The 143,070-nt window shown below is 47.8% G+C and overlaps 2 protein-coding genes across 3 annotated transcripts; one reads left to right on the forward strand and one right to left on the reverse strand.

Annotated features, from left to right (window-relative positions):
* Positions 1-26,135: 26,135 nt before the first annotated feature.
* On the reverse strand, positions 26,136-76,123 carry IQGAP3 (IQ motif containing GTPase activating protein 3). Of its 2 annotated transcripts, XM_063947100.1 has the most exons (38): positions 75,973-76,099; positions 72,857-72,944; positions 72,593-72,749; positions 72,242-72,319; positions 66,309-66,385; positions 65,184-65,251; positions 64,541-64,654; positions 63,621-63,799; positions 63,030-63,117; positions 61,228-61,391; positions 61,049-61,136; positions 59,988-60,151; positions 59,333-59,493; positions 59,054-59,175; positions 58,705-58,868; positions 51,602-51,692; positions 50,068-50,235; positions 49,311-49,453; positions 48,882-49,052; positions 46,830-46,913; positions 44,067-44,138; positions 43,707-43,776; positions 43,244-43,452; positions 42,963-43,115; positions 42,248-42,411; positions 41,944-42,168; positions 41,245-41,385; positions 38,449-38,533; positions 37,347-37,573; positions 37,119-37,251; positions 36,898-37,000; positions 36,024-36,171; positions 32,824-32,911; positions 31,822-32,034; positions 31,485-31,651; positions 31,254-31,355; positions 30,748-30,856; positions 26,136-26,728 (listed from the first exon to the last, which is right to left on the reverse strand). In XM_063947100.1, the coding sequence occupies exons 1-38, from the start codon at positions 76,010-76,012 to the stop codon at positions 26,615-26,617; spliced, it is 4,932 nt and encodes a 1,643-aa protein (XP_063803170.1). In that variant the 5' UTR covers positions 76,013-76,099; the 3' UTR covers positions 26,136-26,614. The 2 variants fall into 2 exon arrangements, with proteins under 2 accessions (XP_063803170.1, XP_063803169.1); XM_063947099.1 differs by lacking the exon at positions 72,857-72,944 and having other exon boundaries at positions 75,973-76,123.
* Positions 76,124-81,527: 5,404 nt separating this feature from the next.
* TTC24 (tetratricopeptide repeat domain 24) lies at positions 81,528-114,892 on the forward strand. Its single transcript, XM_063947101.1, has 11 exons — positions 81,528-82,304; positions 83,714-83,929; positions 86,439-86,567; positions 89,666-89,787; positions 91,034-91,159; positions 92,121-92,215; positions 92,583-92,707; positions 95,172-95,292; positions 108,838-108,908; positions 109,473-109,521; positions 113,495-114,892. Exons 1-11 carry the CDS (start codon positions 81,542-81,544, stop codon positions 113,595-113,597), a joined length of 1,920 nt encoding a protein of 639 aa, XP_063803171.1. The 5' UTR covers positions 81,528-81,541; the 3' UTR covers positions 113,598-114,892.
* Positions 114,893-143,070: the final 28,178 nt, after the last annotated feature.

The raw sequence follows: 143,070 nt of genomic DNA on the forward strand, positions 1-143,070 counted from the left end.
CCCGGGAAACGGGCAATCCTAGCCTGTTCCGGGGAAGTCAAGCTGGGTGTGGTTTCTCAATCTTCTCCAGAAGTGGACTGTTTACTCTCAGTATCTTTGTCTACTAAAACAAAAGTCAAGACCGTTATGGCTCTTTTGGATTCAGGTGCTGCGGGGAATTTTATTTCTCTTTCCTGCGCCCAGAGTTTGGGTTTGAAATTACAGTTGGTCGAACGACCTATTACTATTACAGCCATTAACGGGGTTCAAATTCCTAACGCCTTGATTACGAGTCAGTCTGAGTCAATTCAGCTACAAGTGGGAGCTTTACATCATGAACAACTGAAGTTTCTAGTTATTCAGGAAATGTCTCATGATCTCGTTTTGGGTTTTCCCTGGCTCAGGCTACACAACCCTCATGTCGACTGGGGGTCGACACAAATAATTTCTTGGAGTCCTTTCTGCCGATTGAATTGTCTTACTCCTGTCGTTCCACTCCGTGCGTCGGCCAAGTTGGACGTGGAGTTAGTTCCTGAGGCTTATCGAGAGTTTTTGGATGTCTTCTCGGAACAGGCGGCTGATAAATTACCTCCGCATAGGGCTTGGGACTGTCCCATTGAGCTCATTCCTGGGAAAATACCGCCTCGAGGTCGCACTTATCCTTTGTCGGTTCCAGAGACACAAGCTATGTCTGAGTACATTAAGTCGAATTTGCAGAAGGGCTTCATCCGTCCCTCCACTTCTCCAGCGGGAGCTGGCTTCTTCTTTGTAAAGAAAAAAGATGGAGGGCTGAGACCATGCATCGACTATCGTGGTTTAAATGAAGTCACCATTAAAAACAAGTATCCTCTGCCGCTCATCACAGAGCTTTTCGATAGAGTGCGTGGAGCTCGAGTATTTACTAAGCTTGACTTAAGAGGAGCATACAACTTGATACGTATTCGTCAAGGAGATGAGTGGAAGACGGCTTTCAATACGAGAGATGGGCATTATGAGTACCTGGTAATGCCATTTGGCCTCAGCAACGCCCCCGCTGTCTTTCAAGGATTCATTAATGAAGTCTTTCGGGATATGTTGTATCTGAATGTAGTAGTCTATTTGGATGACATTTTGATTTTTTCTAAGAATCTTTCTGAGCACCGACTACAAGTTAAGGAAGTACTCCTTCGGTTGCGCAAGAATCATCTTTATGGCAAGATCTTCAAGTGCACCTTTGAGGTTCCTTCTATTTCATTTTTGGGCTACATTATTTCTGGAACTGAATTGCGTATGGATCCGGAGAAACTTTCGGCCATCCGGGATTGGACTCAACCTCTTTCCTTAAAAGCAGTGCAACGATTTCTAGGATTCGCAAATTATTATCGGAAATTTATAAGAGGTTTCTCTACCATCGTGGCACCTATTACGGCTCTGACTAAAAAAGGGGCTGACCCAAGCAATTGGCCTTCTGAAGCAATAGCAGCGTTCAAACAGTTGAAGACCGCCTTTATATCTGCTCCCGTACTTCAGCAGCCAGATTTCCTAAAACCATTCTTTTTGGAGGTTGATGCTTCCACGGTAGGCATAGGTGCTGTACTCTCGCAATACGCCTCAGATGGGAAGTTGCATCCGTGTGGGTTTCATTCTCGCAAGTTCTCCCCTGCTGAACTAAATTACACCATCGGAGACAAAGAGCTACTAGCAATTAAATCTGCGTTGGAAGAATGGAGGTATCTTCTGGAGGGTGCTAAACACTTAATTACAATTTTTACGGACCACAAGAATTTACTGTATCTAAAGACGGCCCAATGTTTGAACCCCCGTCAGGCGAGATGGGCGCTCTTCTTTACCAGATTTTCCTTTATCATCAAGTATCGGGCTGGAATTCTAAATACCAAGGCGGATGCCCTATCCCGTTCAGTGATGGCTTCCGATGAGGAGAATACTATGGGGAAGGCATTAATCCTCAGTCCCATCTCTATTTCTGCAGCTCCCACTAGGTTGGGCCCTCCTCCGGGAAGAATGTTGGTACCAGTTAAATTTCGACTGAGACTGTTGCAGTGGGCACACACTTCTAAGTTTTCTGGTCATCCGGGAATTCAGAAAATGTGGGAATTTCTGCGAAGATCATACTGGTGGGACACTATGAAAAAAGATGTTCAAGAGTATGTCAATTCGTGTCCTCAATGTGCTCAGCACAAAACTCCACGTCTGCCGCCTACGGGTTTGTTGCATCCTTTGTCCATTCCTAAAAGGCCTTGGACTCATATCTCGATGGACTTTGTTACTGAATTACCGCTCTCTAAGGGTCATAACACCATTTGGGTGATCATTGACCGATTCTCTAAGATGGCACATTTTATTCCGTTGACCGGATTACCCTCCGCTTCCAAGTTGGCCCTGTTATTTATCCAAGAGCATTTCCGCCTGCACAGGTTACCTCTGGAAATAGTCTCAGATCGGGGAGTACAGTTTACAGCGAGATTCTGGAGAGCCCTCTGTTCAACTCTACAAATTAAGCTCAAATTCTCTTCTGCTTACCATCCACAGACTAATGGGCAAACTGAACGCGTCAATCAGGATCTAGAGACTTTTCTCCGTATTTACCTTTCCCCTTCTCAAGATAACTGGGTGGAGTTGTTGCCGTGGGCTGAGTTTGCCCACAACCATTTTTATCATTCTTCCACTGGTGAGTCTCCATTCTTTATTAATTATGGATTTCATCCCCAAGTTCCGGAGTTGCCCATTTGTCCTCCAGAAGAAGTTCCTGCTGCAGCCTCAACTCTTCGACATTTCATTCAAATTTGGAGCCGAGTTCATGCCAATCTTAAGAGGGTTTCCGGTCGCTATAAATTCTTTGCGGATAGGAAACGACGAGCAGCTCCTCAATATAAGGTTGGTGACAAGGTATGGCTCTCTACCCACAATCTTCGTTTGAAAGTACCCACCATGAAATTTGCCCCAAGGTTCATTGGTCCTTTCTCAGTGCGGCAAGTCTTGAACCCGGTCGTTTGCAAATTGGAGTTGCCTTCCCACCTTCGAATTCCAAACTCCTTCCACGTCTCTCTCCTCCGCCCCCTCATTCTAAATCGGTTCCACTCAGCATCTCCTAGGCCAACTACTACCGTGTCTGAAGCTGGGACAGAATTTGAAATCAAAGCTATTCTTGACTCTCGTTATTTTCATAAGAAATTACAGTACTTGGTAGAATGGAAAGGTTATGGTCCTGAAGAGAGAAGTTGGATCAATGCTACTGAGGTAATGGCTCCCCGACTGGTTCGAATCTTCCATTCCAGACATCCAACTAAACCCGGAAAGTGTCCAGGGGCCACTCCTGGAGGAGGGGGTACTGTCACACCCCGCGGGCAGCGGCGGCCGCGCTTACCGCTGCGGGTGTCCTGGATGGCCTGGCGTCTCTCCCCTCCGGCGGCCTCGGGGGTCCGGCGTCGGGTCGGCGGGTCTCTCCGGCGGCTCCCGGAGCGAGGGCGCCGCCATGCTGCTTTAGATTAGGTAGGCGGAGCGGGGCTGACGTCATCTGCCCGCTCCGCCAATCAGACCAAGGCGGGAGGTTCAAAGCCAGACGCCGAGCAGGGAGCCGGCGCCTGTGTATCATCGTTCTGCTTGTCGGAAGCAGTGATTTCCAGAGCTCCCTTGTTCCTATTTTCCGCAGTGTCTCCAGTGTCTCCAGTGTTTCCAGTGTCTCCAGTGTCCCAGTGTCTCCAGTGTCTCCACGCACTTCCGTGCCTCCAAGCGCCCGAGCGCCATCACGCACCTCCGTGCCTCCAAGCGCCCGAGCGCCATCACGCACCTCCGTGCCTCCAAGCGCCCGAGCGCCATCACGCACCTCCGTGCCTCCAAGCGCCATCACGCACCTCCGTGCCTCCAAGCGCCCGAGCGCCATCACGCACTTCCGTGCCTCCAAGCGCCCGAGCGCCATCACGCACCTCCGTGCCTCCAAGCGCCCGAGCGCCATCACGCACCTCCGTGCCACCAAGGCGCCTGAGCGCCATCAGCACCTCATTACCTCGGCACCTTAGTGCCTCTGTTCCTCAGCACTCCGGTGCCTCAGCACCATAGAACCTCAGCACCTCGGAGCCTCTGCACCTTAGTATCACAGAACTCCAACACCTCAGTACCTCGGTGTCTCAGCACCTCAGTGCCTTCAGCACCTCAATAATACCAGCATCTCTGTACCTCAGCACTTTCACTAGTCTTGTTTTTCAGGAGACCTTCATCATTCCTCCGTGCTTCCTGCTTACCGTCTTCATCCTGTATGAAGAAGACCTACATCCGGCCATCTCTATTGCGACCCAGTAGCGGTTCCTCTTCCCTGTCACCGGAAGAAGCCCCGAGTCCACAACACCCTTCGACCAGGTCAGTGATAGTTTCTTATATAGCGCAGCATATTCCGTTGTGCTTTACAATTGGAAGAATAGTAATAGAACAAAACTGGGTAAAAACAGACATAGAAGTACAAGGTATTAATTAGACAGGAAAGTTCTGCGTGGAGATAATGGGATTCCGGGGAAGAGAAAGCAAATAATGGAACTGTACTAAAAAGTGAGCCATTCAAGCAGACATACTTACATCATCACAGTACCTAAGTAGAGTCCTGCAGCAAGAATATTTTTATGCATTTTTTCCTCCATATTTATATCAGGAATAAAAAATGAGAATATAAAAGCGATAAGGTCTGACCCTCTAATTACAGCAGCGTAACGGAGTACGTGGTACGGATGCAACGCCACCAATGTAGGGGTATGTTTATCCGAATACTCTTTCTACCAAGCTGTAATCATCATGCAGAAAAATATCACCCACGGCTCTCCGTACCACTAATGTGCAGGTACCACCGGCAGGAGAACGAGGTTAGTACTGTTATTTAAGGAAAAAAATAAAAGCATGTTTCTAAAACTGTCCACAATGTTTTCCTAAGATACCGAGCCAAGGAAAGCATGGGCTGAGGGAATACCACACAAACGGCCTGTAAAGCCTTCACGTTCACGTAAAAACATGTAAGCTTCATCGGGCAGGACAACCTAAAATGCTCTTTGTGTGGCACAGTACACAGAAATATATTATTATTATTAAGTGACACAGACTATTTCACAGTTTTATATGCACAAATCTCTCAGTGATGCCAGTCTATGCCTGTGGTTCTCATATTAAGTCCTCAAGACCCCACACAGGTCATGTTTTCCAGGTCACCCGGCAGGCGCACTGTGTATAACCAACTGACACATTTTCAAAATCCACGGTTAGCCTGGAAAACATGACCTGTATGGGGTCCGGAGGAGAGAGTATGAGAACCTGTGGTCTGTGCCATCAACACGATCCCTACTCTCGCTCTCTGTATACTGTACGCTCGCCCATACTTTATGTACAGGCCCACTGAGTGCAGAACGGTCTACCCTCCCTGGGACTTACCATTTCATGCCCAGCAAGATACTGAGTGCCCTGGGTCCTCTTCCCTACGAGTCTGTCATTTGATTGCTGTGTATATACTATATATATATAGGCTTACCCACTGGCGTATCTATAATGGGTGCAGTGTGTCCACCCCTCCGGAGTACCGCGCCAACATCACCGGCGCTGTTAAAACCCTGTTAAAATGGCGCAGCGGGCATGTGCAGAGTCCTGTGCATGTGCAGTAGAGAAATCACTGGGAAAATGGCCGCCGTACCATTTTCCCAGAGATCTGCACATGCGTAGTAGAGTCTTAGCCCTCTAGTGCTCAGACTCTACAGCGCTCCCGGCAGAGAGGAGGGGGCCCGAACGGAGGCGGCTGCACACAGGCCTCCTCCTCCCTTAAAGCGCCCCTGGGCTTACCATACTATCCCTTAAAACCAGGACACTCATGAATTACACAGGTTCTGTGGCTGGCTGACTGTAAGCCTGCAAGTCACCTGATTTTAATCAGCCACAGAACCTGTGTAATGTATGAGCGTCCTGGTTTAAAGGAATAGTATGGTAAGCTTACATTTAGTACAAACGCGGCCCTCGAGGCACCCTAGCAGTCCAGGATTTAAGTATATCCATGCTTGGCCACAGGTGACTTAGGGGGACATGTACCAAGCAGTGATAAAAGTGGAGAAGTGAGCCAGTGGAGAAGTAGCCCATGGCAACCAATCAGCATTGACGTAACATTTATAATTTGTATTCTTTAAAAGTGTACAGAGCAGCCGATTGGTTGCCATGGGCAACTTCTCCACTGGTTCACTTCTCCACTTTTATCACTGCTTAGTACATATCCCCCTTAATTAGTACCTCAGTTAATTTGATTTAACCATCTCTGCCGAGACATGGCTATACTTAAAACCTGGACCGTTAGGGTGTCTTGAGAACCGCATTTGGGTACATCTGATGTTGTGCTCCGACCATGTCACAGGATCTCCTTCACCTTCCCTAAGCTCAGACACTTTCTCCTCATTTTCCGGAGTGCTCTACCCCCATGCGGCGGTATAAGATCATGCAGGCTGCGACGTCATCCGCATGAAAGAAGAAAAAAAAAAATCCTAGTAGGAAGTAAGCCGGGTGCCTCGTCTAGACCTCGGCTATTTATAGCGCAGAGATATTTTTAGTCCATATATGCACAGTAGGAGTTTTTGGAATGGAAAAAGAAAAAAAAAAGAAAAAGTTTGTTTCGATCAGCGTCTCACAGAACAAAGTCCTTTCAGAGCAGTGTGTAAAGGAAATGTCTGTGTACACGGACGGGGTTATCAATAGGCCCACAGTCACTGCCCTGCTGGAACAATGCCGCTATTTTAGGATCATGAATAGGCAGAATGTGTGTGAGGCCTGTGCCAGGATACCAGTAACCAAACATGTCATTTCACACCACGCCAGCCCGCTGCGGCAAGGAGGGCGATGCGGAGAACTTAAACAGTCTCCTCACTGAACCTGGGCCAAGCTGACAAGGAGGCCTGTTCTGGCCAATCTCACAGAAAACACGGCCATTGTTTCACGGTTTCTCTGCCCCGGGCACCAAAATATTTGTAACGGTGACTCTATTAGGCTCAGTACTTTCAGTAGATTTATTTGCAAAGTGATTGAAAGCCAGGGGGCGTTTGTGGGAACGAGGAAGTGGTGACCCAAACATAGGCAGCTTGCGACCGCAATCCCGTACGCAGTTAAAACGTCTCAGGCGTCTTACTTCCGATGGCCATGCGGGAGGGCCTTAGGGTGCCACCAGGTGAGTTGAAACATAGCAACGTAGAATTTGATGGCAGATAAGAACCATATGGCCCATGCAGTCTGCCCGTTAGGACATTAGGGATTGGGTTATGGTATTCGGAACAGGGTGTTAGGGTTGTTTTAGCGGTTTAGGGTAGGGGTGACTTGGGCAGCGCTCGTTTTGTCTGTCTCTTTTACCCCATATTACTATTTCTGAAATGGTTTCTGTGGGTCCCTTTTCAGTTGTTGCTTCCCTTAAAGTATTTCTATACTCATAACTTTTGATCTTTGTCCTACCATGTGATAGGTCATGTATATGCTATGATGAATAAAGAAATGAAAATAAAAAGATACTACACTCTCTTTGGGATGTATGTACTAAGCCTTGGAGAGAGATAAAGTACCAGCTAATTAGCTCCTAACTGACGTGTTTGAAAATGACAGTTAGGAGCTGATTGGCTAGACCCTCCCATTCATTATTTCCCAGCATGGGGACACACAGCTTTCATATTGGAAATTAAGTCCCATTTGGGGGGTGTTCTAGGTAACCAGCCTTATAACCGATTGCCAGGACTGTGATCTTAGAACCAGTTACATAGACCGCACGGTGTGCTTCATATAATTGGGTCGGGTTCCTGTGACCAGCGGTTGGGAGACTGCCAGTCATCATACCGGCAGCGTGATCCTGGCTTTTAGATTGCCGTGAGGAGGGGTAGGGGGTGGGTGGGGGGGTTTGGACGACGCAATGAACACAGTAAAGGTTAAAAGACATTAAAAATGTTTCCTATTCTCTAGAAAGAAATTAATAAACAGCCTAAAAACTGCTTCTGTGGTTCATTTTACATTACTCAACTTAGATATATTCAAGTATGTGTTACTATTAGGATTTCCATACTGTCCCTTTAAACCGGGACACTCATGAATTACACACGTTCTGTGGCTAGCGGACTTCAAGCCTGCACTTCACCTGGCAGCTAGAGAACCTGTGTAATTCATGAGTGTCCTGGTTTAAAGGGATAGTATGGTAAGCCTCGCTATTGTCATGTAGCTAACAATATGCAATTATATGACCCACAGTGAGTGCTATTATTACATAGCGTTAGGGACGGCCAACTGCGGCAGCCTGGTGGCTTAACCAGTGGCGGAAGCACTGGAGACAACGAAGTCAGTAGCCGCCGGGCGCCAGTTCTGAAGGTACACCCGGCTAACTTCCTCCATTGTCTCTGGTGTGCTAGCCACTTATATGAAAAGTGCTGCACAGCGGCAGCGTGACTTGCCAAGCTTATGGCGGTCTAGTATGGAGTGCGGGCCCTGCGTGCCGGACTAGCCGCAGCCGCCAGTTCATTGAAACCAGCCACAGCCACGCTGTCAGTGAGGGGCAGCCGGCGGACACCAGCAGCAGCCAGCCACGTTGTTAGTGAGCGGCAGCCACCATCTATTTCGCCTCCGGGCACTTGGCATGATCATACGCCCCCTGGGCCTAACCATATATTTGCAAATAAAAGCAAGAGATCTCTGTGTTTCTATTATCCTGTAGTATTCAAATCTCATTGTTGACTTTCCAGTGTGCAGGGGGAAGATTATTTACTTTTTTTTTCTTGTCAAGTATAGGGTTACTTCGAAGGTCCATTACAGACCAATGCGTGACTGTACACCAGCGGTGGATCTCAAATGTGGGCGTCTCTATGCAAATCCCGGTGGCTGTGACAGTTGCATATTTTCCCACTGCATACTAAATTGACGCTGCAACAGTATTTATGTCCAGATCTCGATCAGGCGCACAGAACAAACACGATAAAAGTGCAGTGTTGGCGCTGATATTCTTCAACTAAATTGAATTTATCTTGGCAAAAAAAATCCGTACACCAGCCGTAGCTATGTAGAAATACACACTAATAATAGTTGCACTGTAAAAAGAAATATATTGATGCAAACAATAAATATGCACATAAGACAAAATAATAATAAAAAACCAATTATGAGGCATATGAAGGGTTAAGGGTAAAGAGCACTGCTGAAAAACGCTCACACCCATCAGAGAGCGCAGTCCCCCTGTCATACTTCTGAAAACTCTGGAACAATCATAGTCCCATATAAGGAAATAATATGGGATGGAATAATACTGTACATGCCAGTTGTAGATCCTGTGACTTTAAGCTGTAATCACAGCAATGGTAATAGCCAGAAATATAGGACAAAGGCAGCAGATCTCCAACGTACCGACACTTATAATATGGACGTTCAGAATGTTGACATCACAATGTCAGCAGTTATGTTATCAACATTGCTGAAATGTAAACTTTGAACAACATTTCAGCACCTGCAGAATGTCAACAGGTTCACCATATCAACATGTGAAATGTCGGCACTCTGCATTGTCCGCCAGCAAGTGTGGGCTAGGGTGTGGGAGGGGCAGGCACTGGAGGAGGGTTAGGGGTCAGACGTAGCCAGGGTTTCTGCCGGAAGCTCTGCAGGATCCACCAGAAGTCATCTTGATGTTGCCATCGTACCAGCTAAGTCACCACTAGACCACTAAGGATGTTTTGTCGACATTCTATTCATGTCGGCATTTGATCAGTGTGAACATGCCAGCAACCCTGTCACAATTCTCATGTTGACACAATATACCATACTGGTGAAATATATTCCAATAGGAGATGTGTGTATGACATCGGATACAACGGATGGTTATCTGTGAGGGGGAGACTCTGACATTGCTGTTCTTCATGTGCTGCCCCCTGAAGTTTGTTACTGGAGGTCTGTGCTGCATACGCACATTTGGCCTAATTCAGGTGCGGGGGGGAGGGGGGTGTCTTGCGGCTGCCGTTCCTCCCTATTGCCGCATGCTGTTGCGATTACATGCTAATGTGGGCAGAATCTAACCTGAGCATAGGGACGCCCACTGCTGTGGCATCATTTCTGTCCAACTGCTGATATGTGGGAACCATCGTCACAAATCGGGTCATGTGGCAGAGTCGGAGTGCCTCTGGAGACGCGCAGGCTGAGCTGCTCTCCCGGGACGCAGAAGGCTCTCTGGTAGCAAGATCGCAACTGCAACTTTTTGCACACCCAGAAAACGCCATCTGAACGGTCATGACAGGCCACAGTTTACCAGACCACTGCCCGTTACCACCCCCAAACGTTTGCCTGTCACTCACTTTGTGACCAGTTCCGCATTCGCAATTCAATTACTGCGTGCAGACAAATTCACAGTAAGAAAAACTTGACCGATTTGCGCAGAATAGCTTCTTTACAACTGCATGTGAGTTTGGCGCATTTATCCCATCACTTTCACCTTCTTGTTAGAAAGTGGAGGTATGTTGAAGGTTTTTTGGCATTTATTCCAGGTTCTACAGAACATTTTTGGTCACATATGGATCTGTATGTACATTGGTATGTTGCAAAGTCACTAAAATATGGAGCTCAAGATTCCATTTACTTGGGTTGTGATGTCTTGAAAAACTGCATCTTAAGTGCACGAAACGCGCCGACAGGAGAGCAGTCAGGTGTTCAAGTGAAAAGGTATAGGTAGGTTTCATGGGACATAACACTGAAGGACAACTTTTCAGTAACACATTTCTTTGATGCCAATTAAAGGTCTTGGTCCAAAGATTTGCAGTAAAATATTGATGTTGTAATTGGTCGCTACGTTTCGGAGTTGTGGGGCAAAACGTTCGCCTGCAATTTACAATGCATCACCATTGTGCTCTGGAAACTGTGACCAAGAGCGTAGCTACCATAGGTGCAGGCAGTGCCGCTGCTATGGGGAGCAGAGCTGAGAGGGGCCACCTTCCCTGTCACAGTTACATGTGTTATATACAGAGGTGTAGCTACCATAGGTGCAGGGAGTGCAGCTGCTATGGGGCCCAGAGCTGAGAGGGGCCACCTTCCCTGTCACAGTTACATGTGTAATATACAGTGTGCAGCTACCATTGGTGCAGGGAGTGCAGCTGCTATGGGCACAGAGCTGAGAGGGTCCACCTTCCCTGTCACAGTTACATGTGTTATATACAGGGTGTAGCTACCATATGTGCAGGGAGAGCAGCTGCTATGAGCCCAGAGCTGAGAGGGGCCACCTTCCCTGTCACAGTTACATGTGTTATGTACAGGGTGTAGCTACCATAGGTGCAGGGAGTGCAGCTGCTATGGGGCCCAGAGCTGAGGGGGGCCACCTTCCCTGTCACAGTTACATGTGTTATATACAGGGGTGTAGCTACCATAGGTGCAGGGAGTGCAGCTGCTATGGGGCCCAGAGCTGAGAGGGGCCACCTCCCCTGTCACAGTTACATGTGTTATATACAGGGTGTAGCTACCATAGGTGCAGGCAGTGCAGCTGCTATGGGGCCCAGAGCTGAGAGGGGCCACCTTCCCTGTCACAGTTACATGTGTTATATACAGGGTGTAGCTACCATAGGTGCAGGGAGTGCCGCTGCTATAGGGCCCAGAGCTGAGAGGGGCCACCTTCCCTGTCACAGTTACATGTGTTATATACAGGGTGTAGCTACCATAGGTGCAGGGAGTGCCGCTGCTATAGGGCCCAGAGCTGAGAGGGGCCACCTTCCCTGTCACAGTTACATGTGTTATATACAGGGTGTAGCTACCATAGGTGCAGGGAGTGCAGCTGCTATAGGGCCAGAGCTGAGAGGGGCCACCTTCCCTGTCACAGTTACATGTGTTATATATAGGGTGTAGCTACCATAGGTGCAGGGAGTGCAGCTGCTATGGGGCCAGAGCTGAGAGGGGCCACCTTCCCTGTCAGAGTTACATGTGTTATATACATTTTTCGCCATTGGTTGGTACATAGGGGTCCTTTCAAACTCTTTCCTTGGGGCCTGCAATATATCTAGGTATGCCCCTGGACCTGCTCATTGTAGTGTGGTATAAAATGGACTGGAGGGCATTTTAATGTTATATAATATGAACCGGGGCACTGTAATGAGGCACAATAGGGGAGCACTATATCAGGATTTTGGTACTTACCGATAAATCCCTTTCTCCGATTCCACAGGGGCCACTGGAGCGTAGTTACAATGGGGAAATAGTAGGCAGTAATTGGGAGCTGGCACTTTAAAATTCTCACACTGTGGCTAGCTCCTCCCCTACTATCTCCCCTCCAAGCCAGTCTACGTAAAACTGTGCCCGAGGAGAGCTGTAATAACCAAACCGTAAGGTAGAGGAGGTTAATGACGCCCTGTAACCCAGGATAACACAAACCCAACCTGGAACAGAACCTAACAACCGGCTAGCCCGAACTCAACAAGCAGTCATATGGTGATCTGCAAACCGTTAAGCAAAAAACAAGGAGGAACAGCGCTGGGCGGGCGTCCAGTGGCCCCTGTGGAATCGGAGAAAGGGATTTATCGGTAAGTACCAAAATCCTGATTTCTCCTTCATCCACTAGGGGCCACTGGAGCGTAGTTACAATGGGGACGTCCCAGAGCTCCCAGAACGGGTGGGAGAGCGCTGAGAGTTCTGTAAAACCACTCGGCCAAACTGAGATGCAGAGGCCGCAAAAGTGTCAAACTTGTAGAATTTGACAAACGTATGACGGCCGGACCAAGTAGCCGCCCGACCTAAAGTATTCATGGAGACCCCACGGGCAGGTGCCCACGAAGGTCCCACCACGCACGTAAAGTGCGCTGAAATGGAAAACGGAGGCTCCCGAGCAACCGCCAAGAAGACTGTCTGATGGTCAGATGTATCCAACAGCCCAGCATATGCTGGGACCCTGGCTATTTAGTACGGGAGCATCGTACAGAATAAAGAAGAAAAAACCCTTCGTCGAATAGCCTAAGACCTCTGTAGAGAAAGTCAGCGAGCCCTGACAACAGTCAAAGAGGACTGAAAAACACCAGTGTCAGATTTATATGAAAAACGGACATGCCCTTTGGGAGAAACGACCGCTGAGGCCGAAGCTCAGCCGGGGGAGTTGCTAATAGAGTACTCCCTGAAAGAGAGCCCGAACTTACGGGCGCCAGGCTAATTTCTTTTGGCAGAAAACCGAAAAAGGCAGGGACCGAAAATTCAGGTCAATGTGGTTTGAAGCGCAGCGGAGCAAAACCTCCCAGAGAAACCAAAGATTACGGCTGAATGGTAACTGAAAGAAGGGGAAAACCCCCTTTTATCCTTATTATGTCCCATACAGCTTTCCAAAAGTGGCAAAAGCGAGAAGAGGTAACAGACTTCTGAAATCGGGGCCTAGTAGGCCTAACCGAACTAGGGAACTCCTCCCTTCTGAGGGCTCGTGAACAGTCACACGGTTAAATGAAACCAGTGTAAGATTGAACAAAGAAAAGGACCCTGTTGAAGTAGACAATCCAGTCGAGGTAGGAGCCAAGGCTCCTCTACCGACAACAGTTGTAGCCGTATCTTCAAGTCATGGGTGGCCCAACCAGAGCCACCGAGAGGACTAGCACGCATATTCTCCTCCTGTGTTACCGAAAGTGAGGTAGAAATAGAAAAGGAGGCAGGATAGAATAACCAGAAACTCCCAGGAGCCCTGAGGGCATCCTCGGCTACTGCCACCAGAGCTCACGCCGGTGAGTAGTAAAGGGTTAAAGAGTCAGTCAGAACGCCCTCAGGTCGATTCGAAATCTCCGCCCACAGCAGACCAGCTGACAAAACTCCGGGGAATGTTCCCTCACCCAGGAGTCTGACCTGGTGGCCTGATCTGGAAAGAAGATTGTTGTCCCCCGCTCAGAGGGGAATGTAGGCGACCACTCATTGCGTCGCAGCTTGACTGAAGAAATAGAGTACCTGGTACCGAGGAAGGAAAAATCCTCCGACGGACCCTGTTGAGAAAACGTTTATGAGGAGCATAAATCGGATCTTCAGAAGCCACGTAATGTACAGAGTGGGATAGTAGCAGTAGATTGTCCCATTAGGGAACCAACGTCAACCCCTTGAAAGAGAGTTATTCTGTGATCTTCCTGAACCCTGTGGGAGCGGAAGAGAGACCGAAAGAAAAGGACTTACAGTGAAAATGAGAATCCTGTAATGCGACTGAGTAAAGCCCGATGAGGAAACCCAACGGAAATCAGTAAACAGGCATCCCTGAAGACAAGGGACGCGTAAAACTCCCTTTCTTGTTCAACTAGCAATCACAGACTGAAAGGATTCTAAGGCCAGAATAGGCCTGGCCGAGCCAACTGGCTTCGGAACGTGAAAAGAAAACAAAGGCCTGAGAACTGTCCCGATTCAAATGATATGTAAAAAACAGTGATCAACACCCTCTGCGGTTAGAAGCATATGGAGCGCCGCCTGCATTATGACTCTCTTGTCATCGTAAATCGGTCGACCCCTGCCGAGGGACTCCCGAGATGGTTGTACTCCCAAATCTAGTCTGTAACCGCCCAAGCCTTCTTCCACCGACCTGCGCCTACCCTGGGACCCTCCAGGTGGTAGGAAAGTCTGACCTTTAGTGTGTGTATAGGATGATGTAAAATCAGACTGGACCGAGGATGCTGAACCTCTGCTTCAGCGCTTTTTTTTTTTTTTTTCTTCTGAGATCCCCTGGCGACAGAGATATCGCCCGTGTGGAATCGGAAGCCTGAAAGGGCACGGTAAAAATCTAAAGGAAAGACCGGTAAAGGTCTGTCTTGGAGCTGGGGCAGAAGTAGGAGAAAGCAAAGTGGACTTACCTCCAATGGTTCAAGAAATCCTGCAGAAAGTTCCTTCCCCTGAACCATCTGCCCCGTAGGATTTCATGTTCACCTGTCACTGTCGCAGCCCCAGAGGTCGTCGGGTTAAGACAGCCCAAAGCGAAAATGCAGGTTCCGAGACTGCAGACATGGAGACCTCCAAAGAACATAAAGCAGAATCGTGATTCTGACCTGTACCAAAGTATCAATTGATCCGGATGCGAAACATCCTGTAACCTAGAGGACAATTGTTCCACAACCTACCTGCTCCGGACAAGGTAGAACCCTGCTGCCGTATATGTCTTCGATGGATCCCTGAGCAAGGTTGCCTCAGGAAAACGGCAGCTTGTTGGACCGGCGATACATCGAGGGGTATACCCTGGAGAGGTTCTGATACCCTTTCCTGCCGTCTGCGGGGAAAGGATAGGAAAACAAACATTGTTTGATACCTGAAATTGTGTATTCGGGTGTCTGCCGGCCGTCTACCGGAGCCTGCCCAGCTCATCCGAAACTGGACCAGTCGCTGTCATTTCGTCATCGGCGTCGAACCCTGATGGACTTGACGTGTCCGCCTCCTTTACCTGCAGTCTCAGACGAACTGCTGTATAATGCACCTGGATATTCTGAGACACAGGTTCAGACTCCACAGAAAACAGACATCATCAGTATTGTAACATGGAAGGTTAGCAAGGTTCCTTTAGAAACCTGGAGAGGTGAAATGACGTACAAGGTCTCTGGTTACCAGTGACATTACCTGTATAATCTGAGCTGTTCACTCCTGTCCTGCAGGTGCGTGGAGGGCTCTGCAGATGGCTCCACCGCATACTTCACACCTAAGAGGGAATTCTTTGACTATCCCAGGTGAGACAAACGAAAGGAGAAAAGGTGGGTTAAATAAACACAGCCCTATGTAAGGTCTGCACTATAATGTGTAGTGACCGACACGATTCAAATAAACTTTCTGGAGCAGCGGAGACCTGAACCAGTAACGCTGCACTGTGGGACAGGAGTCTTAGCCCTAGGCTATAGGACCTCTCCTTAAAGTTTTGTTTGGATTCAAACCCCTGTTCAGATACCCGCTACTAGCGTACTGAGCCACAGCGCTATTTGTCTGATGCTTTACACACATTCCCCAATTACAAATAGCATTAGTAACTAGTGACACCAAGGAATAATAAAGGGAAGGCAACACCCCGCCCTGTATGTAGTGTACCGCTAATTAAGGTGCACCCGATGTTTCTCGGAGGTTCCGCTGGCTTTTCAAAATGGTGACCAGCCTGTGAGAAAAGATGGGTGAAAATGTTATGTGGCAAGGTGGGGTATTCTGTTTCTAGAAAACATTGCGGAAGTGTTTGTTTTATCCCCTATATATGGTATTGTATGGATATATCTATATACATACCCACACACTTAAATATATATATACAAACATATCTATATATATCTATATACACACACCACAGTGAACCCATGCACCTAATAGGGCAGATAAATACTGTGCACCTAATAGGGTAGATAATTACTGTGCACCTAATAGGGTAGATAAATACTGTGTATTTGTAGGGTAAAGAAATACTGCACAGTAGATTTTTAATTATCAATGAGCTGAGTCCCAGCTCCTGTAATAGAGCAGATTCCCTGATCTAAATGTCTGAAATGGGGCAGAGGACTCCCCTGCAGGAGGAATGTAGCCAAAGCAAGATGTAACAATATTTCTGCAGCACACTGCACAGAAAAGCTACAAACTCCAGAGACAGGTGTGTTGCCTAGAGACAATGAGAGCTGGGAGCCTCCTCCGGGAAAATAAGCTTCACCCCCCTTCCCCCCTCATACCTTATACATGTAAAGAATCCTCCCTGCACAGCCAGGAGAGGAAAGGAGCTTTCAGTGGCCCGGGGAGCGGGGGACTGTGGAGCGGCGTCTCGTCATGCTGCAGCGGCTGGGGAGCGGAGAAAGCCCGCCGTACAGAGCGGGAGTTAGCTCCGCCCCCTCCACTTCGGCGCCAAATTCAAATCCGCTGTATAGTAAGCGGAAAGCGCCCATGCATCCCCCGGCCGCCTGTATGCTGCGGCCGGGGAGCGATGTGCGGCCGGGGAGCGGAAAGCCTGAGCCCGCCGAACGGAGCGGGAGTTAGCTCCGCCCCCCTGCTCCGGTCACTTTCAAATTAAAACCGCACTATCATCCGGCTGCCTGTAAGTGTGTATGCTGCGGCCGGGGAGAGTGTGTCATTTGCTGGAATCGAACCCTAGCTCGTGGGCATCGTAACTATAGGTGTTACCACTCTTGAGAGCTATGCTAATTATTACACAGATATAGGATATATGTAAATGTATCACCCGGCTGCCTGTATGCTGCAGCCGGGGAGTGAAGAGCGCTGAGCCCGCTTACAGAGCGGGCTGAAGCTCCGCCCCCCACATAATGGCGCCAATTTCAAATTAGTAAGCCTTTTATGCACTCCAGCCTGTCTGACTGGAGAGTATAGGGGAGCCTGTCCATCCATGTATTAAAACACTGAAACTGAAAAATGTAAAAACATACATCAGTCTGGAGGGGGAGGGGGGGAAGATTGTACTCACCGCTTCCTTCCGTCAGGCGTTTCGACCCAGCGGCCCCGACACGCGCCGCACGCAGCGGTGTCCGGCCATTTTTGATACTCACCGCTGCCATGCTGCCGGAATCTTCTGCTGGATGGAGTGGCCCCGACACGCGCCGCACGCAGCGGTGTCCGGCCAACTCAGGAGAGCTCAGTGTCTCCCTCAGCCGGGGCCCATCCCGAGCCGCACGCAGCTGCGATGGGACCCCGCCGGCAGCTCCCGCGGTGCAGACTGGCAGTGGCAGAGCTGCCAGTCTGTGCGTGTGTGAAAGAAAAATAAAATAATAAAGAAAAAAGAAATAATTCTTCAACTAAACCCAAGTGAACCAGCTACCTCGGGCACTAAACTAAGACTGGCTTGGAGGGGAGATAGTAGGGGAGGAGCTAGCCACAGGGTGAGAATTTTAAAGTGCCAGCTCCCAATTACTGCCTACTATTTCCCCATTGTAACTACGCTCCAGTGGCCCCTAGTGGATGAAGGAGAAATATTATTATGTGAATTGGGGGTACTGTGCGGCATAATGTGTGCTGGCAGCTCGGACATGTGACATAGTGTGACCTTAAGCACTACTGCGATTCATAAAAGAAACTAGGGCACTACTATGGGGCATAATATTAAATAGGGCTCTACTATGGTTCAGACAATGAACTAGGGCTCTATTATACAGCATAAAACTGCTGCATTGGGACGGGGCCCCCTTCAAAATGTTGCTATGGGGCCCACAAAGTGACAGTTGGTGAATTCTCCCTGTGTACCTGGAACATATGACTTGCTGGGTGGTCTGGAAACTGTGACAGTTATTTGCAACCACCCACTAAGGATGTGAAAAGGGGTAAAATGTTCCACCTGGGCACATCAGCAAAGTGCTCCTCAGTACTCCTTATACTGACTGTGACTATTCCAGTACTCCTTATACTGACTGTGACTATTCCAGAACTCCTTATACTGACTGTGACTATTCCAGTACTCCTTATACTGACTGTGACTATTCCAGTACTCCTTATACTGACTGTGACTATTCCAGTACTCCTTATACTGACTGTGACTATTCCAGTACTCCTTATACTGACTGTGACTATTCCAGTACTCCTTATACTGACTGTGACTATTCCAGTACTCCTTATACTGACTGTGACTATTCCAGTACTCCTTATACTGACTGTGACTATTCCAGTACTCCTTATACTGACTGTGACTATTCCAGAACTCCTTATACTGACTGTGACTATTCCAGTACTCCTTATACTGACTGTGACTATTCCAGTACTCCTTATACTGACTGTGACTATTCCAGTACTCCTTATACTGACTGTGACTATTCCAGTACTCCTTATACTGACTGTGACTATTCCAGTACTCCTTATACTGACTGTGACTATTCCAGTACTCCTTATACTGACTGTGACTATTCCAGTACTCCTTATACTGACTGTGACTATTCCAGTACTCCTTATACTGACTGTGACTATTCCAGTACTCCTTATACTGACTGTGACTATTCCAGTACTCCTTATACTGACTGTGACTATTCCAGTACTCCTTATACTGACTGTGACTATTCCAGTACTCCTTATACTGACTGTGACTATTCCAGTACTCCTTATACTGACTGTGACTATTCCAGTACTCCTTATACTGACTGTGACTATTCCAGTACTCCTTATACTGACTGTGACTATTCCAGTACTCCTTATACTGACTGTGACTATTCCAGAACTCCTTATACTGACTGTGACTATTCCAGTACTCCTTATACTGACTGTGACTATTCCAGTACTCCTTATACTGACTGTGACTATTCCAGTACTCCTTATACTGACTGTGACTATTCCAGTACTCCTTATACTGACTGTGACTATTCCAGTACTCCTTATACTGACTGTGACTATTCCAGTACTCCTTATACTGACTGTGACTATTCCAGTACTCCTTATACTGACTGTGACTATTCCAGTACTCCTTATACTGACTGTGACTATTCCAGTACTCCTTATACTGACTGTGACTATTCCAGTACTCCTTATACTGACTGTGACTATTCCAGTACTCCTTATACTGACTGTGACTATTCCAGTACTCCTTATACTGACTGTGACTATTCCAGTACTCCTTATACTGACTGTGACTATTCCAGTACTCCTTATACTGACTGTGACTATTCCAGTACTCCTTATACTGACTGTGACTATTCCAGAACTCCTTATACTGACTGTGACTATTCCAGTACTCCTTATACTGACTGTGACTATTCCAGTACTCCTTATACTGACTGTGACTATTCCAGTACTCCTTATACTGACTGTGACTATTCCAGTACTCCTTATACTGACTGTGACTATTCCAGTACTCCTTATACTGACTGTGACTATTCCAGTACTCCTTATACTGACTGTGACTATTCCAGTACTCCTTATACTGACTGTGACTATTCCAGTACTCCTTATACTGACTGTGACTATTCCAGAACTCCTTATACTGACTGTGACTATTCCAGTACTCCTTATACTGACTGTGACTATTCCAGTACTCCTTATACTGACTGTGACTATTCCAGTACTCCTTATACTGACTGACTATTCCAGTACTCCTTATACTGACTGTGACTATTCCAGTACTCCTTATACTGACTGTGACTATTCCAGTACTCCTTATACTGACTGTGACTATTCCAGTACTCCTTATACTGACTGTGACTATTCCAGTACTCATTAGACTGACTGTGACTATTCCAGTACTCCTTATACTGACTGTGACTATTCCAGTACTCCTTATACTGACTGACTATTCCAGAACTCCTTATACTGACTGTGACTATTCCAGTACTCCTTATACTGACTGTGACTATTCCAGTACTCCTTATACTGACTGTGACTATTCCAGTACTCCTTATACTGACTGTGACTATTCCAGTACTCCTTATACTGACTGACTATTCCAGAACTCCTTATACTGACTGTGACTATTCCAGTACTCCTTATACTGACTGTGACTATTCCAGTACTCATTAGACTGACTGTGACTATTCCAGAACTCCTTATACTGACTGTGACTATTCCAGTACTCCTTATACTGACTGTGACTATTCCAGTACTCCTTAGACTGACTGTGACTATTCCAGTACTCCTTATACTGACTGTGACTATTCCAGTACTCCTTATACTGACTGACTATTCCAGTACTCCTTAGACTGACTGTGACTATTCCAGTACTCCTTATACTGACTGTGACTATTCCAGTACTCCTTATACTGACTGTGACTATTCCAGTACTCCTTATACTGACTGTGACTATTCCAGTACTCCTTATACTGACTGTGACTATTCCAGTACTCCTTATACTGACTGACTATTCCAGAACTCCTTATACTGACTGTGACTATTCCAGGGCTTCTGTACAGTATTATATGTAACAACGGACGTTTGCTGCACTCACTGGATAAGATTCCTAGTTACTATTTGCGTTAGTACTATCACTGATTATGTGTGTTAATAACAAAACGGTTGATAACTTTATCCAAACACTATTATTGTATTATTTTTAAAGCATTGTCGAATTTGAAATTGTATTATTTAATAAATGGTATTTTTATTGGACCTTTCCGTTGTAATTTATTTGATATAGCAGAAGGGATTTTAGAACTAGCACATTAAAATCCTTGAAAATGTGTATTTTGTAAACGTAAGTAAGTGCCGTACATCACAGGGTGTGGTGTGAAGGAAGGGTCAACATCTACCATGTCTTCATGTATAATATGTCGCCCTGTCTTTGACGGCCCAGCGGTCACTTACAGTTCCTGGTCCGAGCAGCTGCGGCAGCTCCAGCGTCATACACCTCCTCCCCTAACCCTAAACTCCCCCACTCAGTCTCACCCTAACCCTCTCGCCCCCCACCCCCACCAGCAGCCTAACCCTACCACCCCCATGCAGTCTCACCCTAATCCCTGACGTAGCCTAACCCTCCCCCGCAGTCTCGCCATTACCATACAAATTCTAAGAACCCTTACAGTGCGCCTTCTTCAGCCAGAAGTTTCGATGCAATGAAATGTGCACGACTCCTCGGCCGTAGCTGCACACACGCAGTATGGAGCACGTGTAGCGTGAGAATATACACAATACGGTCCGCAGACAGGCGTATGTTCCACGCTGCATCAGTCACTCTATGGGGGAGATTTACACAGCCGCAGATATCGGCAGTTATGACTGACGGGTGTCACAGGGAACTGGTAATTAATGCTAAATCAGTGTAGTTGTGCATTAATTACTACATCGGGCAAAGACGCCGATCACTGGAGTCTTTGTAAACCCGACTGATAGTAAATCTACTATGTGTGCAGTGGTATATCTATAAGGGGGTGCTGGGTGTGTGGTGTACGTGGGTCCAGATGGACCCGTAATACCCCTCCTGCACCCATAAACTATACTTACCTACCTGAGGACACTGCAGAAATCACCCGGTAACTAGCACAGGTGCCATTTTCCCCCACTCATATGGGATGCGCAGCGGACTGCGATACAACTCAGCACATGAAAGAGGGTCCTGCAGAGACAGCGCTCTGGCTCCTGCCTCTCCCATAACTCCCGTGTATATTATTCTCAGGGCCGTCAAGAGCCCGGGTGCTGAGGGCGTGGCCAAATCAGGGGAGGTGTGGCCACTCCTACTCAAAAACTTTTTTTGTTTTTTTTAAGTTTGCCCAGTGTTGCTGAACAGATGTCCCCCTTAACAGCTAACCTAGGCCCCCACCAAACCCCAGCTTGGATAATTAGTACCCCCTGATTAGTTTATCTGCACTATTCACCCCTGATACGTCCTGCCAGCCGTTGTGTTACGTTACAGCAAATTCAGTTTATTCTTAAACCTATTTTTTTGTAGGGGAGGGGGGAGTTTTTAATCTCTTCCACCAGCTGCCTGGAAAATATTATTCCACATCAAATAACACACTAAGATACAGCACAAACCACAAACAGACACAACAAATGTCAGCACACAATAAATACACCTTATGTTAGTGAACACATCTCATGCAGTAACTAAACGTACGCAATACACAGTAAGTCACAACAGAAGTATAGTCCAGAAAGTAATTGCAGAACTGTAATATCCACACATTGGTCACCTGTGTGTACGTCTGAGTGAGATGTGAGGGGGGTAGCGGGGGGGGGGGGATTACCAGTGTCCGGAATATTCCCCAATAACCTCTCCTCACACTAGAAGCCAGGACTCAGGCGTGTGCACCATGAAGCATGCGGTTTCACCCCGACCATACTACCAGGGTGTCCCCAGCCTTCCGCTGGTATCTACCTGCCCTCTGTGTGGGAACAGAAGCTCCTACAGGCAAAGATACAGCATTATAATATACATGGGGATTATTAGGGACCAAGATTATAGCACTTTTAGGAAAGCGCCAACGCAATACAGGTACCAGGAGTATATACAAGGGTGGTCCAGTAAGTAAGGTAAACAACCCTCTCACGTGTGTAATGGTGTCTATATCATTCTAATTCCCTGCCAGGTCAGAGCAGGTAGACCACGGCTTACCCTCACGGCCATTACATAGTGCCTCATATCGGTCATCCAGTCAGGTGTAAGATGGCGAGGCTGGCGGACACATGGTCGCACATTGAGGTGCGTAGTGTGATCAGATATCTGGGTATAAAGGGCACATAAGCAGCTGACATGCATCGCCAACTTCCGACCGGGATCCAACAAAGCCTCGGCTTCTGCCTGCAAGCTGTATTAATGGTTCGTCTGCAGCTTACAAATGATCAGCGTGAGAGGCTGTGTGCAATACAGGACAACGCTATAAAACCATTTTCCTCTGGTGCAGACTTCAAGAACACTTTATCCACTATGCAATGTTAATCCATTAGAACCTATCCTCACAGAAGACCAGATGAGCTACAAAATGGCTGCCTCCTTTGTGTGCAGGTGACACGAAACACAACCAGACAGGAGAACCACCTCACAGAATGCACAAAGCGGTCTTTGTGACAATTCTGTAGCAACTTTCCCTCAAGCACAAGCCGTAAAAATGTAATCTACAATATTATTCTCCAGACAATGGCGTAATCTTCATTCCATACACAATAACCACAGCTGTACAAATTACTAGGAAATTGAGCTTTATTAAAATATATGACGCAAGACAGAAAAAGTGGACGATACTGTGAGGTACTAAACAGATTTCAAGCACAGCTGTTGTTCACAAAGTGGAGGCAGCCATTTTGTGAATACAGCCTACCGGTTACCCCACAGGTATACGACTTGGGATCCGGTCTGAAGATCGACAGTATCTAGGTCGACAATGTTTAGGTCGACAGTCACTAGGTCGACATGGATGGAAGGTCGACATGTGCTAGGTCGACAGGTCTAAAGGTCGACATGAGTTTTTCAAATTTTTTTTCTTTTTTTGATTTTTTTCATACTTAACGATCCACGTGGACTACGATTGGAAAATTAATCTGTGCCGAGCGAAGGCACCATGCCCGAAGCCGCGAGCCATGCGAGGGGACGCGGTGCACTAATTTGGGATCCCGGTCACTCTACGAAGAAAACGACACAAAAAATAAAATAAAAAAATAAATCCTCATGTCGACCTTTAGACCTGTCGACCTAGCACATGTCGACCTAGAAACCCTGTCGACCTTCCACCCATGTCGACCTAGTGACTGTCGACCTATAGTGGTCGACCTAAACATTGTCGACCTAGATACTGTCGATTTGATGAACCACACCCATACGACTTCAGGACATAAAATGGCAAAAACCACTGCGTTCAGGCAACTAACACATGCAGAATACATATTGCAGTGCCATCTATTTACAAGGTATAAATATATTTTTAATTGTAACAAACCACACATAAAAAGATACAATATACAGGTATTTCAGCATTTTCCCTTAATAAGACAATTTAGCAAAGACTGATTACAAAGCGATATCAACGATCCACCAATTTGGTTTCCATCCAAAATATCCACTGACAATGATCTCTTTAGCACAGTTGTCAGATCCTGCATTCAATGGTCCAGATGGAATCCATTTGCAAAAAGATGAGAAAAGGGGTGGGGCTGACAACTGTCTAGGTTGTCAAGGAACACTTTAGCTGAAAACGAACATTTTTCAGTGAATTGCTTTGAAGGCAACGTTCCAATGGCGATCATGTGTATTTTGAAGGTATATTATCCGTATATTTTGCTGTCTAGATGTTAATTTTCAGTCAGTGTATTGTATACATTTCATTTGACATCATTTTATGGAGGTCATGTAGATCACGTAACCACTAAATTACAAGATCTCTGGAACGACGCCTGCCGTCATGAAAGGGACAGGCACAAGTAGCTGAACTGAGAGCACACCTGCTGCTAATAAAACAATGCAGCCATATTGTGTACTTAACCAATACACACACAGCGCCTCCATGACATCACTAGTTTCTAGGTGAATCCACAGACTGCATTAATAAGCATGCTTAGTTGAGACCACAAGATGTCCGCCTCTTTGTATATCGGATGCCTGCATACCACACTGATACAGCAGATTAGATATTTACATACCTTGCAGCAGTTTCCATAGTAACCGAAAGACTTCCCAGTACTTGGGATTGCACCAGTCAATCAATAGAAAATTCCATTGACAAAACTGTATTACCATTATGGTTTAGACTATAGTGATCTAGGCTACGGAGCAGACCGGAGGCTATTGCGTAACATTTCTTACCAGTACTCTCCATTTTATGCACAGGAATAGAAAACTATGGTATAGAATTGTTCATACAATAAACTACTTTACAGAGAAGTATTTCCGACTGCAAGAAACCGTATTTTAAGTTCTACACGTTTAACTTGAAACAATAAACCACCAATGAACTGTTCTAGGTGACGTAACAATACACATACAGAACATATAGTCAGCTATCTCAATTACAACCAGTAGGTGGCAGAGCTGGATGCATTTTAGTATTGATTCTAGTGTTATAAGACTCAAAGGGGCAGATGTATGAAGCCTGGAGTAGTGATAAAGCAGTGATAAGTGAAAGGTGATAACGCAGCAGCCAATCAGCTTATTACTGTCAATTTACATATTGGAGCCGATTGGCTGGTTCGTTATCACCTCGCACTTATCACTGCTTTATCCCTTCTCCAGGCTTAATACATCTGCCCCTAAGTTACTGAACAACAAGATTGTACAAGTTGATTTGAGTTATATACTGCAGTCTTTGGAAACCAAGCAGAGGCATGAGATGGTTTTGGGACGATGAGGCTGGAAATACAGTACATTAATATGGTATAATTTGATCCAAGTGCTGAACGAAGATTAAAAACACGATCATTCTTTGGCTAAGAAAAAAACAAAAGGAAGACCTGACTTCCAGCTCACAAGTGAAGACATTAAGGCAGATAGACAATACAGCAGCCGGAAGTCAATAAAAAGTGTTACACAAATAATTTAAATATACAAATACTGATGAACTGAAATAGTTATACTGGAAGCATCATCTGAAACCTTCTCCTTCATCAGAGATCTCTTCTTCTGTGGAATTCATTTCCAACAGTGCAGGCACGGTAACATAAAGTCATTGACTTTAAGCAATACACAGTCACAAACTAAACAAACAATAATATATATATAAAATATTGAAATATGACTCCTATTACTTTGATTATAGCCCTAAAGGTAATCTTTCTAGACCATCAATAAAAAAATACATAGGATGACCAGTCTTATGCACCGATTATAGGGGCATATGTATAAAATCTTGCAGAGAGATAAAGTGGAGACAGATAAAGAACCAGCCAATCAGCTCCTAAATTCCCTGTTACAGGCTGTGTTTGAAAAAAAAAAAAAAAAATGACAGGAGCGGATTGGTTGGACGCTCTCCAAGCTTTGATATATATGCCCAATAGACTCCAGCAAAATTCCATTTTGATAGACATTTAACTAGAGGTTTCAAGAGAACACACCAGCTATCAACAGACCATGATTACGTAAAAGGCAATAAAGTGTCTACGGGAATAAAGCAGCACATCTCTCGTTAGATTAATATTAATAATCTGCAGCATTTACATTAATTCTGGGATTAAAAACTGTGGTTCAAGCAGATACAGTACATTAGCTGCAGTTGATCTCTTCTCCACTAGAGGGCTGTCCTCACACATCTAGGCAAGCCATGCAAGTGTGCGGTAGGTAGGGCCCTAGGGCTCAAGTGATGCAGAAAGCAGAGCCGATCTCTCAGTGAGGTGTTTCATGGGTTTAACTCCGGAAGAACTTCTTGTTTAGGAGGAAGATGAGAAGGTTCACGTTGATCTTTGCTTTATCGAACATCTTCATAACAGCCACTCCCTCGTACTGCAGCTGGAGGAGATCCTGGGGCGACAGTCATAAAGGAAATACATTACTGCGAGATATCAAAGCAGCATTACGGACCGCTAAATAATATACGGAGGCCAGTTTATTCTATAAATAATATACGGAGGCCAGTTTATTCTATAGGAAGTTTCATTCTTAGAGTGGAGATATTGTCACCTTTGGAAATCTCTGCTTTCGCAGCTTATTCATAATCCTAATTACCAAACACACACACACAACCCCCTGCCCAGCTCCATTTCCCAGGTTTTAACACCACCTGTACAAAGCTCCCATGTCAGCTCCAGGCTGTAGGCCATACATAGCAAGCCTCATCAACTCCAGGCTGTGCGCCATATATGCAAGCTTCCCCGTCAGCTCCAAGCTGTGCGCCAAGTGCAGCATACACAGCGAGCTCCCCAGTCAGCTCCAGGCTGTGCACCATACACAGCGAGCTCCCCAGTCAGCTCCAGGCTGTGCACCATGCACAGCGATCTCCCCAGTCAGCTCCAGGCTGTGCACCATACACAGCGAGCTCCCCAGTCAGCTCCAGGCTGTGCACCATGCACAGCGATCTCCCCAGTCAGCTCCAGGCTGTGCACCATACACAGCGAGCTCCCCAGTCATCTCCAGGCTGTGCACCATACACAGCGATCTCCCCAGTCAGCACCAGGCTGTGCACCATACACAGCGATCTCCCCAGTCAGCTCCAGGTTGTGCAGCATACACAGCCATCTCCCCAGTCAGCTCCAGGCTGTGCACCATACACAGCGATCTCCCCAGTCAGCTCCAGGCTGTGCACCATACACAGCGATCTCCCCAGTCATCTCCAGGCTGTAGGCCATACATAGCAAGCCTCATCAACTCCAGGCTGTGCGCCATATATGCAAGCTTCCCCGTCAGCTCCAAGCTGTGCGCCAAGTGCAGCATACACAGCGAAATCCCCAGTCATCTCCAGGCTGTGCACCATACACAGCGATCTCCCCAGTCATCTCCAGGCTGTGCACCATACACAGCGATCTCCCCAGTCATCTCCAGGCTGTGCACCATACACAGTGATCTCCCCAGTCATCTCCAGGCTGTGCACCATACACAGCGATCTCCCCAGTCATCTCCAGGCTGTGCACCATACACAGCGATCTCCCCACTCAGCTCCAGGCTGTGCACCATACACAGCGATCTCCCCAGTCATCTCCAGGCTGTGCACCATACACAGCGATCTCCCCAGTCATCTGCAGGCTGTGCACCATACACAGCGATCTCCCCAGTCAGCTCCAGGCTGTGCACCATACACAGCGATCTCCCCAGTCAGCTCCAGGCTGTGCACCATGCACAGCGATCTCCCCAGTCAGCTCCAGGCTGTGCACCATACACAGCGATCTCCCCAGTCATCTCCAGGCTGTGCACCATACACAGCGATCTCCCCAGTCAGCTCCAGGCTGTGCACCATACACAGCGATCTCCCCAGTCAGCTCCAGGCTGTGCACCATACACAGCGATCTCCCCAGTCATCTCCAGGTTGTGCACCATACACAGCGATCTCCCCAGTCATCTCCAGGCTGCGCACCATACACAGCGATCTCCCCAGTCATCTCCAGGCTGTGCACCATACACAGCGATCTCCCCAGTCAGCTTCAGGCTGCGCACCATGTGCACCATACACAGCGATCTCCCCAGTCATCTCCAGGCTGTGCACCATACACAGCGATCTCCCCAGTCATCTCCAGGCTATGCACCATACACAGCGATCTCCCCAGTCATCTCCAGGCTGTGCACCATACACAGCGATCTCCCCAGTCATCTCCAGGCTGTGCACCATACACAGCGATCTCCCCAGTCAGCTCCAGGCTGTGCACCATACACAGCGATCTCCCCAGTCATCTCCAGGCTGTGCAGCATACACAGCGATCTCCCCAGTCAGCTCCAGGCTGTGCACCATACACAGCGATCTCCCCAGTCAGCTCCAGGCTGTGCACCATACACAGCAATCTCCCCAGTCATCTCCAGGCTGTGCACCATACACAGCGATCTCCCCAGTCATCTCCAGGCTGTGCACCATACACAGCGATCTCCCCAGTCATCTCCAGGCTGTGCACCATACACAGCGATCTCCCCAGTCATCTCCAGGCTGTGCACCATGCACAGCGATCTCCCCAGTCATCTCCAGGCTGTGCAGCATACACAGCGATCTCCCCAGTCATCTCCAGGCTGTGCACCATACACAGCGATCTCCCCAGTCATCTCCAGGCTGTGCACCATGCACAGCGATCTCCCCAGTCATCTCCAGGCTGTGCACCATACACAGCGATCTCCCCAGTCATCTCCAGGCTGTGCACCATACACAGCGATCTCCCCAGTCAGCTCCAGGCTGTGCACCATGCACAGCGATCTCCCCAGTCATCTCCAGGCTGTGCACCATACACAGCGATCTCCCCAGTCATCTCCAGGCTGTGCACCATGCACAGCGATCTCCCCAGTCATCTCCAGGCTGTGCACCATGCACAGCGATCTCCCCAGTCATCTCCAGGCTGTGCAGCATACACAGCGAGCTCCCCAGTCATCTCCAGGCTGTGCACCATACACAGCGATCTCCCCAGTCATCTCCAGGCTGTGCACCATACACAGCGATCTCCCCAGTCATCTCCAGGCTGTGCACCATACACAGCGATCTCCCCAGTCATCTCCAGGCTGTGCACCATGCACAGCGATCTCCCCAGTCAGCTCCAGGCTGTGCACCATACACAGCGATCTCCCCAGTCATCTCCAGGCTGTGCACCATACACAGCGATCTCCCCAGTCATCTCCAGGCTATGCACCATGCACAGCGATCTCCCCAGTCATCTCCAGGCTGTGCACCATACACAGCGATCTCCCCAGTCATCTCCAGGCTGTGCACCATACACAGCGATCTCCCCAGTCATCTCCAGGCTGTGCACCATACACAGCGATCTCCCCAGTCATCTCCAGGCTGTGCACCATACACAGCGATCTCCCCAGTCATCTCCAGGCTGTGCACCATACACAGCGATCTCCCCAGTCATCTCCAGGCTGTGCACCATGCACAGCGATCTCCCCAGTCATCTCCAGGCTGTGCACCATGCACAGCGATCTCCCCAGTCATCTCCAGGCTGTGCACCATACACAGCGATCTCCCCAGTCATCTCCAGGCTGTGCACCATACACAGCGATCTCCCCAGTCATCTCCAGGCTGTGCACCATGCACAGCGATCTCCCCAGTCATCTCCAGGCTGTGCACCATACACAGCGATCTCCCCAGTCATCTCCAGGCTGTGCACCATGCACAGCGATCTCCCCAGTCATCTCCAGGCTGTGCACCATACACAGCGATCTCCCCAGTCATCTCCAGGCTGTGCACCATGCACAGCGATCTCCCCAGTCATCTCCAGGCTGTGCACCATGCACAGCGATCTCCCCAGTCAGCTCCAGGCTGTGCACCATACACAGCGATCTCCCCAGTCAGCTCCAGGCTGTGCACCATGCACAGCGATCTCCCCAGTCATCTCCAGGCTATGCACCATACACAGCGATCTCCCCAGTCATCTCCAGGCTGTGCACCATACACAGCGATCTCCCCAGTCATCTCCAGGCTGTGCACCATGCACAGCGATCTCCCCAGTCAGCTCCAGGCTGTGCACCATACACAGCGATCTCCCCAGTCATCTCCAGGCTGTGCACCATACACAGCGATCTCCCCAGTCAGCTCCAGGCTGTGCACCATGCACAGCGATCTCCCCAGTCAGCTCCAGGCTGTGCACCATTCACGGTAAGCTTTGCCACTAGCTCCAGGCTGTGCGTTATACACAGCAAGCTCCCCCATCAGCTCCAGGCTTTGCACAGCAGGTTCCAATACATCAATACTATGATGAGAGCTGTACACAGCACACAGTCACAGACTTCACCACTCTCTGGTAACATCAGCAGCTGTGATAATAAGTGGGGAATACAAAAGAACCAGGCCTACGGGGGAAATAGCCGAGCCTTCTGACTCCAGCAGAGAAGACCCCATCTCCTCCACTCACCTGATAGTTCAACTGAAACTTTTCCATGTCAACTCCCAAGAACTTGGTCTTCACTTGGAACTTCCCAGCTTCCTCACTGGGGGTGATTTCAAAGATGACATTGCGGAACCTGGAAGGCAAAGCAGTTGCGGATACATAGGAGCCTAATTCAGACATGATCGCAGCAGCAAATTTGTTAAAAGATGGACAAAACAATGTGCAGTGCAGGTGGGGCAGACGTAACATGTGCAGAGAGATTTGGGTGGGGTGTGTTCAAACTGAAATCTAAATTGCAGTGTAAAAATAAAGCAGCCAGTATTAACACTGCACAGAAACAAAATAACCCACCCAAATCTAACTCTCTCTGCACATGTTATATCTGCCTCCCCTGCAGTGCACATGGTTTTGCCCAACTGCTAACAAATTTGCTGCTGCGATCAGGTCTGAATTACCCCCATAGTGAGGTTTTTGGTCAGTGGTATCGTTAGGAGAGAGGACTGTGATGGAGTAACATGGTGAATACTCACTGGCTGAAGGGTAGATCTTCTATCTCCAGTAAGACGCCTTTCTCGCGCAGCCTGGTGGCGGTGTAGTTCAGAGTGTTCTGCTTCTTACTCTTTCCCGTAGGCCTTTGGGAAGAAACAAACGGCAGACAGTTAGACTTGCAAATGAGATAAGTCACCTAGCAACAAGTAAATGAAATAGCACCACTCCATATTACAGAAAGCAGCCAGAATGCTGAAGGTATCTCCACGTACTTCTGGTTGGCCCTGAGGTTGTCCAGACAAGTCTTGATGTACTGACTGTAGAAATCGATCTGCTCCTCATGGAAGGCAGTCTTGCAGTGCAGCCTCTGCGTGGTCTGCTGGAGCTTCACCAGCTCAGCTTTCCTGTGCTGCCGATATCTCCTCTGATTCCGTATGTCCTGGATAGGGACAAAAAGTTTAAGGTGTAACTGGCCAGGGACTGAGAGTCATGTGCAGTCTTAAAAAGTCACCAACTTTTGTGAACATCGCCATAGTGACAGACTCGGAACGACCACCAATGAGCCATAAGAATCTATCCTAACATAATCGCTCTTAAAAGCACAAATACCTTAGCGATCATATTGATTATGTCCTGATACTGATTATCGAAGGACACCAGTCCCAGGCTCTCTAGTTTGCGTAAATTACGGATAATCTTGCGCTTCTTGTCCTCGATAGACAACTGACAGTTGCCCAGCAGCGATCGATGTCGTCTCATCTTCTCAGGCGTCTGGGCGTCCTGGAGGGCTCGCTGGTGCATTAAGTTGTAGTGTGAGGCTTCCTGACCAGACAAGAGACAAACACAGTGCAGTGAGAAGGCTGCTAGGTGGTCCACAGCACACCTGACATCTAAGCTTCAGATGCTGGGGAGCACCGGATTGCTCACACCTGGCATTGCTACATGACCAGGACAATGAGAAATACATGGCAAAATTACTATGAGACAAAAGCATCCTTAGAATATACATGCCACCATGTTAGGATTCTTAATTTCTAAGACTTATTGCTTAAGCAAATTCAAATTAATATCCTAAACAAGCAATCCAGTCTTATGGCACCCAGCACGCTACAAGGCGAGAGCAGCAGCAGAAACAGGCTATCCAGTCTTATGGCACCCAGCATGCTACAAGGTGAGTGCAGCAGCAGAAACAGGCTATCCAGTCTTATGGCACCCAGCACACTACAAGGCAAGAGCAGCAGCAGAAACAAGCTATCCAGTCTTATGGCACCCAGCACGCTACAAGGTGAGTGCAGCAGCAGAAACAGGCTATCCAGTCTTTTGGCACCCAGCACGCTACAAGGTGAGTGCAGCAGCAGAAACAGGCTATCCAGTCTTTTGGCACCCAGCACGCTACAAGGTGAGTGCAGCAGCAGAAACAGGCTATCCAGTCTTTTGGCACCCAGCAAGCTACAAGGTGAGTGCAGCAGCAGAAACAGGCTATCCAGTCTTTTGGCACCCAGCAAGCTACAAGGTGAGTGAGGCAGCAGAAACAGGCTATCCAGTCTTCTGGCACCCAGCATGCTACAAGGCGAGAACAGAAGCAAAGACAGGCAGAGATGCAAAACTCACCTGCTGTGTGGAGGCAGAGATGTTGAGGAGCTCTGCTAGGGAGTCCACAGGCTGGGACTGGAGGATGTCCAGCAGCATGTGCTTGGTGCTTCATAGAAAGAGCAGACAGCATTAGTGTTACACATGTGGCTTCATCAGGGCTATGCCCAGGGACACTGAAGACTGCACTTTTTTGCCCTATGTCCAGATAACACAACTTTAGACACAAAACCTGGGGACAAATTAACTAAAGTGCATGCATCACCCAGCTTTCATTTCTCTGGTACCTTCTAGAAAATGACAGCTAGAATTTGATTTGCTACTGCACTTTTGTAAATTTGCACTTTAGAAAATATACCCTTTGGTCTCCACAAAAAGGGAATTTAAAGTGTATCCATCACCTGCATATAGAAGAGGCAGCCATTTTGTGTCCTGTGACAAGACTCATGACAATCGGCTAACCAGGAGTCGTGACGTCATAGGACAGTGGCTTACAAGACACACTAACTGTCCAGGTTTTAAGGATATCCTTGCTTAAGCACAGGTGACTTACTTGGTAACCTCAGTCAGTTTGAATATCTGTGCGCAAGCATGAATATCCTTAAAACCTGGACTGTTAGAGTAACTTAAGGAGATTGGGAAACCCTGCTATAGAGACTTACAGTGGTGCTTAAAAGTTTGTGAACCTTTCACAATTTTCTATATTTCTGCTGAAATTTGGCCTAAAAATACCTAGGATTTTCACATAAGTTCTAAAAGTAGATAAAGAACTAAATCAAACAAATGACAAAAAATAAATAAATAAATAAATAGGAATTTGATACCTGCCGGTAACTCCTTTTCTTCTAGTCCGTAGTGGATACTGGGGTTTTGTACTTTAGTACCATGGGGTATAAATCGGGTCCACTGGAGCCTGGCACTTTAAAACTTTTAGTGTGTGTATGCTGGCTCCTCCCCTCTATGCCCCTCCTACCAGACTGTCTAGGAAAACTGTGCCCGAGGAGACGGACATACCATGAGAGAAGAACAATAAAACTGCGGTGAGGCAACAAGCCAACACACAACCATGAACCTAAGGAGGGCGCTAACCAGAACAGAGAATAGCACACCAACCTAACGAGGATAGCACGGCTATCCCAACAACAAAACGGGACCACAACGCCGGTCCAACCAAACACTTACACAGGTGAGCAGGAACGAAGCACTGAGGTGGGCGCCCAGTATCTACTACAGACTAGGTGAAAAGGAATTACCGGTAGGTATCAAATTCCTATTTTCTCTTACATCCTAGTGGATACTGGGGTCTTGTACCATGGGGAAGTCCTAAAGCTCCCAAACGGGTGGGAGAGTGCTGAGACACCTGTAAAACAGCCTGACCAAACTGAAGGTCATACTTGGCCAAGGTATCGAACCAACAGAATTTAACAAACGTGTTTGAACCAGACCAAGTCGCAGCTCAGCACCACTGTAGGGCCGATACACCCCGGGCAGCCGCCCAGGAAGAGCCCACCGACCTCGTCGAGTGGGCCTGAATAGACGTCGGCAAAGGCAGAGACGCCGAAACATAGGCCTGTTGAATGGTCAACCGGAGCCAACGAGCAATAGATTGCTTAGAAGCTGACCGACTAATCTTGGAGGCATCATAAAGGACAAACAGCGAGTCAGATTTCCAATGACGGGCCGTCCTTTTGACATAAATCTTCAGAGCCCTGATCACATCCAAGGATTCGGGACCAACGGAGGCATCAGACAACACTGGAACCACAATAGGCTGATTCACATGAAAAGCTGACACCACTTTCGGCAAAAACTGAGAACGGGTCCTAAGTTCCGCTCTGTCTGCATGAAAAATCAAATAAGGGCTCTTACAGGATAAGGCCCCTAATTCAGAGACAGGTCTGGCAGACGCCAAAGCCAATAACATCACAGTCTTCCAGGTGAGAAATTTTAACTCCACCCTATGTAAGGGTTCAAACCAATCCGATTGGAGAAAGGACAGAACCACATTGAGGTCCCACGGTGCCGTGGGAGGTACAAAGGGTTGCATATGCAGAACACCCTTCAGGAAAGTCTGTACTTCAGGCAAAATGGCAAGTTGTTTCTGGAAGAGAGCACTGAAATCTGGACTTTGATGGAGCCTAAACGTAGGCCCATATCCACTCCCGCTTGCAGGAAAAGCAGAAAACGACCAATTCTAAATTCCACAGGAGAAACCTGTCTACTTTCACACCAGGAAACATACTTTTTCCAGATACAATGATAATGTTTCGACGTAACCATCTTCCTGGCCTAGACCATGGTGGAAATAACCCGGGAGGGAAGACCCTTTCTAGCTAGAATGTCCCTCTCAACTTCCAAGCCGTCAAACGTAGCTGCTGTAAGTCTGGATAGCCATAACCTATTCCAACATCAACAACTCTTCTTCTGAGGTCCTCAGAAATCTCCTTTGTTCATGGCATCATACCCTTCCACGAACATGTGTTGTGAACATCAGACTTTGATAGATCCATGTTCTTTTAAAAAGACAGGTTGTCCACGAACACTTGATTGTCATCCCATAGATTGAAAATACCTGACTAACTTCACCTTCAAAATTTCTTCTAAGCCTAAAGGTTCTCTTCATCTACTTTTAGGACTTATGTGAAATTCTGAGTTAGTTTTAGGTCAAATCTTAGCAGAAATATAGAATATTCTGAAGGGTTCACAAACCTTCAAGCACCACTGTAGAACTTACACCTTTTTTTGACACGGTCTTATCATAATCTTTGTTGTGTGTAATGTTCCAACTGTATCTGATGTATCGCCTTCTTCCACTTTGTCATCTACAGCAAGGTGTCAAACACTTGAGGCTGTTTTTGACATCGGGGAACTTAATAAATAAGTCAAACGGTCTGTTCTGGTTACTACCAGTGTCCTTCCTAGCAGCAATCCCAACCTTACGTCTGTTTCACCTGGAGAACTATATGTAACTTGTGAGGAATAAGGAGTTTGCTTTAATGCACAGGAGGATTGAATTGTAGCCTCTTCATGTAAGTACCAGAACATTGATCAACTCAATGTCCATTCAGTTGCTACACTCTGCTCAATGTATGAAGGCCCATTCTACCAGTCAATGACCTGGATCCATGAACAAATGATCCCTTTGGCCACAACATGCATTGATCTAGGTATTGAGGCCCTGGCAAATAAATATGGGAAATATTAGCACCCAAATGAGTCACCTGAGTAGCAGGCCGTGGGTACTCATCTCTTCTGCGTTGGTCTCCATCATATCAAACTTGTTTGTGAGTGTAAGAGACATCTCCAGTTTCCGGAGCTGGGCCAAAGCGTGTTCGGAGGCAGCGTCATGCAGGTTAGTGGTGCTTTCGCCTACAATGCAGAGAATAGTCACTGACAGGTCCGTATTACAGGCCTTGACTTCTCCTACGGACCGACCAGGTACATTCAAATGTTTATGGTTCCTACCTAGCCAACTGTGGGGCAGATGTATTAACCTGGAGATGGCATAAGGAAGTGATAAACCAGTGATAAGTGCAAGGTGATAAACTCACCAGCCAATCAGCTCCAATATGTAAATTACCAGTTAGGAGCTGAGTGGCTGGTGCGTTTATCACCTTGCACTTGGCATATGGAATTGATAAACCAGTGAAGTCTCCCGGTTAATACGTCTGCCCCTTTATTCCTAATGGAAATAATGGAGGTGGCAGAGTCGGAGGATAGCTATGCCGGTCTCGACGTTCCATGCAGATTAGTGTGTGTACTCACTTTCATTAGAGAACAAATAATCATAAGTTAAAAAGATTTTTAAGCAGTTTTTTATTTTTTTTTTATTTTTTTTAAGTGTCACTGTTGTGACGATAGATACAGAGCACTTAGACAGCGACTAAAATTTCCTGCACACTAATGAACACCTGCCGTCTTTCGGACATTACTACTTAATATAATGCAGCTGAGGAGCCTCATGACAAAATATACAGAAAATGATGAAATTTAGCTTACATTTTATATTATACAGCATGTTGGGGAGACATTGTAATTGAAATTCTGCTGTTATAAAGGGTGATGTTGAACTAGTATACTATAGAGCTAACGTACCAATTAGAGAATGTACCGTGGGCAGCTCTCCTAGATCTTCCAGAAGCTCATGTATTGGATCTTTGTGGTCAGGGGCAATGGCATCTTGGTGTTCCAGTAACAACTAGAAATGCAGATAAAACTTGACTTGACAGTTTTTTTAAAAAGTCACATTGTCTGCTATATGATGTCTATATAACAGCGGCAGTGAAATGGGCAATGTTTTACAGTGGTCCTCTCACCTTGTGTGTATCGATCAATTCCCCAACAGTAATGTAGATGACAGGTTTGATGGTATTGACCATCTCCGAATACTCATCTATATTAAAGCGGTCTTCTGGTTCTGGGACATTGCAAGCAGTGCGGATAAATTTCCTATATTCAGGAAAAAGGACGAACACATTGGTTCATCGGCTAAGGATTTCAAGGATAGGAACCAGGAGCAACATCTGAAGGCGATGAAGACTCACCTGAACTTCCAGTGAGTCACCTCTAAATACTGGTTGACGAGGCCAAGATGAGAATCATCGAACATCTTGTTAGCCGCGGCATGCTGGAGGACCTTGGCAATGGAGCCCAGCGTTCGTCTTTGGTCTGGATGGATAGTTCCACCCGCTGATATATCCACGATGTCAAAGGCGTCAGGTGCCACCACAGCCGGGTTCATGAAGCGATAATAGAGCAAATTCCCCACAATCTGCCAATCAGATTTGAATAAGAATAATGACCAACAGCAATAGACACTGATAAAAACATATCACGCCCTATCTGCCATTTCCAGCCACTTTGTCACATCAGCCACTTTGAAACTGGATGTATTTATACAACACCTTCCCCTACATGCCGCCCCCTGAGAACCCAGACGTCGGCATGCTGACCAAGAGGGACTATTCCCACGACACTCAGAGTGGGAATAGAACCTCTGTCGCCACCGAGCCCGCCAGAGGAGTGTTGTGCCAACCCCCTCCCCGCCAGCATTCCGCTGCCGGATTCCCGAGGGAGGTATGCTGACCGCCGGTTCACACATACCCAACTCCTTGAGACCATTGGGACAGAAGCCCAGTAAAAGGGGCAGGTCTCATAATGAAAGTAACCAGTGTTTTTAAGGGATCCGGTCTCTAGTTCAACAGTAACTAGGTCAACACTATCTAGGTCGACCATTAATGGTCGACAGTAACTAGGTCGACAGGGTCTCTAGGTCGACAGGTCAAAAGGTCGGCATGAGTTTTTTACGTTTACTTTCTTTTTTTTTACTTTTTCATACTTAACGGTGCACGTGGACTACAATTGGGAACGGTAGCGAGCCATACGAGGGGACATGGTGCACTAATTGGGGTTCCCGGTCACTCTACGAAGAAAACGACAAAAAAAAAAAAAAAAAAAAAAAAAAAAAAGGAGAGAGTCATGTTGACCTTTTGACCTGTCGACCTAGACCACGTCGACAAAAATAACCTGTCGACCTAGCTACTGTCGACCAATAGTGGTCGACCTAGACACTGCCAACCTAGTTACTACCTACCTTCCATACCACACCCGTTTTTAAAGGGGCTGCTTTATCCAAGAACTTCCTACCTTGTGTATATCCTCCTCTCTGGCCTTCGGGAACTTCTGACTTAGAGAATCTTTCAGAACTTTACCAATATAGCGCATTCCATAGCTGAGTGAGAGAAAAAACAACATTACACAGCTGGAACTTCGGGGTAAATTTACTAACATTCGTGTTCTGGTAGAGATTAAGGGGGTCATTCCGAGTTGTTCGCTCGGTAAAAATCTTCGCATCGCAGCGATTTTCCGCTTAATGCGCATGCGCAATGTCCGCACTGCGACTGCGCCAAGTAAATTTGCTATGCAGTTAGGATTTTTACTCACGGCTTTTTCATCGTTCTGGCGATCGTAATGTGATTGACAGGAAATGGGTGTTACTGGGCGGAAACAGGCCGTTTTATGGGCGTGTGGGAAAAAACGCTACCGTTTCCGGAAAAAACGCAGGAGTGGCCGGAGAAACGGGGGAGTGTCTGGGCGAACGCTGGGTGTGTTTGTGACGTCAAACCAGGAACGACAAGCACTGAACTGATCGCAGATGCCGAGTAAGTCTGAAGCTACTCAGAAACTGCTACGAGGTGTGTAATCGCAATATTGCGAATACATCGTTCGCAATTTTAAAATGCTAAGATTCACTCCCAGTAGGCGGCGGCTTAGCATGAGCAAATCTGCTAAAATCCGCTTGCGAGCGAACAACTCGGAATGACCCCCTAAATTCAGCTAGTTACGAATGTACACGGGTGTATGGTTTTGTTTTTTTAAATCCCGGTAATTTTAGTAAGCTCCCATGTTTTCTGGATTTGTGTTTTTCCCATCAAAGTGTACGGGCTCCACTTGAGTGACAGCTCAGGAGCGCTCATCACTAGTGGTGCTCCCTATATGGCTGGCGGATACCCAAGTGACATAGGTCACGTGGAGGCCCGCCATTGGGGAAAGGGGATTCACTGCCCTATTCCTCCCTCACCTTTGCCTTCAAACTACTTCAGCAACTTGTGTCCAATCGTCTGTTTCACTTTCCTTCCCTACATTGGACTATTTGCCCGAAACATACAGTACTATGGAGACTGCACTCACAAGGTTGACAATTAATTTTACAGCAACTTCCCCATACTCCTCATTGTGGACCTTGCTGTTATCACACTCTTCTCGTGTCACAGTTCTTTCCAATTTAATTTCCTACCTGTCAAACCGCTCCTTTAGTCTCTCCCTAGAACACATCATCCACTGTTGAGTTCCTACGTGGATGTGTTCCATTCCCTCTGCACATTTCTCCTGGGGAACACCCAAATCTCCATCTCCTCAGCTGACCCCCCTCTCTCTGTGTTAACTCCACATGGACATCCCAATGCTACTTAAGACTCAGCATGTCCAAAACAAACCTGACCATCTTCCCAACTCCCAGAGTCACCACCTTCCCTCCCAAGCTCTTGGTGTCATACTTGATTTCTCAGTTTATGCCTCACAATATGGGTTTCCTAGTTCTGGTGTCTCCACCTTCACAATATAGTCAACGGGTTGGGTATGGGTGACCGACGGTCACATAACCGCATCCCTTGTCAACATGCGTCATTATCTTATCCAAGATGCTACCATATTGCTCATCTGCTCGCTCATCTCCCACCTTGATTACTGTAACTGCCGCCACTCCAACATTCTCTTCCCATTAGGATCTCATTAGCAAAGTCCCCCCTACCATACGTTTGTCCCTCACTGTACAGAGATGCAGATCAATGATAATAATATGACGGCACACTGTACTATTAAATAAGACCCATAGTTATATGCAGAGTATTTTATCTGGTGATTATAATCATTTTTGCTATGAAAGACATTTGTCACAAAACCTGTTGAGGAATATCAGTATTTGACCTTATAGGACATTCATCTATGTTGGTGTGACAAGTACTCATCACAGCATAATGGGATTTAGTCATTCAATATGTTGACACCACAATGTTGACAATGGGTGAACATTGTCAGAACATTGACAATATGGTTCGGCTGCGGGCTGGAGGGTTAGGCTGCAGGGGGAGGATAGGTTTTAGCGGTTACGGTCAGGCTTGCGGGGGCAGGAGGGCTACCGTCAGGCTTGCGGGGGCAGGAGGGCTACCGTCAGGCTTGCGGGGGCAGGAGGGCTACCGTCAGGCTTGCGGGGGCAGGAGGGCTACCGTCAGGCTTGCGGGGGCAGGAGGGCTACCGTCAGGCTTGCGGGGGCAGGAGGGCTACCGTCAGGCTTGCGGGGGCAGAAGGGCAACCGCCAGGCTTGCGGGGGCAGAAGGGCAACCGCCAGGCTTGCGGGGGCAGAAGGGCAACCGCCAGGCTTGCGGGGGCAGAAGGGCACAGGCTTGCGGGGGCAGGAGGGCCACCGTCAGGCTTGTGGGGAGAGATGTCAGGGTTAGGAACTTGAGGGAGGGTTAGGAGAAGAATACTTACCAGAACGCTGGAGGAAAGTCACAGTATCGGGACCCAGAGACCACTGCAGTCGTCAGGAGCAGAACTAAGTGACTGCTGGGCCACCAGGGATTAAATGCTACAATGTCAATATTTCATCAATGTCTACATGATGAATTTTGACAGCTGTTTATATATGTATTTTATCATTACAGCCATACATAATACGGATTATATATTAATAGGATAAGCGTTCACTTCTTAGTAATTAGTAAAATGTCAGTATATCGTCCCTGTATTCAGCTGCATAGCATTACTAGAGAGATCCCTACCACACAGGGAAGCCATACAATACTCTCATCCGCATGGGTCTTCCAGCGAGCGGACGCGTCACTATCACGCACCTATAGCAATGGCCGGTGCTCTCATACTCACGGTATCTGGTCCACATTGGCGCAGATAGTGGAGAAAAACTTGTCCGTCACCGAGAGGAGGTTACGTATGGAGATATCGAGCCGTCTCTGAACCTCGGGGTGGGTGAGCGCCTGCTCCGGAGTCACGTCATATGGCAGAGTACTGATGGATAACACAGACACCAAACGTACATTGTCATGTATTAAGCAAGGGGGTAAGAGTTCAGTCTTGCCGTGACTTCCTAGTGCAGCCGTTACACACAAACACAATCACCTCCTCCGTCCTTTATAGCAGACACAGCCTTTATGCATCTAAAGTGGACCTGATTCACAGCAAAAAGCTCCAGTGATAAAGCAAAGCATGTCAGTTAGGTTCTACACAGGTATTGAGGCACTGTAAGATTACACCAATACACAGTCTGTATATTACAGATTAGTTACCCAGGAAACTGCAGGTTTATGACAAACCGTTTTAATCTACCAGAATGATTGATCACTACCCTTGCAGGCTAGATCCATTTGTCATACTACATCTTGCCAGTAGACAGAACCGCCGCAATGAGTTTGTGGGCAGATCCAGGACCCCCCCAAATAAGAAAGTCAAAGACTTGTCGGACAACAACACACGTTAGTCTGCGTATAGTGCGAAAATAAACGAGGCCTATTATTAATAGCAGCTCTGCGCAATCAGGTCCAACATACATTATCACTCTTATTATACCTCTTATTGCCCGTCTGCGTTTCCACTTGGTTGACCCAGCTCTTGTAGGTCTCCACTGGGTTGATGCGAATGTTTATGGTTTTGTCCTGCAAAACCTCCTTCACCACGTTCCCCAGGATCTGGCGCAAGGCGTTCTGTCCTCTGGCACTGCGGTAAAAGCTCACCAGCAAACGTACGACTGTGGGGTTCCCGGTTATGATATCTTGTATTCTATCCACCTTGGAGCTGCAAGGACAGATATATGGACAATTACAGTCTAATCAGATGCAGACATTAAGCCTTGCATGTGTGTCGGAACACTTACTCTATCTCCTCTTGCAGAGCGGTGCGGAACAGCTTGAGCAGCAGGTAGGCTTCCCTGCGATCAGACGCATAGTTGTATAGTGTGAAGGTTACGGACTCCATGAATTTGGTGGACTTGTTCTGTGGCATCTGGAAGATCAGTCTGGCCATGTACTCTGGGTTAGTCTGCGAATAAGTCCAAGATTCTGGTCACTCCAAGCCAAAAGCCTATAGCTCTGCCATCTGATAATGCACAAGAGCTGAGGGCCATTAATGGGTCTGCCTACATACAGTGGTGGCAGCCATTTTGTGTGCTGAGGCAACGTCCATGGAAATGGAGCATAGCAGATTACTATGACCACAATGAGGTACTTTGGTGAACATGCCTCTATGAAGGGACATGGCATTTTCATAAAGATTTGCTGGTGCCATTGATTCTAAGTTAACTGACACAATGCATAAGGATATTGTGTCACCTCACAAAATGGTTGCCTTCACCGTGCCTGGCTCTAAGGGTAATACTACACCTGCATTGTTATGAGTATGGGCTCTGCAAACAATACTGAGAAAGTGTCAACCAGGCCCAAAAACGTGCCCATTGGCTAGACATTTTGTGGGAGACCCGTGGTTCCAGTGAATGGATAGGTTTAATATCACGGAACAAGCCGTATTATTCGGATGAGAAGATCCATAAACAGACAGAGGTATTACCTGGGTGTGAATGGCTGAGGACTCACCTGTAACAGGTAGAAGAGGTGCTGATAGGCCTCCAGCTTCTGACGCTTCTCCTTGCTCAGAGACTTCAACCCTTTCTGCTTATCGATGGCCATCAGGTCTGAGAGTTGCTCTTTGTTTTTCTTGGTGAGTTTCTTACAATGAGAAACCACTTCCTGCCCGATACAGCAAAACCACCGCCATCTTTACATCTCACATAACATACAATGATTCAAATCCATCTACTGGAAGAGCTGCGACCCAGTTTAAGGACCGGTTTTTTTTTGGAGACAGGGCCACCTACCTGTAGAGTGATCCGGTTCTTCACCAGTAGACCGATCTTTATGTCCATCAGGTTGAGGTCATTCTCCAGATGCTGATTAGAACGGATCTTCTTAACCACCTCCTCCCTCAGTTTCATGACCTCCCGCTCCTCCCAGAGGTCCCGCTCGCTCTGCTCCAGAAGGTGGGCAAACTTACGAAGAGTACTCAGAGGGGGGTTCTTGGCATGGACTGGGTAAGAAGGAACAAAACAAACCGCTTTTAGGTTCATCACCTGGAACCGTTTCGTAGGATCACACTGCAGACAGAATCCACCACGAGTGGACAATTCTGTATAACTTTCAAAACCAGCAGTATCTAAGACTCTTTACAGTACACAGTGACCTAGACAACCGGAGTCCACTGTGGGAATGCATCTCTTTCCTGCAGACTTCAAGCATAAGGTCAGATGATGGATCCATGCGGAGACACACAAGATCCCTTACCCAGCATCCTGTAGTCCCCTCTGACTTTGCTGGCCCGGAAAAAAGCCTGGATTTTTATTATACTGGCAATCTGCAATGACAAAGGCTCCGCAGTAAGACGATGTAGTTCCCTCTGTACCAGCTGTGTTATACTTAAGATATCCCACAAAGTTCTTATGTCCACAACCTCCAGTGGTTAGAAAGATAAAAGTGATAACATGGGATAACTCCACCCCTATATATGTAGCCCCTCCCATATCAAGACTCCTAGCATTAATCTGTTCATTGCACGTGTGGTCAGTGGTGCTATAGGTTCCTTTGTTCAGGGCATCTGTGCTAGAAGTCCTCTAACAAAAAAAAAAAAGTCATAAAATGACTTACGTTCCTTTTGAAAAACCGAAGTCTTGCTCGATGTTGTTTCCTGGCAAGCCACATTCTCACCCATGACTGGATCTAAACGAAAACATAAAAAATAAAATAACTACCAATATGTATAAAATAACTCACCTCGTTGCAGCGTGATAACACATGAGTATCGCCAGGAGAGTTCAGTCACCAGCTTATTACACCTACCTCCTGCTCTTCCCTTAGTTTGCTATTATGTAATATTGCCACCTGGCCTGTAGAGAACACAGGGGGTAATTCAGAGTTGATCGCAGCAGCAAATTTGTTAGCAGTTGGGCAAAACCATGTGCACTGCAGGTGGGGCAGATGTAACATGTGCAGAGAGAGTTAGATTTGGGTGGGTTATTTTGTTTCTGTGCAGGGTAAATACTGGCTGCTTTATTTTTACACTGCAATTTAGATTTCAGTTTGAACACACCCCACCCAAATATAAATCTCTCTGCACATGTTATATCTGCCCCACCTGCAGTGCACATGGTTTTGCCCAACTGCTAACAAATTTGCTGCTGCGATCAACTCTGAATTAGGCCCACAATCTCTCTTTTTGGCCAAAAACAGAGGCAGGATAAAAACAAGAGCAGGACTTGGGGGCAGCCTAATGCTGGTCTCACACACAATGCGCAATTACCGAATATGGTCAACTGTAGAGAGCATCTACCAGCCCGTGTGTACGCAGTCACTACCCGACCCTACTGGCCCGTGTGCACGCAGTCACTACCCGACCCTACTGGCCCGTGTGCACGCAGTCACTACCCGACCCTACTGGCCCGTGTGCACGCAGTCACTACCCGACCCGTGTGCACGCAGTCACTACCCGACCACACTAACAGGTCCTTGTGATGCCAGATGAGACCTCGCAGCTTGGCCCAGGCACTAAATGGTTGTAATGTGTCCACGTGGGAGGCACCAGCTGCTGGACACTTGATCAGGACTGGTGTGTGTGTGTGGACGGCGGATACGCAGAACGGTACACCGGCCTGCACAAGGCAGCACTGGTTACCTCTATCTATTGTATACGAGCAGGAAATCTGACTATGTACATTTAGCACACAAAAGAGAATAACTCTGCGCTTTAGAGACACCTTAAAATTATGTTACGTGTGGTCTGTCATGTCGGATAAATAACTCAGTGAGACTTTGTATATTGATATTTTTTATCTAAGATTGTCAACATGTAACATTTATTATACAAATCTGAGTAATTTAGTAGCTTTTATGTATAAAATCTAATTAGTAGTAGATAGGCAGTTAAAAAGACTTGAAATTCAGCACTAAAAATTACACTTTGTATAACAGTATAATTAGATGTTTATAAACACATGGTAACAAGGTGTGAACCGTTACTCTCCCAGAATAACGGTATAATTAAACATTTAATAACAAAGAATAAAACGTTACTCTCCTAGTAGCTATTAGTATATAGTATTACACTGGCGTCCCAGTGTGTTATAGGAATAAATGTCCCGCATATAGTTCACAGTAATTAGAGTCTTATTAAGACAGCAATGGCTTAGGTATAATTACCCCCGTGTTGGTTCCTGACGGTTCCGTTTGGTAATGTTACACGTGGTAAACTTATTGCTGGATAGTACTGTGCAAAACAGCCCCGCTGGGAGATAAATGTGTCCCCACTCTCCCGTCAATGCTGCCCGCTGTTACACTCTGCGGCTACTTGATTTTGAAAGGGTGTGTAGTCCTCACGGCGGAGGTCAGACCAGACTCACCCGATACACAGCAGCAGGTCCCCGTTATGGTTGATGCTTATGCTGTTTGATGGGGTCTTGTGCGATCACCCGTAGTGCTGCTCAGCAATCTAGACCTCCGTGGCAGAAGGCGTGGGATTCAGCCGAAGAGAGCCGGGTGCATTTACAGCGGTGTGCGGGAGCTGTTTGAGATGGCGGTGAATAGCAGTCGGAGAGTACTTTCAAAGAAGTGGGCGTCAACGCGTTTCGTCTCCTAGCAACTGGAGACTTCCTCAAGACGGAACCGTCAGGAACCAACACGGGGGTAATTATACCTAAGCCATTGCTGTCTTAATAAGACTCTAATTACTGTGAACTATATGCGGGACATTTATTCCTATAACACACTGGGACGCCAGTGTAATACTATATACTAATAGCTACTAGGAGAGTAACGTTTTATTCTTTGTTATTAAATGTTTAATTATACCGTTATTCTGGGAGAGTAACGGTTCACACCTTGTTACCATGTGTTTATAAACATCTAATTATACTGTTATACAAAGTGTAATTTTTAGTGCTGAATTTCAAGTCTTTTTAACTGCCTATCTACTACTAATTAGATTTTATACATAAAAGCTACTAAATTACTCAGATTTGTATAATAAATGTTACATGTTGACAATCTTAGATAAAAAATATCAATATACAAAGTCTCACTGAGTTATTTATCCGACATGACAGACCACACGTAACATAATTTTAAGGTGTCTCTAAAGCGCAGAGTTATTCTCTTTTGTGTTCTAATTGTCTTTGTTGTGCAGCTTAGCAAGCTGTTTTACTCAGCAGCTTTAAAGAGACAAAGATCTTAATAAAATAAAATATAACTAATTAGCGCCGGTTGTGGATATTTGGGACTCCTGTCTCAAATTATCCGTTTTTTTTCCTATGTACATTTAGCATCTGGTATGCTGAACGCCAACCATAGATTGTCAAATAAAGAAATTAATAAAAGAAGTCATATTTAGAATTGTGGAGAAATATACAAAAGTTTTACCTTAACAACGGCGTCTACATTCCTACGTAAGTAGCGCAGTCTCTGCAGGTAAGCCTGTCGCTGCCTGTAACCGCGCCAGTGTGCCTGGGAGAATCCAAAACAAAAAAGGGTGGCTTTATAGTTATAGCACATACACAAATCTCTAGCGCTAGCATAATGAAGAACACAGACAAAAACACACAAATCAAAAAACACAAAGCCGTTGGTAATCATCTGCGGGGAATAAAACAACACAGGTTCAATCCAACAGCTTTATAAATAAACTCTACATTTACAAATACTAAACCTCAGCTAAACCTAAGAGACACGGTATTCCGGACGGGTCATCAGGGATGTTCATAAAAAACCTTTCATCCTGACAGCTCTTATCCTTCAGGTGTCCCATCCTACCACTTATGCTACCGGCTCCTCCCATCCTGCCCGTAACATTTCCAGATATTCCACCAGCTTCTCCCATCATTCCGCTTACACACATCCATGTATTCTACCGGCTCCTCCCATCCTGCCCTTTACACTTCCAGGTATTCTACCGGCTCTCCCATCCTGCCCCTTACACGCATCCATGTATTCTACCGGCTCCTCCCATTCTGTCCTTTACACTTCCAGGTATTCTACCAGCTCCTCCCATCCTGTCCCTTACACACATCCATGTATTCTACCGGCTCCTCCCATTCTGCCCTTTACACTTCCAGGTATTCTACAGGCTCCTCCCATCCTGCCCTTTACACACATCCATGTATTCTACCGCTCTCCCATCCTTCCCCTTACACATCCATGTATTCTACCGGCTCCTCCCATCCTGCCCTTTACACTTCCAGGTATTCTACCGGCTCTCCCATCCTTCCCCTTACACATCCATGTATTCTACCGGCTCCCCCCATCCTGTCCGTAACACTTCCAGGTATTCTACCGGCTCCTCCCATCCTGCCCCTTACACACATCCATGTATTCTACTGGCTCCTCCCAACCTGACCTTTACACTTCCAGGTATTCTACCAGCTCCTCCCATCCTGCCCCTTACACACATCCATGCATTCTACCGGCTCCTCCCATCCTGCCCCTTACACACATCCATGCATTCTACCAGCTCCTCCCATCCTGTCCCTTACACACATCCATGTATTCTACCGGCTCCTCCCAACCTGTCCTTTACACTTCCAGGTATTCTACAGGCTCCTCCCATCCTGCCCTTTACACTCCCAGGTATTCTACCTGCTCCTCCCATCCTGTCCCTTACACACATCCATGTATTCTACCTGCTCCTCCCATCCTGTCCCTTACACACATCCATGTATTCTACCGGCTCCTCCCATCCTGCCCCTTACACACATGCAGTGGTAGCTCCTCTCTTATATTTAAGTTTACAATATCACCAGTTTTTTTTTTTTACTATATCATATTTATATATTATTTTCATGTACTCTTAACTTTGATTACTACCACTACCGCTGAGACTCTCTTCACTTTGCTTTTACCAACATATTTAGAACAAAGTTCTGCTGCATTTACTAAGATATTAGTTTATTCCACTGTTCTGGCTCTCCACCTATCAGTTCCCTCTCTGCCAGAGACTCCTTAAATGGCTTCATCTCATTGGCTGCAGTCACTCTCTCTGATCGGCACTGACCAACTAATGTACTAGACGCCAAGTCTTCTTCTACAGGAACGTGCCATGCAATGCTCCATGTGTGATCACAGGGATAACTTCCTCGCCAGTTGGTTCCCCTACAAGAGCACATCAGAGATGGTCTAGAGCAGTGGTAGCCAACCCTGGTCCTCGAGAGCTACCAACAGTTCATGTTTTCCAGCTCACCTGGCAGGTGCACAGGTATAGTCATTACCAACTGACACATTTTAAAAGATCCACAGTTGGAGCTAATTACTTCACTTGTGATTGTGTGAGGAGACCTGGAAAACGTGAACTGTTGGTAGCTCTCGAGGACCAGGGTTGGCTACCACTAGTCTAGAGCGATAATACTCCTTGCTGATTCCACCCCATATCAGCCATACTGATATCACCTCCATTATGTGAGCTCTGGGTGGCACAGTTACCTGTATCAGGGTGACAGCCGGCACTTTCTTGAGCAGCAGATGTGTCCGCTCTGAGAAGGCCTTACGGACCAGGTAACCCCTCATGCGTGCCTGCAGCTTCACCAGAATGTCCGAGCTGGCCTCCCACTGCTTCTCCCGCTGGAAACCTCTTGTTACTCTGTTGATAGCCGACTGCAAGACACAGAAAATGAAAAACCGCAGCGGCTTAGCGTGACTATCCATTGAGGAGAACCAGGGTACTCCCACATAAGGCATCACTCTATGTTCTGGAGGGGGTTTATGTTGTTCCCACAGGTAATTTCCAGCCTGGACCTTTACCTCTAAACCAGTGGCTAAATCCACCAAGGACGCGCTTCTCCCACAGGTTACACACAGATAAAAGCAATGGACGATATTTTGGAGCAGTGTTTCTTGAAGTTATCCCCTCACCTGAATTTCCTCCCGGGACAGGTGCGTGGTGCTGGAACTGAAGCCTGGCGGACAGTCCCAGGTCCCCTCAAATGTGCGCAAGTGGAAGAAATAGTCGGTTCTATCCTTTACCTTGTGCCTTACCCAATAATTGGTCACATCACCTGCAGGTGGCAGCACAGGACACAAGAGGGCAGCAGAGTAAAGATGAGGTACAATACTAGACACTATACAGACTCGTTGCTACAATTCAATTCACAGCCGTATGGGGACATTGCCAACTAAAATAAAATAAAATGGAATCACCCGTAAAATGGGGACGTTTAACGCTTTTAAATGATGAAGGGAATGGAAAATCGTGATTTATCACCATTTATATAATAAAATTTACCTCAAAAGTGAATTAAAGAATTGCTAATCCTACTTTTTAGTCACATAGGTACAATAAAAATATTTAGAGATGAATGAATCTCATGTTTATTACAGAACTTTCTACCCCCCCCCCCCCCCCCCCCCAAAAAAAAATGACATCATTGGGGCAAGGTATAGTGTCATAGGTACATAATTACGAGCAACCATTTTGTGTACTGGAAGAACATTCATGAGAATGAAGCCTATTAACACCCAGTCTCCTGAATATCAGTCAGACAGCACTTCAGTTCTAGTCACTGGTTTCCAGCAAATACACAGATGTCAGGCAGTTGAGGTAACAAAATGGCTGCCTCCATCATGCATATCTGACAGGTCCTCGTCATACTTCCGCTGTAATTCCTCATACCCCGTTTTCTTTTTGCGTCCATTATTCCGCCAAGTTCAGTCTGATAGGCCTCTGCACAATCTTTGACCACCCCACACAGTAATGCATCCGGGTTACGTAGGACACGCAGGGTCTGGGACGCTTTCCCTTCCTTGACGGCTTGGTTAGCGGCTGCTATGCCCAGAGCCACTGAGCGGAAGAGGGGGGAGAAACACAAAACAGTGGATTTGGTGTTAGACAAATACGATTACTGTTGTACATTTCAGATGGGGATAACCATAAAAGCTTCGTTAATCATCTTCAGAATCATCTCAGCATATAATTATCTATATCCCTTGTATTAACAAACAAATCCTGCTTCTCACAGATATTGTCCCAGGACATTGGAAAGAGGGGAATGCTTTGTGCTGGAAAGGGAGGCATGTGACTGTTGTCCTGTTTTGCAAGCCACAAAGTGTGACAAGTGACACAATGACCAGTGCCTAATCACTCCCCTCCCAAATGATCATCAGCTTTAAGGCCCGTACACACTGGGCGATATATCGGCCGTTCTCTTGAACGGCCGATATATCGCGGGTCCGTCGGCCAGTGTGTACGGCCGATACGTCTGTGAACTCCATCGTTCACAGATGTATCGCGCCGGCCCCGCAGCACAGCCGACGGCCAATATATCTACCGATATATTGGCGCGTCGCTGTGTGTGTACACATGCTGCGGCGGCCGGCGGTGATTGACAGCTGAACTGGGCGGGCGTGTGTACACACCCGCCCAGTTCATGACATTAGTCCCCGACAGATCGGCCAGTGTGTATGCTCAACACACTGCCCGATCCGTCCATAGATATAGCTGCCGATCAATTGATCGGCAGATATATCTTCCAATGTGTACCCACCTTTAGGCACTTAATGAAAGTTATAGAGCAGCGGGGTATGTAATAATAATAAAAAGCTTCCCCGTGTTATGTTTTTATGCTACCCCGGTAAAACGCTCAGCAGACCATTATGAATTGGCACAGCATGTTCGTACCGCAACCTGATCCCAAATCGCTAGGGATTGTAAGAGGAGGTAGTCCCCAAATGATGAATCCATGATTGCTGGTATATGATCGGTGGCAGTGACGGAATACATAACTTGCCTACAGAACTTCACAGCATGCATTCCACTTGACTTGGGAACTCTTAAAAATTCCTCACTTCCTGGTACTTACTAACGATTTCTGTTGTTGTGGTTTTTATTGTCCCCCCCCCCCCCCACCCCTCTCTCTCTCTCTCGAGCTTCCGTCTTGCCAATTGAGACCTAGGACACTTCCAAAAAAACCCTCACTTGTGCCCTTCCCTTTCCCCCATCCAACAAAAAATTAACAATTCAATAACGCTGTCTCACCGCAGTGACTTGTTATTCTAGGGCGTCTTCTATATTGTACCTATGCCCATAATTTGTTCCTGCTATGGCCTGTTTATTTTGTTTTTTATTCTCAGGTTTTTTATTTATGGGGGGGGGGGGGGATTTTTTTCAGCTGTTATAGAGATTTTTAAAAATAGCCATGCGATCTTACTTTTCCTGGCTCCGGCGTTCTCCTGGTTGGCCGTAGACACACCTTGCTGGATCACCTCTAACCAGAGCACGGCTGAGGCATCCTGCGTCATCTGAGGGCCACAAAAAGACCAATATTAGTTCTGCACCCGCCCAAGAGCTTCCGATTCAATGTATTTATCAATATTTACGGCTTTTTTAATTAAATAAGGGAAGCGCCAGACATGTTCACCTTCAAAATGCTCGCGAGGCAATTTCTTTTATCTATAATATCACACTCAGTGCTTAATTTTGGGTATCATTGTAATCAACAGCAATGGATTTTTCACTAGCATCCATAAGGTATATCGGGGAGACTTCGTACGATGGGTATAGACGGGGTGCAAAGGAGCCGGTGCACTTTAACTTTCTTCACTGGGTGTGCTGGCGTGCACGTTTTTACCTATAACTACCTGCGGGAGGGGTCATAGAGGGGAGGAGCCAGCACACCCAGTTGAAGATATTGAAAGTGCACTGGCTCCTTTGGACACCGCCTATACCCCATCGTACTAGTTTTCCCCAATATCCCTTATGGACTACGAGAAAAGGATTTACCGGTAGGTATTAAAATAAGAATTTACTTACCGATAATTCTATTTCTCGGAGTCCGTAGTGGATGCTGGGGTTCCTGAAAGGACCATGGGGAATAGCGGCTCCGCAGGAGACAGGGCACAAAAAGTAAAGCTTTAGTATCAGGTGGTGTGCACTGGCTCCTCCCCCTATGACCCTCCTCCAAGCCAGTTAGATACTGTGCCCGGACGAGCGTACATAATAAGGAAGGATTTTGAATCCCGGGTAAGACTCATACCAGCCACACCAATCACACTGTACAACCTGTGATCTGAACCCAGTTAACAGTATGATAACAGCGGAGCCTCTGAAAAGATGGCTCACAACAATAATAACCCGATTTTTGTAACTATGTACAAGTATTGCAGATAATCCGCACTTGGGATGGGCGCCCAGCATCCACTACGGACTCCGAGAAATAGAATTATCGGTAAGTAAATTCTTATTTTCTCTATCGTCCTAGTGGATGCTGGGGTTCCTGAAAGGACCATGGGGATAATACCAAAGCTCCCAAACGGGCGGGAGAGTGCGGATGACTCTGCAGCACCGAATGAGAGAACTCCAGGTCCTCCTTAGCCAGGGTATCAAATTTGTAGGATTTTACAAACGTGTTTGCCCCTGACTAAATAACCGCTCGGCAAAGTTGTAAAAGCCGAGACCCCTCGGGCAGCCGCCCAAGATGAGCCCACCTTCCTTGTGGAATGGGCATTTACATATTTTGGCTGTGGCAGGCCTGCCACAGAATGTGCAAGCTGAATTGTATTACACATCCAACTAGCAATAGTCTGCTTAGAAGCAAAAGCACCCAGTTTGTTGGGTGCATACAGGATAACAGCAAGTCAGTTTTCCTGACTCCAGCCGTCCTGGAACATATTTTCAGGGCCCTGACAACATCTAGCAACTTGGAGTCCTCCAAGTCCCTAGTAGGTGCAAGGCACCACAATAAGCTGGTTCAGGTGAAACACTGACACCACCTTAGGGAGAGAACTGGGGACGAGTCCGCAGCTCTGCCCTGTCCGAATGGACAAACAGATATGGGCTTTTTTGAGAAAAAACCACCAATTTGACACTCGCCTGGTCCAGGCCAGGGCCAAGATCATGGTCACTTTTCATGTGAGATGCTTCAAATCCACAGATTTGACTGGTTTTAAACCAATGTGATTTGAGGAATCCCAGAACTACGTTGAGATCCCACAGTGCCACTGGAGGCACAAAAGGGGGTTGTATATGCAATACTCCCTTGACAAAATTCTGGACTTCAGGAACTGAAGCCAATTCTTTCTGGAAGAAAATTGACAGGGCCGAAATTTGAACCTTAATGGACCCCAATTTGAGGCCCATAGACACTCCTGTTTTCAGGAAATGCAGGAAACGACCGAGTTGAAATTTCTTTGTGGGGCCTTCCTGGCCTCACACCACGCAACATATTTTCGCCACATGTGGTGATAATGTTGTGCGGTCACCTCCTTTCTGGCTTTGACCAGGGTAGGAATGACCTCTTCCGGAATGCCTTTTTCCCTTAGGATCCGGCGTTCCACCGCCATGCCGACAAACGCAGCTGCGGTAAGTCTTGGAACAGACATGGTACTTGCTGAAGCAAGTCCCTTCTTAGCGGCAGAGGCCATAAAACCTCTGTAAGCATCTCTTGAAGTTCCGGGTACCAAGTCCTTCTTGGCCAATCCGGAGCCATGAGTATAGTTCTTACTCCTCTACGTCTTATAATTCTCAGCACCTTAGGTATGAGAAGCAGAGGAGGGAACACATACACCGACTGGTACACCCACGGTGTTACCAGAACGTCCACAGCTATTGCCTGAGGGTCTCTTGACCTGGCGCAATACCTGTCCCGTTTTTTGTTCAGACGGGACGCCATCATGTCCACCTTTGGTATTTCCCAACGGTTTACAATCATGTGGAAAAAACTTCCCGATGAAGTTTCCACTCTCCCGGGTGGAGGTCGTGCCTGCTGAGGAAGTCTGCTTCCCAGTTTCCATTCCCGGGATGAAACACTGCTGACAGTGCTATCACATGATTTTCCGCCCAGCGAAAAGTCCTTGCAGTTTTTGCCATTGCCCTCCTGCTTCTTGTGTCGCCCTGTCAGTTTACGTGGGCGACTGCCGTGATGTTTTTCCCACTGGATCAATACCGGCTGACCTTGAAGCAGAGGTCTTGCTAAGCTTAGAGTATTATAAATTTACCCTTAGCTCCAGTATATTTATGTGGAGAAAAGTCTCCAGACTTGATCACACTCCCTGGAAATTTTTTCCTTGTGTGACTGCTCCCCAGCCTCTCGGGCTGGGCTCCGTGGTCACCAGCATCCAATCCTGAATGCCAAATCTGCGGCCCTCTAGAAGATGGGCACTCTATAACCACCACAGGAGAGACACCCTTGTCCTTGGATATAGGGTTATCCGCTGATGCATCTGAAGATGCGATCCGGACCATTTTTCCAGCAGATCCCACTGAAAAGTTCTTGCGTGAAATCTGCCGAATGGAATTGCTTCGTAGGAAGCCACCATTTTTACCAGGACCCTTGTGCAATGATGCACTGTTTTTAGGAGGTTCCTGACTAGCTCGGATAACTCCCTGGCTTTCTCTTCCGGGAGAAACACCTTTTTCTGGACTGTGTCCAGAATCATCCCTAGGCACAGCAGACGTGTCGTCGGGATCAGCTGCGATTTTGGAATATTTAGAATCCACCCGTGCTGTTGTAGCAGTATCCGAGATAGTGCTACTCCGACCTCCAACTGTTCCCTGGACTATGCCCTTATCAGGAGATCGTCCAAGTAAGGGATAATTAAGACGCCTTTTCTTCGAAGAAGAATCATCATTTCGGCCATTACCTTGGTAAAGACCCGGGGTGCCGTGGACAATCCAAACGGCAGCGTCTAAAACTGATAGTGACAGTTCTGCACCACGAACCTGAGGTACCCTTAGTGAGAAGGGCAAATTTGGGACATAGAGGTAAGCATCCCTGATGTCCCCGGACACTATATAGTCCCCTTCTCCTGGTTCGTTATCACTGCTCTGAGTGACTCCATCTTGATTTGAACCTTTGTAAGTGTTCAAAAATTTTTTTAGAATAAGTCTCACCTAGCCTTCTGGCTTCAGTACCACAATATAATGTGGAATAATACCCCTTTTCCTTGTAGTAGGAGGGGTAATTTAATTATCACCTGCTGGGAATACAGCTTGTGAATTTTTTTTCCCATACTGCCTCCTTGTCGGAGGGAGACCTTGGTAAAGCAGACTTCAGGAGCCTGCGAAGAGGAAACGTCTCTACATTCCAATCTGTACCCCTGGGATACTACTTGTAGGATCCAGGGGTCCTGTACGGTCTCAGCGCCATGCTGAGAACTTGTCAGAAGCGGTGGAGCGCTTCTGTTCCTGGGAATGGGCTGCCTGCTGCAGTCTTCTTCCCTTTCCTCTATCCCTGGGCAGATATGATCTTATAGGGACGAAAAGACTGAGGTTGAAAAGACGGTGTCTTTTTCTGCAGAGATGTGACTTAGGGTAAAAACGGTGGATTTTCCAGCAGTTGCCGTGGCCACCAGGTCCGATGGACCGACCCCAAAAAACTCCTCTTCCTTTATACGGCAATACACCTTTTTGCCGTTTGGAATCTGCATCACCTGACCACTGTCGTGTCCATAACATCTTCTGGCAGATATGGACATCGCATTTACTCTTGATGCCAGAGTGCAAATATCCCTCTGTGCATCTCGCATATATAGAAATGCATCCTTTAAATGCTCTATAGTCAATAAAATACTGTCCCTGTCAAGGGTATCAATATTTTTAGTCAGGGAATCCGACCAAGCCACCCCAGCTCTGCACATCCAGGCTGAGGCGATCGCTGGTCGCAGTATAACACCAGTATGTGTGTATATACTTTTTATGATATTTTCCAGCCTCCTGTCAGCTGGTCCTTGAGGACGGCCCTATCTATAGACGGTACCGCCACTTGTTTTGATAAGCGTGTGAGCGCCTTATCCACCCTAAGGGGTGTTTCCCAACGCGCCCTAACTTCTGGCGGGAAAGGGTATACCGCCCATAATTTTCTATCGGGGGGAACCCACGCATCATCACACACTTTATTTAATTTATCTGATTCAGGAAAAACTACTGTAGTTTTTTCACATCCCACATAATACCCTCTTTTGTGGTACTTGTAGTATCAGAAATATGTAACACCTCCTTCATTGCCTTTAACGTGTGGCCCTAATAAGGAATACGTTTGTTTATTCACCGTCGACACTGGATTCAGTGTCCCTGTCTGTGTCGACCGACTAAAGTAAACGGGCGTTTTAAAACCCCTGACGGTGTTTTTGAGACGTCTGGACCGGTACTAATTGTTTGTCGGCCGTCTCATGTCGTCAACCGACCTTGCAGCGTGTTGACATTATCACGTAATTCCCTAAATAAGCCATCCATTCCGGTGTCGACTCCCTAGAGAGTGACATCACCATTACAGGCAATTGCTCCGCCTCCTCACCAACATCGTCCTCATACATGTCGACACACACGTACCGACACACAGCACACACACAGGGAATGCTCTGATAGAGGACAGGACCCACTAGCCCTTTGGAGAGACAGAGGGAGAGTTTGCCAGCACACACCAAAAACGCTATAATTATATAGGGACAACCTTATATAAGTGTTTTCCCTTATAGCATCTGTTTTATATATTTCTAACGCCAAATTAGTGCCCCCCCTCTCTGTTTTAACCCTGTTTCTGTAGTGCAGTGCAGGGGAGAGCCTGGGAGCCTTCCCTCCAGCCTTTCTGTGAGGGAAAATGGCGCTGTGTGCTGAGGAGATAGGCCCCGCCCCTTTTTCGGCGGCCTCGTCTCCCGCTTTTAACGGATTCTGGCAGGGGTTAAATATCTCCATATAGCCTCCGGAGGCTATATGTGAGGTATTTTTAGCCAAAATAGGTTTTCATTTGCCTCCCAGGGCGCCCCCCTCCCAGCGCCCTGCACCCTCAGTGACTGCCGTGTGAAGTGTGCTGAGAGGAAAATGGCGCACAGCTGCAGTGCTGTGCGCTACCTTTAGAAGACTGAGGAGTCTTCTGCCGCCGATTCTGGACCTCTTCTTACTTCAGCATCTGCAAGGGGGCCGGCGGCAAGGCTCCGGTGACCATCCAGGCTGTACCTGTGATCGTCCCTCTGGAGCTGATGTCCTGTAGCCAAGAAGCCAATCCATCCTGCACGCAGGTGAGTTCACTTCTTCTCCCCTAAGTCCCTCGTTGCAGTGATCCTGTTGCCAGCAGGACTCACTGTAAAATAAAAAACCTAAGCTAAACTTTTCTAAGCAGCTCTTTAGGAGAGCCACCTAGATTGCACCCTTCTCGGCCGGGCACAAAAATCTAACTGGCTTGGAGGAGGGTCATAGGGGGAGGAGCCAGTGCACACCACCTGATACTAAAGCTTTACTTTTTGTGCCCTGTCTCCTGCGGAGCCGCTATTCCCCATGGTCCTTTCAGGAACCCCAGCATCCACTAGGACGATAGAGAAAATCCTATTTTCATTTTGACCCACATGGAAGTTACGCTACCTGCCCATGGGCATTTACCCGATGATCAAGGTTCTCTCAGAAGACATACTGAGTACAAACATACTGGTAGGTTTACTGGCAACCTTATACTATTTTGTTGCTGAAACCGGTTCCCTGGCTCGGAGAATGGTTTTGATTGCCCCTAATTAAGAATCGTGGCTTCAGGTGTCACACAATTAAAGTCATCGTAACCCTGTTTTTGTACAGATCTAAGTAGCAAAACGGTCTCAGCCAATCAGGATCTACGAGAAACGCCTGCGGACCCTGATGCTTGTGTGCCAGTCCAGATGCCATCAAGTCTATGCCTGGCTGATGACATCTGTCCACAAACGCTGCCCAGATTGAGACGTCAATCTCACTGGTGCAGGGTATGCCTGTCGAGTTAATCGGCCTTCCAGTTTTCCATCCCAGTTCAAGTGTTGCCGGAACATAGTGCTGGCCTCTATATAATTCTATGCCTATTAGCAGTAAGGTTTGTTATTCCAGCGACGGACGCTGAGGCATACAGGCTGCAATGAGCACGTCGTACTGGCAGTTCACAGAGGTATCTTAGATGTATAGCGCTATAGGTCCACAGACTGGTCTTAATAGTAGTAGCCCAAAATATTGTCTAATGTACGTTTGTGAATCCATATTATACAAGATGAAAAAAACAGCATCCCAGAGCAAATATGGTAGAAAGAGCATTGCATTGTCACATCTGATTGCTGCACGTTGGCCTTTGGGCAGGCCACTCTGCTTAGCCATCCCTCAAGGGCCTGGCTGGGGCAGGAGCCGTGGTGGAGCCAGGCCGAGCACGCAAAGCAATGATATCTACCACTAGCAATCGGCCTCTTCCACCGCTCAGTGTACGTACAACCCTTCATCCCCTGTGAGGTGGCAGAGGCCAGCACTGTGCAGTATCTAATCCGTATATCGTGTAACCCGGTCAACTACAGAAATGGTGAAACGCGTTGTTACCTTCTTTTTGTGCTGTAGCGCACTGGTCAGGATCTGGTGGTACAGACTGGCGACTGGAAGTGTGACATCTGAGAGCCCCGCTGCCGGCATCAGGAGGGCAGTAAAGGTTTTCTGGGGGTTGTCCTGTTCAAGAGCCTCGTTGATGAGGCTTACTGCCAGAATTTCTGGTGGAAACAAAGTCAGTGGTTGCCTAAATAACTGAAGTGACCAAACACGCCCAAATAAAGAGGTTGGACCCCACCGCAACCCAAGATCATTTACATTAAAGATGGGAAATGGAACACCTTGGCCAGCAGGGGGACGTTCAGTGATTGGAAAACGAAAAAGCCTGTGGTCTTGGCTTACTTACTGTCGTGTTCTTCTTGTGTGTGGAGGTTGATGTTACTCACACAGGACTGTAGATCATTCCAGCTGAAGAACTCCGAGGGGCCCTGGGAGCGCCGTTTTCGTTTGGACAGTTTGTTGAAATACCTTTATAGAAAGCAGACGGAAACATGGTCATGGAACGAAGGTCTGGTACGGAAGGCAGGCAATTAATCTACTACAGCGGACAGAGCCGGTAATGTGATGCTCTAAGATGTAGACTGTACAGCCCAAGGGTCACTAGTAAAGGAAAAATTACCCTCACCTTTGTATGTTCTCCTCCTCCACCTCGGACAGGCCTAGAGCAGAGCTAACCAGAGTGGCCCAGAAAGCATTCAGATCGCCGGCTTCTAGGGCTCGGTTGGTAAGCGCCACGGCAGACAGCATCTCCACAGCCACAAACAGTTCCTCCTGCACCAAGAAGCCCTGTTTTGGCAAAACCACCAAAGTCAGAGGTAGTTCCGCCCAACATACAGCAAATGGCGCTTGTGTTTAAGTTTTGTTCACTCTTGTACGGACATTACGGGCCAAATGTAATAGAGTGAGAGTTTCAGAAAGTGAGAGATTTGGTAAGGTTTTTCAGGTTTTTTTTTTTAAAGTGGCAATCATTTACACCACAAGATCAGCCTGGTTTTGCAGTGTAAATGATTGCCACTTTTAAAAAAAACAACTGAAAAACCTTACCAAATCTCTCACATTCTGAAACGTTCACTCCATTACATTTGGCCCGTAATGTCTGGCAAGGCTTACTGTGCTTTGTAGTTCAGCAAAAGCTGGAGGGTCAACATGCTGACCTTTAAAGACACCTATATTAAAAGTGCCTTTCCACCAAGCTTCCTTATAACACTACGCATTATAAGACTTAAGAAGATGGATTTAAAGGTTAAGCAGGAGGCAAAACAGAAAGCTTCCCAACTCACCCGAGGACTCTGTCCCTGCAGAACGGAAAGCTCCTGTTGGTACAGCTGTGATGCAAACGGATAGATGTCTGGGAGCTGGGCGTCAGGGTTAGAGAGCTCTTTCGCGGTCTGCGCTGCGTTTCCGTTGCGGAGAGCGGTGTTGATGCGGGAGACAGCCAGTTCCGCTGACGTGGGGAAGAGAAGAAACACAAGAGAGCCTGTGACGCCATTCTACTTCTGTATGTGAATGAGTAACAGTAACTAGTATATGACAATGACCGCTGCTGCTACTGTCCGCCAACTCCTGAAGTATTAGGACTGCATATGCAGCAATGGTTATATAGCCTGTATCCCATGTTCCGCCGCGTTTCATACTGTACGTCCGGCACCTTCTTCTTGTTGCTTGCATGGTTACTTGGTGTACTTTGTAAGGTGCTTCAGGTTCCATGTGGCACAATACAAAAAGGATAGTACATGTAGAAGGAAGCCGGTGTGTTTGAGATCTCTTCCCACAAGGGCTGCCATCAGAAATTGACCAAATGGGCAGGGCCTTCCAGCCCCAAAAAGACGGGTGGAGCGGTGGATAATGTGGGCGGAGCTAAAGCATGGGTGGTGCATCAATGGGTACATAAACTCATTTTTTTGTAAAAACTGTCATAGGTTGGGCTGTGCGGTTGGGTATTATAACATGCCAATCTATCAGATTTATTTAAAACAAACATCAAAGAATATTTTGGTTTTACATGCACACTTATCCTTGATCTGTAATAATTGTTGTCTCTACATGGCTGGTTGCGGGTCCGTGATCTGCTGACGCCCCTACCCCAGTGTCCACAAACTGCTTAAAGAGGAACCCAAAAACGTGCAGAACTTTTACTGCCTGCAGTCAAGCAAACACAGCTACTTACCTGCCATGCAACAGTTACCCCTGAGCTAGCAATTTCCCACAGCACCCACCATTATAAGACCGCAACCAAAGACGGATGCTACACAGCAGCTTGTTACTCAGTATGAAGCAGCCCCTCTAGCTACTAAAGGCACAGAAAAAAACCCTATGGTCCCATGTAACACCCACAACTTACTGGCGTGCTCACGGCTGGCATTCTGATTGGCCGCATCCACCCCAGCTTGCAGCTCCTCCTTCTCCAGGAGGTCCATATAGCTCAGCTCCTGGAGCACAAAGCACAGACTTACATAGAGCGCTGTTCTTGTAGCGCGCAATTTTTTTCTTCAAAAAAGTGAGTTACAGAAATGAACTAACAATGGCTTTTTGTTCCCGATCACTGGCGAGTTGCTCCAGGTAGCATTCTGCGTTCTCCCGCTGTAACCTGCGCAGTAAGAGGGCGGAATCCTGAAGAGCTGTGTAGAGACCCAGCGCGTCCTTTCTCTCCAACGCTTCATCCACGTACTCTAAAGCCGCGTGTACTGGAGGAGAATCAGAGATAGATTTATCAACCAAAATATCTGAAAGTGACACCTACATGCAACAGTCACAGATACCAAGAGATCTTAACATGCGTAGTTTGGAGCGGAGAAGGGAAAGGGTGGACATCAAATATAACAAGGGATTTAACAAGGTACAGGAGAGATACATTATTCTAAAGAAGAGAAGCATTAGAACACAAGGACACGCACTGAGACTGGAGGGGGGGAGGTTCAGCGGAAATCGAAGGAAAAATGACTTACAGAAAGGGTAGTGGATAAGTGGAATAGCCTCCCATCAGAGGTGGTAGAGGCTAAGACAACAGAGCAATTTAAACATGCATGGGATAGACATATGAATATCCTTACACAGAGATAAGGATCAAATGGGGTTGAGGTTACCTAAAAGATAATTAAAAAGATGCAGACTAGTTGGGCCAAGTGGTTCTTATCTGCCGTCACAATCTATACACACATAGACGAGTCCAGTGTTTGCCAGAACTGAATATATTTAGATAAAACCCTTATCCCCTCCCAGTACTACAACCCCAGTCGTCGCTTCACCACTTTCACCTCCATCCTTTGCCCAGCTCCCAACAGTAGCGCAGGTCAGGCCTCTTACTGAGCTCCAGCTGGTCCTAGAGGCCCCCAGACCAGTTACATTAGGCTGCACTATGGATGGAGGCAGTAGTACTCCTCATCCAACAAAAGAGCCCACCCTTGTTCCAGACGCACACCAATAACTGCTCCATCTCTCTCCACACAGTGGTCTCCAGACTCCTTGTGCAGACTGTCTACAACCGCCTTTCTCTCCTTAGTGTGTAAGGTGGATGCGAAGCATCGTGACATCGCTTCGCCAGGTCGCATCGCCGCATGGTACGTACCCAACTTAAGTCACGTGTTTTTTCTTTTATGTGGATACTGTTCCTGTACGTTGTACGACACCTTGTGGTGCCACATAAATAAAGGATAATAATAGTTAAGGTGCATACACACTTGCCGATAAAATGAACGTCGCTCATTTTCTCCCTTCCTGAGCGACGTTGTTCACTTTCTCGGCAAGTGTATGCCGACGATGACTAGCGGTGCGCAGCAAAACGGGACGTTAACGACCCTCGGTGTCGGCAGTGCATGCATGCTCAATCTGGACTGTCTGCGCGGCCGGGCTGCTGTGTGACATCACTAAACGATATGAACGGTCATATCGCTCAGTGTGTACAGCCGGCTGCCGACCGCCCGGCCTGGGAGGAGAAAAACTCCAGAGTGACGTCATCTAGTGTGTATGCACCTTTAGAGAGGGGGGGATTGTCCTATGCACAGCAGGCTTCCTGTGTGACCCTATACAAGGACGCTGCCCTGCTTTTGCCACTGTGCCCACGCCTAAGCATACCTGCCACGTCACAGAGGCTGAACCATAAGACGCCACGGGGCACAAGTAGTATGATCAGATAATGATAACAATGCAAGATTACGGTGGTTATGACAATCACTTCCCCTCTGACTTTCCAGCATCCATATACACACACACTCATAGATGTGATTGGTCTGGGGTTCTCGATCGCCAAGGTGACCATGACAGAGGCTCTAGACAAGAACCTCACAACATAAAATATTCACAATACATTGCAAGTGTCCGGTTACCATTGACTCTGTTGACGTTCCCCTGTATTTCAGCCTGAGTCAGGCAACTGTCATATATATCCTGGCTGTCGGAGGTCTTCTGCGCAGCCTGTATGGGGGAGGGGGAGAACATGGTATTAAATAGGATAACCGCGTTGTAACCGACAGCAACCAGGCATCAGATTAGGGCAATCTACTACAAAAGATCAATGCCTGTGACAATACCTTTGCTGCAGCAGGTTAGTAAATAAGCCCATAGGTCAGCCATAGCAATAGTTGTACAGTATTCCCAGGTGAGGAGCTTGGTGCCACATATGGCCAATTATTACATGTGTGTATAGTCATCAGCTGATTGTATGTGTACAGAATGTAAGTTCCTGCGCAGTACAATCAATGCGGCCCGGCCTGACCTACCAGACTAACATGCATACAGAAAACCTAAGTACTGAACATGGCCGACCGCATAAAGGCTTCCATCTCTAGGGACTGCCGTTTCCCAGGCTGCACTAAGACTACATTTCCCATAGGCCTGTCCAGACATCTTTACAGGGGTCCAGGCTCATATGAAAGGGCTGAAGGTGGTGTCCTTCTGGTAGCACTTGGGTCTCTTGCCTTATTTCGGGCGTTTGCCGTCTTTGTGGACTTGGCTTGAAAGAGAAGCTCCTGGTACACCGCTGCCAGCTTCTCTTGAAGGTTCAGCAGCACAGCATTTGGGTTCCGCAGAGCGGCCATAGTGTCCTGCGTTACCCGTCTGTCCACGGCTTCGTTAATGGCGATGACGGCAGCGTGCACTAAGAGACACAAAGTAATAAGTTGGAGGTGGGATGAGCAGCAACGGACAACACAAGGAGACAAGACCTTACACTATACCCTCCACTGGAGCAGCTTGTCCTTGCTCCAACAGGTTACAGATCAACATGGAGGCAAAGCAAGTCACACAGGAAGGTGGCGATTTAATCGGGGGCAGTAAGTTAGCACGAATATAAAGCACTGTAAGATGCACTTACCACATCTGTATTTCATTTGCCAACCCCATCCAAATAGAGGCTCCATTCACAACGCCATGCAAGACCCTCCAACGGATATATCATCACATGTGATAAGCACTTGTTGATTTGCGATGCGGTCCGGATCCCAACGGATCCCAGAGGTAAGGACAGGTTAGGGTTAAGGGCAGGGTTTGCCTTGTAAATGATTGGCGCTTTAGTCCCACCCCCTACTTATCCTGATAACCGTTAACCTAACACACCAGACCCCCTGGTTAGACCCTATACATACGCTTATTACTACTGCACCCACAGACAACCTTCTCTATGCAGAGTGCACAGAAGCATAGAGACTCATGAGTGGCACACTGTACCCTAGGCCACCATTATGGGGCGCAGTCGGCAAACTCAGACGGGTGGTCGCTATCCTTCCATTTCAACCTCCCTTTCCTCATTATCGTCATGCTAGAACTATGATTTTTATTTTTTTTAAGAAGTTACTTTAGCACAATTTACATAGAAGAAGAATTATTTGTGGGTCCTCACCTGCCGCCTCATCCACCGACAGCTCGTTAGCGAGGATTCCCCCGATTTTGCTGAACGCCGGCATCTGGATTCCGTACTTATCCAGCTCACACTTCATGTTATTGATTTCCTCCTCTACAATGACAGCGGGTGCATTGTGATTGCAGAGTATATCTGACCCGCTAATACTCCCAGCGCAACGTTACAAGGGGAAGGATTTCACCAGCTTTGCAGAAGCATTTCCAACAATACAAAGAAGAAGCAATTTCAACAACAGTCAGAGACTACAAATGGAGCCACACTAATCGTGGCTCCGTCTGCGACTAGGTGCGCCCCGCCGGGAACGTATGGGACACGCGTGCGTCATAGAATGGGAGCGTCTGTGTACGCTCGGCGGCGGGCCGAGGCGCAGGCCTGCGATGCAACCACCCCACAATGAGCCTGGCTCCATCTGTATAATACTTTAGCCCACTTGTGCGACGGAGGACAGGGCTGTGTGTGACAAACAGTGTAAGGAACAAGGTTCCCCCAAACACACAAGAGTAACAACGCCAGCCGTACATCAGTCCAATGCAGAGAGGTTATAGCACCAAAGACCCCTCTCTGCACAGACGAGGATCATGCATCCCATTTCCAAGCAGACAACAAACCAATCAACACTTACCTGTAAAATTCACTTTTCCATATAAGTCCTGTATTTGGGGAGCCAGTCCCAGCTTAAATAGATATAAACTGCAGAAAGAGAGACAGTGTCAGTGCAGGATCCTACAATGCCCCTCGGTGCTGCTTGCAAAGCTGCCAGGATGTCTGGTTGTTTTCTAACCTGTCCACAGATGTAGGGGGTAGGGGCAGTTTGGGTAAATGATCAGATCACAAATAGCCATTTAGCGCTTGATGGCCACAGAGTACAGACTGCAGCAAACCTATTGGAATTTCAGCCAATCCTAACAGATAATTAATTGCACTTGGTTTGGTCTCACATACAGAAGGATGTCTGGGTATTTTATTTGAAAATGGGCTAATTGTAGTCATAAAGGTTCCACGTGCTGCCAACTTAGACGTTAAGGATATAAGACAGATGCAATCTGCTACAACTGTTCAAGAGTAGATGACCTCTGTCTTCAGGCAATACGGAGCTATTCTGTGAACCAATACTGAGAGCAGAGGATTATGGGAGATACAGATTAGTATGTCACTGCAGGAACCTGGTCTAATTTACAGTAAACAGGTCACCATGTAACTGTATTATAAATCAATAATATCCAAAAGGATCTAGCTAGGCTGACCATAATATCCCTTTAAACTGGAACACTAATGAATTACACATGTTCTGTGGCTGGCTGACTTCAAGTCTGTATGTCACCTTGTTTTATTCAGCCCCAGAATCTGTGTAAATTATGAGTGTCCCAGTTTAAAAGGGATATTATGGTCAGCCTGCATATCTAGCAAGTTATTAAAGTAACATTTTCCTTCCTGTGGTTTTCCAATTTCTGTATTTGTCCCCCTTCCACCCCCTCTTCCCCCGTGCTAGCACCCCCCTAGTAATAGTGGCACGCAATACTATGCATTTGGCTTCAAATATTTTCCAGCAGGACTAAAAAATGAAATAAAATTCCCTTCAATGGCACCAACCACAGAATTATATGTACACAAAATCCCTCCTCTTCATTTGGTGGTAGTGAAAGCTTTCTGCAGTAGAACAGACACGGACACCCGCTCACTGACTGTACACATTTATAATAATGTCTTTGCTAAATATCCTGATCACTAAGTCTTATCCGGATGTCACCTGAGAGCGTGGATGCAGTATACAACACGTGGCATGTTCTTCTTGTCGTATATGTCAGTTGTCTCAGGCTGGAACATCTGCAAAGAAAGGAAGAAGCGTCCTTATAGAATACGTAGTTATCCTGGAGCTACAAGTACCAAATCACAGACACCGCCAGTATATCATGTATACCATACAGTCACAGAACCCTCACCGATGTATCATGTACACCATACAGTCACAGAGCCCTTACCGATGTATCATGTATACCATACAGCCACAGAACCCTCACTGGTTTATCATGTACTCAGCACAATCACAGAGCAGCCACCGATGTATCATGTACTCAGCACAATCACAGAGACACCACCGATGTATCATGTACACCATACAGTCACAGAGCCCTCACCGATGTATCATGTACACCATACAGTCACAGAACCCTCACCAATGTATCATGTACACCATACAGTCACAGAGCCCTCACCGATGTATCATGTACACCATACAGTCACAGAACCCTCACCGATGTATCATGTACACCATACAGTCACAGAACCCTCACCGATGTATCATGTACACCATACAGTCACAGAACCCTCACCGATGTATCATGTACACCATACAGTCACAGAACCCTCACCGATGTATCATGTACACCATACAGTCACAGAACCCTCACCGGTGTATCATGTATACCATACAGTCACAGAACCCTCACTGGTTTATCGTATACTCAGCACAATCACAGAGCAGCCACCGATGTATCATGTACACCATACAGTCACAGAACCCTCACCGATGTATCATGTACACCATACAGTCACAGAACCCTCACCGATGTATCATGTACCAGGTACAATCACAGAGACACCGACAATATATCATGTATACCATACAGTCACAGAACCCTCGCTGGTTTATCGTGTACTCAGCACAATCACAGAGTAGCCACCGATGTATCATGTACCAGGTACAATCCCAGAGCAGTCACCGATGTCTCATGTACCAGGTACAATCCCAGAGCAGCTACCGATGTCTCATGTACCAGGCACAATCCCAGAGCAGCCACCGATGTCTCATGTACCTGGTACCATCACAGAGCAGCCACCGATGTCTCATGTACACTATACAATCACAGAGCAGCCACCGATGTCTCGTGTACCAGGTACAATCACAGAGCAATCACCGAATCTCATGTACCTGGTACCATCACAGAGCAGCCACCGATGTCTCATGTACACTATACAATCACAGAGCAGTCACCGATGTCTCGTGTACCAGGTACAATCACAGAGCAGCCACCGATGGATCATGTACCAGGTACAATCACCGATGTATCATGTACCAGGCACAATCACAGAGCAATCACCGAATCTCATGTACCTGGTACCATCACAGAGCAGCCACCGATGTCTCATGTACCAGGTACAATCCCAGAGCAGCCACCAATGTCTCATGTACCAGGTACCATCACAGAGCAGCCACCGATGTATCGTGTACCTAGTACCATCACAGAGCAGCCACCGATGTATCGTGTACCTAGTACCATCACAGAGCAGCCACCGATGTATCGTGTACCTAGTACCATCACAGAGCAGCCACCGATGTCTCATGTACCTGGTACCATCACAGAGCAGCCACCGATGTCTCATGTACCAGGTACAATCACAGAGCAGTCACCGATGTCTCATGTACCTGGTACCATCACAGAGCAGCCACCGATGTCTCATGTACCTAGTACCATCACAGAGCAGCCACCGATGTCTCATGTACCTGGTACCATCACAGAGCAGCCACCGATGTCTCATGTACCAGGTACAATCACAGAGCAGTCACCGATGTCTCATGTACCTGGTACCATCACAGAGCAGCCACCGATGGATCATGTACCTAGTACCATCACAGAGCAGCCACCGATGTATCGTGTACCAGGTACAATCACAGAGCAGCCACCGATATATCATGTACCTAGTACCATCACAGAGCAGCCACCGATGTCTCATGTACCTAGTACCATCACAGAGCAGTCACCGATGTCTCATATACCAGGTACAATCCCAGAGCAGTCACCGATGTCTCATGTAACGGGTACAATCCCAGAGCAATCACCGATGTCTCATGTACCTGGTACCATCACAGAGCAGTCACCGATGTCTCATGTACCTGGTACCATCACAGAGCAGCCACCGATGTCTCATGTACCTAGTACCATCACAGAGCAGCCACCGATGTCTCATGTACCTGGTACCATCACAGAACAGCCACCGATGTCTCATGTACCTGGTACCATCACAGAGCAGTCACCGATGTCTCATGTACCAGGTACCATCACAGAGCAGCCACCGATGTCTCATGTACCAGGTACCATCACAGAGCAGCCACCGATGTCTCATGTACCAGGTACAATCACAGAGCAGCCACCGATGTCTCATGTACCAAGTAATCACAGAGCAGCCACCCATGTCTCATGTACCAGGTACAATCACAGAGCAGCCACCCATGTCTCATGTACCTGGTACCATCACAGAGCAGCCACCGATGTCTCATGTACCAGGTACAATCCCAGAGCAGCCACCAATGTCTCATGTACCAGGTACCATCACAGAGCAGCCACCGATGTATCGTGTACCTAGTACCATCACAGAGCAGCCACCGATGTATCGTGTACCTAGTACCATCACAGAGCAGCCACCGATGTATCGTGTACCTAGTACCATCACAGAGCAGCCACCGATGTCTCATGTACCTGGTACCATCACAGAGCAGCCACCGATGTCTCATGTACCAGGTACAATCACAGAGCAGCCACCGATGTCTCATGTACCTGGTACCATCACAGAGCAGCCACCGATGTCTCATGTACCTAGTACCATCACAGAGCAGCCACCGATGTCTCATGTACCTGGTACCATCACAGAGCAGCCACCGATGTCTCATGTACCAGGTACAATCACAGAGCAGTCACCGATGTCTCATGTACCTGGTACCATCACAGAGCAGCCACCGATGGATCATGTACCTAGTACCATCACAGAGCAGCCACCGATGTCTCATGTACCTAGTACCATCACAGAGCAGCCACCGATGTATCGTGTACCTAGTAACATCACAGAGCAGCCACCGATGTATCATGTACCAGGTACCATCACAGAGCAGCCACCGATGTCTCATGTACCAGGTACAATCACAGAGCAGTCACCGATGTCTCATGTACCTGGTACCATCACAGAGCAGCCACCGATGGATCATGTACCTAGTACCATCACAGAGCAGCCACCGATGTCTCATGTACCTAGTACCATCACAGAGCAGCCACCGATGTATCGTGTACCTAGTAACATCACAGAGCAGCCACCGATGGATCATGTACCTAGTACCATCACAGAGCAGCCACCGATGGATCATGTACCTGGTACCATCGCAGAGCAGCCACTGATGTCTCATGTACCTAGTACCATCACAGAGCAGTCACCGATGTCTCATGTACCAGGTACAATCCCAGAGCAGTCACCGATGTCTCATGTAACGGGTACAATCCCAGAGCAGCCACCGATGTCTCATGTACCTAGTACCATCACAGAGCAGCCACCGATGGATCATGTACCTGGTACCATCACAGAGCAGCCACCGATGTCTCATGTACCTAGTACCATCACAGAGCAGTCACCGATGTCTCATGTACCTAGTACCATCACAGAGCAGTCACCGATGTCTCATGTACCAGGTACAATCCCAGAGCAGTCACCGATGTCTCATGTAACGGGTACAATCCCAGAGCAATCACCGATGTCTCATGTACCTGGTACCATCACAGAGCAGCCACCGATGGATCATGTACCTAGTACCATCACAGAGCAGCCACCGATGGATCATGTACCTAGTACCATCACAGAGCAGCCACCGATGTCTCATGTACCTAGTACCATCACAGAGCAGCCACCGATGTCTCATGTACCAGGTACAATCACAGAGCAGCCACCGATGTCTCATGTACCAGGTACAATCACAGAGCAGCCACCGATGGATCATGTACCAGGTACAATCACAGAGCAGCCACCGATGTCTCATGTACCTAGTACCATCACAGAGCAGCCACCGATGGATCATGTACCAGGTACAATCCCAGAGCAGTCACCGATGGATCATGTACCAGGTACAATCACAGAGCAGCCACCGATGTCTCATGTACCAGGTACAATCACAGAGCAGCCACCCATGTCTCATGTACCTAGTACCATCACAGAGCAGCCACCGATGTATCATGTACCTAGTACCATCACAGAGCAGCCACCGATGGATCATGTACCAGGTACAACCCCAGAGCAGTCACCGATGGATCATGTACCAGGTACAATCACAGAGCAGCCACCGATGTATCATGTACCTAGTACCATCACAGAGTAGCCACCGATGTATCATGTACCAGGTACAATCACAGAGCAGCCACCGATGTCTCATGTACCAGGTACAATCACAGAGCAGCCACCCATGTCTCATGTACCTAGTACCATCACAGAGCAGCCACCGATGTATCATGTACCAGGTACAATCACAGAGCAGCCACCGATGTCTCATGTACCAGGTACAATCACAGAGCAGTCACCGATGTCTCATGTACCAGGTACAATCCCAGAGCAGCCACCGATGTCTCATGTACCAGGTACAATCCCAGAGCAGCCACCAATGTCTCATGTACCATCACAGAGCAGCCACCGATGTATCATGTACCTAGTACCATCACAGAGCAGTCACCGATGTCTCATGTACCAGGTACAATCCCAGAGCAGCCACCGATGTCTCATGTACCAGGTACAATCCCAGAGCAGCCACCAATGTCTCATGTACCATCACAGAGCAGCCACCGATGTATCGTGTACCTAGTACCATCACAGAGCAGCCACCGATGTATCGTGTACCTAGTACCATCACAGAGCAGCCACCGATGTATCATGTGCCTAGTACCATCACAGAGCAGCCACCGATATATCATGTACCTAGTACCATCACAGAGCAGCCATCGATGTATCGTGTACCTAGTAACATCACAGAGCAGCCACCGATATATCATGTACCTAGTACCATCACAGAGCAGTCACCGATGTCTCATGTACCAGGTACAATCCCAGAGCAGTCACCGATGTCTCATGTACCAGGTACAATCACAGAGCAGTCACCGATGTATCATGTACTCAGCACATCACAGAGCCACCACCGATGTATCATACCCAATACAATCACACAGCCACCACCGATGAATCACGTGCTCAGCACATCACAGAGCCACCACCGATGTATCATACCCGATACAATCACACAGCCACCACCGATGAGTCACGTGCTCAGCACATCACAAAGCCACCACCGATGTATCATACCCAATACAATCACACAGCCACCGATGTATCATACCCAATACAATCACATAGCCACCGATGTATCACATGCTCAGTACATCATAGAGCCACCACCGATGTATCATACCAATACAATCACACAGCCACCACCGATGTATCACATGCTCAGCACATCACAGAGCCACCACCGATGTATCACGAGCTCAGCACATCACAGAGCCACCACCGATGTATCACGTGCTCAGCACATCACGGAGCCACCACCGATGTATCACGTGCTCAGCACATCACAGAGCCACCACCGATGTATCACATGCTCAGCACATCACAGAGCCACCACCGATGTATCACGAGCTCAGCACATCACAGAGTCACCACCGATGTATCACGTGCTCAGCACATCACAGAGCCACCACCGATGTATCATATGCTCAGCACATCACAGAACAATCACCTAGGTGCTAACCTCTTGTGGTAAGTGGATAAAGTTGCACCTAACGCTTAATGCAGTATTTATAGAACAGCTCAGCACCACGTTTACTGAACACTTACACACAGACCAAAGTCTACTTTATTAAAAAAAAAGAAAAGGCATACCGTAGGAAGCCCAATGTGACACATGGCCCGTCGCCAGTGATTGATGTTATCCGTGTGCCGGAAATGAAGTCCTGCCGCCTGCAGCAGAGGAGGAAGAGTGTGGTTAATACCTACACATAATGGTCCCCAGTGCATGCAATAGGGGTCAATTTAAGAATTAAAAAATTTAATTACAATAATAAAAAGAAAAGTTAATCCAGTACATATAGATCTACTGTTATTCAGTGCTACATGTAGACAGGTTCCTATAGATCGGCAATGTTTCCAGATATCTGACCGCTTTTGTTACTGCCCCATACCAGCGTCAGAATCTGATTGGTTGATGTGTAACACAGCATACGCCATATTCACCTTGTATCGCATCTGGTCACAGTCATAGACTTTTTTCAGAGGAACAAGCTCTGGGGCGAAAAAATTCCCCAGCTTGGCGAGAGTGACTCCATTGCGCAAGCTTTCCTCCAGCTCAGAGGGGGGCGGCAGCTCCTCATTCATACAGGATTCCATCCACCTGCAGGTGCAGAAACAGAAATTAAATGGAAGTTGGATGAAACTGAGAGCTGGTGATGAATAAATGGATAAAGACGTTAAAAAGAAACTGCTAAATATCTTCCTCACCGTTTCGCCTCCTCCAAGTGACATAGGTATTGGTAAGCAATGTTCTGTCGCCTCTGCTCATCCATCTCATCGGCTGTGAGGCGCTCATCTGAAACCACAGCGCACATAACTCTATAGGGACTACCCTTCAGCTCATTCATTTCCAATCACAGCCGAACAAACAGATACCAGTACTACAGACTAATGATCTCCAACGTTTTCAGTTGGGGCTCTGCCTGGGCAGATTTACTATAGATTCTCATGGTTCTATCCAATGGACTAAGGCCCATGCCCCAGAAACTGAGAGTATCCCCGGCAGTCTCTGCTCTGAGGACGAGAAGGCTATCTTGCGGTAAAGAGACTATAAAAATCTGGTAGCCGCTGTGAACAGACTGTCCAGCCTCGGAAAACTCATCTTCAACTCAAATACCACTGAGGAAAAATGCTTGTTGTGTAGCCACAGGTCACTGCCACCAATCATGTTCCAAACCCTCAACCCCCCACCCCTCTTCCTCCTCAGGGAGACAACTGCACAATACTGACCCCCTTTCCCATGTGCCTCAGACCTCCCTAACTAGAGACCCCACCTGAGCACCTCTGATACATGCCCCAATGGTGAACCTCAGATCCCAGTTACACCTTCCCCAGGGAGCCCACCCATTAAACTATATGACGCTAGACCCTCCATGAAGCTGACCCACACGCCCCCCAGCTTCCCCAGGGAAGCACATCTGCTTGCCTCTGACCACAGCAATCTTCCTCCCAGGAGGGCACACCTCTGACCCCAGCATCGCCAGAGGAGCCCACTCACGTGCTTCTGACCCCCAACTTCCACTGGGGAAGCCCATCTGGGAGCCTCTGCCCCTAGCCAAGGCCAACCATGCACCTCTAACCCAGCACCCCACTCCCAGGGAAGTCCACACATCCGCCTCTGACCCAAGTCTGCTTTCTCGGAGGAGCCCACCCATGCATGCACTCCAGACGCCAAGCCCAAGTGAAGCCCACCCATGCACCTCAGACCCCCTTCCCCTCCCCTGGGGAGCCCACCTGTGTGCCCCTAATTACAGGTCTGGACACCCGTATTATCAGTGAAATGTTACTGTGGTGTATGAGAGAGAGGGGTAATGACAGGGCCGGGCACCAGTATGACCAGTCACATGTTACTGGGGTGTATGAGAGAGAGGGGTAATGACAGGGCTGGGCACCAGTATGACCAGTCACATGTTACTGGGGTGTATGAGAGAGAGGGGTAATGACAGGGCTGGGCACCAGTATGACCAGTCACACGTTACTGGGGTGTATGAGAGAGAGGGGTAATGACAGGGCTGGGCACCAGTATGACCAGTCACATGTTACTGGGGTGTATGAGAGAGAGGGGTAATGACAGGGCTGGGCACCAGTATGACCAGTCACATGTTACTGGGGTGTATGAGAGAGAGGGGTAATGACAGGGCTGGGCACCAGTATGACCATTCACATGTTACTGGGGTGTATGAGAGAGAGGGGTAATGACAGAGCTGGGCACCAGTATGACCAGTCACATGTTACTGGGGTGTATGAGAGAGAGGGGTAATGACAGGGCTGGGCACCAGTATGACCAGTCACGTTACTGGGGTGTATGAGAGAGAGGGGTAATGACAGGGCTGGGCACCAGTATGACCAGTCACATGTTACTGGGGTGTATGAGAGAGAGGGGTAATGACAGGGCTGGGCACCAGTATGACCAGTCACATGTTACTGGGGTGTATGAGAGAGAGGGGTAATGACAGGGCTGGGCACCAGTATGACCAGTTACATGTTACTGGGGTGTATGAGAGAGAGGGGTAATGACAGGGCTGGGCACCAGTATGACCAGTCACATGTTACTGGGTGTATGAGAAAGAGGGGTAATTACCGGACTGGGCACCAGTATGACCAGTCACATGTTACTGGGTGTATGAGAGAGAGGGGTAATGACAGGGCTGGGCACCAGTATGACCAGTCACATGTTACTGGGTGTATGATAGAGAGGGGTAATGACAGGGCTGGGCTCCAGTATGACCAGTCACATGTTACTGGGTGTATGAGAGAGGGGTAATGACAGGGCTGGGCACCAGTATGACCAGTCACATGTTACTGGGGTGTATGAGAGAGAGGGGTAATGACAGGGCTGGGCACCAGTATGACCAGTCACATGTTACTGGGTGTATGATAGAGAGGGGTAATGACAGGGCTGGGCTCCAGTATGACCAGTCACATGTTACTGGGTGTATGAGAGAGGGGTAATGACAGCGCTGGGCACCAGTATGACCAGTCACATGTTACTGGGGTGTATGAGAGAGAGGGGTAATGACAGGGCTGGGCACCAGTATGACCAGTCACATGTTACTGGGGTGTATGAGAGAGAGGGGTAATGACAGGGCTGGGCACCAGTATGACCAGTCACATGTTACTGGGGTGTATGAGAGAGAGGGGTAATGACAGGGCTGGGCACCAGTATGACCATTCACATGTTACTGGGGTGTATGAGAGAGAGGGGTAATGACAGAGCTGGGCACCAGTATGACCAGTCACATGTTACTGGGGTGTATGAGAGAGAGGGGTAATGACAGGGCTGGGCACCAGTATGACCAGTCACGTTACTGGGGTGTATGAGAGAGAGGGGTAATGACAGGGCTGGGCACCAGTATGACCAGTCACATGTTACTGGGGTGTATGAGAGAGAGGGGTAATGACAGGGCTGGGCACCAGTATGACCAGTCACATGTTACTGGGGTGTATGAGAGAGAGGGGTAATGACAGGGCTGGGCACCAGTATGACCAGTCACATGTTACTGGGGTGTATGAGAGAGAGGGGTAATGACAGGGCTGGGCACCAGTATGACCAGTCACATGTTACTGGGGTGTATGAGAGAGAGGGGTAATGACAGGGCTGGGCACCAGTATGACCATTCACATGTTACTGGGGTGTATGAGAGAGAGGGGTAATGACAGAGCTGGGCACCAGTATGACCAGTCACATGTTACTGGGGTGTATGAGAGAGAGGGGTAATGACAGGGCTGGGCACCAGTATGACCAGTCACATGTTGGGATCTATGACACGTAGTGGGATGACTGCAGCGGGCTCCCCCTCCCCAGCAGCCGGTGACACACTTACACCCGTTGTTGGGCGGCCCGGGCCCGGCTCTGGTCCCCATCTCTCCCGGATCGCTGCGGCCGCTGAGCTCTTGTGTTTACACTACGGTTTGAATGTCCCGCCGCCAGCCTCTTCCGGAGCAACTGACAGCGCATCGGCGGCGCCTGATGACGTCACCCGCGCCGCAAGCATGCCGGGAGTTGTAGTCTCCTCCTCACTACCACCAGTCATCCCTGTCTGTCCTTCCCATTCCCAGACACCAGAGAGAGTGACTATGTTAGCACTGGTTGTACTGATACTATAACTCACACTCTTATGAATGCTTTGCTATTGCTGTATAGGGATATGTGTAATGAGTGTGTATATGTATATATATATTTATAATATATATATATATATATATATATATATATATATATATATATATACACTGTACTGTACTGTACTGTACTATACTATACCCTGCAGCTGTTCCTGTGCTCATTGTTTGTCTCGTTTTCTCTGTCAACCCAATTGGGAAATGTTATTTTACAGATGTGTGTCTGTCACCATTCAGTACAGTTCTATTATTTGTCCTCTCTAACCTACAACCTCTTCATCTCCTCCCAGGTCTTCCCTGTCATGTGATCCAGAAGTAATAATCTCAAAATAAAACATTTTAAGGCTGTTCCCCAATGGTAGACAAACCCCCATGCCTCCTCATGACCTGCACCACACAGAGGGGTAACATAAAACCATGGGGTAAATTACTAAAGCTTCCAAAACAAACAAGTGGTGGTGTTGCTAATAGCAACTAATTAGATATTCTGTCTATTATTTTCTTGAATACAATAGAGAAATTATAGCTAAAACATGATTAGTTGCTATGGGCAACACCTCCACTTTTCGTTTTTAGAAGCTTTAGTAAATCTACCCCTAGGCGTTGTATATGTGTCTCACTAGAAATACAGGAGCTGGTGTATCCAATACGTGTTGTACATCACTACATAACATGTATGTGCTCACTGAATAAATATATGAAAGTGTGCTGTTTGTAGTGCTATAGTAGGTATGACATTGTCATCGATGTTTAGGAAAAATACATTGATGGCTTGTGTTCAATGGTAAATGCTTTCCCGTCGATGGTAGACTTCCAATGATGAGGTCCTCCCACACACACACACACTCCACGATCTCATGGCCACACCTGTGACGGTCGCCGATGGTTCTAATCATCATTGGTTTTATATCTACGGTTTGCTGCCATCGATGGAAACCATCAATGGGGAATCATTTGATGTCCATCTCTAGAGACAGCAGTATGTTATGGCAGTAATCTGGGGGAACCTGAAGGGGAGATCCACCAGGCAAATGTGGGGAAAGGATGGGTCAGTGATGCGCATAACATCCTGTGCAGTGGAGAAAGCACATGATGATGCAAATTGCGTCATTAAGGCGCCACCTACTTCGCAAGAAAGAGAAGAGGGATCTGCTAAGCTCTAGTGAAATTAGAATGCCCTCATCTTCAGCCTCTTGTCAGCTCTCCATGTCTGCGGCATGCAACATGCCGCAGATTCTTTACAAATAATGTAAAACTTTTGGGGTGTATTCGTGAAGCAGTGAAAAGTGTGGAGAAGTGAGCCTGTGGAGAAGTTGTCCATGGCAACCAATCAGCATTGAAGTAAAATGTATAATTTGCATACTATAAAATTATACAAAGCAGCTGATTGGTCGCCATGGGCAACTTCACCACTGGCTCACTTCTCCACACTTTTCACTGCTTCATGAATAGTTCCCTTTGTATGAATAGGAAATACTGCAACAACATCTGATATACTGTATCAGGAGTGAGGAGAGTGCAGTCCCAGAGACAACGCTGTGTAGGGTGAAACTCACTAGAGTGTCCTTTAGAGGCGGTACTCTTGTCAATACACCTTCTTATGGTCCAATACAGTAAAGATCAAGGTTGCAAACCAAAAAAATTAATATAAAAAAGTTCTATTGGAGAAAGAGCGCTATATAAATAAAATAATTATAATTATTATTAAAGAAAACTTGATCTTTCTATCAGTGCAGCCAGACAAGCAGGTATGAAGAGTGCAGACATGGCTGCAATTGCGCGGCAGGGTATATAAAACTTTCTCACTTCACTTTAGCCAGTGCTTCTGCCTATACTAAGCGGTGCACTTTGGAAATGAAAGCGTTAATAGCCTGAGATGCACATGATGGTGCTTTGCTAAGCGTCAGTGGGTATCCCCAGCCTAGTACTAATGGGAGGAGGTCTGCTTGTGCATTGTTGATTACAGTTACCATAGGAGACATTGACAAAGCAAGATGATCTCCTCTAGGAAACATGATAGGGTGCAGCCATTGAGGCAGTGACTCTGAGAGACACTGGGACTGGACTACACTCTCTGCCAGGAGCCTAGGATACCCGCTGGTAGGTTCTGTGTCCTGACCCGTGTGCTGCACTGGGTAATAGAGCATGCGTTATCTGTATTATATCGCCTTACATCTGTTCTGTGTGTATGTGTGTGGTACATTCTCTCTCCCAACTCACTGATAGAGCACTGACTGGGACTATGCTGTGCTGTTTCCCACGGGAACTGGGGAACAGACGTGTGTGTATGTGTAATATGAAATAGCAGAGACAGGATTCAGAGGCACAGCGCCCCCTGAGAGCAGATTATGATCTAAAATATATATGTGGCTGCACTTTCTCACTTTACACACAGTGCAAGCATCTATTCTTATGAGCTGGATGAATGTTCCTGAGAGCACAACCTTTTATAATCAGTATGAATCTCTGACATCGCTGAGGCCAACGGTAGAGGCTGCGATTTTGTGGGTTGATACCCAAATATATTTAAATGCACAGTCAAGTGTAGCCTATAAACCCACTGGGAACCAGTCGCATGACTGGGGCATTTGTGGAAGCTGGGATTTTGTGGCATTATTCAATGCTGAAATGCTGCCTATCTGTTCACTAGGAATGGTAAGGCGCAATTGTCATAGGGCCTAATACAGATCTGATCGCTAGGCAGCGATTTTTGCTGTCCTGCGATCAGATGGTCGCCGCCTACAGGGGGAGGGTATTTTTTTTATGCAAGTGTGCGATCGCATTTGTAGCAGAGCTGCACAAACTGATTTTGTGCAGTCTCTGCGCAGCCCAGGACTTACTCAGCTGCTGCGATCACGTCAGCCTGTTCGGGACCGGATTTGACGTCAGACACCCTCCCTAAAAACGATTGATCCCGCCTGCGTTTTCCCGGTCACTCCCTGAAAACGGTCAGTTGCCACCCACAAACGTCCTCTTCCTGTCAATCTCCTTGCGAACTCTCGTGCGAATGGATTCTTCGCACAATCCTGTCGCTGACCGGCGATCCTCATTGCAGCCGTGCAACGTGCCGGAGCAGTGCGGTGCATACGCATGCGCAGTTCGGATCTAATCGCCCGCTGTGCGGAAACGCACAGCAGCGGTCAGATCTGAATTACCCCCATAGGCTCCAGTACCCCCAACAGGTCATGCTTTCTTGATTTCTTTAAACACTCACAGTTTAATTTTTTTTTTTTTCTGGGTCAGTAATTTTCCCACCTCATTCCAAAGACAGAAACACAGGAAACATGACCCGTGGGGGGTACATGAGGACTGGAGATGAGAACTACTGAATTAGGCGATATCTATATATTTAATTGGCTTAGCAATTTTTTTTTTTTTATGAGAGCAACTACTCCACAATGACAACACCGATTTTATGGTTCAGGTGTTATTCGGTAAGGTGTGTGATGTAGATGTGCAATAAGGTCGCAGTATTTTGATAAGTGGTCAGGTTGTTGCGGAATAATGCATCAAAGTTGTAATTTTTTTTTTTTTACCCATAGAAAAAGCATTGCGTGGGGGGCGCAAACATTTTCCCTTTGGGTTGTAAATTGCAGCGAAGTCCTTGTCTTTTTTTTATATAATTAATTCTTTCTACTTTCGGGATACACTAAAATTTCGGGATACAGTTACATTTCAGGATACAGTAATCCGATCTAATTCTTACATGAACACATTGTAGAGCACAATATAAAAAAGTTTTGCTCGATTTCGATCAACGTATTTTTTTAGTCTACCAGACCTGATCAGTTTCCCGGTGCAGTGGGCGGTTCGGCGGCCTGGTGATCCGCTTTGTAGGGAATCGTGTCATCCTGTACCACTGCCTGGTAAAAGGAATTGCGACATTGAGTACGCCCCGTGCAACTATCATATGCGTCTGCCCTCCGTTATCTCTTGGAGGTCATCTGTAAAATGACAGCACCTATTCATTCAAAACCTTTGCTTAGTTGCTAGGGGCAACACCTACTAACATTTCCTTGGACTGTGGAGTATTCCGACAAAAATTCCGCCAATTGTTTGGGTAACACAACACTGCCTAAAGTTGACCAAACTAGCAAGGCCGAGCAAGATCTGTGCTTCAAAATGTCAAAGATTAGTTTGGATCCCTTTATAAGAAAACCAAGGGCTCTTTCAGTCTGTAGTTGTGTCCTGTGTCTATCTGTATGCATTCAGTAAGTAGGCTATGGGGGTGTTTCAGACCTGTTTTTGCACAGCGGGCGATTAGGTATTAACTACGCATGCGTATGCACCGCAATGCGCACGCTCGACGGACAACAACAAAGGGCATCGCCGGTCAGCGACAGGATGGTGCAAAAAATCCGATTGCATGGGCGTTCTGAAGGTGATTGACAGGAGGAAGCCGCCTGTGGGTGGTAACTGACCGTTTACTTAGTGTCAGGCATTCCCAAGCGTTTTCAGGGAGAGGGTGACGTCAGCTCCGGCCCCGATCAGCCTGTTCTCATTGCACTGTAGGAGTAAGTCCTGGGCTGCGCACACACTGCACACACTGGATTTTTGCAGCTCAGCATACACATAGGATGGCACACTTGCACAGTGAATTTACACTCCCCTTTGAGGCAGAGACTATCTGAACGCAGGACAGCAAAGTTAGCAGCCCAGCAATCAGGTCTGAAACACCCCCTATGTCTGCCCACCTGATTCCTTTTGCCAGTTAATCTGCCAGTCAAGTAATATCTGTGTCTTTATTTTATATGGTAGATGTGCTAGATGAAAAATTAGTGTCACACGCAGCTCCGAAAGCTAAGGCATTTAGCAAGTCCTAGCAAACTGCGCATGCGTTGCAGCACAACGTGAGCACTTTTGCTCATCCGTAAGCAATTCTGGATCTCTGACGTTTTGTGACATTGGCGTTTCTGGGTGTCAACTGGAGTGCGCAGGGAAGAGCAGCATATTGTAGGAGAGTTGCAGGGGTGTAATTTTATGCCATATTCTGAATTGTGCGAATGGCGAGGGGACACCTATCACCATTGTATCTCTTACTAGTGATGATGGCTGCACCAGCTAACATACAAAGTCAGACAGTGCATTAAGACCTAGGTATAGTTGCGTTAGCTATCCGTCTGCAATCTGTCCGCTCTCTGACTGTGTCAGCATTTGTCCCTTGATGCGCAATAAGCAGTAGTGGTTTCAGTTACTGTATATCTGAGATGAATCAATTGAAATTTCCCTTATGTTTTATTTGTTGTCTCAATGACTCTCCAGAAATAAGCCATGGCTTCTGAGGACCTGCAGACTGAGCCGCCAAATCCAGAAGACTCTGCGCCTCCGGAGCCTCGTTTTGTTAAAAAGAAAAAGAAGAAATTAAAAGAGGAGACAAAATCTTCTGGAGAGGCTGATGACAGGGAAGAGGAGGAATCTTCCAGCTCTCAGGCTGAGATCGAGGACTTGACCAAGGCTGGACACAGGGCCCTGACCTCTGGGGACCTCCAGGTGGCCATGTCCTGTTTCAAGAGAGCCTTCCTTCTCTCCCTGAGCACGAAACAGAAGACTGTCCAGCGAGCCTGTGCTTTCAACCTAGGAGCCGTCTATGTGGAGACTGGGAAACCAGAAAAAGGACTAGAGTTTCTTCTGAAGTCTCAGCCCAAGGCTGGTGAAGGAGAGGAACCTAATGGAGATCTTTATTTCAACCTTGGCATGGCCTATGAGTCCCTGCAGGACTACCCCAAGGCACTGGAACATTTTAGGAAAGCTGTAATACTCTACAAGCCATCGCAGCTGGTAAACGAGGCGGACACTCACATGAAGATGGGTTATTGCTACTTGGGTATGAAGGACACAGCGCGAACGGCCCAGTGCTTCCAGGAGGCTGCAAATTCTTACCTGGAGGCTCAGAGGCTGGACATGGCTGCGGTGGCTCTTAATGAGGCTGCCAACTACATGTTACAAAGTCAGTGCTACGACTCGGGTCAGGTCCTCCAAATTCTTAATGAGGCCCGTATGGTGTGTGAACACATCACTAAAAAGGACCTGCTTGGTAGGAAAATATTATTATTATTATTATTATTATTATTATTACAGATTGGAGCGTGGTCTGTCAAAACACGAGTAGCTTATTTTGCCCTTATTGTTCCATCAGAAACATTAGTGTATTCTAAAACAAGGTTCTCAACTTAAGTCCTCAAGTACCACCAGCGTTTTGTGGATGTCTTAGATCATGCACGGATGTTACTCTATTTTGCTGGGTCAGTAATTATCCCACCAGCTTCCATGTTTCTCAAAACATGGCCTGTTGGGAAAACCTGAGGGTTGAAATTGAGAACCACTGTGGCGTGCTGGCCCATCATAACACATTGGTGCACAAATAGTGCACATGTATTATATTTTGTAACCCAATGCAACCAATTAGAAATTACAGTAGCATCCATCTGTCAGATTGGAGCAATGGATGCTGGATTAATGGATAATGGATTGGTTGTTAAGGCCTTCAGTAAAACATTGCTATTTGCATTAGGTTAGTAAAAGAAGAAAAAAAAAATATTTTTGTACACTGCACATAACTTACAACTCAATAACTGGTGTATGTATATATATATATATATATATATATATATATATATATATGTGTGTTGGTGTGGGTGTGTCTGTGTGGGTGTGACATATACATAGAAATCATTTTGAAAACATTGCGATACTGAAGATTTATCATAAATGTCACAGGCAAGTTGTCAAGTAACCAGGCTATCTGTAAAAGAAGATATTATTGTGTCCAGAGAGTAAGTGAATACACACACAATTAGTGTTCAAACAATACTATTTTATTATTTTTATTTAATGTCTTTTATTAGGCATTCAGGAGTTTATATAGCTTATTCATTGCTTATCATATCATAGTCAAAGCATGCGTAAACTTTATCCAAAAATGTTATCAAAATAATTTGCACACTGTAAGATTTACTTGTATTAGCAGCAGAGGGCAACATTGCCTAAATTATTAATAAGCAAATAACTACTGATTTCTAGACTTTTCTACTGTCCGTGAGAACATTCAGATAGTTACATTTCAACGAATCATTTGTTACATTTGTATATATCTTCGCTACTGCATAGAAATCTTTGGTGAGAATGTGTGAAAATATGTGGTATATTCCTGTCTCAGCATGTCAGCATACATTTGAACAAACCATTATTCAGAGGTTAACTTTATCAATGTAGATAATATAGACTTGTTTATGGGCGTCTTTTGGACACAACTAAAACATTATACATAGATAGGGCGACCTTTGGTGCTCCAGGTGTTGTGGTGTTGGCTGGCAGGGCATGCTGGGACTTGTAGTTTCAGATCTCAAAAGTCCTGCACACAGCCCCACAACATACTTTTCCAAATAGGCTTATACTAGGACAATATTTATGTATTGGTAACAAGGTTCTGCTGTTGTCTTGCAGGCAAGTTGTATAATGATATTGGTTTGAGCTACGCCCAGTTGAAGGTTTTCTCTCTGGCCGTGGAGTGTTTCCAGATGGCGCTGCCCTTCTGCCAGGAGGACGAGACAGGCAGACACAAGGAGGCCGTGATTTTACAGAACCTGGGGGCAGCCTATAACACCCTGGAGCAGTACGAGGAAGGACTGGAGTACCACAAGAAGGCTGCAGCACTGCACAGTATGAGGCTTATTCTGCATTTATGTGTTGTAAAACTTGTAACCCATAGCAAAAGCTTCCGTTATTCTATTTTAGTTACTCCCATACAGAACCAGTTTGTAAGAGATCTCTGCCATAGGCATTTGGGGCTACACTTGCCCAAAATGAGTAACTCGGTATCCAGCATGACCCTCTACTCAAACCACTACCCTCATACTTACTAAAAAATAAGTATCTGGTAAAAATTAAGTATTGTGAGCCTAGTTGGCCTATATGGTAAATGCATATACAGGTACCTACATATAGACCATATAATTTGCATTGTGGTCACCTGACCACCAGGGTTGCTATACCATGCTGACCACTTTCATCATAAAATCCATAGAGAACGGGTAACTAGGCAGCTCAGCACAATTATGAAGGGCGTCATTCTGCACTACACAGTACACATGTATCCAAATCTTCATAACACAGAGCCGGGGGTCCATTTATTATGACACTGTATTAGGAGCCATTATGTATCGCTGCATATCACAGCAATACATAATGTTTATGTGCTGCAATTTACTGTGCCAGGGAAATGGCCACTGCTAAGTGGCAGCTGTCTCTCCCTCACTGGCAGCCTAACAATGACTACAATGACTTTCAGGCAATATGCGCCTGGCCAGTGTCACTGTGAGATGTGACCCGGAGGCAGGGGCGTAGCCAGAACTCTGTGGGCCCTAAGGCAACATTTTAAAGTGATCCCTACCCCCTTTTGAAGAGACACCTCTCTCTTTACAGAAGTAGTTAATTGTATGACCCATAGTAGTGCCCTAGTTAATGTTATGCCCCATAGTAGTGTTCATGCTATGCCCCACAGTAGTGCCCTAGTTCATGTTATGCCCCATAGTAGTGCCCTAGTTCATGTTATGCCCCATAGTAGTGCCCTAGTTCATGTTATGCCCCATAGTAGTGCCCTAGTTCATGTTATGCCCCATAGTAGTGCCCTTGTTCATGCTATGCCCCTTCATAGTGCCCTAGTTCATGTTATGCACCATAATAGTGCCCTAGTTCATGTTATGCCCCATAGTAGTGCCCTAGTTCATGTTATGCCCCATAGTAGTGCCCTAGTTCATGTTATGCCCCATAGTAGTGCCCTTGTTCATGCTATGCCCCTTCATAGTGCTGTGGTTCATGTTATGCCCCTTAGTAGTGCCCTAGTTCATGTTATGCCCCATAGTAGTGCCCTGGTTCATGTTATACCCCATGGTAGTGCCCTAGTTCATGTTATGCCCCATAGTAGTGCCCTGGTTCATGTTATGCCCCATAGTAGTGTCCTGGTTCATGTTATACCCCATGGTAGTGCCCTGGTTCATGTAATGCCCCATGGTAGTGACCTGGTTTATGTTATACCCCATAGTACTGCCCTAGTTCATGTTATGAAAGGTAGTGATGCCCTGGTTCATGTTATGCCCCATAGTAGTGCCCTAGTTCATGGTATGCCCCATGGTAGTGCCCTGGATCATTTTATGCCCCACAGTAGTGCCCTAGTTCATGTTATGAATGGTAGTGATGCCCTAGTTAATGTTATGCCCCACAGTAGTGCCCTAGTTCATGTTATGCCCCATGGTAGTACCCTGGTTCACATTATGCCCCATAGTATTCTCCTAGTTCATGTTATGAATGATAGTGGTGCCCTAGTTCATGTTATGCCCCATGATAGTGCCCTGTTTCATGTTATGCCCCCTAGTAGTCCCCTAGTTCATCTTATGAATGGTAGTGGTGCCCTAGTTCATGTTATGCCCCATGATAGTGCCCTGTTTCATTTTATGCCCCCTAGTAGTCCCCTAGTTCATCTTATGAATGGTAGTGGTGCCCTAGTTCATGTTATGCCCCATGATAGTGCCATGTTTCATGTTATGCCCCCTAGTAGTCCCCTAGTTCATGTTATGAATGGTAGTGATGCCCTAGTTCATGTTATGCCTTTGGATATACTCAATGTATGGCAATATCAGCTAATCGGTCTGTCCGTCTGATGGTGAGTTTAATCTCACAGTGGGGAAGATGGATCAAGCCTTGGAGAAGTGAAGTGAATAAGTTGCCCAAAGCATAGTCAGCTACTAACTGACAATTATCTAGCGCAGTCTTTGAAATGACAGAAGCGGGTTATTTGCTTTAGGCAACTTCACTTTATCTCTCTCCGCTTGACACATCATGCCTAGTGTATGGCCAGCTATTAAGCATCTAATCAGGCCACAAGATGGAGCCGGAGAGCCTGGCTTGGTTTGATGCATCATGGAAGACTGCATTTAATCCTTGTCTTTTGAAAGTGCTGTGTCAGTTTAAAAGTATTATTATGATACATTTAATTAGCGCCAACATATTACATTGCGCTTTATAGAGAATGATGACAGTGACTGTGTTAAGATTGCAGAACGGATTAATTCATTAATTGATTGGTGTTTCAATAGTAAGTGATATTAAATGACAGTTTGTATACTGGATCTGGATGAACAATAAGAGTACCTATGTACAATGTTCTTTTCAGGTCTGCTTGGTAACCGTAGAGCACAGGGCCAATGTTTTGGGAACTTGGCTTATGCGCTGAGCCAGCTGGACGACCACGAGTCAGCGGGGGAGAATTACTTGCATTCGCTGCAGGCTTTTAAAGATTCAGGTAATTATCTCATATATATTACCATGCCAATGATACCACTAGATGCCAATCATAATCACTTTATTAATTCTATTCATCTATTTTACTTATTAAACACTGAGTGCTCCATTTAATAACGATACCAAATACCGGCAGCATTTTTAAATTAGTTTCACAGTGATACATATCCTATATCAGCGGTGGCCAACCCGCAGCCTTCGAGCCGCGGGCACTGCATATCTGGCACTGGGGGCATATATGTAGCTGCCACTGTGGGGCATATATGTATCTGGCACTGTCGGGCCATATATGTATCTGGCACTGTGGAGGAATATATGTATCTGGCACTGTGGGGACATATATGTATCTGGCACTGTGGGCGCATATATGTATTTGGCACTGTGGAGGAATATATGTATCTTGCACTGTGGGGACATATATGTATTTGGCACTGTGGGGACATATATGTATCTGGCACTGTTGGGCCATATATGTATCTGGCACTGTGGAGGAATATATGTATCTGGCACTGTGGGGACATAAATGTATCTAGCACTGTGGGGACATATATGTATCTGGCACTGTGGGGGCATATATGTATTTGGCACTGTGGAGGAATATATGTATCTTGCACTGTGGGGACATATATGTATCTGGCATTGTGGGGACATATATGTATTTGGCACTGTTGGGGACATATATGTATCTGGCACTGAGGGGGCATATATGTATCTGACACTGTGGAGGAATATATGTATCTTGTATATGGCACTGTGGGGACATATATGTATCTGGCACTGTGGGGGATATATGTATTTGGCACTGTGGAGGAATATATGTATCTTGCACTGTGGGGACATATATGTATATGACACTGTGGGGCATATATGTATCTGGCACTGTGGGGGCATATATGTGTCACGTCTAGCAAGGTTTGAGGATCCGGCAGCTGAGACTTGCCCAAGGAGGGATTAGACTGGGGATGAACAAGACGAGGGGGTTGGATTTAGTTCCTTCTCATGGAGCAAGGGGCAATGAGGGACGTAGGCAGGGCTCAAAGTCTGTGGGTTGTAGTTCTTGAGGACGGGGCTGAGGGTGAGAACTGAGGCTGGTGGACGATGACTTAGGGACGTAGTTTGTAGACAAAGAACTGCGGGTTGTGGCTTGAAAGGCAAAGTTGTAACTGATGAACTGCGGAACTGTGAATGATGGTTTGTAGACGTGGCCGAAGACAAAGAACCGTGGACTGAGATTGATAAAACAAGACTGTGGATAAGGAGCTGAGGACTGTGGACGGTGATTCTAGGATGTGGCTGGAGACTGAGAACTGTAGGCTGGGGCTTGAAAGACGAGGCTGGGGATAACGAGCTGAGGACTGTGAACGGTGGTTCAAGGACTTGGCTGGAGACAAGGATCTGCGGACCGTGGCTCGAAGGATGAAGCAGCAGACCCAGGATCGTCCGTGACCAGAGGGTTTACTGGACCGGGTTCTCCAGGAGCGTCTCCACAGGCAGCAGCAGGCTAGGGACGGCAGAACTGCAGCAGCAACTGAGAACTGGCTAAGCAGGGTTAGAAGTACCAGAATACAGCAGGAATCCAGGGAGCACAGGCAAAAACACCTACAACAGGGTTGTAACTTGAAGCACTGGCGTCCCTGTCCTAAACCAGCCCCCTTTTATAGGAAGAAGTTTCCCTGGATTGGCTGGAAGAACCAGGAATAAGAACTATGCCAGAAACTTGGTCTCCAACATGGCGGCGCCCAGTAATGCAGACCTAGCCCATGACCATGCTGCTCACTGCCCTTGGTCTCCTAGGCAACAGTTTAGCGAGAGGGAGCCGCTGCAGCGGCGTCCCGCAGCCACGAGCGGACCCCCACACCACCATTACCGCTGCCTTCCCCCCGGACCCAGCGCTGCATCCCACCTTCGCCGCTGCCCAGCCGCCTGTGAAGTCAGCCCCGCGGCCCTCATCGTTCCGGTAAGACCCCGGACGCTGACAATATGTATCTGGCACTGTGGGGCATATATGTATCTGGCACTGTGGGGGCATATATGTATCTGGCACTGTGGAGGAATATATGTATCTGGCACTGTGGGAACATATATGTATCTGGCACTGTGGGGACAAATATGTATCTGGCACTGTGGGGGTATATATGTATTTGTCACTGTGGAGGAATATATGTATCTGGCACTGTGGGGACATATATGTATCTGGCACTGTGGGGACATATATGTATCTGGCACTGTGGGGGCATATATGTATTTGGCACTGTGGAGGAATATATGTATCTTGCACTGTGGGGACATATATGTATCTGGCACTGTGGGGCATATGTGTATCTGGCACTGTGGGGGTATATATGTATCTTGCACTGTGGGGACATATATGTATCTGGCACTGTGGGGCATATGTGTATCTGGCACTGTGGGGGTATATATGTATCTGGCACTGTGGAGGAATATATGTATCTGGCACTGTGGAGGAATATATGCATCTTGCACTGTGGGGACATATGTGTATCTGGCACTGTGGGGGTATATATGTATCTTGCACTGTGGGGACATATATGTATCTGGCACTGTGGGGCATATGTGTATCTGGCACTGTGGGGGTATATATGTATCTGGCACTGTGGAGGAATATATGTATCTGGCACTGTGGAGGAATATATGCATCTTGCACTGTGGGGACATATGTGTATCCGGCACTGTGGGGACAGATATGTATCTTGCACTGTGGGGCATATGTGTATCTGGCACTGTGGAGGAATATATGTATCTGGCACTGTGGAGGAATATATGTATCTGGCACTGTGGAGGAATATATGTATCTTGCACTGTGGGGACATATGTGTATCCGGCACTGTGGGGACAGATATGTATATGGCACTGTGGGGACAGATATGTATCTGGCACTGTGGGGGCATATATGTATTTAGCACTGTGGAGGCACCCATTTTTTCGTGTTATTATATGTATGTGGCACTGTACAACAAGATATTGTATAAAAGGAACAGACGTCAATGGAATTTGCTCTGCAGATGACACATTTGTGCACATTTATAAATGAACTTTAATGTCGTACTTATGCATGATAATGTTCTTCCTGTCCAGCAGATGATGCTCACGGCCAGTGGCAGGCGTGTGAGGGACTGGGAGCAGCCAGATTTCGCCTGCAGGATCCTGAGAAGGCCATTCTGTACTACAAGCAGGCTCTGGCCTTACTCTCCAAAGCCAAGGTCAGATTTCCTGGCGAAACGCGTAGCCGGCACTTCAGTGATAACAATGCCTGAAAAGATGTAGCTGTGTAAATACGCATGATAATACTAAAAGGGAAGTAACGCCAACATATATAATTTCCAAAATTAAGTGTGGCCGTGTGTTCAGACTCCTCTTTAGAGAGCCCCTGACTTCATCTATCACTATAGTAGGGAAATATAATTCCTGGCACCTGCAGATGCCCTTCCTCAGCCTGAGACAATGGAAAGGACTTGGTGGAAGACTCATCATGACTATGTGTAGTGAAGGCCACCTCCCGTGATAGCGGACTGTTCCCCTAGAAGAGCTCAGTCCATCAGTTCTCTCCAACCAGATGTCAGTCTTAGACAGTGATGATGTTATTGATACTGTGATCTCCAGAGCACCCCGTGGAAAGAGTGTGGGGGGGGGGGGATACTAAAGATGGGGGTAACCGAACTGTAAACACTGACCACACACGCTGTGATATTGCACCTATAGAAGGCAATAGGCCGGTATCACCAGGTAATTGGCCTGAAGGTAAAATCCTTTCCATATTTGGCCTGTTGGAAAATGAGGTCGGAAGACGGCACAAACAGGCCATCGTACATAATAGCTGCACTCTGCGTCCATAAGTATGCGGACACCAATTCTTATTTGTGTGTTTGGCCATGTCAGCCACACTCATTGCTAACCGGTGCATAAAGTCTAGGATACAGCCATGGACTCCCTATAGTCACACAGTAGACGTAGAATGTCACAGAATGTGCACAAACCGAGGCCATCAGAGAAAGATTGCAGAGTGTGGTGTGGAAGAACCTGACTGGGCTGCACAGAGCCCTGACTGCAATCCCATTGAACACCTACTGTATGAGTTCAACTGGAACGCAGACTGTGAGCCTGGCCTCATCTCCCAACATCAGTGTCCAACCTCCTAGATGTTCTTTTGGGCAGAATGGATGCCAATCCCCGGTAGCCATGTTCCAAACCCTAGTGGAAAGCCTGCTCAGAAGAGTAGATGCCAGTCTATCAGCAAAGTGAAGCCAACTCCTTATTAATGTCCATGGTTTTGAGGTGACACATTTAGCAAGCTCTTATGGGTATAGTGTTCAGGTGCTCACATACTTTTGGCCTTGTAGCGTAGGTCATGGACAACCTAGAAACTAGCATTGATGGTCAACTTAGATAATGATCCCATTGCTCAGCTCAGACCATGGCCTATAGTCCTTCTGTTTCCATGTAATTCAGCTGCAGGAGGATCCTGACATCGCTCAGGAGCGGATTGTGAACAAACTGACTGACGCCCTTCAGTACAAGCTCTCTGTGAACAGGCACCCCAGCCATGGTGGAGTGTTACCCCCGGCTGCACCCGTGGTAAGTAATGCATGGCAGTAGCAGAAACCTGGGGCTCTGCTTGTGGCTTATTTACAGATAGATCCACGGTTATCTTGGCTACTTTGCTGCGCCTAGGCACACCATGGTTTATTTACATAAACCCTTCATCTATTGTTCTCAACTGCAATACAATACAGAGAACAATACTGCAGGAGATTAAGGTTGTCATTCCGAGTTGTTCGCTCGCTAGCCGTTTTTAGCAGCCGTGCAAACGCTATGCCGCCTCCCACTGGGAGTGTATTTTAGCTTAGCAGAAGTGTGAACGAAAGGATCGCAGAGCGGCTACAAAAAAATTATGTGCAGTTTCAGAGTAGCTTCAGACCTACTCAGCGCTTGCGATCACTTCAGACTGTTCAGTTCCTGTTTTGACGTCACAAACCCGCCCTGCGTTCGCCCAGCCACGCCTGCGTTTTTGCTGGCACGCCTGCGTTTTTTTGAACACTCCCTGAAAACGGCCAGTTGACACCCAGAAACGCCCTCTTCCTGTCAATCACTCTGCGGCCAGCAGTGCGACTGATAAGCTTCGCTAGACCTTGTGTGAAACTACATCGTTCGTTGTAATAGTATGACGTGCGTGCGCATTGCACCGCATACGCATGCGCAGAAGTGCCGTTTTTTTGCCAGATCGCTGCGCTGCAAACGAAAACTGTTAGCGAACAACTCGGAATGACCACCTAAGTCCGACTGCCCAGTCTCAGGAAATCCTATTAAAGGCCAAGATAAACATGGACCCATCTGCAACAGGCTGTCCTTCATGGGCCCCAATAGCAACACTGACTCCAGTAGCTCAGAGTAGTCATAACTCGGCTTAAGGGGGAACAAGGGGATGGTGGGTAACAGGGTAACATGTCAGGATATCAACTATAAAGGGAGGAAAACAATAATATGATCCTGTAAAAGACACCCTAATTAACATAACGTGAATAATTGTGTGATGTAGAGAACCCTTGGTGGAAAGGTGCTGGGAACAAAGCGTATGAGCATGAATCATGGATATGCCAATATTACTCAGATGTCTCCGCAAGACTTCCGGCAGTGAGTAGAAACAACTTACCTCTTCCGTACATACAGCATGGGTGGTACAGTAGTCATCAAGATTCTATGAGGCCCTAGTCCCCCTCAGCTATCTCCCCATACCTTCCTGCATGTACAAAGGGTCATATCTCTAATAAACCAAACCCCACCTCTTCACCCTCCCCGAGCCTCAGAAACATAGGATCAGGCTGACTTACCCTCCTCTTTCCTCCGTCCCATCCTACTATTCCCAAAGATGACCAACATCATATACCTTCCGGCTACGTTCCCTTCTCCCACACGTCAGCTGCATCTGCCCCTGCTGCAGTGTGGAGCTAATGGTAGATGTAGTCTTTGTATGTCCCAAACATCCTGATCTGTTCCTCAGGTCGCTGAGAAAATCCAGAGGAATGATACGTCCGCCTCAGCATAACGGAGAGCTGTACGCCACTATGAAAACCAGAGAGACCCCCAGATTCAATGGTCACCCAACCTCAGAAAACAGGGCGTCAGGTGGGAGATTTATTTGAATATATTCCATTACATCAGAAAAAGCATGTCTGGCAGCTTGCTCAGTGCATAGGGCTGCCGGCTTAGAGTACTGACAGACATCGCTGGCGTAGTAAGTTAGTATGAACACTTCCCGGCAGACTGGACTTTTCTTGGTATACTAGTAGCAGTAAAGGTTCTGTATTGTGTAATATTGGGACTGTATTGCATATATTGAAAGGACTTTTCTAATGCGCCGTTGTCTTCACAATGCATGGGTTATGAAAAGCTTTAGCATGTTTCTCTATGGGCAATGGGCCTAATTCATACGTGATCGCAGCAGCAAAATCTTTCTCTAATGGGCAAAACCATGCGGGTCATTCCGAGTTGATCGCTAGCTGTCGTTGCTGCAGCGCAGCGCTCAGGCTAAAAATCGGCATTTCTGCGTATGCATATGCACCGCAATGCGCAGGTGCAATGTACGGGTACAGTGAGCATCGTGGGTTCGCACAGAGTCTAACGAACATTCCAGTCGCACGGCCGAACGCAGGAAGATTGACATGAAGGGGGCGTTTCTGGGTGTCAAGTGACCGTTTTCAGGGAGTGCTTTAAAAATCGCAGGCATGCCTGGAAAAAGGCAGGCGTGGCTGGGCGAACGCTGGGTGGGTGTGTGACGTCAAAAGCCATCCCTCCGTCGTTAGAATCAACGCATACGAAGAGTAACTACAGGGCTAGTCTTGTTTTGCACAAAATGATTTTGCAGGCGCTCTGCTGCACAGGCGTTCGCACTTCTGCAAAACGAAAATACACTCCCCGGTGGGCGGCGGCAGTGCGTTTGCACGGCTGCTGAAAGTAGCCAGCGAGTGATCAACTCGGAATGACCCCCCATGTGCACTGCAGAGGGGGCAGATATACAGTAACATGTGCAGAGAGAGTTAGATTTGGGTAGGTTATATTGTTTCTGTGCAGGGTAAATACTGGCTGCTTTATTTTTACACTGCAATTTAGATTTCAGTTTGAATACACCCCACCCAAATCTAACTCTCTCTGCACATGTTACATTTGCCCCACCTGCACTGCACATGGGGGGTCATTCCGAGTTGATCGTAGCTGTGCTATATTTAGCGCAGCTACGATCATGTTCCCTGACATGCGGGGGGACGCCCAGCACAGGGCTAGTCCGCCCCACATGTCAGTGCCGCCCCCCCACACAAATACAAAAGCATCGCATAGCGGCGATGCCTTTGTATTTGAGGAGTAACTCCCGACCAGCGCAGCTTCTGCGGCTGGCCGGGAGTGAATTGTTGCTGCCGCTGGCCGTAGCAGCAGCCTGAGATGTCACGCAGCTGCCACGGCCCGCTCCCCCTAAACGGCGGCTCAACGCCGCCGTTCAGCCCCCTCCCACCCAGCGACCGCCTCTGTCTCAGAGGCGATCACTAGGCAACGAAAGCTGCCATGCGCCGGCGCACTGCGCAGTTCAGACCCGATCGCTGCGACAAACTGCAGCGAGCGATCGGGTCGGAATGACCCCCATGGTTTTGGCCATTAGAGAAAAAGTTTGCTGTTGCAAGCAGGTCTGAATTAGGCCCAATATCCAATTGTTTATCTATCCTTATCCTCCATGTTAAGTGTCGGAAGATTGGGGGGAGGGGGGGTTATATTCATTTGTTACTTTTTATCACGCATCTTGCCCAGAGATGCCAAATGCGCGGCTATACCCGACCAAGCTAATGGGCACGACAGGTAATGTCCCATTTCAGCACTCAAATGGATCATTTTTTGCTACTTTCAGCTTACCAGCCCCGGCTGCCGGCAGCCGATCGCTCCTGAACGGAACAACAATTGAATAGCTCCATGGGAATCATTTACTGGCTGCCGGCGCTCTAAACAATTAAGGGGGGACATTTACTAAGCAGTGATAAGAGAGGAGAAGTAAGCCAGTGGAGAAGTTGCCCATGGCAACCAATCAGCACTGAAGTAACATCTATCATTTGCATACTATAAAATGATACAGAGCTGCTGATTGGTTGATGGGGAAATTTCTCCATTGACTCACTTCTCTGCTCTTATCACTGCTTAGTAAATGTCCCCCAAAATGTCTTACTGTAATTAGCATTCCTTTGAACCTGTGGTGGAGATGTATGGGAAGAAGAACGGGTAAATTTACTAAGATGGGAGCTCTATTTCAGAAGGGATGTTGGACATAGCAACCAAACAGATTCCAGGTATTATGTTCTGAATCTAGAAGGTGCTAGATAAACGAGAATTAGAATCTGATTAGTTGCTATTGGCAACATCCCATCTTAAATAAAACTCCCATCTTAGTAAATTTACCCCAAAGTCTCTAGGTTGCATCTCCCTAGTACCAGCAATGTAGAACAAGCTTTCATATTGCGCCTGGGTCATGGTATGATATCTGTGTCCTCACTGTGCCTGCGCTGGCGCACAGATAGAGCCGCTGTAGATGACGTGCTGCTGTATGTTACAGACATAGCTGGAGAGGATGAGGACAGCGACACGCTGACAGTGGTGACCAGCGAGTACTCAGAGGATTGCCACCAATCACACACAGCCGCTGCCTGCACTAAGAACTATCCTCATGCCAACAGGTAGGTGACCAGGAGCAGTCACTCACCTCTCTGCTCTCTGTTATAGCTGCATTCAGTCACTCACCTCTCTGCACTCCATTATAGCTGCATTCAGTCACTCACCTCTCTGCACTCCGTTATAGCTGCATGCAGTCACTCACCTCTCTGCTCTCTGTTATAGCTGCATGCAGTCACTCACCTGTCTGCACTCCATTATAGCTGCATGCAGTCACTCACCTCTCTGCCCTCTGTTATAGCTGCATGCAGTCACTCACCTGTCTGCACTCCATTATAGCTGCATGCAGTCACTCACCTCTCTGTACTCTGTTATAGCTGCATGCAGTCACTCTCCTCTCTGTACTCTGTTATAGCTGCATGCAGTCACTCACCTCTCTGTACTCTGTTATAGCTGCATGCAGTCACCCACCTCTCTGCACTCTGTTATAGCTGCATGCAGTCACACACCTCTCTGCACTCCATTATAGCTGCATGCAGTCACTCTCCTCTCTGCACTCTGTTATAGCTGCATGCAGTCACTCACCTCTCTGCACTCCATTATAGCTGCATGCAGTCACTCTCCTCTCTGCACTCCGTTATAGCTGCATGCAGTCACTCTCCTCTCTGCACTCCGTTATAGCTGCATGCAGTCACTCTCCTCTCTGCACTCTGTTATAGCTGCATGCAGTCACCCACCTCTCTGCACTCTGTTATAGCTGCATGCAGTCACTCACCTGTCTGCACTCCATTATAGCTGCATGCAGTCACTCACCTCTCTGTACTCTGTTATAGCTGCATGCAGTCACACACCTCTCTGCACTCCGTTATAGCTGCATGCAGTCACTCACCTCTCTGTACTCTGTTATAGCTGCATGCAGTCACACACCTCTCTGCACTCCGTTATAGCTGCATGCAGTTACCCATCTCTCTGCACTCCGTTATAGCTGCATGCAGTCACTCACCTCTCTGCACTCCATTATAGCTGCATGCAGTTACCCACCTCTCTGCACTCCGTTATAGCTGCATGCAGTCACTCACCTGTCTGCACTCCATTATAGCTGCATGCAGTTACCCACCTCTCTGCACTCCGTTATAGCTGCATGCAGTCACTCACCTGTCTGCACTCCATTATAGCTGCATGCAGTCACCCACCTCTCTGCACTCCGTTATAGCTGCATGCAGTCACTCACCTCTCTGCACTCCATTATAGCTGCATGCAGTCACTCACCTCTCTGCACTCCGTTATAGCTGCATGCAGTCACTCACCTCTCTGCTCTCTGTTATAGCTGCATGCAGTCACTCACCTCTCTGCACTCCGTTATAGCTGCATGCAGTCACCCACCTCTCTGCACTCCGTTATAGCTGCATGCAGTCACCCACCTGTCTGCACTCCATTATAGCTGCATGCAGGCACTCACCTCTCTGCACTCTGTTATAGCTGCATGCAGTCACTCACCTCTCTGCACTCCGTTATAGCTGCATGCAGTCACTCACCTCTCTGCACTCCGTTATAGCTGCATGCAGTCACCCACCTCTCTGCACTCTGTTATAGCTGCATGCAGTCACTCACCTCTCTGCACTCCATTGTATCTGCATGCAGTCACTCACCTCTCTGCACTCTGTTATAGCTGCATGCAGTCACTCACCTCTCTGCACTCCATTGTATCTGCATGCAGTCACTCACCTCTCTGCACTCTGTTATAGCTGCATGCAGTCACCCACCTCTCTGCACTCTGTTATAGCTGCATGCAGTCACTCACCTTTCTGCACTCCATTATAGCTGCATGCAGTCACTCACCTCTCTGCACTCCGTTATAGCTGCATGCAGTCACTCACCTCTCTGCACTCCATAATAGCTGCATGCAGTCACTCACCTCTCTGCACTGTTATAGCTGCATGCAGTCACTCACCTCTCTGCACTCCATAATAGCTGCATGCAGTCACCCACCACTCTGCACTGTTATAGCTGCATGCAGTCACTCACATCTCTGCACTCCGTCATAGCTGCATGCAGTCACTCTCCTCTCTGCACTCTGTTATAGCTGCATGCAGTCACTCACCTCTCTGCACTCCGTTATAGCTGCATGCAGTCATCCTCCTGTCTGCACTCCATTATAGCTGCATGCAGTCACTCACCTCTCTGCACTCTGTTATAGCTGCATGCAGTCACTCACCTCTCTGCACTCCGTTATAGCTGCATGCAGTCACTCACCTCTCTGCACTCCATTATAGCTGCATGCAGTCACTCACCTCTCTGCACTCCATTGTATCTGCATGCAGTCACTCACCTCTCTGCACTCTGTTATAGCTGCATGCAGTCACTCACCTCTCTGCACTCTGTTATAGCTGCATGCAGTCACCCACCTCTCTGCACTCTGTTATAGCTGCATGCAGTCACTCACCTTTCTGCACTCCATTATAGCTGCATGCAGTCACTCACCTCTCTGCACTCCATAATAGCTGCATGCAGTCACCCACCTCTCTGCTCTCTGTTATAGCTGCATGCAGTCACTCACCTCTCTGCACTCCGTTATAGCTGCATGCAGTCACTCACCTCTCTGCACTCCATAATAGCTGCATGCAGTCACCCACCTCTCTGCACTCCATAATAGCTGCATGCAGTCACTCACCTCTCTGCACTGTTATAGCTGCATGCAGTCACTCACATCTCTGCACTCCGTCATAGCTGCATGCAGTCACTCTCCTCTCTGCACTCTGTTATAGCTGCATGCAGTCACTCACCTCTCTGCACTCCGTTATAGCTGCATGCAGTCACCCTCCTGTCTGCACTCTGTTATAGCTGCATGCAGTCACTCACCTCTCTGCACTCTGTTATCGCTGCATGCAGTCACTCACCTCTCTGCACTCTGTTATAGCTGCATGCAGTCACTCACCTCTCTGCACTCCGTTATAGCTGCATGCAGTCACTCACCTCTCTGCACTCTGTTATAGCTGCATGCAGTTACTCAGCTCTCTGCACTCTGTTATAGCTGCATGCAGTCACTCACCTCTCTGCACTCTGTTATAGCTGCATGCAGTCACTCACCTCTCTGCACTCTGTTATAGCTGCATGCAGTCACTCAGCTCTCTGCACTCTGTTATAGCTGCATGCAGTCACTCACCTCTCTGCACTCTGTTATAGCTGCATGCAGTCACTCACCTCTCTGCACTCTGTTATAGCTGCATGCAGTCACTCACCTCTCTGCACTCGGTTATAGCTGCATGCAGTCACTCACCTCTCTGCACTCTGTTATAGCTGCATGCAGTCACTCACCTCTCTGCACTCCGTTATAGCTGCATGCAGTCACTCACCTCTCTGCACTCTGTTATAGCTACATGCAGTAACTCACCTCTCTGCACTCCGTTATAGCTGCATGCAGTCACTCACCTCTCTGCACTCGGTTATAGCTGCATGCAGTCACTCACCTCTCTGCACTCTGTTATAGCTGCATGCAGTCACTCACCTCTCTGCACTCTGTTATAGCTACATGCAGTAACTCACCTCTCTGCACTCCGTTATAGCTGCATGCAGTCACTCACCTCTCTGCACTCCGTTATAGCTGCATGCAGTCACTCACCTCTCTGCACTCTGTTATAGCTGCATGCAGTCACTCACCTCTCTGCACTCCGTTATAGCTGCATGCAGTCACTCACCTCTCTGCACTCCATTGTATCTGCATGCAGTCACTCACCTCTCTGCACTCCATTATAGCTGCATGCAGTCACTCACCTCTCTGCACTCTGTTATAGCTGCATGCAGTCACTCACCTCTCTGCACTCCGTTATAGCTGCATGCAGTCACTCACCTCTCTGCACTCTGTTATAGCTGCATGCAGTCACTCACCTCTCTGCACTCTGTTATAGCTGCATGCAGTCACTCAGCTCTCTGCACTCCGTTATAGCTGCATGCAGTCACTCACCTCTCTGCACTCCATTGTATCTGCATGCAGTCACTCACCTCTCTGCACTCTGTTATAGCTGCATGCAGTCACTCACCTCTCTGCACTCCGTTATAGCTGCATGCAGTCACTCACCTCTCTGCACTCCATTGTATCTGCATGCAGTCACTCACCTCTCTGCACTCCATTATAGCTGCATGCAGTCACTCACCTCTCTGCACTCTGTTATAGCTGCATGCAGTCACTCACCTCTCTGCACTCTGTTATAGCTGCATGCAGTCACTCACCTCTCTGCACTCTGTTATAGCTGCATGCAGTCACTTACCTCTCTGCACTCTGTTATAGCTGCATGCAGTCACTCACCTCTCTGCACTCCATTATAGCTGCATGCAGTCACTCACCTCTCTGCACTCTGTTATAGCTGCATGCAGTCACTCACCTCTCTGCACTCGGTTATAGCTGCATGCAGTCACTCACCTCTCTGCACTCGGTTATAGCTGCATGCAGTCACTCACCTCTCTGCACTCTGTTATAGCTGCATGCAGTCACTCACCTCTCTGCACTCCGTTATAGCTGCATGCAGTCACTCACCTCTCTGCACTCTGTTATAGCTACATGCAGTAACTCACCTCTCTGCACTCCGTTATAGCTGCATGCAGTCACTCACCTCTCTGCACTCTGTTATAGCTGCATGCAGTCACTCACCTCTCTGCACTCCGTTATAGCTGCATGCAGTCACTCACCTCTCTGCACTCCATTGTATCTGCATGCAGTCACTCACCTCTCTGCACTCCATTATAGCTGCATGCAGTCACTCACCTCTCTGCACTCCATTATAGCTGCATGCAGTCACCCACCTCTCTGCACTCTGTTATAGCTGCATGCAGTCACTCACCTGTCTGCACTCCATTATAGCTGCATGCAGTCACTCACCTCTCTGTACTCTGTTATAGCTGCATGCAGTCACACACCTCTCTGCACTCCGTTATAGCTGCATGCAGTCACTCACCTCTCTGTACTCTGTTATAGCTGCATGCAGTCACACACCTCTCTGCACTCCGTTATAGCTGCATGCACTCACCTCTCTGTACTCTGTTATAGCTGCATGCAGTCACACACCTCTCTGCACTCCGTTATAGCTGCATGCAGTCACTCTCCTCTCTGCACTCTGTTATAGCTGCATGCAGTCACTCACCTCTCTGCACTCCATTATAGCTGCATGCAGTCACTCTCCTCTCTGCACTCCGTTATAGCTGCATGCAGTCACTCTCCTCTCTGCACTCCGTTATAGCTGCATGCAGTAACTCTCCTCTCTGCACTCTGTTATAGCTGCATGCAGTCACCCACCTCTCTGCACTCTGTTATAGCTGCATGCAGTCACTCACCTGTCTGCACTCCATTATAGCTGCATGCAGTCACTCACCTCTCTGTACTCTGTTATAGCTGCATGCAGTCACTCACCTGTCTGCACTCCATTATCGCTGCATGCAGTTACCCACCTCTCTGCACTCCGTTATAGCTGCATGCAGTCACTCACCTGTCTGCACTCCATTATAGCTGCATGCAGTCACCCACCTCTCTGCACTCCGTTATAGCTGCATGCAGTCACTCACCTCTCTGCACTCCATTATAGCTGCATGCAGTCACTCACCTCTCTGCACTCCGTTATAGCTGCATGCAGTCACTCACCTCTCTGCTCTCTGTTATAGCTGCATGCAGTCACTCACCTCTCTGCACTCCGTTATAGCTGCATGCAGTCACCCACCTCTTTGCACTCCGTTATAGCTGCATGCAGTCACCCACCTGTCTGCACTCCATTATAGCTGCATGCAGGCACTCACCTCTCTGCACTCTGTTATAGCTGCATGCAGTCACTCACCTCTCTGCACTCCGTTATAGCTGCATGCAGTCACTCACCTCTCTGCACTCCGTTATAGCTGCATGCAGTCACCCACCTCTCTGCACTCTGTTATAGCTGCATGCAGTCACTCACCTCTCTGCACTCCATTGTATCTGCATGCAGTCACTCACCTCTCTGCACTCTGTTATAGCTGCATGCAGTCACTCACCTCTCTGCACTCCATTGTATCTGCATGCAGTCACTCACCTCTCTGCACTCTGTTATAGCTGCATGCAGTCACCCACCTCTCTGCACTCTGTTATAGCTGCATGCAGTCACTCACCTTTCTGCACTCCATTATAGCTGCATGCAGTCACTCACCTCTCTGCACTCCGTTATAGCTGCATGCAGTCACTCACCTCTCTGCACTCCATAATAGCTGCATGCAGTCACTCACCTCTCTGCACTGTTATAGCTGCATGCAGTCACTCACCTCTCTGCACTCCATAATAGCTGCATGCAGTCACCCACCTCTCTGCACTGTTATAGCTGCATGCAGTCACTCACATCTCTGCACTCCGTCATAGCTGCATGCAGTCACTCTCCTCTCTGCACTCTGTTATAGCTGCATGCAGTCACTCACCTCTCTGCACTCCGTTATAGCTGCATGCAGTCATCCTCCTGTCTGCACTCCATTATAGCTGCATGCAGTCACTCACCTCTCTGCACTCTGTTATAGCTGCATGCAGTCACTCACCTCTCTGCACTCCGTTATAGCTGCATGCAGTCACTCACCTCTCTGCACTCCATTATAGCTGCATGCAGTCACTCACCTCTCTGCACTCCATTGTATCTGCATGCAGTCACTCACCTCTCTGCACTCTGTTATAGCTGCATGCAGTCACTCACCTCTCTGCACTCTGTTATAGCTGCATGCAGTCACCCACCTCTCTGCACTCTGTTATAGCTGCATGCAGTCACTCACCTTTCTGCACTCCATTATAGCTGCATGCAGTCACTCACCTCTCTGCACTCCATAATAGCTGCATGCAGTCACCCACCTCTCTGCTCTCTGTTATAGCTGCATGCAGTCACTCACCTCTCTGCACTCCGTTATAGCTGCATGCAGTCACTCACCTCTCTGCACTCCATAATAGCTGCATGCAGTCACCCACCTCTCTGCACTCCATAATAGCTGCATGCAGTCACTCACCTCTCTGCACTGTTATAGCTGCATGCAGTCACTCACATCTCTGCACTCCGTCATAGCTGCATGCAGTCACTCACCTCTCTGCACTCTGTTATAGCTGCATGCAGTCACTCACCTCTCTGCACTCCGTTATAGCTGCATGCAGTCACCCTCCTGTCTGCACTCTGTTATAGCTGCATGCAGTCACTCACCTCTCTGCACTCTGTTATAGCTGCATGCAGTCACTCACCTCTCTGCACTCTGTTATAGCTGCATGCAGTCACTCACCTCTCTGCACTCCGTTATAGCTGCATGCAGTCACTCACCTCTCTGCACTCTGTTATAGCTGCATGCAGTTACTCAGCTCTCTGCACTCTGTTATAGCTGCATGCAGTCACTCACCTCTCTGCACTCTGTTATAGCTGCATGCAGTCACTCACCTCTCTGCACTCTGTTATAGCTGCATGCAGTCACTCAGCTCTCTGCACTCTGTTATAGCTGCATGCAGTCACTCACCTCTCTGCACTCTGTTATAGCTGCATGCAGTCACTCACCTCTCTGCACTCTGTTATAGCTGCATGCAGTCACTCACCTCTCTGCACTCTGTTATAGCTGCATGCAGTCACTCACCTCTCTGCACTCTGTTATAGCTGCATGCAGTCACTCACCTCTCTGCACTCCGTTATAGCTGCATGCAGTCACTCACCTCTCTGCACTCTGTTATAGCTACATGCAGTAACTCACCTCTCTGCACTCCGTTATAGCTGCATGCAGTCACTCACCTCTCTGCACTCGGTTATAGCTGCATGCAGTCACTCACCTCTCTGCACTCTGTTATAGCTGCATGCAGTCACTCACCTCTCTGCACTCCGTTATAGCTGCATGCAGTCACTCACCTCTCTGCACTCTGTTATAGCTACATGCAGTAACTCACCTCTCTGCACTCCGTTATAGCTGCATGCAGTCACTCACCTCTCTGCACTCCGTTATAGCTGCATGCAGTCACTCACCTCTCTGCACTCTGTTATAGCTGCATGCAGTCACTCACCTCTCTGCACTCCGTTATAGCTGCATGCAGTCACTCACCTCTCTGCACTCCATTGTATCTGCATGCAGTCACTCACCTCTCTGCACTCCATTATAGCTGCATGCAGTCACTCACCTCTCTGCACTCTGTTATAGCTGCATGCAGTCACTCACCTCTCTGCACTACGTTATAGCTGCATGCAGTCACTCACCTCTCTGCACTCTGTTATAGCTGCATGCAGTCACTCACCTCTCTGCACTCTGTTATAGCTGCATGCAGTCACTCAGCTCTCTGCACTCCGTTATAGCTGCATGCAGTCACTCACCTCTCTGCACTCCATTGTATCTGCATGCAGTCACTCACCTCTCTGCACTCTGTTATAGTTGCATGCAGTCACTCACCTCTCTGCACTCCGTTATAGCTGCATGCAGTCACTCACCTCTCTGCACTCCATTGTATCTGCATGCAGTCACTCACCTCTCTGCACTCCATTATAGCTGCATGCAGTCACTCACCTCTCTGCACTCTGTTATAGCTGCATGCAGTCACTCACCTCTCTGCACTCTGTTATAGCTGCATGCAGTCACTCACCTCTCTGCACTCTGTTATAGCTGCATGCAGTCACTTACCTCTCTGCACTCTGTTATAGCTGCATGCAGTCACTCACCTCTCTGCACTCCATTATAGCTGCATGCAGTCACTCACCTCTCTGCACTCTGTTATAGCTGCATGCAGTCACTCACCTCTCTGCACTCGGTTATAGCTGCATGCAGTCACTCACCTCTCTGCACTCGGTTATAGCTGCATGCAGTCACTCACCTCTCTGCACTCTGTTATAGCTGCATGCAGTAACTCACCTCTCTGCACTCCGTTATAGCTGCATGCAGTCACTCACCTCTCTGCACTCTGTTATAGCTACATGCAGTAACTCACCTCTCTGCACTCCGTTATAGCTGCATGCAGTCACTCACCTCTCTGCACTCTGTTATAGCTGCATGCAGTCACTCACCTCTCTGCACTCCGTTATAGCTGCATGCAGTCACTCACCTCTCTGCACTCCATTGTATCTGCATGCAGTCACTCACCTCTCTGCACTCCATTATAGCTGCATGCAGTCACTCACCTCTCTGCACTCCATTATAGCTGCATGCAGTCACCCACCTCTCTGCACTCTGTTATAGCTGCATGCAGTCACTCACCTGTCTGCACTCCATTATAGCTGCATGCAGTCACTCACCTCTCTGTACTCTGTTATAGCTGCATGCAGTCACACACCTCTCTGCACTCCGTTATAGCTGCATGCAGTCACTCACCTCTCTGTACTCTGTTATAGCTGCATGCAGTCACACACCTCTCTGCACTCCGTTATAGCTGCATGCAGTCACTCACCTCTCTGTACTCTGTTATAGCTGCATGCAGTCACACACCTCTCTGCACTCCGTTATAGCTGCATGCAGTCACTCTCCTCTCTGCACTCCGTTATAGCTGCATGCAGTCACTCACCTCTCTGCACTCCATTATAGCTGCATGCAGTCACTCTCCTCTCTGCACTCCGTTATAGCTGCATGCAGTCACTCTCCTCTCTGCACTCCGTTATAGCTGCATGCAGTAACTCTCCTCTCTGCACTCTGTTATAGCTGCATGCAGTCACCCACCTCTCTGCACTCTGTTATAGCTGCATGCAGTCACTCACCTGTCTGCACTCCATTATAGCTGCATGCAGTCACTCACCTCTCTGTACTCTGTTATAGCTGCATGCAGTCACTCACCTGTCTGCACTCCATTATCGCTGCATGCAGTTACCCACCTCTCTGCACTCCGTTATAGCTGCATGCAGTCACTCACCTGTCTGCACTCCATTATAGCTGCATGCAGTCACCCACCTCTCTGCACTCCGTTATAGCTGCATGCAGTCACTCACCTCTCTGCACTCCATTATAGCTGCATGCAGTCACTCACCTCTCTGCACTCCGTTATAGCTGCATGCAGTCACTCACCTCTCTGCTCTCTGTTATAGCTGCATGCAGTCACTCACCTCTCTGCACTCCGTTATAGCTGCATGCAGTCACCCACCTCTCTGCACTCCGTTATAGCTGCATGCAGTCACCCACCTGTCTGCACTCCATTATAGCTGCATGCAGGCACTCACCTCTCTGCACTCTGTTATAGCTGCATGCAGTCACTCACCTCTCTGCACTCCGTTATAGCTGCATGCAGTCACTCACCTCTCTGCACTCCGTTATAGCTGCATGCAGTCACCCACCTCTCTGCACTCTGTTATAGCTGCATGCAGTCACTCACCTCTCTGCACTCCATTGTATCTGCATGCAGTCACTCACCTCTCTGCACTCTGTTATAGCTGCATGCAGTCACTCACCTCTCTGCACTCCATTGTATCTGCATGCAGTCACTCACCTCTCTGCACTCTGTTATAGCTGCATGCAGTCACCCACCTCTCTGCACTCTGTTATAGCTGCATGCAGTCACTCACCTTTCTGCACTCCATTATAGCTGCATGCAGTCACTCACCTCTCTGCACTCCGTTATAGCTGCATGCAGTCACTCACCTCTCTGCACTCCATAATAGCTGCATGCAGTCACTCACCTCTCTGCACTGTTATAGCTGCATGCAGTCACTCACCTCTCTGCACTCCATAATAGCTGCATGCAGTCACCCACCTCTCTGCACTGTTATAGCTGCATGCAGTCACTCACATCTCTGCACTCCGTCATAGCTGCATGCAGTCACTCTCCTCTCTGCACTCTGTTATAGCTGCATGCAGTCACTCACCTCTCTGCACTCCGTTATAGCTGCATGCAGTCATCCTCCTGTCTGCACTCCATTATAGCTGCATGCAGTCACTCACCTCTCTGCACTCTGTTATAGCTGCATGCAGTCACTCACCTCTCTGCACTCCGTTATAGCTGCATGCAGTCACTCACCTCTCTGCACTCCATTATAGCTGCATGCAGTCACTCACCTCTCTGCACTCCATTGTATCTGCATGCAGTCACTCACCTCTCTGCACTCTGTTATAGCTGCATGCAGTCACTCACCTCTCTGCACTCTGTTATAGCTGCATGCAGTCACCCACCTCTCTGCACTCTGTTATAGCTGCATGCAGTCACTCACCTTTCTGCACTCCATTATAGCTGCATGCAGTCACTCACCTCTCTGCACTCCATAATAGCTGCATGCAGTCACCCACCTCTCTGCACTCCATAATAGCTGCATGCAGTCACTCACCTCTCTGCACTGTTATAGCTGCATGCAGTCACTCACATCTCTGCACTCCGTCATAGCTGCATGCAGTCACTCTCCTCTCTGCACTCTGTTATAGCTGCATGCAGTCACTCACCTCTCTGCACTCCGTTATAGCTGCATGCAGTCACCCTCCTGTCTGCACTCTGTTATAGCTGCATGCAGTCACTCACCTCTCTGCACTCTGTTATAGCTGCATGCAGTCACTCACCTCTCTGCACTCTGTTATAGCTGCATGCAGTCACTCACCTCTCTGCACTCCGTTATAGCTGCATGCAGTCACTCACCTCTCTGCACTCTGTTATAGCTGCATGCAGTTACTCAGCTCTCTGCACTCTGTTATAGCTGCATGCAGTCACTCACCTCTCTGCACTCTGTTATAGCTGCATGCAGTCACTCACCTCTCTGCACTCTGTTATAGCTGCATGCAGTCACTCAGCTCTCTGCACTCTGTTATAGCTGCATGCAGTCACTCACCTCTCTGCACTCTGTTATAGCTGCATGCAGTCACTCACCTCTCTGCACTCTGTTATAGCTGCATGCAGTCACTCACCTCTCTGCACTCGGTTATAGCTGCATGCAGTCACTCACCTCTCTGCACTCTGTTATAGCTGCATGCAGTCACTCACCTCTCTGCACTCCGTTATAGCTGCATGCAGTCACTCACCTCTCTGCACTCTGTTATAGCTACATGCAGTAACTCACCTCTCTGCACTCCGTTATAGCTGCATGCAGTCACTCACCTCTCTGCACTCGGTTATAGCTGCATGCAGTCACTCACCTCTCTGCACTCTGTTATAGCTGCATGCAGTCACTCACCTCTCTGCACTCCGTTATAGCTGCATGCAGTCACTCACCTCTCTGCACTCTGTTATAGCTACATGCAGTAACTCACCTCTCTGCACTCCGTTATAGCTGCATGCAGTCACTCACCTCTCTGCACTCCGTTATAGCTGCATGCAGTCACTCACCTCTCTGCACTCTGTTATAGCTGCATGCAGTCACTCACCTCTCTGCACTCCGTTATAGCTGCATGCAGTCACTCACCTCTCTGCACTCCATTGTATCTGCATGCAGTCACTCACCTCTCTGCACTCCATTATAGCTGCATGCAGTCACTCACCTCTCTGCACTCTGTTATAGCTGCATGCAGTCACTCACCTCTCTGCACTCCGTTATAGCTGCATGCAGTCACTCACCTCTCTGCACTCTGTTATAGCTGCATGCAGTCACTCACCTCTCTGCACTCTGTTATAGCTGCATGCAGTCACTCAGCTCTCTGCACTCCGTTATAGCTGCATGCAGTCACTCACCTCTCTGCACTCCATTGTATCTGCATGCAGTCACTCACCTCTCTGCACTCTGTTATAGCTGCATGCAGTCACTCACCTCTCTGCACTTCGTTATAGCTGCATGCAGTCACTCACCTCTCTGCACTCCATTGTATCTGCATGCAGTCACTCACCTCTCTGCACTCCATTATAGCTGCATGCAGTCACTCACCTCTCTGCACTCTGTTATAGCTGCATGCAGTCACTCACCTCTCTGCACTCTGTTATAGCTGCATGCAGTCACTCACCTCTCTGCACTCTGTTATAGCTGCATGCAGTCACTCACCTCTCTGCACTCCATTATAGCTGCATGCAGTCACTCACCTCTCTGCACTCTGTTATAGCTGCATGCAGTCACTCACCTCTCTGCACTCGGTTATAGCTGCATGCAGTCACTCACCTCTCTGCACTCGGTTATAGCTGCATGCAGTCACTCACCTCTCTGCACTCTGTTATAGCTGCATGCAGTCACTCACCTCTCTGCACTCCGTTATAGCTGCATGCAGTCACTCACCTCTCTGCACTCTGTTATAGCTGCATGCAGTCACTCACCTCTCTGCACTCCGTTATAGCTGCATGCAGTCACTCACCTCTCTGCACTCCGTTATAGCTGCATGCAGTCACTCACCTCTCTGCACTCTGTTATAGCTGCATGCAGTCACTCACCTCTCTGCACTCCGTTATAGCTGCATGCAGTCACTCACCTCTCTGCACTCTGTTATAGCTGCATGCAGTCACTCACCTCTCTGCACTCCGTTATAGCTGCATGCAGTCACTCACCTCTCTGCACTCCATTGTATCTGCATGCAGTCACTCACCTCTCTGCACTCCATTATAGCTGCATGCAGTCACTCACCTCTCTGCTCTCCGTTATAGCTGCATGCAGTCACTCACCTCTCTGCACTCGGTTATAGCTGCATGCAGTCACTCACCTCTCTGCACTCTGTTATAGCTGCATGCAGTCACTCACCTCTCTGCACTCCATTATAGCTGCCCCCTGACTTGCAGTTCTCATTTTCAGCAATCTGAATAACACCTACGTCCATCCGGACCCGTTCTACCAGAACTCTGCATTACAGAACACCCAGAAAAGTAAGTGTCAGCTCTGTTGAACCCATTGAATTCCTTACTTGTTGCTGCTTATCGGGAGGGGTGTGAGCTGTGACTGCTCACTGTGGTTGCAGACGAATCCCATAGTGGAGTCAGCCGGCGTAGAGACACCTCCATAGACTCAGGAGTAGAGGTTATGGTCTGGGAGGGAAAACTTTTTGTTCAAACGAAGCACCATATACCATGCTTCTGATGCCATCTACAATGGCGGAGGGGCTGTGTGTGGGAGGGGGTGTAAGTGCTTAGGGGTCCATTTCAAATCTTCTAAAGGATAGTCCAGCATAAGTGCCGCTCCCAGGTCAGCCCAAGGCTTTGATAGAGGAGACTAAAGCCAATCACAGAGCTAGGCAGCAATGAAAGCCATCTGGTAGTGAGCCAAGCTCGGTCATGTAGACCAACATGGGCCGTAGGGCATCTCACGTTATTATAGGCCATAGGAGGGGGTTACATGTCCATGTGTACGTGAGAGGGGTCTTGTGGATCTGGTTCTTCAGTATGTACTTTGTAACCTGATAGTAACACAGAGATGTTTTCAATGTTTGTCAGGCAACCATGACTACGAAACCCTGAAGCTGAAGACCATGGCAGGAGAAAGGTACGGTCCCACCTATTATTAGATAATGTAATAAGAATAATCATGGGGTAGCGTGTCAGGGATGACATTTGTGCTGTTGAGGGACTCTAATTGGTTACCCATAATTATGTGAATTTAATGACTGAAAAGCCAATTATCCAATTATAGGTCCCAGAGCCTCATAAATATTCCTGAGTGGTAACATCAAGGTAATGAGCACTTGTAGGTCCAAGACAAATGAGGTTACTCCGCTATACCGTATGACAGTATTTCCAGCCAGAGAGAAAACAGACAAGGGAGTCTTAGTCCCTGTGGCAGCAGGGATTCCAGTTTCTTCCCTAATTAGGAAACATGGAGCAATTGCAAAGCAATGCACTGGGGCCCCTACCCATCCTCCAGCGGTAGGAGTGGGGGGTGCTATCAGCGGCAGCTCTCATGTCCCGCGGGTGGTAAGGGGTGTTCTGTCTTCAGCTCAGCATGTAGGACCTGGGGCAGTAATCTCTGTTAATTACTACTTTACTGCACAGATGGGGCGGGAGGGAGAACACTAAACTGTAGAAGGGGGCATTGGGCTGAATGAAGGGGCCCCAAAACATGACTTCCAGGGTGGTAGGGGCTGTTTAATATGCAGGGGAGGGGTGGATAGTGGAGTGGGCTTAATATTCATCTTTTTCCAGTGGGAGGGCAGCTGGCTTGACGGCAGATATCTCCAGTTTCTGGAAATAGATTTCTTAGCTTCCAATGGTATAAATAACTAGAGAGTCTCACCTTTCAGTAGGTACTGGGGACACCTTTCAGGAGGTACTGGCAGAGACGTGCGGTGGGGTGAGGCAGGTGAGGCAGAGCCTTTCCTGTCATACTAACGTTTGTGCCAGAGTTTTGACTGTATAAAGTATGTGAAAATGAAAAATACAAAGAATTTGTTTGAAATATCTTCTTTGCATTTTTCTAATAATTTTTATAGCCAAAACTCTGGAGTAAAACTTCTATGGCAGGTGAGGCAGTGCCTGGATAACTTTTCTGCACAAAATTCACCAAATTTCCAGGAGTTTATAATGCTGCTCCTGTGTACAATGCCCAGATGTACACTTTGGCTCATATATTGCATGTAAATCTGGCTCTGGTGCTTGCCAGTGCCTCCTGAGCCATTTAGCTCACCGCACGTCCCTGGGTACTGGGGACACCTTTCAGGAGGTACTGGGGACACCTTTCAGGAGGTACTGGGGACACCTTTTAAGGAGGTACTGGGGACTTGGGGATCAGAGTTCAGGAGCCAGAGCAATCCACCAACGAAAATATAAAACTGCATACCAGGCGTGTGGAGCTGGAGCAGGGACCAGCTGCTGGAAGGCTGATATCTCTGGTTCTAGGCATAGTAGAGACAAGCTGCCGGTGTCCACCAAAAGGGGAAAGTACCAGATTTTGGAGTATACTCTCAGAAAAACTCTAAGCCGAGATATCTGGCTGGGAAATGCAATTAGCAGGCTCAGGTGGGGCCCACTGCTTTGAAGTCAGATATCTCTGGTTCCCCAGGGCAGATCTAAAAAATCTGGTACCCCTGAAAAAATGGGACCCTCAGCTATCAGCTTAGGACCCTTTTACTACTGGGGCCCTTAGGCAACTGGCCATTGAGCCCATACGAATAGACGGCCCTGGCAGAGACAACTGGAAATGTGCAGAGGCACCTTTATTTTATATCACGTGCTAAAATAAAAGTCTGGTTCCAGCCATTGTGTGACCTTGGAGAGGCTGGTACTGGATAGCCATTCCCCAAAGGATTGGGTACCTGTATAATAGAGGGTGTCCACTGAGCCTCCCCTAAGTCCTCTGGGTGCAGCAAGCACCCTCCAGGGAGTCTACCAGAGCAGGGTACAGAAAAAAGGACAGCCACCATTTTTAAGATTATTTAAACACTGCATACATATTAGTGGGCCATACGGGCATTGACATACAATGCTGGCTGAGAAGGTAAGCCAGGCGGACTAAGCTTTTACTTTCATTAGGCCCACGATCTGCTCCTGCCACAGTAACAGAAACTACTGTAATGTGTATAATGGGGACACGCCATGCACTCTGCGCCTCACAGCAAAACCCAATCGAGCTGATGCTGCTGCCATTTTTCCATTGATTACTTTAAATATTGTGTGCTGGCGCCATATTTCTGAAGACATTGAGGATGGCAATGACTCTGTTGCTGTGCCAGATTTACTGCTGTCTTCTGTGCATACGGAGTGGGGGTGGGGAGGGGGGAGGTAGGCAAACGAAGGGGCAGGGACCCACAGAGTAACCTGCCCAAGGGCCTCCTCATTTGTTAAAACAGCACTGGTGACCAATATCACTCCTTTATTCACAAGATCTACATTTTACACTGAGGGTCATTTACAAAGGACATCCCCAGAGCGAAAAAGACTCTCACAGTATGTACTATCATGTGTGAGTGGTTAAGCGTTAAGTGCATGGATTTGTGGTCCAAGATGGTGGCATTTGCAGGCGTGCAAAAGTTTGCAGCCATGTGATGGGTGAATATAGTGAGGTAAAGTAACCAATATTTTAGTTTAAATGAATGAAGGGGGTGATCCTAAGGTGTTAGCAGTTTGGACTTGGGGCCTAATTCAGATCTGATGGCTAGCAAGCGATTTTTGCCCTGCTGTGATCAGATAGTTGCCGCCTACAGGGGGAGTGTATTTTAGCTGTGCAAGTGTGCGATCGCATGTGTAGCAGAGCTGTATAATCAGATCTTGTGCAGTCTCTGCACTGGCCAGGACTTACTCAGCCGCTGCGATCTCATCAGCCTGTCTGGGACCGGAATTGACGTCTGGAACCCTCCCTGTTAACGCATGGACACGCCTGTGTTTTTCCAGACACTGCCTGAAAACGGTCAGTTGACACCCATAAATGCCTTCTTCCTGTCAATCTCCTTGCAATCGCCCATGCGAACGGCTCCGTCGCACAAACACATCACTGAGCGGCGATCCACTTTGTACCCGTGCGACACGCTTGCACATTGCGTGCATATGCATGCGCAGTTTGTGCCTGATCGCCTGCCGTGCAAAAGCGCACAGCAATGATCAGGTCTGAATTACCCCCTTAAAGTGATATTTCCCTGTGTCTACCACCTACAAACCCGTGGAGCACATTTATGGGTCTATTCATGTAAGAATGCGATCGTTTAGTTTTAGTTATCACCAAACATCGCATTCTTATGGGCGGCTTTTTTCATATACTTACCGCAATTCACCATCCTTTGCTGGGTTCCTGATGCGATGTGGTAACTCTTGCTCTCACGATGCCTTCTTCATTGCTCCTATCGCGGCTTGCTAGATGGTGTTTACTCTGCGCATGCGCACCTTTGATCCCGCAGTCCGAGCCAGCAGTCAGTTGAAAGCCAAGTAGAAGATTAACAAGTCGCCAGCACTGCAACCTGGGTAAAAGGGGCGGGACTTACGGAACAGAGGTGGACAGGAGCAGGGGTAAGATCAACACTCTGGGCAATATTCGTCAGGGTGGAGCGGACTACGCCATCCTCACATGGCGAAGCTGCACAGGAGAGAGAAACGGAAAGCACCTACATGAACTGCAGTTACCATACAAGTGTATGGTACTGCGATTTAAGCACAGAACAGGGCTACCGCAGGAGAAGTAATAACGTTCTCCATGGTAACCTGCTCTGTGAATTGCGGGAAGCGGAGAAAAACCCCGTTTACCGCAAAACGGGGCTTTTCTCTGCTTCATGACTAGACCCCTTAGTTTCTGGAACCATTTTATGTTACAGGAAGTAGCCGGGTGTAATGAAACAAGTTAGGTGGGCAAATGTGGGACCATTAGTGATCTTTATGGTACATAAGACCTTAGAGACTGTGGCAATCATACATTACCAGGAAAGTCCAGGAACAGAGCATTTTCTCCCTCATGGAGAGGGTCAGGTAGGCAAGTATGGAGTGGATGGTAAACAGTGTTTGAGTTTTGAACTAAGATATACAATATATGTTTTCAGGAACATGACTGAATCCTCAGATTGTCTTCACATACCCAAAATGGAGCATCATGATAAGCCAAGAAAACCCAGACTCCATTCCAGAATGTGTCACATCATGTGATTCCATTACCAAAAAAAAAAAAAAAAGACTGTGACTGGAAAACCAATATGTCAAAGGGCCGAAACAGCGTCAAAAAAGATGAACTTTGCTGCCAAAAGCACCCAGCATCCAAGAAGGACTGGAAATGGCCATGAAGGCCTCAGACTCCTATTATAAATCCTGGGGACCCATTATCTCAGAGAGAATTATACATTTTTCCTCACATTTGTTTTATTTCTTGTATTATTTTGTTTTAAAGACTACAAATATTGTACTACATTAACACCGCAGTTCCATGATCATGTCATGCAGCCATTTTATCTTCTGTTAGTCACATGATCCTCTCTTTGCAAACAAGATGGGAGAGATATGGCATATCAGCAGAGGCGTCCTGAGGCAGTATTTATGAGGATACTAAAGCCACGGGCGAAGTTCATTTTAATGAGACGGGGGAAGCGATCACGCAACAGCATCTTACCTTTGATGCAGGAGCAGGCCCCTCCTCCTTGGTCCGGCGTCATCTTCCCAATGATATTCGGTAAATGGCCCATGTGCACTAGAGAAAAAACACTCTGTGCCAGAGTCTTTGCTTTCACAGTGCAGTGCCATCTTACCAAAGTTATCACTGGGAAAATGGCGCTGCAGAGGAGGAGGGATCTGCTTCTCTGGGATGGTTTTGCCTTGTAAATGATTGCCGCTTTAAAAATACGGGCATTCTTGCCCGAAGTCCCGCAATTTGTACCTTATTACATTTTCCCTAATGACATATGGCAGGGATGGGGAAACGTCAGCCCTCCAGCTGTTGCTGAACTACACATACCAGCATGCCCTGCAACAGTTTTGCAATTTGGTCATGCTAAAACTGTTGCAGGGCATGCTGGGATGTGTAGTTCAACAACATTTGGAGGGCCAAAGGTTCTCCATCCCTGACATATGGGATCATGGCTCCCTCCTGTAGATTATATTGCTATTAGCAGATACTGAGCTCTATGACTATATAAAAGCAGGTGGCTGTAGGTAAGGGGTCCTGTATTCCTCATAGTACAGAAGTTTCCTAAGGAACATTAAAGTGATGACATCAGAACTCGCGGTTTATACAGATATGAATAACAGGAGATTATACGTACATTAATAGTATAGAGTAGATTGTTGTGTATATATCCCAGCCAGCTGCTTGTATCCTGGGGAATAAAGTCTTTATTTTCTAGTGTAAACACTCAGGTTATAAAGTGTTTCCATGTGATATATTTATGTGGTTGTAGTGAAAACGTTCATCCAAATGCACTTTTGTAATGTATAATAAAATATATATTTTACAGTAAGACTTGTGTGTCTTCATTTACACTTTGTGGCTGAACCGCTATTACAGAGTGTACATTTACTGAACACCTACAAGTTGTGTATCCAGGTAACAAAGATGACCCACTCACTGCATATTCAGAGTTGGTGGGCGCAGTCTCGGGCCTGGGTACTGGGAGGTGTGGCCAAATTTGGGGAGGCGTGGCAAGGCACCCTATAAGATAAGTTAAATAAATACTATGAGCTTCAGAAACATGTGCCACTTGCTGCTACTGGCCCAGCCAAGCCCCTCCACATCCGCTACTCACGCACCTAAATGGAAACGTCAGGAACACCGGACACAAATCGGTCGTACCATCGAACCACTGGGTCACTCAGCGCTGTCTTAGACTGAGCAGCTCTCCTAAGACACGGGGGCTGTGAACGAATTTGCAGTGGCTGATTACTGAACACCCAGAAAACTCTCCCAACCCGCCTGCGGTTTTCAAATTCACCAGGAGTGTCAGGAGGGAGATAATACCCTTTCCGGGGTGTGTCCACCTCTTTCCACCCACAGCCCTTCTCCGCCTGCCACCACAGGGGTTTGGCTAACCGTTACAGAGTACATGTTCTGTTCCCCTTGGTAAATATGTAATAAACCATATTATTGTGAAGTATAATGTAACATACTGTAAAGGTGGGTACACACTGGCTGATATATCGGGCATTTTCTTGAACGGCCAATATATCGAGGGTCCATCGGCCAGTGTGTACGGGCAATATGTCTGTGAACGACGGAGTTCACAGACATATCGCGTCGGCCCCGCAGCACAGCCGATGGCCAATATATCTACCAATATATTGGCGCGTCGCTGTGTGGCAGCCGCCGGTGATTGACAGCTGAACTGGGCGGGCGTGTGTACACGCCCGCCCAGTTCATGACGTCAGTCCCCAACGGATCGGCAGTGTGTATGCTCAACACACTGCCCGATCCGGCCATAGATATATCTGCAGATCAATATCTATCAGTGTGTACCCACCTTAAGTATAATGCATAATTCAAGTGCACTAGGATAGAGTCTGGGAGCGGGGCCCACCGGTGGTTTCCCCTGTTCCTCTGTGGGCCAGTCTGACCCTGATGGTATATAAGGGGTTTCACTAGGGCTATTCACACTTGCTTCTGAAGAAGGACCCAGCAGGCGCAAGGGTGATGCTGGGTATATCCTGGAGGTCTCCAGTGGTGAGCACATTTACCCGGATTTGTGCGCCTGCGTATACAGGCGCACCGCCGCCATGTTTCCCGTCACAGGAAACACAGGCGTCGTCATCCGCCTCCCCGGAAAACGCCCATGATACGGCTGCATTTCCTGTACCACTCCGCCCCAACGCTGCGTCACCACCCCCGACCTCCCTCCGCCTGTCATTCACTATGTGATCGCATCCGTCCGGGATGCAATCGTATGGTGAAATCCCGCACACGTGCAATGCGGTTGCGGCAAAGGCGCAAAGGCCCGATAATTATTTCAGTGTCCTGTCCCCTGGAGCAGAAATGTTTATACACCATGTGCTTGTCCTGCATTGTCTTGTACTGTAAATCATTGTTTCCTTGTCTTGCTCATTGGTTATGTACTACGCTAGGTGCTGCGGAACCCTTGTGGCGCCACATAAATAAAAGATTATAATAATGGTGCGCAGATCCTAACTAGCAGGTAATGTCCATATCCATGAGTGAGCCAGGTCAGTTATACACAATCAGGGAGCTGCATCGTCATAGCCATCCTCCTGCTTCTCTATATATACACATATATACTATATCCAGTCACGGATACATGGTAGATGGGAACCCGTATCGTGGGTTCGGCAGAGACCCTGAACAGAGGCGCAGAGTCTAACGTGCTGATGGTATTCACCAGGGACCCCCTGAGAGGAGGTTTGGACTTAGCTGCACCTGACACGTAGGTCACGGCCCTTTGTCTGAGTATTGCAGGTATGGGGCTGGTATGGACTGGAGCAGACACTGGAAAATGGCTGAATGGCGTACTGACACTGGAACAGTAGAGTGCAGAGGGCTGGAAAACAGGAACAGGGATGGAAGCTCTGAGAGACAGGGACGGAGCAGGAACTGTAACGGAGCACAGGAGACTGGAATCCGGAACTGCATAGGTAGACTGGAACCAGGAACGCAGTTTTCACAAAGAACGCAAGTAGCGCCAGCATGACGCTGGAGTAAGATTTGGGAGCCTATACCCTGGCACAGGAGTGTAATCAGGGACTACTTTTAAAAGGTGGAGATTTGAATTTGGCACCAATGTGACATCAACTGTTTGGCATGCCTCAGTGGCGCACCCAGGGGGGGTTTACGAGCACCCAGAAACCCCCCCCCCCTCCACTAAAAAATAATTATTATTTCTCTAACGTCCTAGTGGATGCTGGGGACTCCGTCAGGACCAGGGGGATAGCGGGCTCCGCAGGAGACAGGGCACATCTAAAAAAGCTTTTAGGTCACATGGTGTGTACTGGCTCCTCCCCCTATGACCCTCCTCCAAGCCTCAGTTAGGTTTTTGTGCCCGTCCGAGAAGGGTGCAATCTAGGTGGCTCTCTTAAAGAGCTGTTTAGAAAAGTTTTTTTTTTTAGGTTTCATTCAGTGATTCCTGCTGGCAACAGGATCACTGCAACGAGGGACTTAGGGGAGAGATCTCCAACTCACCTGCGTGCAGGATGGATTGGGATCTTAGGCTACTGGACACTGAGCTCCAGAGGGAGTCGGAACACAGGTCAGCCTGGGGTTCGTCCCGGAGCCGCGCCGCCGATCCCCCTTACAGACGCTTAAGAAGACGGCAGAACGGAGGTCCGGAAACAGGCGGCAGAAGACTTCACAGTCTTCATGAAGGTAGCGCACAGCACTGCAGCTGTGCGCCATTGTTGTCACACGGCTCACTGACCTAGTCACGGAGGGTGCAGGGCGCTGCTGGGGGCGCCCTGGGCAGCAATATAAGTACCTTATTGGCAAAATAAATACATCACATATAGCCATTAAGGCTATATGTATGTATTTTAACCCAGGCCAGTTCTTAAAAACCGGGAGAAAAAGCCCGCCGAAAAGGGGGCGGAGCTTATTCTCCTCAGCACACAGCGCCATTTTCCCTCACAGAAAGGCTGAGGGGAAGGCTCCCATGCTCTCCCCTGCACTGCACTACAGAAACAGGGTTAAAACAGAGAGGGGGGGCACTGATTTGGCGATATAAATATATATTAAATGCTATAAGGGAGGAACACTTTTATAAAGGTTGTCCCTGTATAATTATAGCATTTTGGTGTGTGCTGGCAAACTCTCCCTCTGTCTCCCCAAAGGGCTAGTGGGTCCTGTCCTCTATCAGAGCATTCCCTGTGTGTGTGCTGTATGTCGGTACGCGTGTGTCGACATGTATGAGGAAAATGTTGGTGAGGAGGCGGAGCAAATGCCTGTAATGGTGATGTCACTCTCTAGGGAGTCGACACCGGAATGGATGGCTTACTTGTGGAAGTACGTGATCATGTCAACACGCTGCGAGCCGGTTGACGACATGAGACGACCGGCAAACAAATTAGTACCTGTCCAGGCGTCTCAGACACCGTCAGGGGCTTGTAAAAACGCCCATTTACCTCACGGACACTGACTCCAGTGTCGACGGTGAAGAAACAAACGTATTTTCCTTTAGGGCCACACGTTACATGTTAAGGGCATGAAGGAGGTGTTACATATTTCTGATACTACAAGTACCACAAATAAGGGTATTTTGTAGGGTGTGAATAAACTACTTGTAGTTTTGCCTGAATCAGATAAATTAAATGAAGTGTGTGATGATACGTGGGGTTCCTCCGATAGAAAGTTATGGGCGGTATACCCTTTCCCGCCAGAAGTAAGGGCGAGTTGGGAAACACACCTTAGGGTGGATAAGGCGCTCACACGCTTATAAAAACAAGTGGCGTTACCGTCTCCAGATACGGCCGCCCTCAAGGAGCCAGCTGATAGGAAGCTGAAAAATAGCCTAAGAAGTATATACACACATACTGGTGTTATACTACGACCAGCAATCGCCTCAGACTGGATGTGCAGCGCTGAGGGGGCTTGGTCGGATTTCCTGACTGAAAATTTTGATACCCTTGACAGGGACAAGATTTTATTGTCTATAGAGCATTTTAAGGATGCATTTCTATATATGCGTGATGCGCAGAGGGATATTTGCATGCTGGCATCAAGAGTAAATGTGATGTCCATATCTGCCAGACGAAGACACGACAGTGGTCAGGTGAGGCAGATTCCAGACGGCACATGGAAGTATTGCCGTATAAAGGGGCGGTCCATCGGACCTGGTGGCCATGGCAACAGCTGAAAAATCCACCTTTTGTTCCCCGAGTCACATCTCAGCAGAAAAGGACACAGTCTTTTCAGTCTCAGTCCTTTCGTCCCCATACGGGCAGGCGGGCAAAGGCCAGTCATATCTGCCCAGGGGTAGAGGAACGGGAAGAAGACTGCAGCAAGCAGCCCATTCCCAGGAACAGAAGCCCTTCACAGCTTCTGCCAAGTCCGCAGCATGACGCTGGGGCAGTACAAGCGGACTCAGGTGCGGTAGGGGGTCATCTCAAGAGTTTCAGCACGCAGTGGGCTCACTCGCAAGGTGACTCCTGGATCCTACACGTAGTATCCCAGGTGTACATTGGAAATTCGAGACGTCTCCTCCTCACAAGTTCCGGAAGTCTGTTTTACCAACGTCTACCTCCGACAGGGAGGCAGTATTGGAAACAATTCACAGGCTGTATTCCCAGCAGGTGATAATCAAAGTACCCCTCCTACAACAAGGGAGGGGGTATTATTCCACACTATATTGTGGTACTGAAGCCAAACGGCTCGGTGAGATCTGAAATATTTGAACACTTACATATAAGCGTTCAAATCAAGATGGAGTCACTCAGAGCAGTGATAGCGAACCAGGAAGAAGGGGACGAGATGGTGTCACTGGATATCAGGGACATTTACCTACATGTCCAAATTTGCCCTTCTCACCAAGGGTACTTCAGGTTCGTGGTACAGAACTGTCACTATCAGTTCAGACGCTGCCGTTTGGATTGTCCACGGCGCCCCGGGTCTTTACCAAGGTAATGGCCGAAATGATGATTCTTCTTAAAAGAAACTTGGACGCTTTCCTGATAAGGGCAAGGTCCAGAGAACAGTTGGAGGTCGGAGTAGCACTATCTTTAATAGTTCTACGACAGCACGAGTGGATTCTAAATATTCCAAAATCGTAGCTTTTCCGAGGACACGTCTACTGTTCCTAGGGATGATTCTGGACACAGTCCAGAAAAAGGTGTTTCTCCCAGAGGAGAAAGCCAGGGAGTTATCCGAGCTAATCGGGATCCTCCTAAAACCAGGAAAAGTGTCAGTGCATCATTGCACAAGAGTCCTGGTAAAAATGGTGGCTTATTACGAAGCAATTCCATTCGGCAGATTTCACGCAAGAACTCTTCAGTGGGATCTGCTGGACAAATGGTCCGGATCGCATCTTCAGATGCATCAGCGGATAACCCTATATCCAAGGACAAGGGTGTCTCTCCTGTGGTGATTACAGAGTGCTCATCTTCTAGAGGGCCACAGATTCAGCATTCAGGATTGGATGCTGGTGACCACGGAGGCCAGCCTGAGAGGCTGGGGAGCAGTCACACAGGGAAAAAATTTCCAGGAAAGTGTGATCAAGTCTGGAGAATTCTCTCCACATAGATGGAGCTAAGAGCAAAATTATAAGGCTCTAAACTTAGCAAGACCTCTGCTTCAAGGTCAGCCGGTATTGATCCAGTGGGATAACATCACGGCAGTCGCCCACGTAAACAGAAAGGGCGACACAAGAAGCTGGAGGGCAGTGAAAAAACTGCAAGGATTTTTCGCTAGGCGGAAAATCATGTGATAGCACTGTCAGCAGTGTTCTCTCCGGGAGTGGACGACTGGGAAGCAGACTTCCTCAGCAGGCATGACCTCCACCTGGGAGAGTGGGAACTTCATAGGGAAGTTTTTCCGCATGATTGTGAGCCATTGGCAAAGACCAAAGGTGGAAATGATGGCGTCCCGCCCGAACAAAAAACGGGACAGGTATTGCGCCAGGTCATGAGACCTTCAGGCGATAGCTGTGGATGTCCTGGTAACACCGTGGGTGTAACAGTCGGTGTATGTGTTCCCTCCTCTGCTTCTCATAACCAAGGTATTGAGAATTATAAGACATAGAGGAGTATGAACTATACTCGTGACTCCGGATTGGCCAAGAGGGACTTGGTACCCGGAACTTCAAGAGATGCTCACAGAGGACTAAGGGCCTGGGGAGCTAAGAAGGGACTTGCTTCAGCAGGTACCATGTCTATTCCAAGACTTACCGCGGCTGCGTTTGACGGCATGGCGGTTGAATGCCGGATCCTGAAGGAAAAAGGCATTCCATAAGAGGTCATACCTACCCTGGTCAAAGCCAGGAAGGAGGTGACCGCACAACGTCATCACCACATGTGGTGAAAATATGTTGCGTGGGTGAGGCCAGGAAGGCCCCACGAAGAAAATTCAACTAGGTCGATTTCTACACTTCCTGAAAACAGGAGTGTTTTGAGCCTAAAATTGGGGTTCTTTAAGGTTTTAAGTTTCGGCCCTGTAGAATTTCTTCCGAAAAGATTGTCAAGGGAGTATTGCATATACACCCCTTTTTGTGCCTCTAGTGGCACCGTGGGATCTCAACATAGTGTTGGGATTCCTTAAAATCATATTGGTTTGAACCGCTCAAATCTGTGGATTTGAAATATATCACATGGAAAGTGAACATGCTGTTGACCAATATCTCACATGGACAGTGACCATGCTGTTGGTCCTGGCCTCGGCCAGGCGATTGTCAGAATGGGCGGCTTTGTCTTACAAAAGCCCATATTTAATTTTCCATTCGGACAGGGCAGAACTGGGACTCGTCTCCAGTTTTCTTCCTAAGGGGGTGTCAGGTTTTTCACCTGAAACAACCTATTATGGTGCCTGCGGCTTCTAGGGACTTGGAGGACTCCAGGTTACTAGACGTTGTCAGGACCCTAAAAATATATATATATATATATATATATATATATATAGTTTAGGACGGCTGGAGTCAGAAAGTCTGACTTGCTGTTTATATTGTATGCACCCAACAAGAGGGGTGCTCCTGCGTCTAAACAGACGATTGCACGTTGGATCTGTAGCACAATCCAACTTGCACATTCTGTGGCAGGCGTGCCACAGCCTAAATCTGTAAAGGCCCACTCCACTAGGAAAGTGGGCGCATCTTGGGCGGCTGCCCGAGGGGTCTCGGCATTACAACTTTGCCGAGCAGCTACGTGGTCAGGGGAGAACACGTTTGTAAAATTTTACAAATTTGATACTCTGGCTAAGGAGGACCTGGAGTTCTCTCATTCGGTGCTGCAGAGTCATCCGCACTCTCCCGCCCGTTTGGGAGCTTTGGTATAATCCCCATGGTCCTGACGGAGTCCCCAGCATCCACTAGGACGTTAGAGAAAATAAGAATTTACTTACCGATAATTCTATTTCTCGTAGTCCGTAGTGGATGTTGGGCGCCCATCCCAAGTGCGGATTGTCTGCAATGCTTGTACATAGTTATTGTTACAAAAATCGGGTTATTCTTGTTGTGAGCCATCTTTTCAGAGGCTACTTCGTTTTGTTATCATACTGTTAACTGGGTTCAGATCACAAGTGGTACGGTGTGATTGGTGTGGCTGGTATGAGTCTTACCCGGGATTCAAGATCCTTCCTTATTGTGTACGCTCGTCCGGGCACAGTACCTAACTGAGGCTTGGAGGAGGGTCATAGGGGGAGGAGCCAGTACACACCATGTGACCTAAAAGCTTTTTTAGATGTGCCCTGTCTCCTGCGGAGCCCGCTATCCCCCTGGTCCTGACGGAGTCCCCAGCATCCACTACGGACTACGAGAAATAGAATTATCGGTAAGTAAATTCTTATTTTTTTTAGTTGCATGAGTATGATTAATGGCTGTCTAGCGTCCTCTGCAGCCTGCTGTCTTCCTGGTGGCACTTGTAAGTGCAATAGAAGTTTACTTTATTTTAATTATAGTACATATATATCCATGTGCATACATATATACACATGTATATATATACATACATACATATAAACACACACACACACACACACACACACACACACACACACACACACACACACACACAATATATATATACATGTGTATATATATATATATGTGTACTGTATGTGTGTGTACATATATATATATATATATATATGTATGCATGTTTAATATGCTATGTATATGTGTATATGTATGTGTGTGTGTGTGTATGTATATACACACACACACACAGACACACTAGTTTTACGGACCCAACATATACTGGGTCACCTCAGTCCCCACCCCCGTGATTGGCTCCGCCCAGTTCTGGAAACCCCCCTATGCAAATCCTGCGTTTGCCACTGTGCCTGGCTGTTTAAGTACAGTAGTGAGCAGTGCGCACGTTCCTATTGCGGGAGGAGCGGGGGTGGTGAGCAAGCCTGAGCGACTATTGTAATTTTCTCCCCATCCTGTCAGCTTCACTAAAAAGTGGACAGGATGCAGGAGAGCCTCCAACTATTCCAGGGTGTGGTGGTCTACCAAAAATATCGGGAGTCTCCTGCAACTTCCGGGAGAGTATGACACAGATATGTTTCAGTAAAGATATCACATATTTGACTGATTCCACCATACACAGTCACATGTGATATAAATGTTTTGGCATAAAAAGTGAGGGAGAAATTCTGAGGAGAGGACTGTTACTATCTGATATTTCACCTCTCAGATGGGGAGAGATAATGAACTCTTATATTAATGTGGCACCCTATTATAGCTGACATGAACTATAGCGTGACTTGTGTGCCCCTTCCCCTGCTAAATGCATCCTTGCTAAATATATATTTAGTGTTCACTGTAGGCTGTTTTAGCAGGGTGCCATGCCCTAACCAATTTTTAAAGGGCAAAACGAACCCTGCCTTTTTAGCGGCACCCTGTTAAAACAGCCTGCCCACTGCCTTGCTGACGCCGCGTGTTTACATGGCTTTCTACCCTCCCTAGGCACCAGGGACGTGCGGTGAGCTAAATGGCTCAGGAGGCACTGGCTAGCCCCAGAGCACACAAAATATGAGCTAAAGTGTACTTCTGGGTATTATACCAAGGTGCAGCAGTATAAACTCCTGGAAATTTGGTGAGCTTTGATCAGAGATGTGTGGCAATGATTGGGGGGGTAGGGGGGGGTTGGCGGGCTCTGACTCACCTGCCATAGACTTTTTACTCCAGAGTTTTGGTTATAAAAATGATTAGAATAATGCAAAGATATTTCAATCATATTCTTAGTATTTTTCATATACTTTTTACAGTCAAAACTCTGTCACAAAGGTTAGTATGACAGGAAAGGCTCTGCCTCACCTCACCACACGTCACTGCTAGGCCCCAGCTCTGCTGTTCTGCATGCTAAGGATGCTGGGAGCGGGAACCTTGGGAGGGCGGTTTGGCATTGTGATGCCTCCCAGCGGCCACACCCAGCACGGATGGCAGCGTCACCACTGGGTCTATGTACTATGAGCGGCACATTTCCACTCCTGCCATCAGTAATATATAAAACATTGGAACCTACCGGATAGATCGCCTGCGTCAGTATCCCGAGGTTTGAGACGAATCCCATACCCAGCAATATTCTCTGCAGCAGCAGCTGGTGTTTTTCACTGTCCACGTCCCTCAGATACATAAATCTGTACCTGATGTATACTATAGCCGATCCAAGCACAGCACAGCCGAAGAAGACCACGGTAAACACGGTGGACTCCGGGAAGTGCGATCCAGTGTCGCTGTGAGGTGAAGACAACAGATACATGTGATGTAATATTGTATAATAAAAGTGCGTGTCTATGTAGTACTAGACGGGATTACCAACCCCACACCCTGCCTCATGTGTGATAAGCCTAGGTGGTGCTTATTGTGGAGAGCCAGGTCTTTTACACGTGACAATGGGGGTCATTCTGACCCGATCATATGCATGCGCGGCATCCATATTGCGCAGGTGCGTCATTGCCCAGCGACAGCCGGCGACAGGCAGTGACTACGGTAGCGAAAGCGGTCGCAGCGGCGACCGCAAGGATATTGACAAGAGGAAGACGGATCCGGGCAGCAACTCACCGTTTACGGGGATTGGTGAGTCCAACGCAGGCGTTTCCAGGCGTTTGGAGGGCGGATGTCTGACGTCAGTTCCGGGACCTGCATCGCTGGATCGATCGCACATGGTAAGTCACTCTTACCCTGGTCTTCTTTTACAGGAAACTTTTTTGCATAGCAGGGATGCACAAGCGATCGCAGCCTTGCTATGCAGAAATACACTCCCCATAGGCCGCGTCTAGTTGATCGCACGGGCTGCAAAAAGTTGCTACGTGCGATCAACTCGGAATGACCCCCTTTGCTTTAATTTAGTAATCTTTAATGAGCAAATGAAAAGACAATGGAAACTGCTAAATAGCACAGTGGTTAGCACTGGTGCAGGCTGCCATCTGCACGAGAGTTCCATGTTGCTCTCAGGTTGCCGTGGGTTTCCTCCGGATGCTCTGGTTTCCTCCATCAGCCTAAGAACAGACTGACAGGTTAAGTCACTTCCTATGAAACTAGACCTGGTGTTTGTGTGACCCTGCGGTGAGGAAATTAGATTGTAAGCTCCACTGATGCACATGAGCACATTCTCTGCATAATATGCCACTGCCAAATAACTAAAGAATAATAGTAATTGCTATATATTGGGCAAGCAATAAAAATGTATAAAAAGAATAAAAATTCTATATGTACTTGTAGCAGCCACTACAGTGCATACACAAATATAAGACATTCTTGAATAATAATAATAATCTGTATATAAATTCTATAAGGTTTCAGTGGCGCACCCAGGGGGGGGGGGGGGGGGGGGGTTCCGAGCACCCAGAAACCCCCCTCCACTAAAAAAAATAAAAATAAAAAATATTTTTTGTAGCTGCATGAGCATTATTAATGGCTGTCTAGCGTCCTCTGCAGCCTGCTGTCTTCCTGGTGGCACTTGTAAGTGCAATAAAAGTTTACTTAATTTTAATTATAGTACATATATATCCATGTGCATACATATATACACATGTATATACATACATACATATAAACACACACACATACATATGATATATATATATATACATGTGTGTATATATATGTGTACTGTATGTGTGTGTACATATATATATATATATATATATATATATGTATGCATGCTTAATATGCTATGTATATGTGTATATGTATGTATGTGTGTGTGTGTGTGTGTGTGTGTGTGTGTGTGTATATATATATATATATATATATATATGTAAATATATGTGTAGATATATGTATATATATATATACACACACACACAGACACACTAGTTTTACGGACCCAGCATATACTGGGTCACCTCAGTCCCCGACTCCCCACCCCCGTGATTGGCTCCGCCCAGTTCTGGAAACCGCCCCATGCAAATCCTGCGTTTGCCACTGTGTTTTATACTGTGAGACCTATTTTGAGAGAATGGCTGAACATAAACATATGGTGAAAGTATCAAAATAAAGGTTTACAGCGTAGATGTGCCAGTGGAAGAGTAAAATGAGATTGGGGCAACGGGTCGGGCGTTGCGGAGCGGCAAAGCTCCCATGTAAAGTCTATGGGGTCTATTTATTAACATTATTTTTACTAAAATAATGTGAAAAAGGGTGTTTTCTGTTTTCACGCCCATTTCACATTATTTTAGTATCACCTGAATGTATTAAAGGGCATTTGGAGCAGTTTTCATGAAAAACTGCTCCAAACCCATTAATTCATTTTTTTTTTTTTAGTAACCCAGATCGCATTCCCCATACTTATAATGAAAAATGTGATGTGGCCAAATTTGCTAAAAAAAAAATGTGAAAAAATACCGCAGTGTGCCCTGTGATAATCTCGCTCAGGCTGGCAAGTTCACAGGGCATCACTGCGATGTGCACCCTTTTGCCCATCTTTCTCTGCCCCTGGCAGAGAAAGCTGGGCGGGTACTCGGCAGAGTGATCAGCTTTGTGTGTCCGATGGACACACAAGCTGATCACAGTGTAAAAATAAAAAGTTTAAAAAAACAAACATACTCACCTGTCCAGGGAGCCGGTGTCCGCTGCTCTGGTGAGCGCTGCTGGGCCCCCCATATGCTGCGCTGTGACCCCGGTGCAGTAAAGTGACGCTGCAAAACAGCAGCGCACTTTACAGCACCGGGGGGCACAGCGCAGGAGAAGGACCCGGCAGCCTCCTGAAGCAGCGCGGATCGGCTCCCTGGACAGGTGAATATATTGATCTTCTGGGGGTTTGGGGGGGTTCGCAGTGTGCGGGGGTATTTTGTGCGATTTTATCACCTGTCATCCGCATAATGGTGATAAATAGGCCACTATGGGAGAAACGTGCGTGAGCAATGAAACATTCGCTCTACCACTAGAGGTGTCACAATTATGGTCCTACCATGTAGGTGTGTTTCCATTTGATGCTTGATCCGAGTTTATTCTTTAAAAAAAAAAAAAAACCTAACCATAGAATTCGATTGGTTTTCACTAGTAATAATAATTATATAATAGTAAATATGCTGCTCAAAAGGCAAAGACTGAATTGTATTAGGTTACATATATAAAATAAACACACATCTCTGTGTTTGAAGTGGGTGATTCCAGGAGGCAACTATGAGATAAGATGTGTCTCACGAGTTTGTAAGCTGATGTCCATGCTCATTGGGACCGTAGATGGGTCATCTATGTCAGATGGATCTCTTATGCCCAGCGTAGGCCTGTTACTATTGTTGGCCCCTCTCAGCACTGGGCCCCATAGCAGCACTCCCTGCACCTATGGTACATACTCCCTTGTATATAACACATGTAACTGTGACAGGGAAGGTGGCCCCTCTCAGCTCTGGGCCCCATAGCAGCTGCACTACCTGCACCTATGGTACCTACTCCTTTGTATATAACACATGTAACTGTGACAGGGAAGGTGGCCCCTCTCAGCTCTGGACCCCATAGCAGCTGCTCTCCCTGCACCTATGGTAGCTATACCCTGTATATAACACATGTAACTGTGACAGGGAAGGTGGGCCCCTCTCAGCTCTGGGCCCCATAGCAGCTGCACTCCCTGCACCTATGGTACCTACTCCCTTGTATATAACACATGTAACTGTGACAGGGAAGGTGGCACCTCTCAGCTCTGGACCCCATAGCAGCTGCTCTCCCTGCACCTATGGTAGCTACACCCTGTATATAACATATGTAACTGTGACAGGGAAGGTGGCCCCTCTCAGCTCTGGGCCCCATAGCAGCTGCACGCCCTGCACCTATGGTAGCTACACCCTGTATATAACACATGTAACTGTGACAGGGAAGGTGGCCCCTCTCAGCTCTGGGCCCCATAACAGCTGCACTCCCTGCACCTATGGTAGCTACACCCTGTATATAACACATGTAACTGTGACAGGGAAGGTGGCCCCTCTCAGCTCTGGGCCCCATAGCAGCTGCACGCCCTGCACCTATGGTAGCTACACCCTGTATATAACACATGTAACTGTGACAGGGAAGGTGGCCCCTCTCAGCTCTGGGCCCCATAACAGCTGCACTCCCTGCACCTATGGTAGCTACACCCTGTATATAACACATGTAACTGTGACAGGGAAGGTGGCCCCCTCTCAGCTCTGGCCCCATAGCAGCTGCACTCCCTGCACCTATGGTAGCTATACACTGTATATAACACATGTAACTGTGACAGGGAAGGTGGCCCCTCTCAGCTCTGGCCCCATAGCAGCTGCACTCCCTGTACCTATGGTAGCTACACCCCTGTATATAACACATGTAACTGTGACAGGGAAGGTGGCCCCTCTCAGCTCTGTGCCCATAGCAGCTGTACTCCTTGCACCTATGGTAGCTATACTCTTGTATATAACACATGTAACTGTGGCAGGGTAGGTGCCCCCTCTCAGCTCTGTGCCCATAGCAGCTGCACTCCCTGCACCTATAGTAGCTACATCCCTGTATATAACACATGTGACTGTGACAGGGAAGGTGGCCCCTCTCAGCTCTGGGCCCCATAGCAGCTGCACTCCCTGCACCTATGGTAGCTACACCCCTGTATATAACACATGTAACTGTGACAGGGAAGGTGGCCCCTCTCAGCTCTGTGCCCCATAGCAGCTGCACTCCCTGTACCTATGGTAGCTACACCCTGTATATAACACATGTAACTGTGACAGGGAAGGTGGCCCCTCTCAGCTCTGGGCCCCATAGCAGCTGCACTCCCTGTACCTATGGTAGCTACACCCTGTATATAACATATGTAACTGTGACAGGGAAGGTGGCCCCTCTCAGCTCTGAGACCCATAGCAGCTGCACTCCCTGTACCTATGGTAGCTACACCCTGTATATAACATATGTAACTGTGACAGGGAAGGTGGCCCCTCTCAGCTCTGGGACCCATAGCAGCTGCACTCCCTGCACCTATGGTAGCTACACCCTGTATATAACACATGTAACTGTGACAGGGAAGGTGGCCCCTCTCAGCTCTGGGCCCCATAGCAGCTGCACTCCCTGCACCTATGGTAGCTACACCCCTGTATATAACACATGTAACTGTGACAGGGAAGGTGGCCCCACTCAGCTCTGGACCCCATAGCAGCTGCACTCCCTGCACCTATGGTAGCTACACCCTGTATATAACACATGTAACTGTGACAGGCAGTGCCAGATTAAGGTCCACAAGGGCCTGGAGCTGAAATGTATGAAGGGCCTATTGTGTGACTTGGCAGGAGGTGTGACAAGCGCTGTGGTAGGGGTGGTCAAAATAGTGGGTGTGGCCTGTGCCATGGGTGTGGCTATCTCTATGGAGGTCATAGCTAGTGCCTACCTTCAACCATTTAATAGAGGAGCAGAACAACAGACCAATACATACAGTGGTCATTTCAGTGGGAATTTTGAAGTGGGGGTATGGGAAATAAAACCTGATTACTGTTGCGTGCGCCTATAAAGGGGACATGGCCACTGAAAAGGAGTGTGTCCTTAAAAGTATATGCATTAGTGCGCTCCCTCCCCTCCTAGTCTGTATATGCATTAGTGTGAGTAGAATCTATATCCCCAGCGCCTTAAGGACCCAGATGTGACATCAGGTGGGGGCGGAAGTTGTCTTATGCCGAAACAGCATTTGAATTTTGTCTCCAATCTAAGTTTGTTGTAAGTTATTTTTCTTGGGGGGGGGTTTGGCTCCATTGTACCCTTGCAGGCTCGCGTCACTCGCCACACTTTGGGCCCAGAGTCTCACTTCATTTGGCACAGGTTACTATTCCAATAGATGGTGACGTTGACCCAGTATATTATGGCAAGGTCCTTTCAGCAATGGGGATCTAGGCACTACCAATTTATGTGCCCCCCTCCCCTCCTAGTCTGTATATGCATCAGTCTGCCCCCCTCCCCTCCTAGTCTGTGTATTAGTGTTCCGCCCTCCCCTCCTAGTCTGTAAATGTGTCAGTGTGCCTGCCTCCCCTCCTAGTTTGTATGTGTATTAGTGTGCTCCCCCTCCCCTCCTAGTCTGTATATGCGTCAGTGTGCCCCCCCTCCTAGTCTGTATATGTGTCAGTGTGCCCACCTCCCCTCCTAGTCTGTATATGTGTCAGTGTGCTCCCCCTCCCCTCCTAGTCTGTATATGTGTCAGTGTGCCCACCTCCCCTCCTAGTCTGTATATGTGTCAGTGTGCTCCCCCTCCCCTCCTAGTCTGTATATGTGTCAGTGTGCTCCCCCTCCCCTCCTAGTCTGTATATGTGTCAGTGTGCTCCCCCTCCCCTCCTAGTCTGTATATGTGTCAGTGTGCTCCCCCTCCCCTCCTAGTCTGTATATGTGTCAGTGTGCTCCCCCTCCCCTCCTAGTCTGTATATGTGTCAGTGTGCCCACCTCCCCTCCTAGTCTGTATATGTGTCAGTGTGCTCCCCCTCCCCTCCTAGTCTGTATATGCGTCAGTGTGCCCCCCCTCCTAGTCTGTATATGTGTCAGTGTGCCCACCTCCCCTCCTAGTCTGTATATGTGTCAGTGTGCTCCCCCTCCCCTCCTAGTCTGTATATGTGTTAGTGTGCTCCCCCTCCCCTCCTAGTCTGTATATGCGTCAGTGTGCCCCCCCTCCTAGTCTGTATATGTGTCAGTGTGCCCACCTCCCCTCCTAGTCTGTATATGCATCAGTCTGCCCCCCTCCCCTCCTAGTCTGTGTATTAATGTTCCGCCCTCCCCTCCTAGTCTGTAAATGTGTCAGTGTGCCTGCCTCCCCTCCTAGTCTGTATGTGTATTAGTGTGCCCCCCTCCTAGTCTGTAAATGTGTCAGTGTGCCTGCCTCCCCTCCTAGTTTGTATGTGTATTAGTGTGCTCCCCCTCCCCTCCTAGTCTGTATATGCGTCAGTGTGCCCCCCCTCCTAGTCTGTATATGTGTCAGTGTGCCCACCTCCCCTCCTAGTCTGTATATGCATCAGCGTGCCCCCTCCCCTCATAGTCTGTATACTGTATGCTGTAGTCAGGGCTGGTTCTAGACCTTGTGGTGCCCATGGCGAACGTTTCCTTTGGCGGCCCCCTCTCCCCATTGAAAACAGGGATAGTGCACGCCGAAGGCGTGTGCAAAAAAATACAGGGGCATGGCTTCACAAGAAGAGGTGTGGCAACATAATTGTACCAAATCACATTACACCGCACAATAGTGTCTGTCAGTCACATTACACCATACAGTAGTACCCCTTATACATGCCAGGTAGAACCATTTATACATGCCAGGTAGAACCCTTTATACACATTGCACCAGGTACAGCTCCTTATACACATTGCAACAGGTAGAGCACCTTTTTATACACATTACGCCAGGCAGAGCCCCTTATACACATTGCACCAGGCAGAGACCCTTTTATACACATTGTGCCAGGCAGAGCCCCTTTCATACACATTGCGACAGGTAGCCCCTTATACACATTGCGACAGGTAGCCCCTTACACACATTGCGACAGGTAGCCCCTTATACACATTGCGACAGGTAGCCCCTTACACACATTGCGACAGGTAGCCCCTTACACACATTGCGACAGGTAGCCCCTTACACACATTGCGACAGGTAGCCCCTGATCCACATTGCGACAGGTAGCCCTTTATATACATTGCGACAGGTAGCCCCTGATCCACATTGCGACAGCTAGCCCCTTATCTACATTGCGACAGGTAGCCATTTATATACGTTGCGACAGGTAGCGCCTTACACACATTAAGACAGGTACCCCATTATACATTGAACCAGATAGTCCCTTATATACATTGCACCATGTAGCCCCTTATATTAATTGCACCAGGTAACCCTTATACAAATTGTGACAGGTAGCCCCTTATCTACATTGCGACAGGTAGCCCCTTTTTTTTTCATTAAACTAGGTAGCCTCTTTTATACATTATGACAGATAGCTCCTTTAATACATTGCGACAGGTATCTGCGAGAGAGGGAGGGAGAGGGAAGGATCAAGAGAGATGGAGAGAGGGATCAAGAGAGGGAGAGGAGAGCGGGGGAGAGAGAGAAAGAGGGGGAGAGAGAGGGAAAGAGAGAGAGAGAGAGAGAGAGAGGTAGAGACGAGAGAGAAAGAGGAGGAGAGAGAGAGAGAGGGAGAGAGAGAGAGAGGGAGAGAGAGAGAGAGAGTTTGTGCTCGTCACTTACCAGCATCAGCACCAGCTCCAGTTTGTCCCCAGCGTGAAGCAAGGCAGAAGTAAGTAGCAGCAGGGGTGCGGAAGACAGCTGGCGTCGGCTGGGGGGAAGGGGGGGGTGCTGGCCAAGGCAGTGTGCGGTACGGGAGGTGGCAAGTGCAGGTGCAGCGTGGGAGACGGTCAGCGCGGGTGCGGCGTGGAAGACAGTGTGTTGTGCGGGAGGCGGCCAGTGCGGGTACGGCGTGGGAGACGGTGTGCGGTACGGGAGGCGGCCCGCATGATGTGGGTGGACGGGAGGCGGCCAGTGGGGGGTGAGGGCAGCGAGCTCGGAGGTGGTGTGGCTGTTACGTTGCGGTGCCCCTCCTCCTCTGGCCTGGCCGTCCTCCTCATCAGCAGCACTATTGTGAGGGGGGAGGAGATGAGAGAGGAGAGCTGCTCCTCCTCCCTGGCCAGGCAGTTGAATAACCTGTGGAAAGGAGAGCGGCCCCTCCTCCTGCTTCGGCCGTGATTTACACACTGTCGGCGGGGGCACTGTGCCACGGCAGCATACAATGAGTCAATGTGACTCATTGTAATGCCGTCGGCTTTGGGCCTCTTCACTGCGGCGGGCGGTGGGCCTATTTTCAATGGGGGGCCTGGAGCTGCAGCTCCATCCGCCCCATTGTTAATCCGGCCCTGGTGACAGGGAAGGTGGCCCCTCTCAGCTCTGGGCTCATAGCAGCTGCACTCCCTGCACCTATGGTAGCTACACCCCTGTATATAACACATGTAACTGTGACAGGGAAGGTGGCCCCTCTCATCTCTGGGCCCCATAGCAGCTGCACTCCCTGCACTTATGGTATCTATGCCCTGGTATATAACACATGTATTTGTGACAGGGAAGGTGGCACCTCTCAACCCTGGGCCCCATATCAGCTGCACTCCCTATACCTATGGTAGCTACGCCCTGTATATAACACATGTAACTGTGACAGGGAAGGTGGCCCCTCTCAGCTTTGGGCTCATAGCAGCTGCACTCCCTGCACCTATGGTAGCTGCACCCTGTATATAACACATGTAACGGGGTAGGTGGCCCCTCTCAGCTCTGGGCCCCATAGCAGCTGCTCTCCCTGCACCTATGGTAGCTACACCCTTGTATATAACACATGTAACTGTGACAGGTAAGGTGGCCCCTCTCAGCTCTGGGCCCCATAGCAGCTGCTCTCCCTGCACTTATGGTATCTATGCCCTTGTATATAACACATGTATTTGTGACAGGGAAGGTGGCACCTCTCAACCCTGGGCCCCATATCAGCTGCACTCCCTATACCTATGGTAGCTACGCCCTGTATATAACACATGTAACTGTGACAGGGAAGGTGGCCCCTCTCAGCTTTGGGCTCATAGCAGCTGCACTCCCTGCACCTATGGTAGCTACACCCTGTATATAACACATGTAACTGTGACAGGGAAGGTGGCCCCTCTCAGCTCTGGGCTCATAGCAGCTGCACTCCCTGCACCTATGGTAGCTACACCCCTGTATATAACACATGTAACTGTGACAGGGAAGGTGGCCCCTCTCAGCTCTGGGCCCCATAGTAGCTGCACTCCCTGTACCTATGGTAGCTACACCCCTGTATATAACACATGTAACTGTGACAGGGAAGGTGGCCCCTCTCAGCTCTGGGCCCCATAGCAGCTGCACTCCCTGCACCTATGGTAGCTACACCCTGTTTATAACACATGTAACTGTGACAGGAAAGGTGGGCCCCTCTCAGCTCTGGGCCCCATAGCAGCTGCTCTCCCTGCACCTATGGTAGCTGCACCCTGTATATAACACATGTAACTGTGACAGGGAAGGTGGGCTCCTCTCAGCTCTGGGCCCCATAGCAGCTGCTCTCCCTGCACCTATGGTAGCTACACCCCTCTATATATCACATGTAACTGTGACAGGGAAGGTGGCCCCTCTCAGCTCTGGGCCCCATAGCAGCTGCACTCCCTGTACCTATGGTAGCTACACCCCGTATATAACACATGTAACTGTGACAGGGAAGGTGGCCCCTCTCAGCTCTGGCCCCATAGCAGTTGCTCTCCCTGCACCTATGGTAGCTACACCCTGTATATAACACATGTAACTGTGACAGGGAAGGTGGGCCCCTCTCAGCTCTGGGCCCCATAGCAGCTGCTCTCCCTGCGCCTATGGTAGCTGCACCCTGTATATAACACATGTAACAGGGAAGGTGGCCCCTCTCAGCTCTGGGCCCCATAGCAGCTGCTCTCCCTGCACCTATGGTAGCTACACCCCTGTATATAACACATGTAACTGTGACAGGTAAGGTGGCCCCTCTCAGCTCTGGGCCCCATAGCAGCTGCACTCCCTGCACCTATGGTATCTACACCCTGTATATATCCAGGAAGGTGTGACCACGCATAATACCAGCAAAAATGTAAAAAATAGTAAGCGTGACACAGGAGGTGCTTGCGGCTGAACAGGGGGTTGTCTTCCTCGGATCCACTGCACAGGGGGACACTGTTCACCTCAGCAGTTGACCCGGGCCCAACCAATAAACCTGGGCCTGGGTAGTTTGCACCCACCCCCCACTCTCGGCGGTTCTGATAACTAGTAAAACCCATATACATTAATGATATTACTGAGTTGTAGTATATTGATAGGTTTTCCTTATATGTAGCACTTCTGTGTGGTTGAAGCTTTTCTTGACAAGCTTGAATTAGCATTTACTTCTCTGGCCATTGTAAAAGTATCAGACTCAAACTGGCAGTGATTGTCGCTTTGCAAACACTGGCTAGTACATGAAGCCAAATAGAGTCACAAAATGGGTCCGATTAAGACTTCTGAATGAACCCCAAAGAAAGCAGCTTCCGACCTGGTGCAGAACACCTTTCACCTGCCTGCGCAGGCAAGACTTCTGCTCCATCTTGCTCCACAGATCCATGTGAACTGGTAAAACTGTAGCTGCAGCGGCACAAAATGAGGCCAGCGGCAAGAACAGTGGCCCTCATTCCGAGTTGATCGCTCGCAAGGCGAATTTAGCAGAGTTGCTCACGCTAAGCCTACGCCTACTGGGAGTGTATCTTAGCTTCTTAAAATTGCGACCGATGTATTCGCAATATTGCGATTACAAACTACTTAGCAGTTTCAGAGTAGCTTCAGACTTACTCGGCATCTGCGATCAGTTCAGTGCTTGTCGTTCCTGGTTTGACGTCATAAACACACCCAGCGTTCGCCCAGACACTCCCCCGTTTCTCCGGCCACTCCTGCGTTTTTTCCGGAAACGGTAGCGTTTTTATCCACACGCCCCTAAAACGCCGTGTTTCCGCCCAGTAACACCCATTTCCTGTCAATCACACTACGTTCGCCGGAGCGAAGAAAAAGCCGTGAGTAAAAATACTATCTTCATTGTAAAATTACTTGGCGCAGTCGCAGTGCGAATATTGTGCATGCGTACTAAGCGGAATTTCACTGCGATGCGATGAAAATTACCGAGCGAACGACTCGGAATGAGGGCCAGTGTTCACTTTGAGATTGGCCTAAATGTCTTTGTGGATGCAGTTATAACACCTACCACAGGGTGTCAGTATATCACAGCTTAGTTTTAGTTGTAAAACCAGCTTATCTTTATCTCCGTATATACAGCCTAAAGGTGCAGACACATGACTGGGCGTTTTTGCCCAGCGTGTATACACAGCGATGACCGTGAACATCATTGCAGGAAAATAGCTCAGTGCATACACACTGAGCTATTTTCCCTGTGCCCAGCGATGTTCATTGGGGGAGGAAGCACTTTCCACAGTAGGAGACGGCTGGCGGCGGCTGGCGATGATGCGGAAGCAGGCATCAGCACTCACCACTCATCGCCCGGCCATACACACACTGGCCGAGTTAGAGCTCAAAGTAACTCAAAACGCCAAAAGTGAGCTACTTTGAGCGTTTGCGGGTGGCAACTGACCGTTTTCAAGGAGTGACCGTAAAAATGCAGGAGGGACCAGGCGTTTGGAGGGAGGGTGTCTGACGTCAGCTCATGCCCCCATCATCGCCCTGGAAGAGTAAGTCCTGGGCTGAGCAGAGACTGCACACTTGCACAGCGAATTCCCCCTCCCCCTGTAGGCGGCGACTATCTGATCGCAGGGATGCAAAAACCGCACCCTAGCGATCAGGTCTGAATTAGCCCCCATGGCGGGAGGTCTGACATTACAAACCATACAAACCCCCCCCCTCCACGCAGTCTAACTCTAACCCCCACGGGAGGCAGCCTGCGGCTGCTGGGATGGTGCACCCGTTCTGGATGCTGGTGTTGGCATTCTGAATAGTGTCAGGATTCCGGCAGCCGAGATCCTGACTGCTTCCTATATATGGGTGGTGGTCGGCCCCGGGAGCGCTGACTCTTCCATGCGGCCAGGAGCGTTACCCACTTTTTGAAAGCCTCTCTGCCATTCCGGGAGAGTAGGCAAGTTTTTCAAAATCGTGAGAGAGATGAAGTACCAGCCAATCAGCTCCTGTCATGTTACAGGCTGTGTTTGAAAAATGAAATAATGACAGGATCTGATTGGCTGGTGCTTAATTTATCTCTCACCACTTTATCTCCCTCCAAGGCTTAGTACATCTGCCCCTAAATCATCTATGTCTTTATGGTAACAAGGTATACTGCGAGATACCTGGTCAATAAGGAGTTACTTTACTATCTTTAGTCACAGACTTACATTCTATGCCTGTTATATATATATAATAATAGTGATTCATGTGTGAGTGCCATTAGTTCCCCAGCACAGCGGCTCGGAGAGCGGAGAGCCTCCATACTGCAGCTGCAGCCTGTAGTCTTTCATGCACCCAGAAAACCACACTCCCTACTGTGAGTGACATCATTCTCCCACTCCTTGCGTATGAGGCTGTCAGTGGGGAGTAGGTGGAATCGTGACGTTGGGCACAAGTGCCCCGGCAGTTCTCACACCCTAGCATCTGTCCCTGTAGCCGTACAGCAGACACAAAGCAGAACGTGACACCACGGTGCAGCACAATACAGCACATGCAGTGCCAGCCACAAATGCCACATTAGGGCATGAGTTCTATGTATTCATAGCAAAGCCGTGCACACTACCACAACACAGTTTCCCATCACAATATGCAAGAGACTGTTATATATTGGGGCTCTTATAGGGCCATATACAATTAGACGCAGTATAAAAATGTTTTACCGCAGCTGTATTTAATGTGCCTATTGCTTCCTATTTCCGTACAATTGTAAAAGCGCTTGCGCGGTTATTGAGTGGTTAATAGCTGCGTAAAGTGTATAGAAAAATGGGGGAAACAGCCCACGCCCTAAAAAAGTGCAAATAAATATTGGCTAATAGTATAGATGTCTATTATACTCCTTTCACACAGAATGTGAAATTACCGGGGGAAGACGTTCCACCTAGTAATTTGACGATTAACGCAGGTCCTTTTTCTGTGGGAAAGGGTCAATTCGGGTTTAGGGTGGCCAATCCCGGTACTTTTTTTTCAATCCTGGGCATCGGGATTGAAAAACGGTCAATCCCGGGATTGGCTTTTTTAATGTGTTTGGTCGCCCCTTCCCCCCCATCCCCGCCACACTCCACCTCTCCCCACCCACTCCGCACCGCACACATAACTCACCAATCTAGCGGGGCGGGTGGGTGGAAATCTTCCTCCACAATCGGTGACAGCTAGCTTTCCATAAGGCGGCGAGGCCGGTGACGGACTGGTGACTGTGCAGTGTGACCTCAGAGTCACAGGTCACACTGCGTAGTGGAAGCTGGGAGGAGGGAGCTGGCATTAAAGGGCTGCCTGATCCCTCAATCGCCGGGATTTGGAGCTTCCAATCCCGGGATTGAATCCTGGATGCATTTACAGTGCTATGGGGTGTTGCTGAGCCCCATCCAGAGACTACACCCTGCACAGTACCCGAGCCCGCCTAATGCCTCAGAGGCACTGTCTAGGAGTGATATAGGTGAAGACTTCTTAGAGCTGCAGCCACTTCTTTTATGAAGGACATGTTCCCTCTGGCTCTAAATGTGTCTTTCACGCTAATTAATACTAAAATGCTTCTCCAGCGCATATGAATGTGCCTGTCATTTGCTATTAATGATTGAGATAGGGATGGCCATTGGTTAGCTACTGATGGCAGATGGTTTACCATCGATTGCAGAATCCAATGGTTCTCCGCCATCGATGGAACAAAGCCCCCAAATATTTTTTTTTTCTCCTTGGCGACTGGCCACGTAGCCTAACCCCATGCTATGATGTCATATGTGAAGCCCCACCCCCTCAAATGATTGGTCCACTTCCTAGTGAGTAATTGAGCAGGGATTGGGTGAAATCACTGATGATTCACCTAGCAAACATTTCATACCATCGAGGTTAACCGCCAATGCTACCAGCAATGGTGACTACCGCTGGCCATCCCTAGTTTGAGAACATGTGAAGCCCTGGAACACTAGTAGGACCGTGAGTGATGACAGACCCATTTGCACGTGTTGTATCTGTATAATATACATTAGTAACCTGCATAAAATAAGCTTTTGTGATTTTGAGGCCATAAAGCTTCATTAGGACCTACAATGACATCTCTCTTCACTCTTCCAGTTGGGGAATAGGCACAACATATGAGAATGGAGCTTGGTGATGATCGATGGTGGGTATGGTCATATGATGTTGGGAGCGGGGCATGTGTATGGCCACCATTCCCAGCTCCTTCTCCTCAAATATACTTCATCTGTCATTGTGCATGCCTCAGGCCCAACTATTATGGAATTGGAATAAAACTCCTGATCCGTACGCCAGTAAATTGGGCCAGTTGTAAGGTATACAATGGTGAGCAGAGGACCAATGTGGCCTCCAATTGGACCACTTTTGCATACACCCCTCCAAAACTTCACATGGCCTCAATTATTATCTGCGGAACTAACCACAGCACGTGGTGGGCAATATAAACAGTTGCACATTGAGGCCCCCGGGGAGCCTGACACGGGAGCTCCCAGCGTGCGACCCGCTTCAGGCGCCGAGCTGCCACTGTCGGTTGGTGATGTCATCGGTGATGCAGCGGGGGCGGTGCTTGGAGATCAGCTACCAGGGTTGAAATACCGGGTTCCTCGACCTGGGATATTTCCCCTGGCACCTTTCACACCGCACCTGAATACTGGTTATGCACGCTCATGCGCCCATAACCTCCAAAGCTGGATGTCTGACAGGGGTATAACACTCTGATCTTCCACTATGTGATAGAGCAGCTTTAGGAATCACAAAGAGTTAATAGTTCCAGCTGTGAGACATAAGACAGTAACCTATAGGATCTTTCCCCTCTGCATATTCTTCTTGCAAGTCACTGGGGGTCATTCCGAGTTGATCGCTCGCTAGCAACTTTTTGCAGCGCTGCGATCAGGTTAAAACTCGGCAAAACGATGTATGCGTATGCACCGCAATGCGCAGGCGCGTCGTATTGGTACAAAGAGCATCGGTGCTGGGCGATGGATTTTACGAAGAATCTATTCGCACAGCCGATCGCAAGGTGATTGACAGAAAGAGGGCGTTTATGGGTGTCCACTGACCGTTTTCTGGGAGTGTTTGGGAAAACGCAGGAGTGTCCAGACGTTTGCAGGGGGGATGTCTGACGTCAGTTCCGGGTCCAAAAAGACTGAAGTGATCGCAGCGGCTAAGTAAGTCCAGAGCTACTCAGAAACTGCAAAAAACTTTTTTGTGTCGCTCGGCTGCAAAAGTGTTCGCACACTTGCAAAGCGAAAAAACACTCCCCCATAGACAGCGACTATCTGATCACAGCGCTGCAAAAAGTTGTTAGCGAGCGATCAACTCGGAAAATGACCCCCTTTGTTCCCGCCATAGGTTTCTTGGCTGCAATTATATTTGCAATTTGACTGTTTGCTACAATTATCATCATTACATCAGGCTAGATAGCTCAGTTAATGTAAATACCTCAGGCCAAGTGCTATTTTTATACTTCCTGAAATCTGATTTTATCATTTATATATACATATATATATATATATATATATATATATATATATATATATATCTATCAAGAAATAGTATATCTCTGTGGAGCGCACTTAATTACTGAAATAAATATATTTATGTATAATACAATTTAATATGGTTATATTGGTTTCTGACAAAAAGAGGATGACATCACACAAACACCCTTTAAACTTTAAAACATCTGTTGCTTTTTATTGCTAAAATAATTAAATTTCAATACTGATAAAAAATGATGTACACTTTTACAATGTGTTATTGTTCATTACAGCCAAAAAATTGAATAACAACTTTTCCAAACAATAAAAGATTTTTTCACTCAACGCGTTTCGTCGTATGTCGACTTCTTCAGGAGTGTTTTTTATGAAAAGGTAATTAATTAGTTTGAAACAGCTGTATTTTCACAAAATTATAATCCATATTTTATTAAGAATTATTATGTATAATTAACTTCCATAGTTTTGTAGTATTTAATGAATCTTCCTATTTGCGACCATCTGATGGTTAATATTAATCTTCCAAAGGCTTGTAATTAATTTGTCCAAATTTTTATTTAATTTACCTATAATACTTTCATATGTCCAAAAAATATATATGAGGATTCGGCAATGGGATAAATAATATTAAGCTTCTTTTATTTCCCAGCAGCTCTCCTTGTGTGTCCTCATACACAGAGATCCAAAAGTGGAATCTTTGGACAAATTCTTAGTAAAATATGGATTAGAATTTTGTGAAAATACAGCTGTTTCAAACTAATTAATTACCTTTTCATAAAAAACACTCCTGAAGAAGTCGACATACGACGAAACGCGTTGAGTGAAAAAATCTTTTATTGTTTGGAAAAGTTGTTATTCAATTTTTTGGCTGTAATGAACAATAACACATTGTAAAAGTGTACATCATTTTTTATCAGTATTGAAATTTAATTATTTTAGCAATAAAAAGCAACAGATGTTTAAAAGTTTAAAGGGTGTTTGTGTGATGTCATCCTCTTTTTGTCAGAAACCAATATAACCATATTAAATTGTATTATACATAAATATATTTATTTCAGTCATTAAGTGCGCTCCACAGAGATATACTATTTCTTGATTTCTATTTTTGGTCTTGTTCGACAGGGGACCATCTCTGTGTAGAAGCTTGCCCCTTAATAAAATTATAGAGTACAATCAAGGGTATAGGTCCAATTTTAGAGCGCAAAAAGGATCTCTTATTCTATATATATATATATATATATATATATACTGTATATATATTTACATATATATATATATATATATATATATATAGTTGCAACCACTGAGCGAACAGGGATTACAACTCCTAAGAGGTCTATTTATCTGATGATGCGGATGACAGTTGATAAACTCGACCAAACTCGCACTGCGATAATTGAGTACATCGCATAGATGTATCAATTATCGCATGAAGGGACAGAACTTGCCGTCAAGCTCTGTACCTGGGAAGCCTTTTTGCAGCATCATCAGGTATTTTTTGCAAATTTTTTTGCATGTGCCACCACCAGTCGCAACCGCTGCGGTCGGGTCTCCCCCCATCGCGGCTACCCCCTCGCCAGAAAAAGAACACCCCCCCCCCCCCACCCCGGATTCATACTTACCAGTCCCAGGAGCCGGTGTCTGCTGCTCCAGTGAGTGCTGCTGGACGCCAGGTCCTTCCTCTGCGCTGTGACCCGCGGTGCTGTAAAGTGAGCTGCTGTTTTGCAGCGTCACTTTACCGCACTGGGGTTACAGCGCAGCCTATGAGAGACCCGGCGCCAGCAGCGCTCACCAGAGCACCGATCCCCGGCTCCTGGACTGGTAAGTGTGTTTTGGAGGGGTTTTTACTTTTTTTTTTAATACTGTGATCAGCTTGTGTGTCCATCGGACACACAGAGCTGATCACTGGAGCTGGGTCCCCGCTCAGCTTGCCAGGGGCAGAGAAAGCTGCACTAACGGTGCAGATCGCAGCAGTAGGGCTGATTGTCTGGTACTTTATTTCTCTCCACTTTATCACTTTCCAAGGCTTAGTACATATCCCCCTCTGTGAGATATGTCTGCTAGTAGAGCCAGGGTGGCAGGAGGCTGAATTGCCTAAGAAATCAGAGCAGCATAAAAGTGGAAAACCAGATGGGGCTCATTCACTGGGGCAGTGGGGTTGGGGGAATGTGTTCTGGTAAGATACCCATTCGTTTTGGAAACGTGAAGTGTAGTGAAAGGAACTTTACTTATATAGCGAAGGTCATTCAAGCCCCCACGAGTCGTTGTACAAGTGGCCAATATGAGTGGTTTTCTAAAGGGCCCTACATACTGATAGATCCGCTGCCGAGCTGCCCGATGGCGGATACGGCCAACGGCAACCCGGCGGCGGGGTGGGGCAGTGATGGGGGGAGTGACGTTTATTCACTCCCCCCGTC

Source organism: Pseudophryne corroboree, chromosome 12 (genome assembly GCF_028390025.1).
Source record: "Pseudophryne corroboree isolate aPseCor3 chromosome 12, aPseCor3.hap2, whole genome shotgun sequence".
In the NCBI taxonomy this organism is placed as follows: Eukaryota; Metazoa; Chordata; class Amphibia; order Anura; family Myobatrachidae; genus Pseudophryne; species Pseudophryne corroboree.

Bases quoted from the DNA above. Each gene is read 5' to 3' on its own strand.
- TTC24 (XM_063947101.1), top strand. From the start codon at position 81,542: ATGGCTTCTGAGGACCTGCAGACTGAGCCGCCAAATCCAGAAGACTCT. The intron at 92,216-92,582 runs GTGAGTAGAAAC...TCTGTTCCTCAG, and splicing joins TCTCCGCAAGACTTCCGGCA to GTCGCTGAGAAAATCCAGAG. The intron at 95,293-108,837 runs GTAGGTGACCAG...TCTCATTTTCAG, and splicing joins AACTATCCTCATGCCAACAG to CAATCTGAATAACACCTACG.
- IQGAP3 (XM_063947099.1), bottom strand. From the start codon at position 76,106: ATGCGCTGTCAGTTGCTCCGGAAGAGGCTGGCGGCGGGACATTCAAAC. The intron at 43,777-44,066 runs GTAAGTCATTTT...TTGTCATTGCAG, and splicing joins TTCGGTTTTTCAAAAGGAAC to ATTGCCAGTATAATAAAAAT. The intron at 43,116-43,243 runs GTAGGTGGCCCT...TGTATCGGGCAG, and splicing joins AGAACCGGATCACTCTACAG to GAAGTGGTTTCTCATTGTAA.